This window comes from Rhopalosiphum maidis, chromosome 2, assembly GCF_003676215.2.
Source record: "Rhopalosiphum maidis isolate BTI-1 chromosome 2, ASM367621v3, whole genome shotgun sequence".
In the NCBI taxonomy this organism is placed as follows: Eukaryota; Metazoa; Arthropoda; class Insecta; order Hemiptera; family Aphididae; genus Rhopalosiphum; species Rhopalosiphum maidis.
In genome coordinates this window covers 3,891,802-4,021,569 of record NC_040878.1, presented here as the reverse complement: position 1 = coordinate 4,021,569, position 129,768 = coordinate 3,891,802, and the positions used below count along the sequence as shown (strand labels likewise).

Sequence of the window (129,768 nt, the reverse complement as noted above, 5' to 3'; positions counted from 1 at the left end):
AACAAATTAAAAATTGTATTTTACTTTTACATAGCTATGTCGAAAAATATATATATATTTTGAAAGCATTTCGCAAGATGTTTGAATCCTCAAACCTTCCTGTATACAGCATCCGTGCCGTAGTAATACCATATTTTCACAATTATGTTCAGTTATATTCTAATCTGAATAATTTTGTATAAAAATTTCTGAACTTAAGAATCAATTTTTATCGAGATATAAATTTAGACAGTGTGACACATGTTATAATCCGTAGGTAATATACTTATACTATATAGGTGTTGGGTAAATACATCTATGCCAAGTGAAAAAAGTAATAATTTTGTGTAGCGTTCACAAATTATTATCGTACATACTGTGGAGTCTGTGGACGGGACGGTGACCTCGACATTTTGGTATTCTGCGTGTACCAGCTATGTGTGTGTTGTGTGTTTAAATTGAAATGCACTGCTACACGAACACCAAGTGGTGTGTGCACATAATTATTTGGGTCACTACTCGAATGAAATTGTTATAACTAATAACTCATCAATACACCTACAAAAAATTTATCTTATTATTACATATATACACACCTATGTACCGGATGTACATGAATACAATATTGTGCGACACAAACGTCGTCGAGAAACGCTTTTATGGTATACAACACAACCCGTGGTTGAAGATATAAGTATGACAATTACATATACATACACCAATTAAACTATTAATTTGTTACAATAAATAGACGTTAAAATAATGAGGAAAATAGAAAATAACTGTATTTTTAACAAACATAATAATTATTAAAATATATAAACAATTGTTACAATATAAACACATTAAAGTAATAACGAAGAAAATACGAAAAAAAATGCATTTTTAACAAACAAACATAATAGTTAATAAAATATATAAGAAATTGTTATAATATATGCACGTTAAAAAAATAACCAAGAAAAAATGAAAAACTCTATTTTTAACAAAAATAATAATTAATAAAATATATACACAATAATTGTTACAGTAAAATAAGCACATTAAAATAATAACCATGAAAATACGAAAAAATTGCATTTTTTACAAACATAATAATTAATAAAATATATAAACAATTATTGTTACAACAATATAAACACATTAAAATAATAATGAAGAAAATACGAAAAACTGCATTTTTAACAAAAATAATAATAAATAAAATATATAAACAATTGTCACAATATAAACACATTAAAATAATAACAAAGAAAATACGAAAAAAATTGAATTTTTAACAAACAAGCATAATAATAAATAAAATATATAAGAAATTGTTATAATACATGCACGTTAAAATAATAACGAAGAAAAAAATGTAAAACTGGATTTTTAACAAGCATAATAATAAATAAAATATATAAGAAATTGTTATAATACATGCACGTTAAAATAATAATGAAGAAAAAAATGTAAAACTGGATTTTTAACAAGCATAATAATAAATAAAATATATAAGAAATTGTTATAATACATGCACGTTAAAATAATAACGAAGAAAAAAATGTAAAACTGGATTTTTAACAAGCATAATAATAAATAAAATATATAAGAAATTGTTATAATACATGCACGTTAAAAAAATAACGTAGAATAAATGAAAACTGAATTTTTAACAAGCAAAATAATAAATAAAATAAATAAACAATTGTTCCAATATAATATACACGTTCAAATAATAACGAAGAAAAAACGAAGAAATTGTAATTTTAACGAACAAGCATAATAGTTAAAAAAAAAAAAATAGACAATGTTTTCAACTCCAATTAAAGTTTCCGTAAAACGCCGTGATTGAGTTCAATTTACCATTAATAATATTTTGTTGAATTTCAACTTTTCCGAAATCTTGTGCCAAACGTAAACACTGAAATATTATAACATAAAGTTTAATTTATGTACCTAAGACCGTGATCATGCGAATTTTACTTCTGATATATCGGTGTTTTTCGGCACGTGGAATGCGATATTTGGTGCAATAGTTTTGGCAAGTTTAAAAATATCGAAACCTCCTCCAAAATGACTTTGACACATCGACTTTAAACTATAAATTTTATTGATTGCATATCCCGGACCTCCCCACGGTGGAGACATAAACAATACATCTGCTTTTATCGTCCGATAAATCGAAAAAAAGTCGCCGACCATAAACTGGATTTTGTCCTCAACACCGCATATCTTAGCATTATGCCGTGCCAACTTGATCTTCTCCGGGTCGATGTCAATCGCTATAACTAAACACAAGTTATTAAAACATTTATTGAACATTATGTTACACAATAATAATAATAATACCTTTTTTACATGTTTTGGCTAATTGAATGACATTACCACCTGCTCCACAAAAGGGATCTACCACTATGTTATTTGTACAACGCTTTGCAATGTGGTAGCTTAAGATCTCGGGGCAAACCGAATAAAAGCTCTCTATAAAATAAAATATGATTTAAAAATAAATTTAACACATTTCCTGTTCACTGATTAGTGGCTTGTGATTGCTAAAATATTAACGACGAATAAAGTCAAGGAATATTTCAAAAAAGTATAAATACATATGTCTTACCCACTTGTTTCTATAGATTTCAATACAAATATATTATTAAAAAAAAAAAAAAATACATGAAAATATCATATTATGTGCAGTCAACGTGTTACATATAATATAATTTAATTACCTTCATCCAGTATAATGCCTTGATCGAAGTTTGAAAACAGCATGTATCTCATTTCCCAATATTTTTGAGGGATTGGTTTTTGTTGATAGTAATTCGGTTTTTTCGTATAAATTGATTGTTGTAAGTTAGTGTTGTTTTGAGTAATTGACTTTTGATAATGAATCTAAGAGAAAAATATAAAAAAAATTATAAAATTATTATTTTTAAATTTAAAATATATTCTATACATAATTTTTGTTGTAATAATGCTTTTCCGGGAATTTTTGATAAAGTATTGAATTTTGATATCTTTCTTTTTGATTATATGCATCAGGATTACCAGTTAAGTTCTAAAATATAACAAATAACGTTAAAAATTATTATTAAAAATCAAAATCAAAAAAAAAAAAAAAAATAATAATCAACTATTTATTTACAAACATTTTTTTTCCATAACTAATCTTAATAATATGTTATTATGTTATATTTTTTAAGTCTTTAAAGAATTGTATTCAAAATATAAACAACAAAGTATAATATTCGATTTATTAATTTTATTACTTAACTTAAAAAGTTCTAAGTATTATAAATCTTAAAAAAATCATTGTATGATATGCATTAAGTTTCGGATATCATAATATTATTTAAAAAGTTGAAATTATTCTTAAATTTATCCACAAAATAGTTGTCGATTAATTGAATTATTAAATTTTACCCGAGAGTGCAACCGAGAAAAAGAAATGTTTAAAACTATTATTAAATTAAAAACTTATTTTATATACATTATATTTATTGTATTTTTCTGAGAATTTCTCAATTATTGTTAAAAAACGGTTTAAATTTAAAAATAAATTATATAGAAATAATAATATGGGTAAGATACATTATTGTATTGTGATTTAAGATAAAAATAAATCTCAAACATTAAATCAGTCTCATAAACTATTATAATTATTTTTAATTTAATACAGCGAATAATATTATAAATAAATATATATATTATAATATCCCTTGTAATCGGCCTCCCTGAGCAAGCTTTATACTGCACTTATAAATGTAGTATAACATAAACAATAACTGCATAACTTTAAATATTAAATTTGTTCTAAACTATTAATTTTCCATTCGAATACAAATTGCTAAAATGTAAAAAATTATTGAAATGTAACACCTAATCTTAAGACTAACAATATAACTATGTAAAAAGACTAAATGATTATAGTTATGTGCCTAACACTCGCCACTCATAATTTTTCTATAAGTATTTTATTCACAATTAACTCGAGACTTGTGATTTAATCTACAATTAGTCGCTTAAATATTTTATTTAACGAGCAAATATGTATATTTACTTCTAGTGTTGTCGAAGTATAAGAGTTTGAACCATATCCAGTATTAAACTGTTTATTAACATTAAAACATTTTATTTTTAATGGATAAACTGTACGAGTATACGCATCATCAAAAGTAGACAAAAAACCTAGATCCTCAAGAACCGAATTAATATTTTTTAAGTTATCGTCCAATCCCCTGTAACGAAAAAAATAATTAATATATATAGGTTTATTTAAAAATTTGATTGCTCATAATTTCAAATTGTAATTTTTATTTTTATTCTGTAATAGTGCAATATAAGTAATTATATAGTATAGGTGTTCAAGAAATATATTCAATTTTGATTTGTAGCATGTAGAATACTTATTTATAAAAATTATATAGTAAACAATATTCATATTATATATATGTATACTAATGTGACAATTTTCAACATAAATATTTTAGGTGGAGCAGTAAATAATTAGTATAATATTTACTATTATATAATTAGTTTAATGAAATAGTTTAGTTTACCTATATTTGAACAAAATAAATTAATATTACTTACGTAATATGATTAATTTGTTCATCATCGCGAATAGCTGTGGTACATAATTTGTGTTTATTCGAATAGAAGTTATCACTAGAGGTATTGTTTTCAACTAATGATTTATTTCTAATTGGACGTCTATTATGCCTATAAAAACGTATGTAAAATTTAAAAATCAATTTTATATTTCTATGGAAATAGGGTAATTGAGGGACTCTCTTCCTAGGTCCAAACCTATTAACTTTAAATAAATCCCTATTAAAATAATTTCTATCTAGCTAAAATAATAATTAGTAAGAATTTAATATTTAAACCAACAGGAAAACAAAAATATCCAATATAAACATTTATTTTATTTTCAGAACTTGTATCTGAGCTGGAAAAAATTTTCTAATTTGACAAAAAAAGGTATTGGTGGAAAATGGACAGTTCATTGTCATCGGAAACAAACGACATTCGTGTTGGATAAAATACAAAAAATTGTTTTTTAATTCTTGTTAATAATATTTACTTTTTATTGGCCACAAAGTAGGTGCACGCTAAAGTAATTTTTTTATCATAAAATCTGCATTGGTTACGGCCGTATATCACTTCTACCATTTTTCCAGACCGAGTAGTATAATTTGGTTTTTTTAATAAATTAGTGTTTTTGATGGACGTCCATTTCGGAGTGTCGTTCATCGCTTTCGGATAATTCCGATTCATCGTTAGTATGGATCCGCTTTACAAATAATCTGTGTGTATAGAAGACAAAGATGTGTTCTTTTTTGCACAGACTCGTTTGCGATCTCAGTACTAGCGAAATGAAAATAAAGATGATATGAAAATAAACATGAAATGAAAATAAATATGAATTGAAAATAAATATGAATTGAAAATAAATATGAAATGACAATGAGAAACAAAAATATAAATTGCGTTAATAATGTTGTTTGTTGTTGTCGTCATGGGCGATATTATAATAATTAGAACTTGACAACCGTTCATTCAGCCAAATATAATTTTAACTATTTATACTGCTTATAGTGTTAAGCCAGTGTATTATAATATTGATATGTGTTTGTTATTAATTATTATCGTAAGTGTTTCATGAATAAATTTACTGTTCAAAGTTGTTTTTCATTAAAAAAAAAAAATGTTTCAATTTCTGTAAGGATAACTTACGAGGAATCTTGTATTCAATATAGTCAAGTATCATCTATTATTTATTTTAATCCTGTAATAATATAATTATTTTACTTATAATCTAGTGTTCTACTATACTGTCAATACTTAATAGTGCCCTATACTGGCTAACGTGCGGCATTTGTTAGTTGCGCCGAATTTGGGACACTACCTGTATAATATTATATGTACATCAATTACGCCATAAACAAATAACAGTTTAACCATATTATTATAAAACCGTCTGTCGATTTAATTTTAATAATTTTAATTTATATAAATTGTATGGTTAATATAGTTATTATAATTTACAATTCGTTGTTAGTTTGATATCGGAGTCCAAATGATTAACCTAACCTAACCAAATGATTAACACAACTTATCTGTAACTCTATAAGTTCTAAAATCAATGGTAATAGAAATTAATATTGTACACAAAATATGTATTTTTGGGAATTCATCTTGATACTTTTTGGTGCAATTGACAATATTGACATACAACATACGACATGTAGTACATCCAATTATTATATACCAGCGGTTCCTTAACTGTGCACCGCAGTTCCCTAGAGGTTCCGCGAGCACTTTCTAAGGGCACCGTGGTCTACGTAAAATTGTTTATCAATGAGTATTTTTTTTTGTTCTGTCTTTTGTGTTATTCACAGCAGGGCATCGTGGCTAAATTGGGTCCGAAAAAAGGCAACGTGGAAAAAAAGTTTTGGAACCGCTGAGATAGAGTATACATATTTATTACATTATTATTTAGTGATCTTCCTGTTTTTTTTAGTCTTATCTTTATAATTACAATGAAATGCATTCTCATTGTTATAAAAAAATCTAATTATATTTTTACTTAATTGTTTTTTATGGTTTTCTAGTGAACATCCAACTAGAGGGAATGATTCAACATCAGAATTAATCATTGAAGTTATGGAGTATATTGTATCCACATTTAACTCCTCTAAAAATAACGTTTTCATGGCAGATTCTCTAATGATGTAATGAGCATAAATAAATTATTAGATGGATAAATCAAAAAATATATATTATATTATTATGGCTTTGCAAGCATCGTGCATCGTATTTTCGTATAGAAATATGTACATTTTGAGCGCTCCCGGTGGAAGTTATAAATAGTGTACATTTTTCAATCAATTTATTATCGAAGTGTTAACATCTCTGCTTAATATCCACCTTGTCTTGTAATATTATAATAATTTGAGTCATTTTTGCCTTAACAGTCATTACCAAGTCAAAATTAATATGAATATTTTTCAAAACATATTTAAATTGTATTTCTCTAATAGCAGCAACCAATTCAAACATACAATATCTCAAAATACCTGTAAGTATTACTGCATACATATATTTAATTACGTAAAAAATAATTACCTATATAACTATAAGGTATTTAAATTATAGAAAATACATCAAGCTGGTTGCAGGGTTGCCAAATAAAGAGTTCCTGCATATTGTTAAGTATTTATTATTTTTTGGTAAATTTCAGAATTTGTTTAATTATTTTGTAATATGATTTTAATTTAAACTTCTCTATCACAGGATAGAATTGTTTTATTTTCTGTTAATGACGGTAGCGGTAGTTTTATAGATAATGGAGATAATAGTGGGGACAATGGTGGACCATGGCCCATGCCCCATGGGACTGGTTAGTTAAATTAATTAAATTATGTCAAAACAATTTAATTAAATATATATTCATTCAAAACTAAAAGCACCGCGATCAAGAGGACCACGTCATCATTTAATTTGACAGCCTCGGTAGTATAGTGGTAAGTATCCCTATCTGTCACACATTTATTAATGAAGGAAGAATTCGATCCGTTATTAAATTTATATTAAATCGTTTTATTTTACTTAATATTGTTTACAATTGTATTTCTTAGGTCGTTCTACATGGGACTTACTTCACACAAAAGCTGCAAGGTAAGAGAACAAACCGTCTAATAACAAAAAAGCAAACATGAAACAATTTATTAATTTAAAACCTTATATTCTATACCTGTGCAAAGCTTGTGCAAGAGATTTTGAAACATTTTTAATATTGTTTTAATTATTTTGTCATGGTGATCATTTTTGTTTCATTGAAATTAGTAGATTTAAATGAATAGTAGTATATGCTAAGTTGACAAGTTGTAGTCAACTAAATTAGAACGGCTGAATAAAATCGTACTATTTAACAAAATTATAAGATAGTGACAATACATTCTAAAGAAATGACCTCTTATACATAATTTAGAATTGAGATATGATTTTAATAAGTATAAATAACTAGTGTAATGATAAATATATCTGGTTGTCAGTGTATGCGGTAAAATTAGTCCATGCTTCCCAATAATCTTGATCAAATGGATCTTCAATAAAAACGTTTGAAAATTCTTGAACCACTTCTTTGTAAAAGTCTGTTATTTTTTTTTTTTTGTTTCAAAATGTTAATTCAAATTAGATGTAAAATTAAGAAAACGTTTGCTCGAGTCTAAACTAGTAATATAAAAATTACTCATACGTCCATTCCAATGTTGATTTAAACGCAAACATTCTTTGCCATCAAGAATATTTGAAACAAAACCACCTTCATCACCGACTAATGTGGCATGCAATCCATACTTCGCCTTGATAACGCTCCTAAGATTGTGGTATACTTCAGATCCCATTCTCACAGAGGACCCCGTCATCATTTAATTTGACATCCTCGGTAGTATAGTGGTAAGTATCCCTATCTGTCATACATCCATTAATGAAGGAAGAATTTGATCTGTTATTAAATGTATATTAAATTGTTTTATTTTACTTAATATTATTTACAATTGTATTTCTCAGGTCGGTCTACATGGGACTTACTTTACACAAAAGCTGCAAGGTAAGAGGACAAACCGTTTAATGACAAAAAAGCAAACATGAAACAATCTATTAATTTAAAATTTTATATTCTATACCCGTGCAAAACTTGTGCAAGAGATTTTGAAAAATTGTTAATGTTGTTTTAATTATTGTGTCATGATAAGTTGTAGTCAAATGCAATCTATGAATTTAGCTAATTGAGTTGTACGAATTTAATCGATTTTGCCGAAGGCAATGGAGAATGAGATAAATATATTTAACCCATGATACTGTATGCTGTAACCATAGATATATAAACATGTTCGGCTGTAGCATAGACCTTATACCAAAGTGGATATATAGAGGTGTAAACACTTCCTATATTGTACCATTATGAAAGCGGGCTGAAAAAAGTACACCACTTGTAACTGCCACCGGGAACGCTGACTACCCGATGAGGTTAGGTTCACCTCGGAGAAAACAATTTAATCGGCAAGAACACGTCTCATAGTGCCACGATAATCCCTACTCAATAACATATTCCCCTGCACATCATGACCGGAAAAACAAGACGTCGTGACGGGGCGTCTCATCATTATTTTTATAACGAATTGGGATGATCAAGAAATTACCCATTGTGACTACGGCACAGCAGGCGACGGGCGACAGCGCGCGTAGCGGCGTGCATCGCGCACCGTCCGCAACTATAGTCCATTCAGAATAAGAATGCCCACCCGACCGTCCAAAACTCGTTTTGTTCGCGCACGTTTGTTGCCACGGTAAGCGCTGACGTTTGCCGTCGTGCACGGCATGCAACAATTGTATACGTAGCGAACCATAATATTCCCCTCGTTTTCACGATACTGTGCCATTCGTGGTTTATGCGTTTATACATCATCTGCATACACGACGGCGGGGTCGAGCCTTCCGGCGGCACAGTATGCATGCGCGATAGTGGACGTTCTTATTTTGAATAGACTGTAATCCATTTTAAGAATGCAATAACGTCTAGACGTCTAACGGTATGGCATAAAAAAAAAAGATAATAACAAATAATAGAGTATATATTATAATAAAAATATCAAAATGAACTATCAAATCAAATTCACAAAATAAATATTTTAATTTATTACCAAATTAGTATCAGAAAACCGAATTGTTTATCCATATTTTAAGTGGGCAGACTTTGTTTCATTGTATCCTATGACCCTTCGACACTGTCTGTACTGTACTTAGTGATTAAACGTTTGATTACTCTGTAACCGAGACCCGTGTGCATTCCAGATTTATTTTCATCTTGTGTAGAATTTTCGTATATTTTTTAATGCTTAGGTTAAGTGCTTGCGAACGAACGAACAATAGTCACATCATGTCATCATCTTGTGGTGGGAATGGATTTTAGACGTTTGGCGCCTTGTATGCATTGAGACGCAACCACGTATGCGATATTTTTTTTTGTAACATCGTCAAGAAAAAAAATCTAAAACAATAAAATTATAAACCTAGATGGCGCTGTGCTCTACTAATGTTCATTTCTCTCTGATTTTTAAATTATTTTTTAACGAACTACGAAGTGACTAGTGAGCCCCTGCTTATCACGATGCCTTATCTAACCGCGGATTTACAGTCAAAACAAAACTCATAATAAATAATAATATTCTATTATCACTTGACATTGTGCGTTTAGTACTTAGTTTTTATTTATTAAAAAAAAAAAAATGATTTTTGTAATTACTAATTAGTATACTCTGACAAACTGCAGCCTGTATATCATAATATTTTGATGAATTTGATGTACAGCTGCTCGGTAGTAGCAACTAGCAGTTTGTAATAACCGCAAGTTTGTGTAATATTATGCGTAATAAAACTTGCCTGGTACCTAACTATCGGGACTTGCATTTAAACCGTTTTTACCCACCAAACTTTTTTAACCGATAAAAAAACAATTTTGACACAGCAGCAACTATGGACGCAGATGTGGATTCCGCTTGGATATCCACACAAGCTATTGTAAGTACTGATATCCAACCGGACAACGAACGAGAAAAAATTCATGATGTAAGTACCAACTACCTTTACCTGTATTTTAATTATATTAAATGGTGTGATAGTAAGGTGCGGTCATATTGTACCTACAATATTTTTTGAACAAACAGATTGTAAGTGGTTGATTGAGTTCATATTTGGAAGTAGTACCAATGGACGTTTTCTCTCTCATACTGTTGCACCTAGTAAAAAATATAAACTTATTTTATCCATTGTATTATTATAAATGTAGATTGTAAATTTTGTACTTTTCATCTTTTTTAATAATAGGTACTATAAAGGAAGTTAATTAAGTAACATATTTTTATTTTATTTAAACCAGTACCTAATACTTATACTATTGCCGTACATTAAAAATGCAAATGTTGTTTAGTATGTTTAAAAAAAAAACAAATAGGTTAATCTAACTACATACTTAACAGATTTATGCATAATATAATTCTTCCTATGGTAAATAAAAACTTATTTATTAAAAAGCCACCTATACTTAGAAAATTAATTACATAATGTACATTATCATTAACTCAATTATTTTTAATTAGTATGGTTGCATTGTTTTAAATGGTATGGTTGACAATGGGCGTTATATACTCAAAGAAGGTGATAATACAATTGGACGACATCCCTTAAATGATATCTACATCGAACATCCGGTAAGGATAATTTTTTTTAAATCTTGGTCAATTGCCACTTGTTTTTTTTATATGGATAGTTGACAATTTTCACCCATAATTTATTAGAACAAATTTGAGATGGTTTTATGTTGAATTTTTTTTTTTAATTCCACTGAGATCTAATCATGAGGAATTTTTTATTTTATTAGATTTCAATAACTTTTTTCATTTATTTTTCTGAAAAGAATAATTAGGTATACAATATATAAACATATAAAACATATAAAATATTAATGTTTAAAAATAAAAGCATTTTCATAAATGAAATTCTTTATAAAACTTACAAATTTTAATTAATGAATGTCAAAATATATGTAAAAATTGCTAATGAGATCTTAAGTAAGACAAGATAATAAAGAACCCAAACTTGTTTTCAAAATTTATTTATTGTAATTAGATAAATCGGTAATATTCAGTAAGTTGAAAAGAAAATAGGTTTTTTTAGCATGAAAGAAATGTAGGTATTTTAAATTTCTCAAGTGTTACTTAAAATGTCCTTCAACTGGGTGGTAATTGACTGATAATGTATATTTTTAATCAAATATTGTTATATTATTTCATATTTTATTAGTCAGTGTCAATGAATCACGCTGTTATTCAATGTGATTCTGACGGTGTTGTTCTATTAGATAAAGGAAGTTTAAATAAAACTAAACTTAATAAGGTAAACTTAATAATTTATATTCATAGTTAATACTTTATACCTACACTTTGATATAAATATTTTCTATATTTGGTATCAAAACATTTTTAGAAAAACTTGAGGAAAGATGTTGCTTATTTTCTTGAAGAAAATGCTTTATTGATGTTTGGAGAAGTCCAAGCTGATTATTTCATAAACGGAGAATCTAATGAAGTTACAAATAATAGCAAATCCATAGGTAATTTAAAAAAAAAATGATTATTCATAAATATACATAATAATTTAAGTTTATTCTTATTTTCACAATTTTTATACTTAGCATCAGATAACATTTCTGCACACAAAGGAACGCAAAATGATGGACTTTCCTTATCAAAATTGTCTAATACAGTAAGATTGTATATTTTATTATTTCAGTAATCCAATATTAAATTGTATTTAATCTTTTCAGATCAATACTTCAAAATCTTTTAGAACAGACATACCTAATGCAATTACTGATTTTAATGTATCCTTAATCAGAAATAGTTCTACGTGTCGAATAGAAAAAGAAGTTTCTCAAACCATTACTGGATCTGAAAGTGCTATGAATACTCTCAATGATATACACACAGAATTAAATTCTTCAAGTCCCAGTGATGAATATTTATTAGAAGCTCTTAGCCAAGTAGAAACAATGCAAAATAACATACATTCTAACAAAATATTTAACAATTTATCAAATAAAAATACTTCTATAATAAACCCAACAGAATCTATGCCTAAAATAACACGAGAAGATACTCCTAGTCCTGTAATGGATCTTGGAAGTTCATTTGTAACTACTAACATAACACCGGAAAGTATATTTCAGTCTCCTAATAAAATGAATACAGAATTAATTCGAGAAGACACTCCTAGTCCTGTAATGGATCTTGGAAGTTCATTTGTAACTACTAACATAACACCGGAAAGTATATTTCAGTCTCCTAATAAAATTAATACAGAATTAATTCGAGAAGACACTCCTAGTCCTGTAATGGATTTTGGATGTTACAATGATTATTTTGAAAATAAACTTGAAACCAATAATCATGATGTAATATCAGCCATTCAGTCCCCAAATAAAGATGACAAATTCAATAATACTCAAATTTTGGAAATACCTAATCTTAAATCTGAAAATGAATCTATTTCAATAAATCAATCATTTGGTGAGAAACAAAATGTATCTATGAATAATTTCAAAAATAGTTTTGATGCAGATGACAATGATATTTTATTTTGTGAATCCCAGAAAGTTAAATCTGGTGATCAATCAAGTATTCCAACTACACATTTATTTAATGTTCCCAGTAATTGCAACTTATCAAGTTCAAACAATATTAATTCAAATAAACAATACTCTGTAAAACCAGCAGAACCTTTAAACATAACTAAAAAAAGTCGGATACACAATGATGGTCTAAACAGTGTTTCTGAACAAAATAGATTACCATTAACAATATCTAATTTGAAATCTGCCACCGAAGGTCATAATATTGATAAACATAAAAGAAATGTTAATACTTTTGAAGCGGATGATGATGATATTTTCAGTAATTTTATTGAAGAAGAATGTAAATCTCAGCAACAAAATTTAAATTTGCATGAAAATCAAGACTTTTTCAACTGCCCTACACAAAAAAATTCAATTCCTAAAAAGGAAAATGAAAAACCAAAAATATCTTCTTCAATAAACGAAGAAGAAACACAAAAACCTCAAGAACTTTCAAAACTCAGTAAAACAAAAACTAGTACTTCAAACATTGACTCTAATAGTATTAATGGAGACTTAATAGAGGTTCTTAAAAAAGATAATGAAGACTTTTTCGATTGTCCAACACAAAAATTAAATATTTCTAAAAAAATAAATCCCAAACCAAAAGTTCCTTCTACAATACATAAAGAAGAAATTCAAAAATTTTTTGAATTCTCAAAACTAAGTAATAATAATTTAATTGTGTCAAAAAGTCATTCAACCAGTATTCATGAAGATTTAACACAGATCCCTGAAATGGATGATGATTTTTTCAACTTGCCTACGCAAAAAATTTCAATTTCTAAAAAGGTAAATGAAAAACCAAAATTGTCTTCTTCAATACAGGAAGAAGAAACGCAAAAATCAACAGAGTTTACACAACTCAGTAAAACAAAAACTAGTACTTCAAACATTGACTCTAATTGTGTTAATGAAGACTTAACAGAGGTTCTTAAAATAGATAATGAAGATTTTTTCGATTGCCCAACACAAAAATTGTCAATTACTAAAAAAGTACATCTAAAACCAAAAGTTTCTTCTACAATTCATGAACAGGAAACTCAAAATATTTTAGAATTCTCAAAACCTAGCAAAAATAATTTAACCGTGTTAAAAAAACATTCAACTAGTATACATGAAGAATTAACACAAGTTCCTGAAATGGATGATGATTTTTTCAATTGTCCTACTCAAAAATATGCATTGGCTAAAAAGATAAATGAAAAACCAATACTATCTTCTTCAATATATGAAGAAGAAGCACAAAAACCTTCAGAGCTCGCACACCTCAGTAAAACAAAAAATAATACTTCTATCAATGATTCTAACAGTATCAATGAAGACCTAACAGAGGTTCTTAAAATAGATAATGAAGATTTTTTCAATTGCCCAACACAAAAATTGTCAATTACTAAAAAAGTACATTTAAAACCAAAAGTTTCTTCTACAATTCATGAACAAGAAACTCAAAATATTTTAGACTTCTCAAAACCTAGCAAAAAAAAATTAACTGTGTCGAAAAAACATTCAACTAGTATAAATAAAGAATCGACACAGATCCCTGAAATGGATGATGATTTTTTCAACTGTCCTACTCAAAAATATACAATGTCTAAAAATATAAATGAAAAACCAATAATATCAAATTCAATACACGAAGAAGAAACACAAAAACCTACAGAGCTTGCACAACTCAGTATAACAAAATCCAATACTTCTAGCATTGATTCTACCAGTATCAATGAAAACCTAACAGAGGTTCTTAAAATAGATAATGAAGATTTTTTCGATTGCCCAACACAAAAATTGTCAAATACTAAAAAAGTAAATCGAAAATCAAAAGTTTCTTCTACAATTCATGAACAGGAAACTCAAAATATTTTAGAATTTTCAAAACCTAGCAAAAATTATTCATCTAGTGTGCAAGAAGATTTAACTCAAATTCCAGATGTGGACGATGACTTTTTCAACCGCCCTACTCAAAAAATTTCAATTTCTAATAATATAGTAGAAAAACCAAGAATATCAAATTCAATACATGAAGAAGAAACACAAAAACCTACAGAGCTTACACAACTCAGTATAACAAAAACCAATACTTCTAGCATTGATTCTACCAGTATCAATGAAAACCTAACAGAGGTTCTTAAAATAGATAATGAAGATTTTTTCGATTGCCCAACACAAAAATTGTTAATTACTAAAAAAGTACATCTAAAACCAAAAGTTTCTTCTACAATTCATGAACAAGAAACTCAAAATATTTTAGAATTTTCAAAACTTAGCAAAAATAATTCAACTGCGTCTAAAAATTATTCAACTAGTGTGCAAGAAGATTTAACTCAAATTCCAGAAATGGATGATGACTTTTTCAACCGCCCTACTCAAAAAATTTCAATTTCTAAAAATATAGTAGAAAAACCAAAAATATCAAATTCAATACATGAAGAAGAAACACAAAATCCTACAGAGTTTGCACAACTCAGTATAACAAAATCCAATACTTCTAGCATTGATTCTACCAGTATCAATGAAAACCTAACGGAAGTTCTTAAAATAGATAATGAAGATTTTTTCGATTGCCCAACACAAAAATTGTCAACTACTAAAAAAGTAAATCGAAAATCAAAAGTTTCTTCTACAATTCATGAACAGGAAACTCAAAATATTTTAGAATTTTCAAAACCTAGCAAAAATTATTCATCTAGTGTGCAAGAAGATTTAACTCAAATTCCAGATGTGGACGATGACTTTTTCAACCGCCCTACTCAAAAAATTTCAATTTCTAATAATATAGTAGAAAAACCAAGAATATCAAATTCAATACATGAAGAAGAAACACAAAAATCTACAGAGCTTGTGCAATTCAATAATACAAAAACTAGTATTTCTAACACTGATTCCATCAATATAAAAAAAGAATTAACAAAGGTTCTTAAAATAGATAATGATGATTTTTTCAACTGTCCAACACAAAAATTGTCATTTACTAAAAACACAGATCTAAAACCAAAAGTGTCTTCTACTGTACATGATGAAGTAACACAAGAACTTATAGATAAACCTATTGGAAATATAGAAAGTACATCCAATAGTAATACAATCAGTAAACATAAAAGTTCAATTCAGGTTCCCGAAATAGACAATGATTTCTTCAACTGTCCTACACAAAACATTTCAATTGCTAAAAAAATAAATTTATTAGCTAATGTATCTAGTATAGCAAATAAAGAAAATACTCAAAAACCTGCTGAGTTTTCAGAATTAAATAAAACAAATACTAATATTTCTAAGACTGATTTTACCAATAAATATAATGATTTCGGTAAGTATCATGATACTAATTAAATTATTTAACTGTGAATCTAGATTTCAGAAGTATTATTTTTTTATTGTGTTTCAGATAAACTAAACAACCATAGACAAGCTATTGAACCTGACAATAAAAACGTTCAAAAATCAAAGTGTATTAACTCTAATACAATTGACCTATCAAATGTCCAACTACCAGTATGTAACGATAATTCTTCTAACAGCTTAAAAATTAATAAACCAAAAATTTATGTTAGAGAAGATCTATGCATATCATATTCTGGCAATTCAAGCAATTCCACAAATATCTTAAATAAACCTAATGAAAATACTGTAATGAATAATATAAATATTACAGTGCCTATTTTAAAAAACATTAATTTAACAGGTTGTTCAAAAACTTCTATTGATAGAAAAACTGATTTAAACACATTATCCTCTATTAAGCAAGAACATTTAACTGATGATTCTGTGCAGTCTCGAGTATCTATTTCCCGTAAACATAATGACCGACTGAAACGAATGGATGAATCTATATTTAGTCCATTAAATATACCTGATATAAGTGCAAACTCATTGTTAGAACATCATTCATCTTCAAAAACTGTTGAAGATAATTTAAATGCCTTGAACTGTAAACCATCTACTTCTAGTAATGATGCTTCTGTGTGGAAATCATTTTGGAATAAGAAAAAAGTACAATGTCAGGTTAAAGGAAAAAGTGATAAACAAGGTAATAGCAAAATCACACATGAAGTTAAAGAGAATAAAGAACGGTACCAGACAAGAGCAATGACTAGAAAAGAAAATGCATCAATACTTAATAGAAAACGAAAGCAGGATGGTGTTGAAGAAAGTAACAAAAAAATATGTACCAGGAAAAAAATATTAGAATCATTGGTGAGTGATTAAGTAGATTTTATACTCAATAAATATTAAGATGTCATTAACCACATTTGTTATTTCAGTCTTACACGTGGAAAACATTATAGCAAATTTTTTAATTTATCAAATAAATTATACAGTTTAAAATTTAAATTGTGTTTAGGTGGTGTTGATTCTAAATTTTTCATTTTAGTAAACAAATAAAACCTTTTAAATAAATGTTAAGCTAATAAAATCAAAAATATTATTTTTATTTTTTAGTTTCTTTCAACATTAATAACGCTTTATAGTAGTTTACCACATTTTTTCTTAAACATGTTATTATTGTTTATTCTATAATATGTAGAAATATGAAACCTTGATGTGTCTTCTTAAAACTTGATTACATAAAAAAAAAATTAGTATTTTTGCTAGAAGATACTCGCAAACCACCAAATATATTAATAAATATGGAAAAGCCAAAATGTAAAAAAAAAAGGTCATACATAAATTCATATTAAGAAATTTTTTTTTGTAAAAATGTTACAATAAGATACGAGCCATAAAAGTCTATGACGCGAGCCGCGGTTTGGCCACCCCTGATATATAATATATTTATTTTACAATGAAGTTTTACTTTTTAAAATATATAGATTTGATAAATAATTGTAACAAACTATATTTTTTTGTAATTTTAGGTTGAAAATTCAACAGAAACTGTTGTTAGTTTTAGTTACCTCAAGAGCCGTCACCTGCAAGAAATGAAACAATTTGTTGACAAAACAGGTATTATAATGTTTTATGTTTAAAGCTGAGTGGTCTAAATAATTACAAATTGTATTTTTTTTAAACCTAAATTGTATGTTATTACTAGGAGGTACGGTTACAGACGAGATTACAGAATGTTCAGTGTTGGTAACAGACAAGATACGTTGTACAATGAAAATACTGTCGGCAATAGCTAGAGGATGTCCAATTGTCAATGCCAATTGGCTCAAACATTCTTATACTGTTCAAATGTTTCAAGGTTTTTGTCTTGCATGTTCTTTATTGTCCACTGTATATAATATAATATTATTAAATATGTTTAGACGTTGATGATTTTTTAATTGTGGATAAAGATGCAGAAAGAAAATACAAGTTTCAGCTAAAAGAATCATTAGCCAAAGCCAAAACGAAAAGACTCCTAGATGGATATAATGTGCTGGTTACTCCATCAGTGAAACCTGGTCCCCAAGAAATGAAAGGTAGTGTTTTGCGTATTATAGTAATGTTGTTAGTTGTTACTTATAAAGTTATATAAGTAAAAACCAGATTGGTATGCACTTATAATTATTAAATATACTATAAATTAGAGTGAATTGATTTATTATAAAATTTAAAAGTAAGATTATTTTACAAGGAATCTCTAATACTTTTATTGTTTTTTTAATTGCCAAGTAAATTATGAGTATTTTGAAACTGTACATTTTTTAGAAATTGTAAAATGATCATTGCTTGCCTTAAAATGATTATACCACCCAAGATATCTTCCTTTTTTCTTATATTTAATGAAATCTTAACATAATTTATAACATCTAAACCAGTGTTTCTCAACCGGTGTTCTGCGGCGCATAAGTGTGCTGCAAATTAACTGTAGGTGTGCCGTGAGTCGAGGCCATGGTACACACGTACAGTATTATTAGGTGTTAAAAATAGGAATTTCGCAGTACTTAATTTTCTTAGTGTTCCGTCAAAATGTATTGTTATAAAAAATGTGCCATGAGCATAAAAAGGTTGAGAACCACTGATCTAAATAATTACAACCATCAATATCCTATCTTTAAATTTTATAATAACTCAATTTGTTTTAATTTTAAAATAACAGTAAAATGGATTATTGTAAATTTAAAATTTGTTGATGATAATATCAGGTTTAACATTAGATTTATTCAGAATTAATTTACAGATTCTAATAATTTAAGATAATATTGAATAATATAGTTTCAATACAAAAAAAAAAAAGTTGGTTAAGTGAATATCGCTCTGCTGAGTCTGCTGTATAGTAGAGATGGAGAGTAGTTACTATTATAGTGACCATTATGGATGTGTTAAATTTGAATGCAATGACATGTATCATTGTATACGAAAATCGATTCTGAATAGAGATGATTTGTCAGTCTAGGATAATTAGTAGGATATATTATATTATTACCTATATTTAAATTGTAATATATCGTTATTTTACTAGATTTCGTAAAATTAATTTTATAGGCTAATTTTTTTCTTTATTGACACTGGAGTTTTTTTTTTTGTAGTTATTTTAAGAAAAAGTTATGGAGAAATATTGTATTGGGATTTTTAACCTTAGATATAAACTACAAAAAATTTATGAATTTTCAACTTCAAAATTCCTTGCAAATTTTTGCGATTTTGATATATTTCATAAACGTTTGAGTTTTAAATGCTTATAAACAAAAATTGTGACTAATGATTTTAGATTTTTTTTTTGCTATGATAAGTATAACTTATAATAAACCATGTAAATCTAAGCTATGCATTACAAAATTTTGTTATTTTATCGATTAAGTATAAAAACTCATCGACTGTATGTATATGATATAAAAAATTGTTACAAGATTCTTATGAAAAATCTGGTTTTTACTCATAAGTCATAATATATAAAGTGTATTGCTAAGATTAATCCATTATTATTTGAATTATATTGATTTTGGTTTCAGTGATTATAAGTTGTGCTGGCGGCAATTATGTCTTAAATTGGACAAATACACAATACTCAAAGGAATTGATTGTAACGTGCGATAAAGATCGCAATCGATGGAAGCCAGCGTGGGATAATGATTTTGCCAAAATAATAGACAGTGACACTCTTGTAACATCGATTATTAGACAAAAATTAACTATATAATGTTATAGGTTACCTCTTGTTAAAATCTGTACAAAATGAAATGTATATAGTCACCAGTTAATAAGTTAATGTAATCAAATATTTCACCTAAACCAATTTTATCTGTACATAATACAGTGAAACCTTTACAGTCATGGGAAATTAAATAATGTCCACTATAGGAAGTTGTTTACTATTTGGAAAACCTTTATATAGTGGACATTTGTGAAGAATTACTAAATGTCCACTATTAGAAGGTGCTATAGGGAAAAGTTACAAACAATATGCACATGATATAAACATGTGTGCATATAAGAAATATATTTTACAAAATGTTAATTATTATTTAAATGTATTTATTATAAATATTTTTGTGATATGTTTTTATCTAGAGTTAAAAAAAATCAATTATTTTTTTTAGCTAATGTTTTATATTTTTTATAATGTATTTACAAATTGGCTAATGTGGATAATCCAATCGCATCTTCATTATTTTCAAATTTTACAAAATGTATGAAAAAATAAATTTGTATTTTTACTACCCACTTAAGCGTTTTTTGGATAGTATATTATATTATGGTCAGATGAATAGAGATTATTTATAATTTTGTAATTGGTTTTTAGTGTCTTTGTTGACTACTGAGTGCCAGTTGTATTGTATACATATGATGGGGATTTAAGAGTGTCCACTTTTGAGAGGTGTCCTTAACAGAGGTTTCACTGTATTAATAATAATTGATAAATAATTGAGATGTGTTATAAAAAATCTTAAATTAGAGATGTATATTAGCTGATAAACAATAAGATATGTTTTTACATTTATAATGAATAATGTATATTAACTACATTGTTTTGTTACAAAAAATACTTTGAAAATGAATTAAAATAACAACTTAAATATAGTTTTTAAAATTGTTATTAATTATTTTTTAGATGATGTATTAACCTACTCAAATCAAAAAATATACTCAATGCCTTTTATAAAATTAGTGTTTTAAAAAATTTTTCAAACATTAACAATCTACATTAAAAAGACTAAAAAGTGATCTCTTTTAGATGAGTTAAGAAATAACATTTTTAAATTTATAAAAAAAAATATTAATCTTCAGTCTCAGAATGATTAGAAAATTTAGAAAAAAATTAATTAATAAATATTCTTAAAGATTTTTTAAAATAAGCAGCAAAAAAAAATAATACCATTATAATAATAATTACAAATTTGCATTATAAAAAATAAGATATAATTATAATACACATAGATAATTAAATTAATTTTAGTGATGAATCTAAATTTGTATTCAAAATTGATATCAGACATTATAATTAGTGTAATGATTGATGTTGTAGATTGTATTTTTGACCCGAAATTAATCATGGTCTAGCCAAATTAATTCAGTTAACTTTTTAACTTAATACTCATATAACTTAAAAAAATATATATAATACATAACATTTCAAATAACAATCTACTTAACTACAGAAAAAGACAAAGGTATCAATTTAAATTTATTATAATATTGTAAGAGCTAAAGAATTTTTTTTTACTAACATTATAATTAAAACTACTACAGTAAAAATAAAATAAAGCATATCAGCGTCGATTTACCCTACAGGCAAAATAATCAGGTGATTAGAGCGACAAATTTGCTGCACTTAAAAATAAAATGTTTTCATAATATTATTAAATTATAATTTGAGACGGTGGCAAATGTCCTGCTTGAAGGCGGCAAATTGCTTAATCCGCCACTGAAGCATATATATATATATATATATGATATACACTATGACTATACAGTGAAGCACTAAAGTTTTATAAGGGGTGGGGTGGGGTTAAAATTTTAACTTATACTGTATTATCTGTACATTTTTTTTTTGATAAAAAATAAACTATAGTACAAAATTATTTATAATATTATTATAATTGGATTACTATTACATTTTTAAATATTGGAAACTACGTGGATATAAAATAAATAAAAAACATCAACAAACAAATAAAGTAGCAACGATAAAAAAAACCGATTACGTTTTTGTCAAAAAATTAAAAACCAAAAAACAACCTGAGAAATGGTACCCCGGTAAAGACAATGACTATGTAGGAAACATTACTAAGTTTACAGGTGAATTAAGTTCAATTCAAGTGTTTACACCGTATGGCTATTTTATTCAACTTTTTCCGGATTCTATTTTTGAACTTATTGCTAACGAAAGTTGTCAATATGCAGTCCAAAATGGTAAGTTTTCATGCCATGTTTCTAAAAATGAAATAAAAGCTTTTATTGGTGTTAATATTATTATGACGTATATAAAGTATCCTAACACTAGAATGTATTAGTCAAGTGAGCCTGATCTAAGAATGAATCAAATTGCAAATGTTATGTCCGTTAATAGATTTAATGAAATTATTAAATGATAATAATATAATAAATAAATAAAAATTGTATAAATATTTGAATATTATTTTATTGGTATCAAAATGAATTTTACGCGCATAGTGGCACATATGAAGCTATTTGATAAATTTCTCATTTTCATATGATTTTTTAAACTAAAATTTTTTTTATAATTTTCCCTTTATATTGAAGCTAAATTGTAACGAAAAAAAAAATTGTGTACATCAAGAGGTTTTTATTTTTTAACTTTTTTTTTGAAAAAACGTTTATTTCAATTAATATTTTTTCAATCTGTACTAGGGGGCACAATAAGTAAAAGGTTTAGCATAAGAAATAAAAGGACAGTGAAAGACATGAAGGAGCTTCACATTAGAGGCACCTGAGCTTAAAAATAATTTAATTTAATTTGATTTCCTTGAAAGGTATGCATTAAGTGTTGAGTAGGTCTCTAGGCCAGTTTCTTTTGAGACGTCTTGGCGGGTTTTCAGGAAGATGGTTGGAGTGAAGTTGAGCGATTTGGCGGTTGGGGTGGTCGGCCGTTTTGGAGTGGAGGCGAGTATAGAATTTGGCAGCTGTTTGTTTGATAGTAGCAATTTTTAGCTCGTTGTGAAGGCTGACATTTGTAACGTACCAGGGGGTATTCACAGTCATTCGTAGGCAAATGGCTTGGAAAGATTGGATAGTTCTGGTGTTAGCTGGTTTGGCTGAACCCCAGAGGGCGATTCCGTAGGACCAAATAGGTAGAAGTAAGCTCTTATATAATAGTAGACGGTTAGATGTGCTCATTTTTGATTTCAGGAGTGGTCTTAAAATATATATTGAATATATAGAATAATTCTGTGCTTTTACCTCCAATATCAATTTTCCTTAATCGACGACTTTCATGTAAACAACTGATATCATCAATTCCATGCAAGAAAACAACTCCTAAAACATTTTTTTATCATATTGGATTCTAAATTTATAATAATATTAAGAGCGTTTATAAGTTAGTACTACTGTCTTTTTCGTATTTGTACATATACAGGGTGATTCTTTAATCGTAAAACACTCATTATTTCAAAAAGTATTCATGTTTTTCAAGTTAATAAAAAAACAACGTTTTTATTAAAAAATTATATTTTCAAATATTTTTTATCTTTATATTTTTCTAAGTTGTTTACTCATTAGAACGACAACATATAGTTTTAATTTCATATTTCAGAGCAGAATAATTTTCTGAGTATTTTGATACATACGATTCGAATTTATGGCGAGTAGTTTATGAGTTATACTTATTTAAAGTTTAGACAAGCGGAGTATAGGACAAACGTTTTGCGGGGTAACCCATTACCACTCTATGTTTTTTCTAACAAAAACAATTCACTTAAATGTAATCATATTTATAAATTATATACTGTAATAACTATAAATTTGAAATAATTGATATATTGTATTTCTAAAACAATATTAAAACAAATAAGTACAAACCATTTGCTATAGGCCCCGACATCATGATGTTTTCCTTAACTGACTGTACATTGTTATCTTGAGGAAAATTCTCTATAGTGAAATTGTTAATTAATAATTTGTTTTATATTATTTAAACAATTTTTTAATAAAGTAAATGATATAAGTATGTATATAAAAATAAACCATTATTTTAATTGTATACTAAAATTTCTGTTGTATGAATAGCAATTTATTACTTTCTGGCAAAGTCTGATGGAAATTACTACGTTGAAGAACTGCCACTGGACGACCTGTGCATTTGTCCGTCAGTAAAGCAGCACGGTATGGACGCCAAACTGAAAATTATTTAACTTAAAATTTTGTTTTTATTTTATTTTCGTTCTTTATACAAAACTTTGTGAATTGTTATTTGTGTATTTTGGTTTTTTTCCTTATATTTTTGTTTAAATAACTAGCACATTCGTTGCAATTGCAAAAGTCGCAAGACAGTCTAGAAACTTAGTTTAGCTGATCTAACCAATTTATTGAATGAACTCTTCCATCCTTTGCTAAGAAATTATTTTACAGTTATGGCCTCTGTCCTCAATGAAGCTGTTGAATTCCTTATACGCTGTGAATTCAAAATATATTTTAATTTCAGATTTTTTATTGTGGGCAATCCTGCTGACAATCGGTCCACGACAATGTGCATTTTTTTTTTATATATTGTTGAGATGTTCTTAAATCAAAATTAACATATATATATACAATTAATATGAATAAATAATAATTTCAGTAAATAAAATTACAAAATATAAGATTGTACAATAGATTTACATCTAGGAAACTTGCTAGTTTTGAAATTTTAGAACTCTAAATTTTGTATTAAATATTAACAAATGTTTTTCAACTGTTTAATTTATTATATCTGTATATCTGTATATATGTATTGAATAACTTATGATTTATAAATATAGTAAAGATATTTAAAATTTTAATTAATTTTTTACTGCATTTCATGTACCCACTGATATTTGAATTGATATATAGGTATTTCAATGATTTGATAATATTGAGCCCTTTACAAATTTAAGATTTTATAATTAGGTTTTACTTGTATAACAATATAATGAATTGGCTTCTTTTTTTTTTAATGGTAATTAATATTTTTTCATGTTTTAATAAACATTGAAAGACCATTCTGTGTTTGATTGAAAGATTATTTTAGATTATTCTAGTCAAATTAATTTAATATGCTTTTTAGGGAATTTTTAAGTTTATATTTAAATATTATAAAATTAAAAATGTTTCAGACCGAAATAACTCACTCAACATTGTCCACAAATTTGGATGCACTACTTGAAATGTTTGTTTTAAAGTTGAATGAAAACTTTCAACATTATTATTCGTCCGACGTGGTTGATCATAGACAGAAAAACACTTTGGATCCATTCTTATAAGCCAAAAACTGAATGCATAAAACAGTATTAGGAATATAATACTTAAATGTGAATAAGTATGATTTTATAAACATAATAATATACCTAGAAAAATAAGTGAAAAATCTAGGTAATAATACTCCATTAATTTGGGCATAATTTTTCACTTCTTAAAACCCCTGTTCAATTTGATGAACAGGCAATAGAGCCAACACCGTACAGTCCTTACACATTTTTAGACATATTTTAGCCTCTCTCTTTTGTCTAATGTATCCTAAATATCCCATTCTCTTGATATTCTTTTGCAAACTCTAAATATTAAAAATATATTAATCATTATGTGAAGCAAGCTTGAAGTATAATTAAATAAAATATGCAATATTGTTATGCCATACCTGTAGAAAGTGAAACCAACATGAAAATATCTGAGCTTCAGGATAAATATCCAGAAAAACATGACGGAGGGCTACTTCAAAATCTGTCATAATGGTCAATGGCCTAACTTCTGGAAATTTAATTTTGAACCTTTCCATCACTTTTCTATAAGAAGCCTCAGTTTTTGCTTCCATAGGCACAAAGTATACAGGTAAAGACTGAAAAAAAAAATAAAACTTTAATATTTTTAAACTTAATACTTGAAAATAATTACATAATAGCTTACATGATTTTACAAAATTAAATGAAATATAAAAAGTTTTTGACAGTAAGGTGTAGATGGAACAACCTTGAATGTGGCTGTAATATTCGTATAGAATAATAAGCACTCAACGTAATTAACATGGTCTATTTATTGAATCGTAATAAGTCATGGTAGTTCGCGACACAACTTCGCAACGAATACTGACTGACAGGTAATAATAAATATAAATTCACCTGGGTCGGCGCCATACATACCACTATCGATAAGCGATAACAAAATGATACATACAATATAATATTACACAAATATCACACCTCCCCCATTAAAACTGAACATATATATGTACATCAAAATCAAAAAAAATAATTATAATAATAATAATAAAATATTCATACATACATATTGAAATTACATTTATAAATATATATATTTTACAGTTTACATTGGTAAACCATTAAACACATATTTGAGTAGATATATTATATGCATGCGTGTGTGTTTGGAAGTTTAAGAATATTATTATTATACAAACGCGGCATTTCGATCTATAACATAATATTATTATTCTGGAACAAAAATCGTATTCAATAAAATTAACATCAATTGGTACTAATCAGACAGTAGTTTTGGGCTGTATATACTATATGATATACATTATGTATCGTGTCGAACTATGTATTACGTTTAAAACGATTCATACACAGACTACGTATAAGTATATAATATAAATATATAATATGTATGTATATGTGTATATTATAATACACCTAACTCGATAAAAAGGTAATAATGAAAAATAACAACGTCTAGTTTATTATTTTTATTTTCAGCGTTAATATTTTATAAACGAAATCAGATGATATTATATTTCTAAATAATACCATCGGTGCACAATAGATGTTTACCTTTCGATAGAGTAAAATTACTTTGATTTGCCATTTTGATGATGATTTCTAGTAAAAAATTGAATCTAGTTTGTACTTAGTAGTTAGTGGAGTGAAATGAAAACAATTTTCGTTACATAAAATAACCTGGTAAAACAATAAAAAATAACTGCAGAAGATACTCGACATTTTCACCAAATGTTTTCATCAGAATTTTCTAAATATTTTGATGTTTTTTGATATTATTGTTTATATACATTTTAAACATTTTAATTTTTAGATATAATAAATATCGATTGAAAAATATTATCAAAAATTGATAAATTTAATATAAGGTTCCTCATATAAGCTTTTATTTTAGCTATTTAAAAATATTAAAAATACTTATGCACGATTTTGGTTACGACTTTACGAGTACGCTCCACACGCGTATGACATAAGACATACGCTATACAACGTGTCAGTATAAAACACTAAAACTGCAAATTGAGCTGTTTTGCTCATTGACTATATAATTGTATTAGTTACATAACTATCTAGTATCTAAACTTATAACACAGGTTTTTATTGTTTTTAATATATTATATTTATTTAAGATAATAAAACATTACTCGTAGGAATTTAACACTTTTACGTATATTATATTATTATGAATTTAACTATACGCGATATAATTTTCAATTTAAATTAAGTTATCTACTTATGATGTGAATCTATTTTGAATGTTTTACGGTGTTGTACTATTTACCGTAGAATTAAAACACCGTGGTAAATTATTTTAATAGTTATGTATATCAAAAAAATACATCATCGAAATATTTTTCGTGATATAGATTAACAGACAGTCTCCGCTTTGAATCCTTTTTCGTATACAATATTATATCATTGTATTCAAATTTAAAACGCCCATAATAGTGAACTATTCGATAACTAATATACAGCAGAGCGGTATCAACTTTCCTATTCTTTAAGTTTAAAAGAAAAATGAAAAACTTTTGGGAAATCTGTTTTAAGTGTTGAAGTGTTCTTATTTACAAGGAAAAATGTTATCATGTATCATAAGTCGAATAAAAAAATGTTGAATGTCGTAAATAAAAGAGCTAAATTATTAAAAAAAAATGTCTGTGTCTAACATAAATATTTATCAGAAACTTTCTTCGAAGAGTTAAAGATCAGTGTTTTTTCTTTAATAAAAAAACCATTTGAGAGGGCCAAGCTTCTGCAAGCCTCCTACCAATCTTGGCATATGGACAGAAGTAAATATTCCCAAAAAATGTTATTACTTCATAATTATTGAGACAAATAGTTTTTAACCATCACATCCTAATCATCCAAATACTATGTACAAAATGTAGTACAAAATCATTTTGTATTTATTGTTTAATAACTAATATAACTATGATATTATATAAATGTTAATACATTGGCAATGCGTTTTGTGTGTGAACAGTCATCTTTTCGTGGTCCCCCAGAAAAGATAAGTTTAATAATATTTTATTTACACAGACCAGAATTTCTCAAACTTTATTTCGTATAACAATCATCATGATGACATATATTACTAACCAGCCACTTACCACTGTTCGCAAATTACTAAAAATAAGTGTATTCAAAATTTTAAAATTTTAATACTTTTATTCCAAATTTGTAACGCAGTATAATACTAAATTATTATATAATCTATATTCTGCACTGCAGTCTATCACGTAACACAGTTTAAGAACTGCTAATATAGTTAAACTAGTCAGGATAGAACAATAATTACGTATAAGATATTCAAATTTTTTAAATTGCTTAACTAACAACTACACGGTAGACGTGTTCTAGTGACTCTACACTACATAAAATCACTAAACGGGTATGTTTTGCTTTTCAGTGTGACGAAAGAATTATTTTTCAAAATATTGTCTCATACGAAATGACATAAGCAGTATACACTATACACACATCATATTATCATTGTAAACCGTATTATCACTTTTTTCTAACAATAATGTATTGCTGATGATCAAAATTGTTTCATTAGACAAAAAAAAAAAATTCTCTCAACACGAGTTGTTTTCTATTTCTTATATAGACATTCATAAGTAGGCACGCGTGTTCACTACGATCGAAAACGGATTAAACAATTTTTACGTTGGACTGTTTATGATAATAATATAACCGTCTCCAATTGCTGTTTACTCTTCTACGTGGACTGTATAAATGCGTAGGCAGTTTATAGTTTGGGGCGGCATACGCGCGCTATCACGCAACTGTTGTTACGAATCTTCTCCGATCGGACTAACACATAAAACATAATACAACGGCCACTATAAACGCATTGAGCGACAATTTCCTAGATGTATTATATATCGTTTTGTTAAACAATAATGTAAACAGTGAATTTTTCGTCTTGACCATCGGACAACCGGTCGCCCAGTATTTTTCACTTTCGCGCTCGCGGCTCGCAGGTGAAAGGCGTTCGCCGCCCGTGTCGGCGGCCCTATTCCTGCACCGGCACAACCACCACCGCCGCTACCTCCACCGCCGACAACACCATCTCGCGCACGTGACGGTCGCTACGACGGCGGTGACGTTTCAGGGTGGGAGCGGAGGAGCACGTGACGACCGCTACGACTGTGCGCCGACCGCGCCGAGCGTGCAGAAGCGTTCGGGTGTCCGGTACGCAACCATCGAAAAGATGGCGAAAACAGCATCATCAACGACGTCGGCGGTGGTGACGGTAGTGGTGGCGTTGGCGGTCGCGTGTCGTTTCGCGTTAGCGGCCGGCCAAGATTCGGACGACGCGGCGGCAGCGATGGTGTTCTCCGAAGACGCGTCCATGATGGGGGCGGACGAGCTGACCGCCCGGCCGCCGCCGCCGCCGTCCCCGGACATGTCGGCGTACGCGTCGCCGGCCGGCCGCGCGTCGGTGGCCAAGCCGGGGGCCACCAACATACAGAAGGTGTACAGGACGGCCAAGGCGGTGGACGCGATGTCGGCCATGGTGATGATGGTGGCCGCGGCCACCGGCTCGGGCACGGCGACGGCGGAACCGCGGGTCAACGAGACGTACGGCGGACCCGACACTTCCGACCTGGAGTGGCTGTCGAACGTGTACAACCCGCACCGGTGGAACCCCGCCCAACTTCCGGCCGCGTCTAAGCTGTCGGTCCGGTGCCGGGACGTCATGAAGACTTACCTGGAAGCGCTGCGCCGCGGGTCGTTTTGGGCGGCTAAAAGTGAGTGGAGCCGAGTCGTATATTAATATAACTATAATATCGTATTGCGCGAGAACACGCTAAGACCGTGTTTATTGACAATACACACATAATTTGTTATCCCGATGACCCGCGATTTGCTCAGAGCAGGACGTCACCACGTCTGATACGCTCGTACTATTGTGCAATTTCGTAGAGTTTGGTGTTTTTTTAAGATCAAAAATTATTTAATATCTTGACACGCGTTATAATGCGTTTTGTGCTACGATTATATTGCCTCAGTTCAAAATTGTAACGGTTCAAAAAATAAGTTGTCTGTGCGATGATATCATTCGGTGTAGGTATTTTTACTCAAAAACGAGAATGTGGTCGAATTTTGACTTTATAGGCTAAAAATGTATTCCGAATTTGAGTTTTCTATCTAAAAAATATAAATATCACATGGCTGATATTGTATAACAATTTTCTCAATTATTTTTGAAAATATACTTATTCCTGAACAATGATTTTATTCGAGTTGTTGCAGCATTGAACTGAGGTATATCGAATTTCAAAGACGATAATATTACACTCGTGATAATAATGATACTTTATCTACCAAAAAAACTATTGATTTTGGTTAGAATAAGGCCGACCGTGACTGTATCGCGAGCGTAGATCAATCTCAAACATTTCGATCACACTCGAGGTGGTCGAGATACGTCGCGAATACATATAATGATGAATTTTTGTTTTCGCGTTGGAGTAATATGCAGAAGGGTGTCAAGTCCGTTTGCTTACTACGTTCTGTGCACAGTATATCATACACTATTAGAGCTGTATAAACATCACAATTTACTGTAAAGACATTTTACGATTTACGTCATTTTCGAAGTGTCAGTTAAGATAAATCTTGTCCGTTCTCGTAATATCCGCCGTTGTTTGAACTCACGAGAAACACAAATTACGACGAACACCGAAATAATCTCTCTATACATTAATAACAATATCCGTGTAATGTGTATAATATCATGCGTGTTATGACAACTATCGAGAGATTAACAGCGATTCGTGGACGACGACATTTTACCATAAGCATTCGTTCTCGACGTGTTAGTTCATACTATTTGTTTTCAACGATCTCTGTTCTCGCCGAGTTATTATTTTTTCTTTGTGCATCGTAACTCGCGTACCTATATTTACGTTAAAGCCTTACCGAAGTTATAACCACTGCAATCGTGTTAATGTTAAGTAGGATACGCCTTGACCCTGTGACGAACGGGTCTTTTCGTTTCTTAATAATATTACGAATAATCAATTGGCATAATAATAATATATATTATCGTTATTATTACGGCGTCGACAATACCACTGCCAATTTATGAATTACACTGTAAAAATGCATGATTCATTACGAGAAAGTTCGGACACTCATTGTCTGTAACCGTATTAATGTATTAGTAAACATTGTACATTAGCATAATATCTCAAGGCTCATCGGTTGGTTACGGAAATGTGCTGACAGTATTGAGCAACGTTATTCCGAGTTAATCAGGCCTATTTCTATTACCTCCGTAGAGATATCGCGTAATTCAAGAAGTATATACGTATACGTATTGTGCAAATCCGTTTCGTACATTTTGATTTTGAACAGATGGATGTTCGCGTTGTAATCCTCACATTTTTAGTCAAGTCATCACTGATATCAATCATTTTAATTGATCTCAGTCGATAACGAAATCACATTTAGGTTATTTTATAATTAATTTATGAAACGATATCGAAATCGTCTTGGTACTTACATTTTTCTGCATTTATAGCCAACCAACTACGTTTTATACGAATGTAAAATACTACATCGTAGTATCCATTCGTATTGGAATAATTCGAAATTCTCTAAAGTTGACCAAATCATATGGTGAACAATGATGTTTACAAACAAATGTTTACAGTCTGAAAATATAATTTCTTTTACATAATTTACATAATAATAGTTACCTACTTGAAAATATTTTCACTATTTTACTATACACGTATAGAACGGTACACATGATATGCGTATTTAGAATACCTACTTAAAATATATAGTACAGTTACTCGTACCTATAGCAAAAATCTATATTTGAACACGGTCCTTCAAATATGATGCCCACGTCGATAAAACATTTCGTTCACGCACTTAGATAGTTCGATTTGTCATATTATACTCCAAGGTTAGTCATATATAATATAAACATATACCTATACTCTTTAGGCATATAAATACACGTAAAAGTTTTTTTTTTTAAATATCACTGATTCTGTGTACAGGGGTATTCGATGACACCCCACAACCTATATAACATTATATTATATAAGCCTTAAAGTGTGTATGTTCAGGCTTCAGAAGAAAGTAAAACTAAAATGTGAAGACAGTAATATATAAATTTATGACGCCCTGAATAAATGCGAAAAAAACCAGTCGGACCACCTTGAACGAGAAACTCTGTTCAACGGTACTTTCCATCGAATCTGGTGATGCTAATAATCGTGTGTCGGTGACAAAAACAAACAAAAATAACCGATTCTCCAAACTACCGATTAATGTCTGTTAACATTGTTTTAGTTGATTTAGATTTATTTTGTTATAACCTTTTGTACACATAATATATATACACTATTATAGGTATATTATATGCTATTCGTATATTTTCGTATTCATTTAGTTAAAAATCGAAACAAAATAATATTATTTGCAATCAATGTTAAGATTGAAAAAAAATAATATTTTTCTGTCAATGGTAAGATCGAGAATTTCCTGAAGAAAGTTCATAATGATTTTTTTTTAAGTGGCCAATTATAGCATTACATAGAGTTGTGCAAATTAGAGTAATAACTTGGTGCATAGTTGAAAATATTTTTGATTATATACAGTGGTTACAGAAATAAAAGACAATTATTTCAAGTTTAACGAATCAACCGTGCAGTGTTAATCAATACGAAGACAGAGAAAACGAATAGATGTATTTATTTATATATTTCTAAATAATTATAAATTTACCAAGTCAAACTTTTGATTTATTTTCATCAGATAATTTTATAGAGTTCAAATGCGGCTCATAAAAACTTTCTAAACTGATTTCTGAAATGATTTAAGAGACGACGAGTTTCCAAACACTAAATGGCCGTAACACATTTTTTTATATACTTGAATGAGTGCGGTTTTTTGGTGACAGCTATGTATTAAGATATGTTATTTAAACTGTGGTCTTCATTTGTTTGTTTGTTTGTCTAATATAATATATGTTTATATGTTTGTTTTGAATTAAGAGAAACCGCATGGTTTATTTCCTCTCCTTTTTCAATAGAACGTGTTATAAAATAAAAATAATATGCATTGCCTACTAGGAAAATATTTTAACGACGAACAAAGCGTATATTATTGTAATAACACGTGTATAATAAATAGTTATAGGTGTATCAGGAATTGTTAATAAAATTTAATTTATTGACTTTTTTTTTTAAAGCCATTTATTAATTATATTTCGATTTAATTTAATTTTGTTAAATTTGAGTTATGACTGATGAGCAATTATAACCGTACAGTGATTTAGCTGATGATAATGAATTCGAGGAAACCTCTAAAGCAAGTAATACACTGACTGTCAAAAAAAAAATGACTGTTTATGTATTTCAAAATCTATAGACATTTTAAAATACTGTCTATGTATACAAAACAGAAAAATACGTTACATAATAAATAGTAATAAAATCATCATTCATAATACAACCGTATGAATCGTATGTATTGTTATACGATCACAAAACTCTATTAGGCTTCGGTTTCAACGAAACTGAGTAGTTTTATAATTTCGATTAAAAACTTGTTTAGTGTAGACTGTATATTATAGTTGTACCTATACCCAGAGGCGTTTGAAATTAATTGAAATATTGAAATAAAAATATGAAATATGTGATTAAATATCAATGATGGTTTAACAAATATCTGAAAAACAATTCGCGGTAGAAATCTATTGATTTTTTTAAATTCCGAAATCGTTATTAAATCACACCGAAAATGTAACGAACTACGTAACGCGTAATTTGTATAACCGTGTAGCTGCTACAAAATAAAAATAATATACATTGCCTACTAAAAAAAAATGTTTAACGACGGGCAACATAGGTAAATTCGTGTAATCGTTCGTCAGGAATCTTGTTTTCGTGGTCCCGGAAATGTATTCGATATTTTTTATTATTTTTTTCGGTCATCGAACACGCACTCTTAGCCATTTATACCAACAAACAAATAATATTCATATTGTCATAAAGTAGGCGCACACAGGCGGTATATATTATCGAAAACTATTAAAATCCGACCGGCAAACATATATTATGTTTTGTAAGACGCGACGTGGTTATCGTCCAACGAAATCCGTAATAATACAAAATACATTACAAAAACCACTGCAACCAATACTACCGTCTACTACTACTACCGATAATAATATATAAATAATAGCCATACTATGTAATAACAATCGCCACAATGATAATAATATATGTACATTTCTAATCCCCGTATGTCTAGTGGCTGTTTAAACGTTATATTATTATTATTATTATTATTATTGCAACGCAAATGGAAAGTATAAATCATAATCGGCGTTCATCACTTTCACGGGGGCTTGATGCAATCGTCAATTATCCGTTACACGTCCGAAAACGCTGTCCGATAGGTATAATGTAATCATATTATTATAATGCATATACGTTAAAAGAGGCATCCGTAAAATATTATTAAAATTATTGTTATTATAATAATAATAAATACTAAACGCTGCTTTCTCGCTGTTCCGGTATCAACACGATATTCGGCGACCCGGCGATTAATCGTTTACTGCGAAATTATAATATATAAAATGATATAAATATCGATATAATACGAGATTGTATTATAATAATATGTCTATAGTAAATGAAACCGGAAACGGTCGCTGGTTGTGTATTATAATATATATTATAGTGATAACGCGCAGTGTGCACTATACGATAGGTACGACCGAATAGCGATGCACAACCATCACGAGTACGCGAATATTATATGATAATAATTATTATTGTCGGTTAATAATATCATCATTAACCTATACCCGTCCGTTTTTTCGCCAAATTATTATCGTCGACGTTTAATTATTATTCGTGAACAATTTCAAAAACTCCAAACGCCGTAATATCTAGTTTTGGAACGAGAAACCGATGAGGACCGGTGACTGTCCGATGAAAGCGTTGCTTGTAATATTCTTTTAGATTAACATTTTACCATCAAAATAACCAAGTCTGACGACTCCTCTCGAAAACCGGTTTGCAGAGCAATTCATATTCCACAAACATTATTTTTTTAATCGAATTCGACTACATTCGAATACTATTCGAATGAAATCTTGTATAAAAATGCGTTGCAGTTTTCAGTGTTTCCTCAGCGATGATATGATGATGAAAATCATAGTATAAAAATCCCTTTTTTCCCAAGTTGTGCATAGATAATAATCTATTCCGTTGTTTAACTTGTTCGATAGAATTACATAAACCAGACATATATTTTTAATTGGTTATGGTACTGCGAGTTGGTCATTTATTTTAATTTTAAGTTTCGGTACTTTCTTCCGCAATTTCGCAATTTCTATACTTAAGTTATCTGACATCGTTGAGTTGCCGTAAATTATCGTTGGAAATGTATTATTTATTTCATAATTTCTTCACGGGTTTATAAGAATAGCTTAAAATGCGTTGTCAGAAATTGAATTTATTATGTAAATCTTGCAAAATCGAAAAAGAAAATTCAGTTGACAAACCTGATTTCAAATTACGAGTTATCTTGAATTTTTACTGGAAACGAGTTGTATTTGAATTGTACGGAAATGGAGCGCGAACGTTTTATTAGTAATAATGGTTAGCCTATAGTTAGTGGCTGTTGCAATGTTGTATCCATAGAGGTTTATTCATTACAATGAACTAAATAACTAGTATTATTAAAATGTACTGAACTTTGAAAAAATATTTCAAGAGAGTTAGTATAGGTTTTGCAGTAGAACGTATAGAAGGTGAAACTATAATTATTGTTTGACCGGCTCGCGTTGTCATAACGTTGAGCTATAGCGAATGGTTTTTGACGATGTCGCGCGTCTTAATAAGATCTATCGGGAAGTAAAATATGACGTTATCGATCGATCTGTGCGAGGTTTACACAACATCGTACACGGACATCAGATATACATCATCTGGCGGAGATTAGTTGTAGATAAGTGTGCGCACGAAATATTTTATCGACGAGGAAACGCGTTATTCTTAACTATATGTATATGTATATTATACGCGCGTAATACAGATTATTAAATCAATATTAATAGGTATAGTGTATAGTTCCGGTACGCGGAATCATTAGGCGTGTTGTGTGTACATTTAGTTTTATTATTGTTGTTATTTGTATGTAATACGCGAATCAAATGCGCGGTGGAAATTTTGTTGGTGATATCATAAAGAGCGAGAGAAAAAAAATGTGGAAAAAAATGTACACCGTTGATAATTTGTCGATTTGACACACCGATATCACCGTGCACTTGTGATATTATTATCGCGCGTACACGGACAATCATTAGCGCATTATCGAAATACATAATGTATACGCATAAGATCACAGGAAACGGTAAAGTCACGCGGCTTTCTATGGGTGGCCCGTGTGCGGCGTAGGTATGATCAATTTTTTTTTGCAGATAAAAAATTTTAGAGGGCATACGCGATTTATTATTATTTTACGAGCGCGATGAAGAATTGATCGAACAAATCGCTTTACGCGTTCGCCGCGTTGTTGTCGTCGTTTGTTATTATTTTGGTTTTTTACACGCGTGCATAGGTCGATCGTTGTTCGCGCTATCCGTCTCTTTACAATATACTGTTTTTAAACACCCGTAAAATGCGTACGTTATAATATCGTGTCAATAGTGTCAACCGATACATAATATACTATTATAATAGTATAATACCGCGTTGAAACCGAGTGACGTGCTATAAAAGGACTAGTTATTGGCCACATATCTTTTTTGACTGTATATACGAGTAATGAGGAAATGTCGTTGTCACTAATATATTATAATATACACTATATACATATAGGCACCTACGCGTTATATACATGCCATTATACATTATGATGTTATCACAGTCGTGTGTAGGCCAAAAAAGGCAGTTTTTATACTACAGTTGAACAGCATCTCCTTCTGACAAACGTATAATTTAGGAATAACTATCGTGTACGTTAAAAACAAATTTGAATAATTTTGATAGTATGAAAGTATACAACATTTATCAAGAACAATAAAAATTGAAAGATTAAAAAAAATACTCAATTTATTTGATATCTCGATCCCTCCCATACGACATTGCATATAATATATTATAATATGTAAGTACGTATAATATAATACTTATATAAATTTTATATATGAGGCAATATTGAATAAAGAATATCATCAGAGGTCCTTTTGGTCCTCAAAAATATTACCGGACACATGCCTCGCACGTTTTGTGCTCACGCTAATGTGTATTAATATTAGTACTTACCAACTACCGATTATATATTATTTTACTTACCTGTAAGTATGTGTGCGTAGTACGTAACTATAATACTTTATATAATATAATATTATAGTTTTCTGTTTCAAGTATCATATAACGTTTGTTTGCGCATTTTGACGGTTTTGTGAACTTATGCAAGTATAGTAATATGACTCTTATATAAATATTTACATTTCAATAGATTACCAACTATATTTCATTAATCTGACCTGCATTATTATGCCATTAATAATAAAGTTATGTATGATGCGTATCCACTGTAATTTATGGATTATTGTTCTAGCTATATATAGTATATGTAGGTATAGTATGTCTCATACTTGTTACCCAATAAATGATTTCTACAAATTACAATGCAGTGCAATTAATATACCTAACTTATAAGTAATATATTTATGACACGATGCCGAGTGATTATCACGCTTTATTTCAAACATATAAGCATCGTCATTAGATTAGATCGATAGTCGATATCTACTTAAGTTTCATTATCTTCGCGTAATTATATCGGTTACGCCAATCAAATAATTACCAAGTTAATTGTTACCTAATTATAATTATGAGAAAATTTAAAATATATAAATATAAAATAATATATAAATGAGGTTGAAGGTGTGTAACAGGATTTTTCAACTAATCGTACAGTTTTAAAATATTACGACGCACAAGTAGCTCTGAATTGTTGAAAATCTAAATAACCAAAAACAAATTCCGGCCTTCACGTTTTTCAAGAAATATTTCTAAACTGGTAAAATAGTCTACAGAAGATATTGTTATTTGCCTACCTGCTTGTATATAGTAACTAGTCACAGATTAATTCTGAACTCCACAAACAACTTGATTTATATATGTCTACTAATCACTAAGTTTGTCATGACTTGCTGGTTTAGAAAAACGTTTTCGTATCTGTCACTCCTTTTGACACACGTCACGGACATTCAAAATATTTTCAAAGCCTGTGATAAATAATTTAATTGCATTTGAATAATAATGATAATTCCCATTCACCCCCGTAACTAATTTACTTTAATTTTCAACAAAATAATAATGATCAACATTTTATACAATACAAATAAATAGGTTCACCCCCTTGAAAACTTTCTAGAAACGCCCCTGATAACAACCATATTAATTTGCATCCACTGGATTTTACAAATAAAGATACAAAAATAAAATACATTTTTTTTTAAATTGAAATAAATTGTGTTTTTATGTCCAAGAAAACACAATCAAAATACTATGACGTATAATAAGTATACATGTAATATAGGACATTTTACATTTCAAGTTTTTTTCATTATATTTATCTTAAGTTATAGAAAGGCCATATAACATATTATTCATTATAAATTTAATAAAAAAAAGGTGTTGGAAAGTATTTTATGAATCATAGAAGTTAACTAATTAAATAATAACGGTCATAGTATACTCTGCAATTTATTGTAAACATAGTATGCGAGAAAAAAGAAAGTGTTTTATTTTTTCTTCGTATAAGATGTTTGTTATTTGTTCAAGTCCAGAAAAAAATTATAGCCACTCCACGTTTATATTATAACGACTCTCGTAATCGTAACCGATCGAAGTTTCACCATAGAGCGACGTAAATATTTTTTTCCATTCTTTAAATGAATTCTGTTCTCAATAACAACTGTACCATTTGTGATATCATCGAACACAAAAATTACTAATGTCCCATGTATATTAGAGACAAATTTTTATTTTTTCACAAGTAGACGATCACTTCTTCAATCGGGTAACCTTGAAAACAAATCGAAATTATCGCGGGGAAGTGTACATGCACGCCGTGCCATTCATACATGACCAACCAAGGTCTCGATTTCTTGACCAGTTTAACCACTTTCACGATAGCTCTAATAGGAGAAGGAAAAAAACTAAATGTGAAAAGAAAGTATTTGGGCCACCCAAATCCTGTATTATGCTTCCGTTGGTTGACAACGAGAATTCCGCAAATATTAGAAAAAATGAATTTGATGGAAAATTCAGCAGGTTTTCAAGCAAAAAAAAAAAAAAAACCACAATTGTTTTAATTCTTACACCGGACAAGACATTGAATCTATTGTTTTTGGATTATTTTAATACTATGTAGTTCTTTCATAGTTTGTATAACAGTTTAGTAAGGTACATCAATAATATTCAATAGTCAGCGTATCATGTTTTCCCATTATAAACTTTTTCTCAGCAATATTTTGCTTCTATAACACGATGATGAGTATATATTATATTATATTATATATATTTAAAGCAAAATAATAACAATACATTTTTTTTTTCAGTGGCCGACGCCAGTGGACGTTATTCGTCACAGCTGTTTTTCGGTAATGATTTTTGGTTGGGATCTCATACCCTGTGCAAAGAATTACAGAACAAAGCGACCAATCAATATGTGCCGCCGTTCGAAGCTAAATTCTATGTGGCGAAATTGGCGATAAAATTACATGATCAGTTGACCCCCAGAGTAAGTACCGTCAACTAAATCGTCTAACGATAATTAGCAATATTTAACATAATGACGTATATTAGATAAACTGTAGAGAGTGCAAGTTGTATCATACATTATTGTAATATATACCTTGCAGACTTTGTGCAGCTATGAGTTTATGATTTTATTAGGTAGGTACCTAATATACCCGTACACCTATTATACCTATTATATTATTATATAATAGGACTTGACATCTGATTAACGAGTAACATTACAGAGTAACGGTTTGATCCGAGTGGTGGTATGTATACACGCCGTTTAGGTACATAATATTATTATACTGTTCACGTGTGTGTGGTATATTATTATTCATTATAAAACGTTGGGGAAAACGATAAGTTAGTAGAATGTGCTGTCACGAACATAAATGAAAAATTATAGCATGTATATATGCGTAAATAAAAACAAGAGTCATGTGATGAAGTGATAGATATAAATATTATAGCACGAATAGCCTGTATATAAAATATACAAATATGTCAAAACTCAAAGGTCATAAGGCTCTAGGATGTCAATATTTTCAAAATGATAGATCATCATTTATCAGAGAAAGCACAATAAAGACGAGAGTCAACTGCCTATTGATAATATAATATGTATTCCTTTGTCTAATTTCAATAATAATAAATAAACTAAATAGCAAATGTACACTGCAATATCGAAAACTTAATTTTTTTTTCGGAAATTTTAACCAAATATAATTTTCATATTGTAATTTTTACAGCTGATTATTTTCAAAACCTATTTTTGTTTGCTGTTCATGAGTATTGCGTATACAAACATTTGGATTTTTATTTATTTATTTTTATATTTTATCGAGACTAAAATTGCTGGGTCAAATATTTATGAGACAATAGCTAAGATTGTTTTATTGAATTTCAAAAACAGTAATTTTTTTAAGTATATATGCCCTATCGTTACTAAATAATTAATTTATCATAAATATTTGGATACAAATAGTTGTGATTCCAACGATGAATACATATTTTTTTAAACCAAATATAGCGAGGCGTTTAAATTACGAGCAATTATACTGTAATATTTTGTAAACATAATGCTTATTTAACATAATATTATGGTAACACAGAATGTTTGCTTTTATAGACTAGATTGATTTCACTTGGTCTGTGCATGCCGAAAGATTGCAGTTCTACAGATGTGCAAAATATGGTTAATGTTCCCAAAGAAGATAGTGAATCTAATTATCGCAGTTATAGTGTGCTCAACGTTAGAGTTGTTCCAGGTACATACTCGTTGTGGTCGGACAGTAAATTCCAAATATTATTGTAAGTAAAGAAAGCTAATTTAGTGGGTTTTAAGTATATAATATATAAATATTAATATTCACACGCAAAATCTAAAATTATTATACTGACTTCGATAATATCGATTGCTCATAAATGTTTTATATTATTTTTAATAGTTCGTTTTTCACGGGTTTCAGGATTGTTGTTGGGCTAGTATCTCTACTGACAGTGATAGGATCAGGATATGAAATGATATTAGAGCGTCGAAAAGCTAGAGAATTCAAAAAAAGGCATATTGCTCAAGGTAACAATAATGAAAGTGATTCAAAAGTAGAATTTACATTGGATAAAATGCATGCTATTGAAAAGATGCATAATATGAAAGGTTGTGGAAATGACGACGGAACCTTAGAAGATCAAGACATGTTATTTAAAGGTAATAAATCATTAAATTATTATGTATTTAATGAATTAGAAAATTAATATTTCAAATGGAAATAGTCAAACGATCTTATTTATCTGGAACTTTAATTCAATTTTCGAGCAATAAAAGTCATTATAGATGCATATGAAATAAAAATTTAAATACGTTTAAAAAAAAGGTTTAAATCATAATTCATATGATGCCATAGTATTTTAAGATATTAAATAAGTAATGACACCTGCAGTTGTAATAAAAAACTAATACTTTTTAAATGTTTTCAATAACCAACTATTCAGTTATAAAATATGTTTTTATTGTTTCAATAAATTGTCCTTCAAAATTATAATTAATATTCATTAAACATTTTTCCTATGCTTTGTTATTATTCATAATGAGCCAATTTAAATGTTAATTTATTATTCTGTTTAATTTTGTTATTGTTTATTTTATTCGTTTGGTCATTTTTTGATAATTAATATTCAATAACAGGCTACCAGAATTGGTATACGACTTTACGAGTATACAATGGATCTATGTAAATATAACTGAGAACTGTGGTTAAATTGTATTGAATATTTAGGATACGATTATATTATAGTAATGTTAAATACGTATTTTTAAATCCAATAAGTTAAAGTTGACTATATATTTCTTCAGATAGGCACATGGCACACCTATATTGTCTGTCTTAAATCAAACGACTTCATTTGTATACATTCTGTATGTAAAAATGTATTATATTTAATGATATCAGTATAATAATATTTCTACATATTATGTAAAGTAAAAGATACTGTAATTAGGTTATAATTTCTAATTTTTCTGTTGGTACCTAATTTGATAAATATGTAATAAGTTATGTAAAAATTGTCTTCTACATAATTTACTTTTTATCCAAACATACCCGATTACATTATGACATATTTATTTAATATTAATGTATAATTTGTAAAACATAAATGTTTGCTAGTGTAGATTTTTAATCGTAGTGACTAATGACAAAGCATAAAAATGCATAGTATAATATACTGCGCTTATGTTACAAATTTAATAAGTTTTTCATTAACTTTATATTGTATTACATTTTGATATTCATGTTTCATGACTTTGTTTTTCGTAGTCAGTCGCAACGAACAAATTCTATTGGCTTTTTCGGCTGTAAGCAATGGCCGAAAAATTTTACATTGTGGACCGGCGCCATCTGAATCGTTAACTTGTGTACACGGACTTCGATTTTTAAGTTTGGCTTGGGTTATAATGGTACACACGTATTTACAAGTGTTTTCAATCGCAGGTCAGTTCAACGTTTGTATAAATGCACGATAAATGGATTTAGATTATGATAACGAAAGCAAATGACTAATAATATATTTTGTTTTAATATATTTATATATAGAAAACAAGACGTTACGGACATTGACCGAGAGGAACTTTATGTTCCAAACAGTGAGCAATGCAACATTTTCAGTAGATACTTTCTTTTTTATCAGGTAAAATAAATGGCGATAATAAAAAATGCAATAATTTCTAATTTAACGTTACCCACGTCTTTATTCGCAGTGGTCTATTGGTTACTTATTTGTATTATAAGACGACCAGCAAAAAAGACGGACCAGAAGTAGCTGTATCTCGAACTCCGAAATGTAGTTCTTCTATTCTGAAAAACGATACAATTAAATTTTTCAAACTACTGGGATATAGATTTATCAGGTAATTTTATAAAATATACTAAAAATAACTCGTATACGGAAATTTATAAGTTTTTAAGCTATAACTATACTTTAAAAAAAAACCAAATATCTCTAAGTTCAATACGAGAAATACATTTTAAATTTGAATGTCAATACATCACTTATTTAGTAAGGTTACTTTTGGTTGATATTATTTATACCCATAACGGCTATAACCAATGTATCATTTATTAATTTTATAATCTTAATAGCTGATAATTAGAAATTAAAAGTTAATTTTTTCCTTAGACAAATAGTAAATTATCATTTGACGAATGTATGTATTGATTTATTTATTTAGTTTTAAACGAACGGGTCCAAAGCTGTATTCTTTTAAAAACTCGATAAAACTATATTTTTGTTGGAATTGACGTTCTAAACTTTATAAAATATTAATATGTCTTATTTTATTATTACGTGTTTCAACATTATTCAATATCTAAAATAATTTTCGTAATTTAATCTTAATACATAATTACAATAAACGGTCTATGAAATGTATTAAGATAAATAACATTTCACTTTAAACTTGAACTACGACTGTATAATAATACCTAATGTTGTTACCTAAGTTATTATCGATATAAATTGAAAAATTATGCGTTGTGTACCGATTAGCAACCGGACCAGGCCGATTTACACGTAATGTCATTTTGGTATCATTACACACACAAATTTCGTAAAATTAAATTAATCATTGCTATAATAAAGTTTGTGTTCAGCGCTAGGAATAAGAAACACTATTAATTAGACGTCCGACACAAATTGTATAATAATAATTATAGTCTCAATATTACGTAGTGATGGTATAGATATAGTGAGCTAATCTCATTACGTTTAGATCGTATACGCGTTGCTGACCATGATCGTAATAATATCATACTCGTACTGCCATTTAAAAATTGACTAATACACGAGCCTACGGACTGCAGGTAAATACCACGTTTGTAGTACCGAAATATGTGTGTAACCTGCAACATCGTATCGGTTATATTATATTATTATGTCGTAACACGCGTATGATGTCGTTAAATTTGATTTTATTGGCCCACAGAACACAAAATACCCACGATAAAATAATGATAGGAAATATTATCGCATAACAAGTATAGGTGCCTACGTCTGATAACTATAATTTCGCGGTTGTGTTATACATTTCTTTAGAAACGGTTGACCGTTAATAACATGAGATTTCTACGCTGAGATTAATCCGTATGATTAGACGACGTGTGCGCACTGCCGTACACTTTGTACTTGCAACAAACTTGGATGGTAACTATCTTGTCTAATCGGAACAGTGCTCTGCAAGGACCTACTTTTACTTGGACGTCGTCATACGCGCCGAGTTCAAGTGCGTTCAGGTTATTTTTGTGTTTTTTATTTTTCCCTTCTTTCGTACATCCCAACTATGAATTATAATACGATATTGCATAAAAACGGGCACTAGTTTATAATAATATGTGCAAGCGCGTCGATGTCACATAAGCAATATTTACACACGCGTCGTGTATACTCGTGTGTTCTGTATATGGCCACAACACGTGGTTGATAGATAGTCCGCAAAAACTATAGAAAATTATTTATTCTCCTCTGGTCGCCGCATTAATATATTTAGGTTGTGTCGTAATGTGCGCGCAAACCGAATCAAAACTGTTTGTGAAGTTTTCTAGTTCGGTATAGGCGTTATAGATACTCATTAATGCTGCCCCCTAGTAAACCTGCGATGTAAACGAATGCATTTTATGTCCAAATACTTTTTTACATTTAAATAATTGCTCAAGTACTATAGCAGTAGCCAGTAGGTATCATAAAACTTCAAAACTAGTATTTTATTACAATATGCATTTCATAGTAGTGGTCATTAACCATTTATGTGCACAGAATTATTATATTATATAATTTAATGTAACATACCACGAAGACAATCGGTGGTAACGAGTTTTTATTCAATGCTTTTACGAAAAAATAAAACGTATTTAGATAATTTTGTAAAATCATTATGCCTGTACCATTCGTCGACGGTTATTCAAAAGAAAGAAAAAAATTTGTTTGATAATTAAAATTAATATTGCAGTGAAAGTTGACAACATTTTAATCACATTTTGTATGCGCGTAATATTTTCGTGCGTTTAAACTGTTGTAAAACACAATTAAACGTATATAATTTCTATTGTTCCGAAAAAACGATACCATCAACATATCTTTATTGAAAAGACTCACAGTTGTAATCATGGTGTGTTCATTAATATCGTGTACTTCGTGTGCAGCGTGTATCATAACAATACGCGTAAAACACATATAAATGAATTATAAGTACTAACTGTAACACATTTCGGCATTAATCGTAAAAGAATGGTTAATTGATGTTTTTGTATGGTCTATAGTCATTCCGACTATTGTGGATACTTTTCTATACCTTTCGCGTAATATTGGAAATTTAGTTAAAACAACCGAAATTGTAATTTTTTTTTTTTTTGAAGACCATCTTTTTATTCGTTAAATCTGAACGGTGACTTCACACAATAGTTTTATTACAATGCGATAAAATGATAAATCAGAATCCATAATAGTCGAAAACCAATATGAGACATTTAGAAATTTCAAAGAAAAATGCTCCTGTATATTTAAGTATTTTTCGGTACGTGAAAAATTATTATTAAATTAAAAAAAATTTCGAAGAAGCTCATTATTGTATAGCACTAAAGCGTGATTATATGTTTTAGTGTGTAATTTCGGTAATTTTTCTTATTTTCTTAAGTCACAATAAATTGTTCACACGCATATTTTAAGTGGTATTCCAGCGTTCGTAAATTCGGGTTTCGTAATACAAGTGTGAACGTTTAGGATGACTTTCGTTTTTGATTTCGAAAAATATACGAGATAAAAGGAGTAAATTATTACAAACGTATTTTTATCATATCGCAGTGGAGAAATAAATGATGAAACTAAAGTGTTCTTTGTACTTATCGTTTTCCCATTTTCCTTTCTCGCTACAAAAAAAAAAGAAAAGAAAAGAATATCAGTTATTGTTTAACAAATAGTAAATACTAAAAATAACCGCATTTAACTGTTTAATTTATTTTTAAAACTCATTAGAATTTATTAAGATATTCACACAGTTGATTGTTGATGTGTTATTTTAACTATATTCGATGGACACGAAATAAATTAAATTCTGGACGTGTATGTATACAAATTGTAATGTACCTACATACTAATTTTTTAGATTGACGCCAGCGTACATGGTTGTCCTTTTGATGGCGGAGGTGTCTAGCCGGTGGCTTCGAAACATTTCCGTCTTTGAACCAGAGAACAACAACCACATAAGTTGCGCCAATTATTGGTGGAGAAATATGCTATACATAAACAGCTTGTATCCCAGAAGCGAAATGGTGATTATTAATTTATTATTTATCTATTCGTTGGGCATTAGCTATTTGAAACGTTTTATATTTTTAACAGTGCATGTTATGGAGTTGGTATATGTCCAACGATACGCAGTTCTACGTTTTAGCAGTCATACTACTTCTCGTTTCTGCCAGGTAAATAATTAATCATTGACCTTAAAATATGATTTTATTGTATTATTCACCTATAGTATGCATTATATGGTCATAAAGGTACCATTGAATTAAAAATGCATTGTCAAATATTTGGCCCCAAAGGGAATTGCATACAACACGAATGCATTCGGTACGACTAAACGTATACACGAGACATTTTGTATTACGATAGTTGAATATAATTGAATTAAAATTATAAAATTTTATCAAGGATAAGTCAATTATTATCATTTTTCAATAACTGATTTTTATCATAGACATTTCAAAGGAGCAGTTATTGGATTGGTGGCGTTCTTAATCGGATCATGGGTCGTCACAATATTCATTGCAGTACATTACAATTTTAGAGCAAGGTAAAAAGTTATAAAATATTTAAGTGTTATTATAATATTATGTATATAATACTCATAATTTGTTCATTTTATTCAGTTAATGTCGTTAAACATAGCTGTGTTTTTCATTATAACTTTACAGTTACAATATAATATACAAAATAATATAAAAAATTCTTATAAAAAGAAACGATTAGTAACAATACATTATTATAGTATTATATTAAACGTGTACATTTTTTTTAAAGGATAGAGGAACCGTTTGGATTATTTGATCAACTTTATGATAAACCATGGTCAAGACTTGGGCCTTATTTGTTCGGCATGTTCGCTGGGTGGTTTTTGTTTGTTACTAAATGCAAATTGAAAATGTCCTTCGTAAGTAAAAACTTTTAAATATTAAAATTTAATTCTACTTCTAACTTAAAATAAATCATTTTTAGGTTCCCATTTTATTATAATGTACTTTTTAATTCTTTCTTTACAAAAAAAGATAGGAAAATAGGTCACAGTAGTTGCTGAGTCGTTAAAATAGTTATATTGAAATTAAAATTATTTTTATTGTTATCGTATTTGCATTGAAAATTATAATCAATAGTAGTGAAACAAATTAATTGTTTATTTTGAAAAATTACCAAAGGCTTAATTACATTTTAATTACAATGTATAATTTTGGACAATTGCATACAATTACCTACTTAGATGAATAATTATAACATTAATCTTATTAAGGCATCAATTAACAGTTACAATTGTATTTAATTTTAATTTTAAATAATGCATTCTATTTTTTTTAATATTTAATTTTGAAATTAATCTAATTATAAAAAAGAATGTACAAAATAATTGTATATAATATGTGGTTTTTAAAGAATTTACTAGCACACAGATAGATATATTATTTTTTTATGCCCAAAAGCTAAAATAACTAAAGTATATATAAATATTAATTAATAGTATATTAAATTATTTTAAGAAATTCTAAAAGTATGAAAATTAAATTTGATATTAATTTAATTATAATTAAAATCTGTTCATATTTTAGTTAATTGAAAAACATTTTAATGGCGTAACGTTCCAGTGAATAAATTAATATTTATATTTATTTGTGTACGATTATGTATGCTTTGAAAATTATAACGTTTCTTTGTCCATAGAAAAAAAAAAACAGAAAACAAGTGTGGTTACTGATTTAATTATGTAAAAATTATACGACAAAATATATTGCTGTTAAACATAAATTATTTCATTTTCGGTATATTTTAACGATCCTTTCGTGAACATGCACGAACATTTGAAAAGTAAACTGATATAAATCAGTCATCCATATTTATTTACTTAGTTACAGAATTTTTTTTGAAGCTTTAATATTTAATCGCCATTTATACGTGATCAGATAGTTAAATGAGGACAAAACAACAAAAACCGTGATAAAATCACCAAAAAAATATATAATTATTTCGATATTACAATTTATAATCAGGATAACACTATTTAATTTAAAATTAAAAATACTCGTTATGTTATATTATGTTATAATATAATATGTGGTTATTAATTTAATTTTTCATCATATTTAACTTATATAGTAGATAATTTTATACCTCCGACACAATGTCAGACAGACGAATCAATTCTATGACATAATTCAAGTATTGTAAACGTGTAAACGTTAATAATGATTATTCGAATGAGTAAAGGTGTTAAGTGTCATTTGCCATTATTTTTTGGGGTAATACTGTAATGGACATAAACATTTACCTTTGTTGACTGCGTATCTCTGTAAAAAATAGCTTAACTGACTTCATATTTTTTACTATAATGACGTGTATTACGCTATAAAAATTGGCGTGATAAAAACGATTTTCAAAAAACGACCCTAACTAAGTTTTCATCCACTCGTCGTCTATTAAAATATAATTATTACCGTCTGTACACCTATTATATCGTATGTCTATATCGTAAAATCGTTTCGCAGCTGACGGTCGCTGTAGGCTGGTCCCTGTCGCTGTTCAGCTTGGCGTACCTCGTGTACGGACTTCACGTGGTGCACTTGGATCTGGCCGGTTCCGCCCTATATGCATCCGTCGGCCATTCGGCCTGGGGTGCTGCACTCGCATGGATCGTCATCGCCTGCTGCACCGGTCACGGGGGTTGTGTCAACTCGGCGCTATCGTGTCGCCTTCTACAACCCCTTAGCCGGTTGACGTACTGCGCCTATCTGGTCCACCCCATCATCATGACCATGACCAACTTCCAAATGGACGGCCCGCTGCACCTGCACAATCTGATCACGGTAAGTGCATTCAGCGTACATACAATTCATTAATATTATTTTTTTGAACATCTACTCTTACTAATTCTGGAAACTCTTCAAATGTATTATTATTGTTAGCATACGTAGGTCCAATTTTTTTCTTTTTTAAATCACAAACATTTGTTTACTTATTATAACGACGGCGTCGATAACAATCTTGTGCGTGTACTTTCACTAGCGTCAAGATGTTATTTAATTTGCGATTAACTTTGAACGTACAGCTGTAGTAGGTACGTCATACAGTTATTGCATAAAACAGCATAAGTACATAACTACGTTTTTGCACGTGTGTAATGCGAGTAATCAAAGAAAGTACAATAAGTTCCATGGTGTGCTGGAGAATAAGAGATTTTACATCGTTGAAGTCACATCGCGTGATTTTATCGGACAACACTAACGAACGGCCATTTATGAATTCTGAATAAAAACGGAAATATAATACTTGTAGATATCGCACAGGTGAGTCTTGGATGTAATTTATCATACAAGATAGTTATGACTGTGTGAATCCGTGTGTGTGTGTGTGTGTGTGTGTAATGTTTATAGGTGCAGGTAAATTTAATCGTCATGACACATATAAATGATTAAGTACATAGAAAATAATGAAAGAAACAAGTACAGTATTATTGTTATTGTTTTTACAAAACATTCTTGGTGACAATTGATTTGTGTTTAATAATGATTATAGATGTTATTACCAAACATATATCCTATACATATATAAAATCAATTAAAATGTAAACATTTTATTACTTAAAAAGTATATATGTGCAAGTGTGGAGAAAGTGACAACAACGTGTTATTATATATTAGTTTATACAATTAATCGTTAAAAAACGTGAACCAAAACGAACAATATTGTAACGTAACGTATTATTTGTAACGCCTACGCCGAAACTTAAATTTTCCAAAAGTTATCGTCCAAACCGGATAAATATACATCAATATATCGATTTGTTTTGTCTAATATATCAAGTACTAACTGGTTGATGAGTTACTATCGTACTGTCCTACTAAAGAGTTTGGTAAATTAATACGTTGTGAATGGCAAAAGCGGTTCATAATAAATTACTGTATATCGTCGGAGGTGATTTCGGAGACGGCGGGGGCGTGACAAAATAATATGTTTATGCGTGGGAAGGTAATTTCAGTCTTTGACAAAATGCGACTCTCACCTGCAGGTTGTGCCGTAAGCGTCGTCTACGACTGGTATAGCTCTCTTTCCACCCTTTCCACACGATATACTATCTATTTGTCGGAATAAAATTTATGTTTTGGTCATAACTTACTGTTGAAGACGAAACAAAAATAAACTTTCAACTGATCAATGTATGTTTACTAATTGCATGTATACAAATATGTTTTTCAGATGATATTGTACTTTGGCAACGCAGTAGCGTCTTTCTTGCTATCCTTCTTTATTTCTCTCACATTTGAAGCACCCGTGGTGAACCTGCTCAAAATTATGTTAACACCGCCACAGGCTAAGAAAACCTCATTGGAAAAAAACAGTTCCGAACTACAAGACTCGTAACACTGAAAACTGTTATAAAAACAGTATAAATAATTTGTCGATAAAGATGTTTAAGTATAGTTTATATTAAATTATTTTCTAATATTAATAATGGTATTATAATGTAAATTATATATATTTTCCAAGAAAATTATTAAATGTTTTTTTTTCACCCTCCGAAACTTTACTATAATGTGTTGTTTTATAATAATTACATTATACAATTCTGTCGGATAAATCTAAGACTGCAAACATTGAATACTTCGACACTTAAAAAGTTGCTTAAAATAATATTTTCAAACTCTTACATAATAAATTCGCCATTCTTGTAAGTTGATAGTTAGTGTAATACCGACAGTCATTAGAGCTGAAATAAATTAAGATGAAATGGACACCAAAAAGAGTTGTTTGGGAGTAAAGATATAATTTTGTCACTTATTGGACGTAGAATAATAAAATAACAAACGCATTTCCTAATTAAAAATAATATTTTTTGAATAAATTCAACAAGTTTTTATGGATCTATTTTTCTTCAAACATAGTTTATTTTTATAATAAGCTATAAATAAATAGGTACAGTAGATCGTTGATTATCCGCACTACAAAATTTTTGAGTACAAATTTATTTTTAGTTTAATTTAATTTAGTTTTATCATTCGTTATGTTTTATCGTGTAATATAATGTTATATTATAACATGCTTGGCGGTGAAAAATTGATTTTTATTTCAAATAAATACATTATATTTTTTATATTATGTATGAATAATATATTTAGTATTATATCTAGTAAATTAGTTTTTAACTTTATATTAAAATTTTCAATGGTTGTTTGATTATCCGCACAAATTGATTATTCGCACCCCCTTCGGTCCCAATAAGTGCGGATAATCGACGTTCCACTGTATGTGATAGAGCCTATCATTTTTTTTTTTTTTTAATTAAAACATTTTTGTGACAAAGTAATCTCTTTGTTATTGATCCATGTAACTAATGTTAAAAAATATAATAAAATGAAAAATAATATTTGAACTCATCAAATAGTTATGGATAATATGTAATGTTTTAATGGTAACTTCGCATCGAGCAACACATAATTTTGAATTCAAATATTATACATTTACGTACTTATAATTAACCTACAGTGACTGATTATAAATTGCAAAATAAGTGTTGTCTACGTCATTATTTTTTATCGGTAAGTAAAATATTGTATCTCTTATAGTTAAACAATAAAACTTGTATAAAAACAAAAAATAAATTAAAAATGCTTAAACCCTTTAAATATTTTATAATAATATAAAATACTATATTGTTTTCTAATGTTCGTTGACGCACAAAACATACGTGTTGTACGTGTTAAAATTCAACTTTATTTAAATAAATTATCACTGTAGAGTGTAGATACGTCACATGTGTTATATATTAAGTCATTAAGAATATCGTCGTGGCATTTTTAATTGAATAATTATTATACAACATTTACAAAATTACAACAACACTAATGTGGTTAATTGTATCAAGATTGCATATACAATGCGCCGCGTTATAAAAATATATAATATTAATAGGTATTTAATATCATTATAATTTTTTCATTGATTAAACATTTTAGTATAAACTTTTTTTAACCCAAGTACATACTTTTATTTGCAAGTAAAACTTTAATTTTATTTATTTTTAGAGTAATTATTAAAATATTTAATATTAATTTTATAAGTTAAAAATAAATTGCATGGTACAGAAAATATGCCGGCTATTATACATGAGTAAATATATAATGTACAATCCAAATAAGTATAATTAAATTAGATATAAAACTTACATTTTTTTATTATTCTCAATAGTTTAAAATTAAAAAAATAATGGATTAAGTAAGAAACCATTCTAGTACAGTGGATGTAGGGTGAACATCAACATTGAGGAATAAATTTTAGTGTATGTTTTAAATTTGAATTTAAAATGATAAATCGCAAAATGAAATAAAATGTTGTTTTATATATTGTGGTTACATTATCAACTACTTGTAAACCTCGAATTTAATTTCAAATTCTTATAGTTATTAAAATTAAACATTGTATACATTTGTAAATTAACTATAACTTGATTTACAATTAATGTTCGTGATTTTGAATCACTTCTCGAAATTTGAACTTCAGATGCTTACAGTAAAAATTGTGTTTATATATTTTTAGTATTTTAAAATAAGTATAATAAAAATTTATGAGACACCTTGAATTAAATTTTCAAGTTTTTGGCTCAAAATACTGGAATTTTTGATTTTGATTGCTCCAAAATAAACTAAATCCAATTTTTTACCAGAAACCACTTTTTAAAATCAAACATTTTATATACTATTAAAAAAGATAAAAAAATAAAAATAAAATACACATCGTGGTATAATAATTGATATAATTATTTCTTTATTTAGAATCTAATAATTGTCAACTTTATGATATAATATTAAGACTCTTATAACTAACTCATTTGTAACTCGTTTTCCCAAGAATCGCTTTATAGTTATGTAGCTGAGTTGTTCATTTTTGTGGTATTATTTTATCAGTTAAATTTGGTGTGTTGAATCATCTGGTCATATTACTATGCTCGATGTCATTGAAAAATATTATAAGTCGTGTTTAAATGATAAACGCATAACATAATTCATTTAATAAAAATCAAACGCTTCGTATCTATACATTGCATTTTCTAACTAATTTTAATTCTACTTGGCTCACCGGGCTATTATTATACTAATATGAACATTTGGTGTTTAATATTATACTGTAAACAATTTTAACAGTATGAAATAAAAGTTAACATTAATATAAAATGTTGGTTGTTAAATTTGATCAAGTCAGATAATTTAATATAAGAATAATATTTACATAAAAGTATTGGGTTTATTATAACAAAAATAAAAATAAATACATTTTGCGGATTAGTGGATCTAGGGGCGGCCTAGATGCTAAGGGGGCCGAATAGTTAATATTAAGGCCAGGAATTCAGCGTATTAATATGACATTATGTTAGATGATTATTTATGTTTTTATTAACGGTTAACTATCAATTCAACTTTTTCTATACTTTTACGCTTTATATACAATTATAAAAATAAGAACAGTCTATTTACCATACGAATTTCATTTAAACATCAAATTACAAAATTAATAACTTGCTTAGCTCCATATAATATTTATGAATATGTAAAAGTCCTATTGATCAGTGTATTACGCAGAGTGGGCTATTTATTATTATTGCACTCGAACACGCGTTGGAATGCACGTTGCTATAATTTTAATTGACCGTGTTCGATTTTAATATAAATAAAATAATAAATACAATATTTACCTCTGATAAAGTATAGATTATTATCAAGAGTAAAATTCTTATCACGAAAGTACTGTTATAGTGTCCAACAAGAAAAAAAATCGAGGTATAGTATAATTAAAATTAAAAATTATAAAACTATAGCTTATAAAAGTAGATACCAATATTGACATATTAATTTATTGTATACAGTATACCATATTATAGATGAACTTTAGTTTTGAAATTAAGTGAAGAACTCGAGAATAGTAAATTCAGCGGCGGGTTGATGCTAAATTTTATGTACGTAAGTTGAGTATTATATCGATTACGACACGAATGAACGAAAAAATATGAAATGATAATAATTTGCATAACGAGTATTACAAGTGCGTCATGTATAGGCAATAGTGTAAATAAAAACTATGACTATATTATTTAATTTATAGAATTCTTCGGATTCGGATGGTAATATTTTTGCAAAATTCTTATACTTTCAATTATTATTCTTTTAAGCTTGTAAGTAATTTAATTATGTTATATTAATTAAGTATTAAATATAATTTTCATTAATATGACATGATCGGGGGCTCGGGAGGCACTTTCTCCTTGCTTTTTGGCCCGATCCACCACTACTGAGTGGATCGAATACTAGTATATTTTTGTCAGAATAAAAGTAAAGAACACCATTTTTTAAAATTAATATATATTCATATTTAATTATTATGATATGAGATTGAATTATTTAGATTATAAATACATAGATTATTTGTTTTACATAAAAAATTAATATGTATGTGTGTAAAAATAAAATATAAAAATACTTATAATAAATTTAAATATGTATATGCTTTATCAAGGATGGTTGAGCAATTAAAACAAATAGCTTATTATATAATATAAAAATTAAACTACTGCTTTAATTCAAAATATTGCACTTACTTTTCAATAGGTAGGCTCTTAACGTCTAAATTATCGAGATTGTTATTATTGAATTATGTCTAAAAATCTTAGAGGTTACCTTAATGATAAATATAGATCTTAAACAATATGTATGTTCACTTAATCGTACGCAAATACGATAAACATGTTTAATGTATAGATTATAATATTAATCTAAAATAATATCTATTACGCATTATACCTTATAAAAAACTATAATTACCTTGTAAACATTAAAATGATGTTCTTATAAACTATACGTACATCTATTCTAGATTTTACCTTTGGAGAAAATCGTAAAGAGAAATAGGCGTTTCGTCTAAGGTTAAGTATATTATTCTATTATTTAAAAAATACTTCTAAACCAAAATAGATAAAGGCTAACAGAGATGCTATTCAGTCAAGCGGTAATCAATATTGTACTTTAACCAATATACCTATGTACCATATACCTACTTAAAAACTATGTACAACTGTTGGTAAACGAATTAAATAATATTCGGTAAACACTACATTATAGTTTAAACAATATTATAGGCGTAATGATCGCAATGAGACGACATACTATTTTAAACTTTCGGTGTTTTTTTTTCTTTCATTAAACTATAAGCTACATAATTATATTTAATATTTACATTTTTAGAACGTAGACGTTTAAAAATAACACTAATACCATAATAATAATAAATTATCATATAACGTAGACGTATTCTACATGTTCAGTCTAATAGAGTCCCGACGGGAAATCTGTGAGCTTCCCCGTGGAAACGGACATGTTAATGTGCTGTAGCGCTTTCAAGCCGTTTGAATTACCGCCTGAACTCGGCTTGCACTTGGAACTCGGGTCTTTTCCTCCGGCGGCGGCGGCAGTGTCCTTGTAACCGGAATACAACCCCGCGTTGTTGTGACCCCTAGTCATGAAGACCTTGTTGGGTTCCTTAGTGACCTTGCAGCCCATTGGTAAGTACACAGACCTTTCGGACTTGCAGTGCTCGAACCTCATGACAGGTATCCGCGAATCGTTGACGTTCCTGGTGCTCGCTGACCTCGTCACCGGTCTATTGTTGGCATACATCGAGTTTTCCGGTTGATTCGGGTTGCCGAAGATGTTATATATCGATTTTCGTCTGCCCCCGTCCTTGATTTTTTCTTCGTCCTCCACGCGGCGGCTGTGCAGCGCCAGGTCCGAAAATCGTTTTATCTGTTTCTGGACCGAATGAAACGTTTCGCTCCGTTTTATTTTGGACTTAACCTCGTCATCGTCCTCTTCGTAAGCGCACTCTGATTCGACGCTCTCCTCGTCATCCTCAAAAAACGGATTGACTTCGAAATTTTTGTTCATGAATAGGCTCCTGGACCGTCTTGGTGGTTCGGGGACGATTCTCGTTGGTATTATTACCACATCGTCCGTGTCGGAATACTCGTAATACCGTTTGGAATTGTCACTGCTCACTGACGACATCTTTCGTCCACCACCCGACTCGGTGGACGCATCATTTATGACCTTGTCGAAATCTTCGAGCACTTCCTCAATGGTCGTGTCACCTTGTGATACGCTGTACATCTTGTAGGGAACCTTTACTTTTTTAGACGATACTTCCTCTTCGCAGTCGTCTTGTTCGGAAGAACTGATACCTTCGTCTTCAGCAGAATTGCCCCCGCCTTCGATTTTGTTCTTTTTCGAGATATCCACGTGGTCTTTGCGCGAAGAAATTACACGTTTCTCTTCTTGGAGAAGCTAAACATCAATAACAAAACAATTTGTCAATTTATTTATGTATCAATCGATTAGTGACAAATACGATTTTACGTTATACTCACGTGAATTTTTTTTTCTAGCATGACTACTTTCTCTCTAAGAGACTTAGCTTCTCTGATGACCTCGTCATGCTGTCTTTTTAGTGATTCAACATTTATGAAATTTTTCTGCCACCTGTATATCTCATCCGAGACGGAGCTCAACAGCGGAGATTTGTTGGAAATATTCTGAAATTACGACCATTTCATTTAAGGGTTATTATTTGATTTTTTTTTTTTTTTACAAGAATCTTACTTTTAATATAGCTGCGGGTTTAAAACCAGCTTGCTTGAGTTCGGCTTGCACATAAAACTTTGTCTGAAGATCCGGACATGTTTCTGTGAAGGCGTTTATAAACTTTAAACCAGCTAACAGCAGTTCCATACCGGAACTGCCGCTACCGGACATCATTCCCACTAGAAATCTGAACCTGACGGGCTCAGCAAATCTAAGTCGCATCGTACTCATCGCGTCCGAAACCGTGTTGTGTCCGTCTACCGTACCCGATTCACAGCACGCCTTGGTTAGTAACTAAAAGCAGACAAATCCAATCGAATTATCATCAAATATAACATAATATTATTTTCTGTCAGTCAGTCGAAACATTTTTGAATCGTACGTCGATATGTGAAGTATAACACCGAATGATTACATTATTACTGTTATTAGGTAAATACTACATTAATATTTTCGTCCTTTCCAGGTAATTGTTTTAAATATTTATTTATAAGTAACTGTAAAATATTAACCTAAAACATTGTAACTGATAAATGACTCGGCGAATAATTAATACGTTTAATTTCAAACAGAATACGTTCTCACAAACCTCCAAAGTCAGTAGACGAGACTGATTGACAGTGCTCATGATGCACGCGGCGAGCGTGTATAGTCCGGCCGGAGATATCGCCAATTTCCTAGCCGCATCCTGACAGCGCAGGCAATACTTCAAGCACTGCAGGCATGCGTTTTCGTCCAATGTGATACGGCGCTGGTTTGCTGGGGTACATTTTGTTTGTGTGCCGTTTTGTTGGATAGTTTTCAGGAGCTCCAGCAACAGCGTCACTCCGTCTATAGGGTCGCCGACGAATTCTTGTACGAAACTACAGATTTTAGAAGGAAAACAGATAGAATAAAAAATTATACATATAGATATTGATGAATGACCTTTTTTTTTTAAAATTAATAGGTTTAAAACTTTTGACCCAATATGGATGGTGTAATTGGTGTATATATTTTCTACAGTAAGGACGCCATCAGTTCTAACTTATAACAGCGTCCTGCAAGGTCATACCACGCAATCCTGTATGTTATATCGCAGGCATTCAATTAAACTGGACTATAGGTATTCCGAATTATCCATTTATTTTTTCATACACACGCGTACGACGTACCTACACTGTCTATTATACTTATAAATATATATCATGTGTTATACTAACCGGCCGATAGACTATTTATTATTACCTTTTACGTTACATTTTCATCTCGTTCCCGCTTGAAATAAATGACCGGTACCGGTTTTAGTGGTTAATTAATACTGGCAGTGTTATAACCGTTATTCCTCGGATAAGCCGGTTGGGTTATTTATTTTATTTTTTTACGCTCAAACACTAGGGCATTGGGACTCTGTATTACGTTATAATTTTTTCTGTCAGTGTCAAACAAGAATAGCGAATAACGTACGCACCACTATAATTAAATTGACCGTATTGATTCTAACTACCGATAACATCTTTTTATTCTAATGACCTACAAACAAAATCATATTTTCGTGTTTACAACGGTTTAATTTGCAGCGTGCAACTCGGTCGTAATAATTCGAAGCTGATTCATAAAAGATATATTATTTATTTACTTATTTTAATTTTATTACATTTGGAAGTTATGTTATTCAATAAGTTTTCAGAGGCTTCATTAATCATATCAAAAGACATTTTTAAATTTTTTAAAACTTATTATTCACTTATTATTTATAGCTTAATCTTAATTTTAAATGTATACACCTATTTGTATTTTTTTTCAATTTTAATGTAATTTGCTATTACATATTTAAAAACAATCTATTAAATGAAATTTATTATTTAATATGATTTATAATTCATTAGAAACGTAATCAAAATAACTATTTTAAACCCAATTTATCAAACAATTATGAGTTTATTATTAACTCTAGGATCTGTCTAATAAATTATTGAAAATTTAAAACATTATTTTTTCAGAAAACAGGATGCAGCGATTGTAAATTTATTTTATCATTTGTATTTATGACGAATACACTCAATCCTTTTTTGGTAAGTAATAATTTTCTAACAAACGCATTAGATATCTTATAACCTGGGCGTGGAGAGCTTTAAATAACATAAATATTTTAGGAACAATTGAATTCGCGAATGTAACAAGGTTGTTTAAGTCATAATAATTATAAATGTGCTAAAAGATACGTGATTTGATAGTTAATTAGTTTTATTATTATTGTCATTATATAATTTATTTTTTTTAGTATTGGACTAAAATCGTGTGCACGATGTTTAATACATTAAATGATACCTTTTATTTTATGTTAGAAATTAAATCAAATAAATTATTTTTTTTAGAATTATGAAATTAACTTAAAATTGAATTTTAGTCCTACGACTAAAACCCTACGGTCATGATTAATAATCTGTTTTTATTCAAAATATTAAAATTATTGAAATTCTATGTTTCGCATAATATAATATAGTATAGCATATAATAAATAGTTTAAATATATTACAAATATAATATATTGATTTCTTGATCTCCAGAATAAAAAAAAAAATAAAACAAGGAAGAATAAATAAATAAATACCTGAAATACGCGAGCTTTAAGTCGGAGCTCAGTTTTTCCAGTAGCTCGGTAGCTGATGTGAATTCTTTTAGAGTCATTTCGGTTTCTTTTGGTTCGGGTGAGTCACCATTGTTGACGTCTGACGTAGGCCCTCGCTTTCCAAATTTTCGCAGGGATCCAGCATAGTCTTCTACATTATACACCGGTGGTCTGGGTTGATCCTGCGACAATAACACAGAATAATAATTAATATTATTCTATTCAATTGCACTTTTGTAATAAGAACAATAATGATCAACACAAATATTATAGGAAGTATAACCGGTTAAAAAAAAAAAAGATTGAATGTTAAAATTGTCCAGGGTAAAAAAATGTATAAAATAAGTAGTCACGATAGCTCACAATATCATTAGGTATCATATATAATAATGGATAAAATTTTATTTTCATAAAATATTCTACAACTAAAACTCGTAATATTCTAATATAAATCTCACTCTTAAAAAACGCAGTACCCATGCATGGGATATGCGAGACAACGTTGCTTTTTCGCGATTACAAAGTCGGCAGGACTTCATGATTAAGGCACGCGCACGAGACTAAACGGACGTAGTTATTTTTTTATTTTAGTAAATAAAACGGTTGTCGTATAATTGCCCATCCCCGGATAGTTTAATGAAAATAATTTCACTTTTCCGCTCCGCGATGAATAGAATAATAAGAATCATAATTTTTATTCTAATACGTTGTTGTTATTATTATTATTACGTGATTTCAGTTCTGATGGGATCCCACGCTACAAATGAATAGCTGACTATTTTGAGAGCGGATTTCGCTATAAGTACATAATGCTGTTATAATATGTTGGAACTCTAAGCTTCTTATGAGTTGTTATAATTGCCTTGTAACAATAAAACTACGGTCAAATATGAAAAACACGAGCAACTAACTCGTGCATGAGAACTTTTCACACACTTAATTTTCTTCTCATCCGTTACCCAATACCAAGTAACATCATCCTGCCAAATTGTGTCCATCCTGGGCAAATCCTCGTATGATATTTTACCCTAACGGTATTCGATAACTGTACTACATAACTTTATTGTACGAAAACGTTAAATAAAATTAGACTTACAGATATATTACGACACATACACATACACAATCACAAGTCTTTTTAATATAATGTTATATGATTTATAACGATCATATGAGTTGATATAGGTATAATGTATATAATAATATAATATATTAAATAAAATGTAAGTTTAGATTATTTTTAGTTCGGTTTATTTTTTTACACAATTTAAAAAACCGAGATTAAATATATGATTTACGTGGATTAATTGCATTTTTTTATGATATACTAATAAATACCCACAGTAACTATCTTAACACACACATATATATATATATATATAAAAGTCTATTGTTTAATCTAAATAATATAAAGCCTATTATTACCAATAAAAAAATTCTCGCCACCTTTTAAGACTCGCCTACAGCAATTAATAGGTTAAGTATTTAAAAGCAAATTAATTTTTTAAAATATATTGCTTTTCTAATACAAAATTTGTTTCATGTATAAATTAATTTATGAAACTTGGAATTGAATTTTTTTTTAAATTGTATGATCTTTACTAAGTATTTTTCGTAAATGTTATAATATTCACTTAAAGAGATAAAGATTAAGAGTAAGTTAGACTTATCATATTATTTTTATTATGTATTCTATTTATACCTATCATATCACACAAAAATAATGGTGGCAATGGCAAACAAAATTGTTATCACTCGTGGGCGGTAGATGTGTATATAGATATTGGTCATTTTATTTATGATTATTTATTTAAACAATATATTAAATAATACAACTAGATTATTTTAGTCAAATTTATTAAAACTAATGTAAAAAATAATTTAAAAAAACATTTTCTTGTTTTTTAAAGCATTTACATCATGCACTTGTATAGTTATAAATTATAATATTATAATGCTAGTAAATAGTAAATAATAAGACTATTTAATTTTGATTACATTATATTATGAATACTATTAAAATTAATTTCTAGTAGATAGATTTTTTTTAAAATGATTATAATGTATTTAACTTTTAAGAAATTATTTTTGATTTTATCTTTAGTTTTTTCGCTTATCATGGAAAAATATTCGGAGCCAATAAAAAATTTTGAAAAAATATCAACAATCATAAAATGGATTGTCTCAAACCCGTTTTAAAAATAACTACCGTTTTCAAATTTAATTGAAAAACACCACAATCTTGTGCAGATTATATACGAAGTAAAACGAGTGTCTAACACTCCAAGTCAATATTCGTATTTGTTAATTGTTGTTTTTGCTGAAGATAGCTGTGATAAAGTTATAAAACTATTCATGTATTTTATTTCTTAAAAACACAAAATAACATACTAATTTGCATAGCAGTTTTTGTTAAACACTCATTGCCTATATGATAAAGTATAATATATCATTTACTCGAAACACCTTTATTTTCATTAACGATATATAACCTTTATAGATTTACTTTACAAAAACACAGTCGAAACAAGTTTATATAAACTTTTAGACTGTATTTTGATAAAAAAAAAAAACATCAGTGAAAAGTAATATTTAAGCGCAAAAGTAGTTTGAATCCTGTTTCAATTTAATATATTATGTCTAATAATTAACGAGCAATGAGATATTGGTTCATTGTTTATAAGTGATTTGAAGGACATTTTCAATATCGTAGTTTTTGAAAAAAAACTACGTTTTTTATTTAAAAAAAAAATCGTTCTTAAATCATGGTCAAACAGCTAAATAATATTAAAATGTATATTATAATTTATAATATTATATAGTAGAACTATTATAATCTAATATATACAAATTGTTAAAATTAACAAAAATATTATTAGTTATTTTTCGACAAGTAAAATAAATGTAAACATAGAATTATAATAACCAAGTAGTTTATTTATTAAATTATATGAAATCAGACAACGAAATAATAGACTAAATAAAGTCATAAAATACTTCAATTTGCGTGTATTGAATACCGCGAATATTCATTTCTTTTTTGATATCAAAGGATATTAATACGCACAATGAAGTGTTATTGATATTTAGTGTTTAAAATTGCCTTTATAATTTAAACGAGTAAATATAAAAACACAATCAATAACGCTTTTGTAAAGATAATAATATGTTTATTTAATTTGCATTATATTAATGGTTAATACTATATTATACGCATTCATTCATTGCGTGGTAAAAACGCCTACTAATAATTTATATTGAAATAGAAAGTATTAACTGACAATGTCAGCGTGAATATAGTTATGCACATAATAATTCTGTTAAGATTAATGTTATGTTTAACTGTTTGGATAACTTTTTTATTTAATTTACAGAATTAAAAATAATAATCAAAGACGAAAATTATTGAAAACAGCTATTATATCTACAGAATAATTACTTGATAGTCTTAAATCCGAATTTTTTCGTGGATTGTGAATCACCAATCAGTGATTTAATATTTAGCATGTTGATAACAGTAAATTTTATTTTACACGTATCTTTAAATAAAACAATGAAAAAAAATATTACGCAAATAATTTTGTTAAGTTTTCTGATGCTAATCAGAGTAAGTAACAGAAGTTTACATTGTTTAATGTGGAATATGCTCTAGGGAACATTGATATAATTTTGTATATTATTATCATAAAATATCAAACGTAGTAGTAGAAGTGTAATTGGTGAACTTAGATAATGTAGGTTACTTTACTGCTATTAATAAGTAGTAATAAAAAAGTATATTATATTATTATGATTTTATTTTTAATAATATAAACATTGTATAATATGGGACGTCAATATGGCGAATCAAATTGGTTCATCTAAAAACTGCTTGCATAAATAAATACACTAAGCAATTTGATTTTCATTTGATTTATTCATTTTAAATACATAGGTATATACACCAATCAATTTGATTTTCATATGATTTAATTAAATTTCACAGCTAGTTTATTTCAAAATAAACCCACGTCAAATTCACTCTCTATACGTATAATATATTTCAATTATGTATATTACAATAATAATAAAAAATATTCTAAACTGAGCTTTCACAAGCGCAGTTTGGCTCAATATTTTTCAGTTTATTGACAGCATAATTATAGTATAGTTGAATACTTGATCTTAACTATATGATATAAATAATATAATAATACCTATATATACGTGTACACGGTACAAACCTCATTATTTCCAAAACTATTAACGTTTTTGATTTTTTTTTTCGAAAATGTTGTTTTGTAATCAAGAAAAAAAGTATTTTCAAAATTGTTTATAGTTTTCAAATTGTTATATCTCTTATAACATATTATAATATATCATATTATCACCTTATGAGTTTATATAAACCTATCAAAAGGAAAAAAACAAATTATATGATAATAGACGACTTGGAATTTTTACATGGTTTATTTTTCTATCGTGTAATAATTTTTAGTTAGTGAAATTCTTCATTTCTATTATAGATTTAAATAATTTACAAAATAATTAAAAATTTACATTAATAATTGTGAACGTTAATTAATAATTTCTCGGTAAACCATGGAATAGATTTGTATTTTTTTATAAAATTAATTTATAATCGATTTATATACACTTAAATGGTTGCAAACTATACCCGGTTTGTTTAATTAATTCAGATTATGAGAAAAAAGGCAGTATCGTGTATTTGGCATACCAATCAGGAAATAAAATCACGTCGGTAAAAAGGAAATGTGGGAAGTGGAAGAGAGAGAATGCAACCATTCATAAGATGGTGATTCATTTAGTAGTTTTTTCTAAATATAACTCACCTGATTTAACTGTTTTAATTATTTAATCAAATCATTATATATGTGTATTAATGGTATTAGGATAGTATAAAGTAGTTGATTTTCAATCGAATTTCTTTAATGACTGTTTGTAGACATGATTTTGAATGTAAACATTTTATAGCCATTTTTCAACTCGTCCTATATATCTAACATCCAGGGGAAAATTACTAACCATTTTATGTAACATGAAGTTTCGTTTAACTTAACGGACCATCATCGCCAAAAATCTTACAGACGTTACTTTCGCCGGAGACATTTCGTTGTTAAATGTCGGTAGGTTTTTATATCAAAGAGTTGCATAGAGATTTTATTGTGACAACACGCGTGAATATGACATTTACATTTGCGGTCGTGATTAACAGATCTGGCGATATTTTAAGTGCGCATAAGTCCTTAAATCTACCATACTGAGAATAACGATACTAAAATCTTAGTTCAAGGATATACATCGACTGAAATGAAAAAATTGCATATATTATAATTATTCATCAAATAGGTTTTAGGTCCGATTCATGTATACATTTTTTTAAATTATAAATATATAAACTAATGAAAACAAAATCATGCTCAAAATTAACTACTTTTTTTTTTATAGTTACCTAGTTTAGTAAGGCGTGTACCTACATGTGTGTTACGTAATTCGATTATATTTAAAAACAATATGGTACGAACCATAAGTACTTATTTTCGTAAAACATTGATTATACATGGTAGTCATCGGCACTATTTCAAAGTCGGAAACTATCTGTGGGTATAAATTATTTTTTATCAGTTTTGATGAAATTCTATTGTTTAACAGACAAAAACACATTATTTTAGAGATAAGGTGAACTATAGAGGTACTCCGACTATATAATTTAGTTAGAGAAAGTAATACCGATATGTTACCACATGCCTATGTTTGTAGTATATATAAAATATTAAAATCTTGTATCAAATCGGCAGTTCAGCCTCCTTATTTTATTTTGTTTTGTTTTACACGGCAACATGACGAGACCGTAAATTAAAAAAAAAAAATACGCCCGTAAAATTACCAATATGTATGTTTTTATTTTATTAAAATGTTATTTTATAATGAATTATCGATTGAAATATTATAAAATATATTCGGCATAGTAAAAATTATAACCTGAGGCCTTAAATGTAAAATATGTGTATGCATAATATGTTAAAAGTTTTAGTAGACGAGATTAATTATGCTGCAGAACTAAGTAATGAAAATATGATAAGGCGAACGGTTGAAAATATTTAATTGAATTTTAAATACAGAACTAGGAGAGTTGACGTGAAAAAAAACACGCGCATGCCTCGCACACCCACGTTCGAGTGAAATAAGATAAAGAACGCTTATAATATTTTTATTTTAGGAAAATAATTGCGTCTGTTTATATCGCGAAATGCGCACAAACTGCATGCGCAAAACGCGTACGTATAGTTTTTGCGTGAAAAAATATATAAGAAACCTGACAGTAAATTAAAATGTATAAGTACATTACCTGCGGAATGTGTGTGTGTGTGTGTGTGTGTGTGTTTTTGCGATAACGTGTAAACGTCGCATAATATATTTTTCTCGACGCCATTTATCTCGGGGTGAGATTCGTCCGTAGGACGACGGACGACCGAAGATTTCCGGCTCATTGTGTCTGGACCACCTTGCGTTGGTATATTATATGTATGTATTATATCATATACGCATACGCCGAGGACTAATTAAACGATTATTCTCTCTCTCTCTCTCTCTCTTTATACCGGAGAAACGATAACATCGAAAGCATATCGGTTTTACATATATTATTATATTATATTATGTACGCGACGTACGACGTGTAATTATTATTATATATTATTGTGTTTGTGTCTCGCTCGTTCTTCACCATTATATATCCGCGCGAGCGAGAAATGTGAATAAAAAAGAAAATTCGCGAATGTGATACGCGTAATGTAATACACTGTATTATAACACGGGCAATATATACCCGCGCTCCGTCGCCATCGTCGGTATTATTATAATAGGCATAATGCGCATGGTATGCTTAGCTGCGGGATGCTCCGCACAATGTAAATAGAGAGCTCACGAACTGTAAATACCTTATCATAAAATTATCATCAATCATGCGTTCGGATAAAAAAAAAAAATATCCACTGCAGTCGTGATCCGTATTAACGATTATCCTCGAAGACGACACTATATTTTATGTTTATATTATATACGCGCGCGGGCACACGTGTGTATATGTGATTCCCGGGGCCCGAGTCTTATCCGTGTCCTTTTTCAAAGAAAAAAAAACTACCGCTACTTATAACAGACGTAACGCGCGCAATAAAACCTTCAACGGAAAATATTCGTCGATTTACATATATTATTATTACGTGTTTATTTGAAAACAAAATTATTATGGTCGTCACCGGCCGGGCCATGCGGTGGGGTCGAATGATACGGCACTGCGTCGGGATTCCTATACACGATGAATAATATATGATAATATATAAAGCTACCTATATCGCGTACGTATACTAATATTGTATATACTGCACCGGAATATACCGACCGCGCGACACGTGATATTTCTCATACGGATAAATTAAAGGACACCATCGTATTAAATAAAAAACGTCGACAGCTTTATACGCTGTACGTTTCGAATTTGAAAATCCAGTCATATACGCATCATAACATCGTCGTTATCAATATTCTCGAACAATACGTGTACGACGTATCAATCGAGTTCCGCCGTAAATTACCAGCGTCCATACCTATACGTATATAATATAGGTACGGGTTATCGTACATAATATTATACATTATTAACATTACGTTTATGTATTATATTATTATTATGTAACGTGGGCAATACATAATGATATAATACGTCTGCAGTGCGCCGTGCTCGGTTCTTCGGGTAGGTATATTCGTGTGTGTGTGTGTGTGTTTCTCTCTCTCTATAAAATCCGACTGCACATCGCACCGTCGTCTCTCTGATTTCGTCCAACGGTGGACAATAGCGCTTATAGATACGTGATGCACTTGGTAATGAACAAATACGCGCGCACGGCGTGTATAATAATAATAATAATAATAATAATAATATAATGTGATCTCAACCCTCTACACGCCCGTCGGTCGTCGGTCGTCGTCGTCGTCGTATTTGTACGCGTTTATACACGTGACGTGTACCTGCGTACACACCGGCGAAGCGACTTCGTACGGAGGGACGGTATATTAAATCCGACTTCGTATAATATATACATACAATACCCCGTCTATTAGGGGGCCATCAATCTTCGTTAAGTGCGTTTCTTGTGCGCTTATACCTACACAATATAATATATATATATATACACGCACACATCGTATATTATTATTATTATTATTCTGTGTATACGTACAGCTGGTTGGTACCGCATCGGATTCACCGGAGTCACACGAGCCCGAGGAAATATTGTTTCTTTCCTCTGCACCAACCGACGTTATATTATTATTATTATTATTACACTACGCTGCGCGGGACCATTGACAGTGAAAGGCTCGACGGAATACCGAGCACCGGTGCCATACTGCTACACTATATTATATATGTACACCCATGTAATAATAATAAGTACCTAACCGACACGTATAGTACATATTATGGCCGTGCAACAGGTACATATCGTCGAATCAACGTGTCGCATAATATTATTATATTTTATTCCGCGGCGTATAATATCGTTATATTATATTATTCTAACCGCCCGGCGTTCGGTTGATACTCGTTTAATGTTTATATATACCTATTTCATTCCGTTGCGCGCGATTTGTAAACGAACATATTATAATATGTGGGTACGCCGTATACGCGAACACGGGTGATATGACAAAGACCGTACATAAAATATAGCTATATAGATATGCGTGTATAAAAAAAAGGGTGCAAGTGTTTTTATTACGGCGACGACCGCTCGCGAGACGAAACATCGACTTCAAACGCCTACGTATATTCGTACAATGTTTTATGACCGTCCGCCGCTCGAAATACACTTCTTTTTACTTTAGAACGATATTAAATTAGCTATATTTATTTATTTATTTATTTTTTTTAAATACTCTGCAGTTGAACCACGCCGAGCGGAGAGACGGAGCGAAACTTGTAAAGAATAAAAAAAAAAAAATCCCAACCCATATTGACGAAACGCCAAAAGCGTATACCTATATGTATTTTATAATAATATCATATGTTATTACGTAACACAGTCTTTTAAATGCGTCGGCTATAAATCTCGCTACGACTCGAACCATTGTGAACCGCATAATCACTCGAATTCGATAAAAAAAATAATAATAATAATAATAATGTGTGTGTGTGTGTGTGTGTGTGAACATAATATATTATACCGCATATGGGTTTTGATTATTTCGTTCGTTTTTTAAAAAAAAAAAAATTCCTAAATACAGTAGATACATCCCGCACGTCTGGTGAATGTGTGCGATTAATGATGACACATTGTATAATATAATAATATATGCGTGTCGTCGGTGCGTGCGTTCTTTGATTTTCGACTATACCGCGGTATCAAACGATAATATGGGTACCCTATGGGTATTTATATGCGCGCGGTCGTGCGGTGGTTCGTATGATAGTTTTACGAGCAAATAAAACACGCGGGCCTTCCGCGAGGGGACACGTCGTGTCATTTGCAGATAACCGACGTTTCTTTTTCTTCGCGTGTTATAATATACACACTGCACACACGACGCACGATCGTGTGTTATATTATATTATACATACTTAAATGATATGTAAGGTGGTGGCGGCGGTTCACCTCGGCACAAAAGCGGCGAAAAGAAACCCATTAAAAAAATACGAAAACACCCACCGGATCCCTGTGGGCGGTTTTGGTATTATACACTGCAGTGTAATACTCGGTGTTTGGTGTGTGTGTGTGTGTATAGGCGATTAGACCAAAAGAGTAGCGCGGTCATTCCATATTTCCTAAATTACATTGTCCGATTTCAATGTCAAAAACATGAGGCCCCCGGTCGGGTTAACGTCTTTTCGAGCGCCGCCCACACGCAGATTTTTATCAAGCCACTGCGCACTGCACATGATACCTTATTTCACTTTTTATTTTTATTTTCCATTGTTTACGCGCACGTCGTATTATTGTGCTTTATTGTGTCACACACCTGTTGTTTACGATAATGCGCGCTGCAGCATTGCAGTGACGTTAAGTAGTATCGCGGACCGTATCTTTATCGCTCGTATTTGCCGACAAGTTTCACAGAAGTCGTTTGTAATATGGTAGGCGTATGAGGTAGGTACACGCCGACACTGCATTAACGCAATCGTGGTTTAGTCTACAAAAGCAAACTTAATTATTTCGATTGATGACACATTAAGCGATTAAGTTTAAACTGTCGTCGCTGAACGATAAACGTGTACGATGAGTCGGTAAACACGGAGGAGGGTATTATTGATTAAATACAATTTGCTTATAAATAGGAGTGCACACGCGGCAACAATAACGTTTCGATATCTAACCCTCAAGTGGGTTGTCGTCGTTACGCGTGGTCCATATTACACTGTATCATAATATTTAATATCATCCGACGCCCGTCGGTGTGAGTATATCGTGAGTTTACCTACACCGTTTCACAGGGAGTGCCCCTAATATAGTCGGTATACAATACACAGACCATCTGATTTCCAGTGTCTCACAGCTCGCGGTTCTATTCGATTTGCGTGTCCCCCGCGTTTGGTGGACGAATACGATAATAATAATTATTATACCTTTACAACATACAGACTTTTCACGATAATGCGCATTATATGCCATTATGTCACGGGTATTGCGTACAATACGTGTATTATATTATCCATCAGTCGTGTAAGAAATTACTCTAATACCTACGTCATGATAATGGTATTGTAATACACGTGATGTAGACCATTAAATCTCCGCGGTTTCGATTCCTATAGATCGGCGGTCGGGGTGTATCAACGATGTATATTTTAGTATTACATAGACTCACCTGAAAACTCTGCTCGGTCGAGAACGTACACGAACTATTCCAGCTGGCTGAACTGTTCCGCGATGACACCTCTTGCACCACTCGCAGCCGAGCTACGTGATCGTTCATTTTGCTATTCGGTTTCGCCGATATCTGAAAACATTTCCAAAACGACGGAAATTATTAACACATCCATCGCGTGCGTGAACTAAAATTTTTACGATTTTTCAAACATGTAATATTCGTTTAACTATTTCAACGTGTATCAATACACACACACACACGAGTACACAACATATGTTTATACAAATACTATACGCGTACATGGTGCACGGATTACATGTATAATATTATGTGATTTTTTTCCATTACACTATGTAAACCTATAATATGTAAATGTGTGTGTATATATATATATAGGTATAAAGGGGTCAACATCTCACAATTATAGATAAATAAAATAATGAGGCGAGCAATAAAAATTTGGATTAGTCTACTAAAAAACCAGTTTCTTCGACAGATAACGCTATTAAAAAAAAAAAAAACACACACACATACACATGCATACCTATACATTCTACGTATATTTATTCCAATGGGGCTACATAATAGTATAATATATATATATATATATATATGATAAGTTCATTGCGTGTATATATATAGTATTGTTTTTGATGTACAAAACCACTCGGTGGACCTGGCTGCAGGTGAAGGGCGATGCATTTGACCAAATAAAATAAAAATAAACTATCTGTTCTGTTTAGTTATTATATTATATTATATACGCTACTCCCGTTTAATAGCCCAATCGACTGTGTCATATTTTTATTTGTGAATTATTTTTCATGTAAGTATATACAACTTTTGCGTGTTTTTTTTTTTTAAACCCGTTATTCGGCAAACTAGCGGTACAACAGGCAATAAACCCCAAAACGTAACATATTATAATAATAGAGCCTATATAAAAGGGGACAATCGTGTGTTTCCCAGTAATTTTCATCCGACGACAGTGAAATCATACACGCCAATAAACGCGATATTGTTTGGTTAGATGAAAATGTTTTTGTATAATTATACGTGTGACCGTGAGATTCACGTACAATAATATTATGCAAAAATTGTCACACGATATGATTTTTCAGTTTTTTTTTTTATAATTTTATAGACCAAGGCGATAATATAATTTGATATTTTTAACGCATGTTATATTTTTATCAACGTTGCCTGTCGCCATATAATTTGATCATCTCGTTTTGTTCACATAATATATTTATAATATACATACATGTATAAACGCGTGTATTACATTTCAGAAAACCACAAAATATAAGCCTAGGTAATATATATATACATAATAATAATTATGCTTTATTTCGATATCCATATATACTCGCCATTTGCTAAGTATATTACGAGTGCATCAGAAATATGTACAGATTTGAGTACATAAAATACATATTTATAATACTTTTTCATATTGACTTTACTGGGTTTATAACTTTAATTTTTGGTTTTTATTTTTTAATAATTTGCATGTTATATTAAGCATAATGTACTAGTTGTTTACAAAAGTTAAAAATGCATTATGTAATTATTGTATCTACTTTCAATATGTTACATTAGTTATTAGTATGAATCAAAAAACATATTTTATTATGTCTTAGTAGTTATAGTACATCATATTATAATTACCGATATTTTAGGTGTTATGCTAACGAAATTAAACCATTACACTTCCTTATAGCAACGACGTATAGTCGATTTGATCAATTTTTATTATATCTATATTAAACGTTCTAATTATATCATACGTACCATTTTCTATGAAATATATTAACAGCAGGTTTTAACTCAAATCTAAGAATTTCTGTTGGTTTTAATTGATTTCACTATACCACAGGATCACGAATTGTATTATAATATTATGGTAAAACTGTCCATTAATAGTCGTTTATGTATGTTTTTAATTGTTTCGTGCACCGTTCGTGTAGCATTTTATTTTTAATTTGTGGTAAACCGTAAACTAAAACATCGGGAGCCTTTCGTGCGGGAAATCATAAATAATTATCACGAGTTACGTACTACTCTCAAGACTGATATTATAACCTGGATGTGTTCAATATAGTATGAGTTTGTAGTTACGTGTTGTTATTAATTCATAAATTAAAATGTGGTAACGCAATCGGCGCATTATGAGTACTGCGCGCATGGAGATTAGACACGAATAGTTGTGAGTACCTGCCACGCACGGAGGCGACCGCGATGGCGGGTGTTAAATTAGAAAATGCGAGAGTACCTACTTAATGTATTATGTTAAGTTTACAGGTACTGTATACATATTATATTTAAGTATTTAACTGGGTGTTCAAATGATTGATTGATTATTTATTTATAGAACTACAAAACTATTTTTAAATTAAGGTTATTTTATTTGAAATGTGTACATAGTTTACATAATAATACAATACGTACACTAAGTAATTTTAATAAATGTATAGTAATTAACTAATTAGAGAAATTATTATCCATATTGATATTATTCAACAAATAAAATATGTATATATTATTATCGTAACAACAACACATTGATGATTTATCTGAATTAAATTATCTACGAGCATCTACACATTCATAGTATATTATGATGTTATTACTATTGTATTTAAGTTAAGAGGCCTTTGTACATTTTCTTTTTTTTTTTTCAGTATATTCATTAGCTGATTAGGTATTACTACTACTGACGTTATTTGTATAAATTCAACGAAATTTATAATAAAGTATAGCCTAGTAGAATAGTATAATAAGTTTGTAACACATTATTATTACTTAATATACTTAACGGGATGTAAAAAATAATTATTTGATCTATCTATGTTCTTAAATACAATTTCATTTATACTTTATCAATTTATCACCATCGATTTCAAAAGTATATTCTTGTCCAAGACAAAATATACAGAATACACTGCAGTGTTAGTGCGTTACACTTTTAAATAAATCGTATATAGTTTTTATTCTCATTATTGCTATGCTATTGCGCCATTGTCCATTAGTTAATTTGATTGTAATACTATGTTATCGACATGTATGATGTATCGTTTATTATTATTTATCATTCAATGATGTCCCTTTCTAATGTTCTCGATTCTCACAAGGTCCCTCTACCCTACTTCAATTCAGAATCTATTAACTATACGTCCAATATTTGAATACGAGATAAGCACTAGCTAGGTATATTTATCAATTCCACCCAATTGTTTTTACTACTTATTAATTTATCAGTTGCATTTTCATTGTAATTTAATTTAATCGAACAATTTTAAATTTTAAACTTTAACATACCAATATTGTTATTTGTTATAAAAATAATCAAATAGTAAAAACGAAATATGTGTTATAGAGTGCATAGATTATTACACACCAATTGGTCGTCAAAAACGTATTATGATGATGTCCAACAAAATACAATCGGTCGACATATATATATGTATAATATTTAGTTAACAAAATAAGTATATCAAGTATGTTATTATCATATTTTTAGAGCGTATAAAATAATATTATGTTCGAAAGTATGTATAGTAGGTATATCGCATATTATATTTGCACTATTTTCAAATGGATCGCGGTCATCCGTTAATATGATAAGTGATACTAAAAAGTCCGAGATCAATACAAATATCAAATTATCAATTTATTGTACTGTCACTATTCACTGCATCAAACGATATATGTTTTTAAGATATCATGTAAAAGAAAGCATTAGCCGCGTTCCGCGTACGGATATGAAAAATCCTATTGTAAATTTGCACTGGTTGTTTCGCATCGAAATAGTATAGACCGTTTCAAATTGTAATCAATATAATATGTCAACATATTATCGTATTGATAAGTTTCTAAAGCGAGGGAAACAAGTACAACTACATAAAATATTCAATATTTTAGATAATATACGACGTTGTTTCTTTCCCCTCTGAACGCGACTCGTTTACCTATGCCTCGCACACTTTCAACAAAATTCGTTAAACGTAATAATATAATGATATAGCTATCGTACACTATACATTTGATTACGTAATATCACAGATAGATGATGGTGTATAATATACGTATATACGTATGATGCGTTTGAACGCGTTGCACATGCGTTTGGTATAATATCGAAATCTCTTGGAGATGCGCGACCGCGATCAGCTTATACGTATTATACGAGTGGTTAACCGTTGGGCGGAGTTGCAAAGATTTTCAGCGTTTCTTTTTTTTTTTTTTTTCAAATTTTATTTTACACCATCATACGTTTAATATCACACTGTATACATATATCGTACAGGTATACCGCCGCGGTAATAATACGCGTATAAAGTACGCTCCTCTCGTTGCACTCGTCATCGTCTCGACGTCTATATATATATTATGATAATGTGTAACGTGCACACAGCGAGTACACGGGGTTCTACATATCACATTATATTATAATGCACGCACGACGAATTTGGCGGCACCGAATTATCGAGTTTAACAATCGGGTTTAAGCGCGGCGGGGTCGACGACTGTTTGAATTATGGGAGGTTTGAATCAAATTTCGAACGTCTTGTTACATCACCGGCGGTGTAGAGATCGCGTATAAAAACGGTCTATATATGTGTGTATATTATTATTATTGCGATGTGCCGTTTTCTTACTCGCAGACGATTGCGAAACGCACATATAGTTCGTATTCAATACACACGCACGCATATACTATATATTTATATACATTAATTAATTAATCGCAGAATATATATATATATATATAGTTTTATTACGCAATAACAACGCTGCACGTGGTCAAACTACCTATACTTATACATATGTAGTGGCACTCTGCACGGAGATTGACGTACGTCCGTCTTCGGCGCGCGTATTGGTCTCGTAATAATATTATTATTATATTATAATACGACGACCTGCAGAGGTGTCGACCGGCTGTATAATAATAATAATCATAATAATAATATGTAATATGATTTATCACGTTTTGACGTCTGCCGCTGTCCGTGGTGTGAATTTTTCGAACCGGGTCACTGTGTATAGGGCGATTATACTTTATCTTTTCAACGTTAATCTGCAGGCGCAATAACTGAAGAAATAAAAGGATTTTTTTCAACTATTTCGATCCTAAACGTCTATAATAAGAACAGACCATTTCGCGTTTTCTTACGAATTCCGGTATAATATCATGCCCATAAAATTCAAAACGTTTTTGAATTCCGTTTATATTCTCCGAGATATCGGCCGGTCCGCGATTAAATAATCAACCTGTACGATACATAATAATACATGCGAGGCCCATCGTTAAACTCACGCCCTGAGCAACGCGAGCGTTATACAACGGTCGCGGACGTTATGATTACAATAACAATTTAATATTTTAACCAGATCATCGGTGGACATGTGTGTGTGTGTGTGTGCGATATGTGTTATAACTGTTTATTTATTTTTTCTTCCGCCGACGCCTCCCGCGCGTAAACCTGCAAATCCGTAATATCCATATATAGTACAAATTAACCCGTCAATGACTAGACTCAAAAATATTTAAGTGTATACAATATCATAATTATGCGCGTTCGCACAACGGTTTCGACACCGTTTAGACGCGAATATGAGTACATGTATATATAATAGTCAGCCGTCGTATACGTACTACGCGGCCATGTGTACACGCTGTCAGAAACACAGCAACGTCCCAGATCGCAGTACTCTTATATATATGTATATAAAGCAGCGTATATAATAGATATACATATATATATATGTATGTATATACGTTGATACTGTACGAAATAGATTACAGTTTGTGTGTGTATGTGTGTAGATTCGATGAAGTGTTCCGATAATATACCTACACGCATGATAATCATTCGACGAAGACGTGCGACGACGGGTAGAGATTTAATACGATATTGCACGCGTTGAAAAAAAAGTTTCGACAGCGCGCGTTTAACCTGCCGACGTTTGTGTGTGTGTGTGTGTTTTTTGAAATAAATATAGTACCGTATATATGCGCGTAGACGTTTGATTATGGGTATTATTTAATCGGTTTATCGTGTATGCGTGCGCGCATACTTTGCTCTGCGAGATCGTAAGCGTTTTTTACGGGTTTTTGCAATATACCGCACGTATATTGTACGTATGTATATATATATATATATATATATATACATAGAACTCGCGTGGTAACACCGAATTCTAAGGCGACAACCGTAAATTATTATCAAATCGTTCGTCGTGGAACCGAGCCAAGTTTGTCGAAATTAGGTTGCTCTGCACTTGCTCTTGAAGTGTGGAATCTACAAAATGGGTTAGGTCTAAAAATTCACGTGTTACGACGAGGACCACGTCAAATACACACCTACTGCAGCAGCAGCAGTAATAAGCTTATCTATATATACTAGTTTTTTTGAACGTGCGCAGCATCCTATGTCGCTCGTACTAAAACACCGACGAACGTTAAAAATTCTGTAGGTCGAATACTCCGTTTCCGAGTGCAATGCATTGGCGGGCACAACTCGCGATAATATAATATGTTGCTGCGTGCGGTGCCGTCGTCCGTTTTCGTTTCCAATCGTGATTCTGCGGCGCTCAATCGAAACTATACATACCGTCGCGGTAGGTATTATATATATATATATATATATACGTCATATACGTCTTATGCACGATCTATGGGTACCGAAAAATATATTATAGTGCCTACCCGTAAACTAGACCATCCCTGAGCTATACGTTTTGTCTACGTATAGAAAACGACCGGAAAAAAAATATCAACTGAGACACTGAGTGGACAGGTACTTTCTATATAAAAAACGGTTTTGATATATTATTTTTTCGCTATTTTCGCTGTCGTACAACACCATTATTACTAATAACGCTCGCGCCGGAACGCGTTTTGCACGGGCAGGAAACAAACGCGCGCGCGTTGCGACACACACACATACACACACGCCGCCGCCGGTCAGTTTCACCTTTGCACCGCAACACTATACATATAACAATATAAACAGCCGCAGAGAAACCACTGACGGCGTAAAAGACATATTATATCGGCAGAGGAGAACGGGACGTACGTATATATATATATATATATAATAATAACACCGCACCACGTACGATATTATAATAGTATAATACACGATGTGTGTTCGTACACGCGCCGTACAATGGCCGTGCACGACGACGACGAGTATATATAAATATAATAACGATAATAATATCGCAACAGCGGCGGCGGCGGCAGAAATATCATAATAATATTATAAATGCTGCCATTATGAAACCTTTCGCGGCGGCATCGACGTCGGCCGCGCGTACGACTCCCACGCGCCCGACTCGAGTAGAGGTGGGTACTCACCTACTACGCTAAACGCGCCGAACGCGTTGCTGTACAATATAAAATAATAATATCGTTACGGCAAACGGTATAATATAGTACACGTATAATATTTTACGCAGAGATATATAGATATATAGTATATACATATATACGTGTATCGGACAATAGTCTTACGACAATATATTATTATATTAATATTGTTATTGGCTCGCACTAGGAACCGGAATACGATCGGAGCGTATACGAGAAAACGGTAGAGTCGTTTCCAATCGTTTTTCATTTCGTTAAAAAAAACTCTAATCTAAATTGAATCGAAAACGATCAATGGTACCTGTACACACCGCAATCGCCGCGCCAACTAAAGTCGTATTAGATTATAATGTTATTATGTACGTTATTATAACGTTATTAACAGCATAATAATAATATATTACATTGTTACGTTTAATATGTATTATACGTACTTTTAAGCACGGCCAGAAAGGATTTTCGATCTGTAGATCCGATATGTGTCAAACACATCACACGATTTAGTTTCGCCGTGGCGTGATAATCTTTTGATCGTGGGCGTATTTTGATGAGAGTTTTATATAGAAACTTATAAAATGCACTTTAAGTTAAAGAGCGTTGCGTTTCTTATCGTAATATATATATATATACACTCACTAATATTATTCCGAATCGTTTCGACATCAAATAAATGTTGTGGACAGAGACCGCGGGACACTATACACGCGCGTTTATATATATTATTATAGTAATTGTTGACCGCATATTAATAATATATTAAGGGCAAACTCGGGTCGAGTGTAAAATTATTTACAAAGAGTAAAAAGTAGACTTGACCATAATATAATGTACGTATTTTAAAATGCGAATAATAAATAAAAAAGTTACTTATGAATTTAACTTTATATGCCGCAATACAATTGTAATATTTCCATGATTCGGTCGAATAACATTTAACAAAGTTTAGTTTTAAAATATGAAAAGCATAAAACAGCAGTGCATACTAAAAACTATTTATAAAAAAAGTACACTAAATATTTTTACATTATTAGATGTATTTGAACAAATTCTGCTTTTCTTAAATTATTATATTTTCACGAACTTCCTGCAGATATGTACATTTTAATTTAGCTTAATATATACATTTATAATTTTAAAATTAAGTTTTAAATATGTGTAGGTCTTTCATAATAAATAGGTACTCTTTAATGTTAATATCAGTAACTAAAATGAAGTGATCTGTAATTTAATATATTTTTGGCTTCAATAAAATATAGAGAAAACCTATTATTTTGTAACCATGAAAATAATTCTATATAATAGCAACAAAATATATGATATTGAAAAAAAAATAGTTTGATTTAATTTTAGCTATTACATTTATAATAATCAAATTTACATAATTGCTTAAAAAGTGAATTCAATCATTGATTTGACCTAGTAGTTAAAAGTAGCGACATTAATTTAGCCCACGGGTTATTAACGATAATAAAAACAGCGTACTACTTGTTTTGGTGGTAGTGTTTAAAACGAGCAATTGCTGTGAACATTTTCCAAGGAAAGTACTAAAAAACATTGTAATAACGCAAATTGTACTACTTTGAACGTTTCTTTGTGCAAGTGTTTACAAAAAAATATTTTTATTATATTTTATTTTTATTCTATAACCTCACGAATAAGTTTCGATTTAAATGTAATGTTTTAATTTTACATAATCTGACAAGATACAGAAATAACATGATTGAGTCTCGAGCGTGGCATTAGAATATATAAATTTTTTAAATTTAAGCTAAATTTGATAAAAATCCAATATTTTTTCAAATAGCAATTCAATTACTGCAATAACAATAAACATAATATGGCACCTATAAATATTTAATTGTTACATAGTAATTTATAATTATTTTTTTAAAATTATACTAAGTTACAAAAAAAATTATTTAAAGTGTCACTAGTTTACATTGAAACACCTCAAAACGATATAGTTACTATTTTTAAACATGTTTTGATGCTGAAACTACTTTGATTTGTATGATAATTATAGTTGAAAATATGTTTGATCTTTGTTTCGTACTTTGTACCGGAGATTCTATTTCTTACATAATACAACATCATTAGAAAGAAATATATTAGAAGATATTCATATTTCTTGCTTATTCAACTGTATTACATACTCAACTCAGTTCAAGCCTTGCGTTAAAGTCTCCAAAAAAAAAAAAAAAAATATGATAATAATTAATGGGTGTGGGCGAACTACTCAAAACTATTGTATAAAAATCAAAATTGAATAACTTTTATAACTTTTAAACATCAATAATAATACATGATTGTCATTATTATTATTCAAAGAGATGATTAAAATTATTTTTATTATTTGAAATCAAAATTTGCATAATTATGGTTATTTATTAAATAAATGTTATTTTATTTCAAAAATAAGTTGAATAAGTAGATCACCTATATAGTCGTTTAATAGTTGCATGTTTATTGTTTTAACAAAGTAAATAATTTGTAATAGTGTTAAATTGCTCGTACTATTTTGAACAGTATATCGAAAATAATATAATATAATATAATAATAAAATTATTCGTAAATAATATTATATAGAAATTATTGTTTTTACAAAGACACTAAAAAAAGTAAAAACTACTAATAATTACCTATAATTAATATTATTTTTATCTTACTATTAAATTTAACTTGTTATATGAATTACTTAGCATAATTTAAAATTATTTCCACCAAACATATTAGAAAATATTATCTATTGACGGCAATCTAATAGCGTATAGTAAACAATATAGTATAGTAAATGTACCATAACTGTAATAATAATCGTAACCAAGTTAAGTTCCTATAGAAAGAATAAATAATAAGTGTGAATTTATGTGGAACACGGAGAACTAAATTATGTAATTATAATAGTAGTTAGTTATGAAAATTAACCTAATTTCTATACAAAAAAAAAAAAAAAATAATGTCTTTCTAGTAAGTTGGTATGTTACTTTTTAAGGAAATTTTCACGAAATATATGAAACAACAATCAATTAAGTATTTGGATTTAATGTAAACTAAAGAATTTTTTATTCAATGGTATTCGTTCTTTATTATACAATCGTAGGGAATTCAGTTTTTAATCAAATAAATATCACGTTAAAACATATTTCGCACTTCAAAGGTTATTAATATTAAAACGTATACAGTTTACTATAAAAAGTAAAATATAGTTTGAATTGTATATTATGTTAATGACGTTTATCGTCTCGTATAAAACTACAATATATTATTATATCGTGAGCAAAAATCAATATTGATATTATTTTATCGATTTGTTGATATAATAATTATGTATAAGTATTTCATTTAAAAAGTTTGATTATAAATAAAACAAGATAATTGGGAATTTCTGAAAATTTATTTTGCTAAAATATATAGGTAGGTATAAAAAGTTTATATTTACTAGAATAATATTTTTTATAAGTCCGCTAGTTAACATGATATCAAAATATCATGCATGTATATATTGCATATTATATAGGTTATATAATATATTCAGTAATAATGATGAAAATCGAAGATGATATTATCGTATATAATATTATTATATAGTCACGTCACTATGTCAGCGTAAAAACTCATGGTAAGTCCGTTGATGGGATTAAGGTTTTTTTGGTAAAATCTTATTATCTCTCCTTTATTAGGACAAAACGATTTAAACGAAGAGCACCGAAAACACACACACACACATTATATGACGTGTTGACGTCCTACAGCAGAATTCACTTCTGTACATATAATATTATGCACACTGCGACACCACCAGAGCTAATTTGCCGGACAATATTTTCTAATGAATCCTCGCTACGCGGTAATGGACGTTCAATATACATTTTTCGTTTCGGACGTCAATTTTTCACCGACCGGCACAGTGAAGATAATAGCACTGTACAATATAATAATAATTATACGCATTATAATTCCGCTCAGCGTATGCGCATATTATATAAACACGTAATAATAACGACCGGGCTACCTGTTTGTAAAAATAATAATCACTGTCGTTCGTCGTCTCATTAGCTGCACCGTCCGTCGGCGATCGATGGATGAAGTCCGTTGTGTGATGAAGCTGTTGCCCGGCGACCACGACGACGACGCGCGGCGATTTGAAAACACTTCGGGCCATCGACGGTGTTTTATATTACAATATCGCACGGTCGGTCGGTAATATTATAATATTATTTTGTCGTGTGTTGCGTTGCACACGGGTGGGTATCGTATAGTGTTTACGTGCGATAAGCGCCTGTATAACGTTCCGTGTTGCGTAGTATATTTATAGAAACGAATTATTGTACGATATATTATACACTGCGATCGTCGTCTGCGGACGACACACACTCGACGGCGGAAAATACGGCGTCACGAGTATGAGGAAACGGATATCGTACTTAATACTCGGTAGACGGTATAGGTGTATGATATTATATTGTCATTGTCGCACCACACCCGCCACCGACGCCGACCGATTCGCACTACCTCGCACCGTCACTCGTTCTGGTCCTCGCGGCACACTATCGAAAAAACGTCTCCGCCAATATAATAATATAACGAACTATAATCATGTAATATTATGTTATATCTATGTTTGGTTCTTCTCTCCCTCCCCCCCTCCATACACCATGTTGACGTATCGCGTTATCTGCGCCGCGGGTGATCTATTTACCGACCGATCCGGCATAATGCGATCTGCACGGGAAAAGTACTATACGTTATAAAGAGGACCGACTGGAAAAATCATTTTGCAAAACAACATTCCGTTTAGAAAATACCGTTGTCTACAGAACGATATCGTAATAATTTTTATAAAATTATAAATGTATACTATGTTTACGTTTATCTTCGTTATTGCAGATAATATTTTTGTTACGTACAGTAAAACACAAATTTTGAATTATTAAATTTAAAAAAAATCCGTGCAAATAGCTCTATTGGTTCTACTTTATTAAAGAACCTATACCTATTGAATGGTATTCATACATCATTATCTAAACTCCAAGTACGTACACACTTTGTATATTTGGACTGCTTATGTTTTTATAGACCCATCAAATTCAATAAACCCAACCCGATTATACCGTTGTCGCCTGTCGACCGTAATAGTAACGTGAAAACACGGGGCGTGTGATGTACGCGATCTACACGTGAGCATGACATGTAATGAGTATATAATAATGACTAATCGATGAGCCGATAATACATAATCCATAAGATTTATAATATATGTATCTGTTTAATATTTAAACGTCACGAAAATTAATTATAAAGAAGTGTCGTAGAGCCGTATAAAATTGTCATCACCAGGGTTGGGATTTTATAGCATTTGTATATTTCTTATGAGATGCTTAAAAAATAGCAGAGTAAGCTAAAACTGTGTTTCGTGGTACAGGGAACTCAAATTAAAAATTTTATTTTGCTTTTTTTTGCATTTTTACATGTTTTTGAATCAAAATCGATCATATTTTATGAAATTATATTTTAGTAAACGTGTTCTTAAATTTTCGTCAGTCGAATTATTACGATAATTTCGTATTAGGTATTTGGTTCTAACCTTTGTTATCTGCTGATTTTGTTGGGTTTTTTGTCGATTACTACCTACTGCAATTATTAATCGCCGATTATCAACGAACGAGCGTCAATTGAGTTGTATAGTCAATTTATTTTAGACAGTCCACATTCGTCTTTTTTTTTTACAGCCCTTCAGGATTCTAATCAGAGTGACTAAATAATTGATATGAATAATTTGCAAGTGATTAAAACATTATTAATTAATAAATTTCTTTTTTTTGCATATTTTGTTGTTTTTGTTGCATATTTTTAGCGCATATTTAGCGATATAATAAGGTAATATTATAACGCCTATTTATGTAATTTTATGTGCTATAAAATCCCAACCCTGGTCATTACTATTCCGAATTTAAGACTCCGGGGTACTTACCATACTTGAACTACTTAAGTGACTGTAGATGCGTTTCACTCCTTACCCGGAACGTGAGCTTCGAGAAACAGGTGGAGCGTTTCGCAGGGTCAGAGGTGACATGACAATCAAGTTTCACCAAAATGTTGCCATAATACACAAGTCTAAATATACAGTGTGTTATACGCAGACTCCATATAGGTGACATGAAAACCGGTCGAGTGAAAATTATTTTCGTGGGATCTTTGCAAAGATATATACAGTTTCATATGTTTCTAAGGCTATAATTTAAAAATAAGAATTATGTGTTTATATATTATAATATAATTTTGGAAAACTCGAGGCAAAACCAACATAATATTTTAATGATCGCGTAACGCACTGTACGATAATAATCGTATTATCGTCGTGCATCGTCTTATAGTCGAATAATCTATCGCTTGTGACTTGAACACACACGAGTGCTCGTTTTATTAATTAAACACTGTTCAGACTTCTGTATACCATTGTAATTCATCAACAGTTGGTTTATTCATTTCGATGAATGTGTTAGACATGAAGCAGTTCCTACAGTTTTTTTTTTTTTTGTAGACTTTTAGTTCGATTTATTATCGAAATCCATCATCATATTTGTTCAGCGTCGTACCCACGTCCCACATCCGGTTATTATCCGTTAATCAGTGTTATGCTGCATAATATTATCAATTAGACAACTTGAATAGCTAATACAATGAATACGCAGAAACATAATAAGATACGAACGAAAAGTTAGATCTATTTCGTCTAAGTCGAAGCTTACTATTCACTAGACCGAAAAATGTAATTTTCCAACGATTTAAAACGTACCAAAAATTAACTTTCAGTGCAGACCACACATCACGTTTGAAAAAAATTGTAAATATCAATAAATAAATTTAAATAGACTAAATTTGTATTATATTTAATAGATGCACCGATACCAATTGTTAGCTGTCAGTTGCAGTTACATATTTAGTGTAATATTATATAGGTAGTAAAAGAAATATAAAAAATTTATTTATTATTAGTTATTATCAATAGTGCAATACATCTTTGATATATTTTATTTTTTGACAAACAATAAATAATAAATATTTTAAACATTATGTTACGTTATTTTTTCCAAATTCTTGTTTGTTTATGCTAATATTTTTTCTTCAACGTTTTTTCCTGGACTTTTTTTACCGTTTACCGAGTTACACTAAATTATGGTCCATCGTCAGGTATTCGACATGCGTCACGACTCACGAATAGCGTAACGGTGTTAGTAGCCTAGAGCTGGTCAGACCACTTGCGTGAAGTTAGTCCCTCTCCCCCTCCCATTTGATCATATTGACTTCAAATCATCACCAATGTCTCTTATTTAGAAAAAAATTAGGTTAATATCTCTTACCAAAAAAAAAAAAATCAAAAAAAAGTATAAAGTTACAAATTCTGAAAATGAAATTTCTAATCCTTCCAAAATATTGGTAAAGGTTTGAAGCAAATAATATGATTGGGGGCTAACTCCGCGCACGTGGCCAAAGCGCCTTTTTTATTGTAGGGATCAGCACGTATAGTCCATTTAGATGCCACACAGCTGTTCTAACTGACCATACACGGCGAACAGATCGTCAACGCTGCAGTTACCAGTCGGGCTGTGCACGTGCAACGACCTCAGTGTGCGTTTCCGGTTTCTCGAACTTTTTGGTTCGACGACCCCCATCGATTCCCGATTGCGCAGGCCGATTTTCGCCATGAACGGATGAGGGCTTTATCGAACGGCTATTATTATTGGCATCAGCTGCAATTCATCAATCGTTGATTCCTAGGGAAAGGATTTTTTATGATTTTTCTTTGCTCGTTTCACCCACTCAGCAATGATCCCGTTTACGTTGAAATTCATCATCAAATTTGATACGTTTGTTTTTCCAAACCTCAGTCTCGCATTACCAATTAACGAATGGTCTATTCGTCAATAACACACATAAGTTAATTGTGCAGGTTTCGCTTATTGTTTAATTATAATCAGATTTAGTTCTCACAATTCAATTAGCTATATATTATAATAGGTAATATTATTATAGAAATCATTTTTAATTATATAATATTTTAAAATTTTGATGTTGAAATGAAATGTGAATCCTTTTTATTTTATCGAAACATTTTATACTATTATTATCTATCTGAGTATAAATAAAAAGGTAATTCAAAAAATAAATAATAATTAATCATAACCATATTTTAAGTTGTTTAATTAATAATATTGTTGACTCGAAGCCAAAAAACACGCATTTATTTTATTGTTTCGTCCTATTTAATTTTGTTAATTTTTATGCATTCCCCGATCTTTAACGGTATAATATTTTATATTGGTTTTTATTACTTGCTAGTAAACCTATCATTGAGAGGACTATTTTATTATACGTTGAGAACGATTTCTTTCATCCTGGAAAATAATATTATTCCGCGAAGTTATAAACATATATATATATATATATATATATATATATATATTTAATATATGCTAGGTCTATTTTAGTAATATTTTCCAACGATATATACATGCGTTTATAAATTTTAGCTGGTTTAATATATTTTATTGTAATAATGTACATGTATATTTCATTGGTTATAATTATATGTTAGTAAATTATTTTCTTTAGTGAAATATTATAGTCATATCTGATTCAATGATCACTTTGAATGTAATTGGAGATATACTTGGATATTTTGCATTACATGATTAGCAATCATATTTCTACGAATAAAGTAAATTTACGACATTTTCATCTTTAACAATGTTTTATGAAAGAAAAAACTTAATATTAAAATTACATTAACCGTTTATCACGATTACAGTCATAAACATTTTATTTTGTAATACACTAATGCTCGTTCAGGACTCAAATTCACCTTTTAGTGATCGAAATTACTAATGATACTTTAAATTAAAGATAATATTATTAAGTACTGTTAAAAAATATAATTATGTTCTATTACAACATCGTAGTTGTAAAATACAATAACAGACTTGGAGGAAGGCTTGAAAAATATACGTTGTTTTTTATTAATGGTAGCTAGGCTTTTTCAATTAGGTATTTAAACAGGATATAAATATTTAGTATAAAAAACATGATATGCAGTTTAATACTGCCGGTATTAACAATATAATATTATGCACATTATATTGATTACATGTAAATAATAATCGACTAAAAAACGTCACAATCACCGAGTTTCATAATCAACCGTATTGTAACAAATGTCTATAAAATATAACATAACGCTGCAGTGTTATAATTCATACATCAAGTCAATTGGTTTGTTTAACGAGTTTCAACTAAAATAAAATGCCTTTGGTCACTCTAAAAGTAACAAATTTCGTTGCATGCAAAATTATATTATTTAACTATTCGAGTATTGTAATATGTATTGATATTATGCAAGTTTGAATATCTGCAAAATTTGTTTAATACTTTTTATGGCACGGCATTGACGTATAGACGTGGTATTAGAGACACGTGTCTTACAAGATAAATTTGAAAAGGATTAACTATACGTACATAAATTGGGTCAATGTCTGTAGGTGTTCTTTATTTATGCAATATATATGTGGTTTACCACAAGACGTAACAATGTCGTATACGCGAAAAAAGATTATTTTTCATCTTTGAAACTTGACAGTGGTTTTAAATAAGTCTACACCCATGATCAGCGAACGCTGAACATAAAGAAATCTTAAATCTCGTTCATCGACAGACAGTATTATGAATAGTCGGCATCGCGTTCGATATAGGTACGATCAATTAGGAAGTGCCAATATAGCGATACACTATTATATAGAAACAATAAACATTACTATTACATAACCATAATACATTATATTGTAGTAGGCACTCGTACAAAACGTCACAACTCATAGTCAGACAATAATAATTTGAAATAAATGACTATATAATGCTATGCTCGAATATTAGTTTCAATAAAATAATATTAGAGTACTGTTGTAATTTATCGTGTTCAGAGATCGCATTGTGGACCAAACGATTATTAATATTTTTCTGTATTTCATTATAGTATGTAATATATTTACAATATGTCGAGTCAGATGTATAACTATTTACCAATGTTGTGAAGCGAAATACGTTAAAGTGTATTTATGACCTACCTACTGATGTTATATGGTTACGTTTACACGCTTATTGGCTTTGTATGTACATCGAAATTTCGATTTTAAGTACGAGTTTATATAGTGTCTACATATGACGTGTTTCGTATTATAATTCATAACGATAACTCATATTTTTACCTTTTTTTTTTTTTTAACAAAGCTAATCAGCTTTAGTACGACCTCGTAAATTAAACGCTAGGAAATACTTTTAATTTGAATACCTAATGTGTCCGATTACAACGCAATTATATTATGGTATTCAAATTAAATTCGATATACCAGTTTTAGGACTCTGTAGAGACAATCGTATATTATGTTATGCAATATCTCGAATAGTAATATATCATTTTATTTAGTCCAATTAATCACATTTATATTGTGTGTAATAAATTATACCAATATTTAATATTATAATTCTTCTATTGGACAGGTATATTAGCATTTATTCACTCAATATTTCAGAACAATATACGATTTATAGTAGTTTTATAGCATGTTCATTTATTTTATTATATTAATATTACATAATGTATAATCCGATGACTAGAGTAAAACATGAGTATAAAAATGTGGATTTTCTAAAACATTAACAAGAATAGAATAGGCTACAGGAATTTACTTTTCTCTTTTCTAATAATTGTAAGCTGGATGTGTCACTTGAGATAAAATAACGTTTATATCATTTAACCACATGCCTATTTTAACATATAGCAACCCGTAAATGTGACATGTTCGGTGGCACATACCTCAAGACGCGTTTTTGGTGCTGATGTCAATCAAACTTCAACTATATATTTTCCACTTGAATAATTTGAATCCACATCTATGCGTTCTACAATGGTTTGTTATTTTCGTCGTAACATAGGGAAGTATAAAAAGAAATTTAGTAATACCTATTATGATATGCTCCTATAATATCGTAGATGATCACGTGAGTCGTATTTTAATTGAAATAACGTTATATATTGGTGAAAATATGAATACGAACATGGGCGGTAACAGTGACATAAATAATATCATATTTCTGAGTTAACAAAAAAAAAACTACCATACTTTATTACTTTATTTGTTGGTTTAATATCGTAAATGATTTCCCCGGTCACCGCATACATGCGTATAAGTACTTCAAACGATCGGATAAAATAATTGTACGGCGCCAGTAAAGCGGTAAGCGTATAATAAAAATCGGATGCTATTTTATTTTAGTACGGTCCATATATCGTATATATATATAACGTGCATCGGGTCGATCGACTGCGTACGTTATATATTATTATATCTTCATCAATGCGGTTGAGACTTAACGCGATTGTCGTTTTACCTATCGAATCAACTATACGATAGATTAGTTCTGGGTGTCTATATATATACTGTCGTAGCGCCAGTGCTCTTATAATTGTTATTGGGTTCTTATTTTTAATTTTTTTAATTTTTTTTTTTTTCAATACGACTTTTGAAAAAAAATACAACTGCATCTATAACGGTGTTACCGCCATAAAATACAAACGTGCGTATATATAATACGAGATGACTGCTGCTGCGGGTAGGTATGGCAAATAATTATATCGGACAATCGATCGGACGTATTCGTTATGTATAAATTGCGTATTTGCTTTGGCCGCACGAACCGAATGCGGATATAATATATATATGTATATGTATTGTCCGGGAGATTTTATTCGTCTGAAACGCGTTGCGCGAGGCTGTACGGATCGATTTCACACTTATTATACAGCAATCATTATTGCCTATTAGGCGTCGTCGTTTCGTTTATTATAAAGCGTTAATAGATAATAATAATAATAATAATACTTGACGAAACTGCAGTAGTTGCAGTCGATGCAGTCGAGACGGCTCGGCGGCGGCGGCGGGCGATTTATTTTTAAGTATAAATACATTATACGTAATGTATTATATTGCATAGGTACGTTATATTATATTATAAGAATATGCACACGACGAGAATCGTGATCGCACCGATCGCACTCGTATCATAATAATAATAATAATAATAATAATAATAATAATATAATACAAACGCAATATATGTTATATTGCGTTGTTGTTGTTATTATATTATCGTCGTCGTCATCATCATCGCGAGTCGCAGTAGGTATACTCGTGATAATGGCTGTTGCCGCGGAGTGTAAAATGTATAGCGCGTACAATATATAACAACATTATATATAAATATATGATAGAAAGATTTTGCTCGAGCGAGTGAGATACAGTTAAGCCATTAAAACCGATTAACTGGCACTACTCTGCCGTGTATAAGGTACATGCGCGCGGCAAGGACATAACGGGACCGACCTGTTTCACGCGCTCACTCCGATATCGGCGGCGGCGGTGGCGACGCTGTGTCCGCCGAACGGTCGTCGTAGTGGTTTTTGCGTTTTCGCCGCTCGTTTAACGCACGCGATAGACGCGTTTATTATATCGTTATTAGATCGGACGCGAAAGCACACGCGCTTCGGGTCGCGAAAACCTTATAAATCGATCGCACTGCCGCTTGCACTATCTGTCACACGCGCACGCACATTCGCGATTTATTCGCAATAACATGATATATATATACACCGTAAACCCAACACCGTATAGAGCTATACCATATAATATGATAATAACATAATATGTACAATTTGATTGCTATTATATTGTTGTCGGGACGACGTGCGATGACGACCGACGGCCTGGCTTGTGGCCCGTCTTCAGCGACGATCGCGCACGAATAGTACGACGACCATACATGACATTACGCATATATCAGTACGCGGCCATGCACCCGGGAAGAGAAACGGTCATCAGCTGTTTGACGTACATCATTCGAGGGCCTATAGTGCATCACCGGTTGAAACCCGTCAGCAGAACCGCGTTTAACACACAAACAAAATCAAAAAAAAAAACAGTCGTCAGCGCATAATATTGTCGTCTGGGCACTGACGCATTCAAATAACTGCGCGGTTTCTAACGAGTTGGCAAAAACATATTAAAAATAAAAAATAATTGGTTTGAGAGCTAAGCCGTTGCATACGATGAATCTCGATAATTACTGATGTCTGATACAAGCTTTCTTGGTTTACAAACATCTCGACGACGGAATTCACGCTGATCCGGCTTCACGCGTGACAAAATAAAAAGGTCTTTCTCGTGATATACATCTGCGTTGAAGGTTATAATTTACCGAGTGAGCTCGAAGAAGAGATTAGCACTAGAAAAATTCTATGCTTTATCGGTTTAATTTTGTTTTGTCTTTCGTTTGGGGTTCGGTCGATGTGAAGTCGTGTTTTATATAGGTATACCGAGTGAATCATATAACGAATACCGATCGTTATTTACAATTTTATTATGTATAAAAATAAAATTTACTTAGTTTTCAGTCGAAATAAAATAATATTTTTTGAAGAAATTATATTTTTCATCATTATGTTTTTACTTTTTTTAATAAAAACACACGTTTTTAATTTTATATACCTAACCTAACCTAAACTTCAAATACTTATAATTCATAAACTATACTCGTTCAAATTTCGACTTTTTTTTATATCGAAATACTCCAAAAATATACTGCTTAAAAATACGAAAATAAAAATGTATGTTGTCATTCAAAAGAGTAAAACCTTAAAATTATAACAATAAAATAATTTTTTTTTTTTAATGTTGTTTTAATGTGATTGAAAATTATGTATAAAAAATATTTTCAAAAATGTTAATAGATTTTGTTATTTTGATTGTCGTTAAACAAAAGAAACACTATACATAAAATATAAAATACTGCAGTGTATAACTGTGTGTTTTTGTAGGTTTTGATGATTTAAGTGTTCACATAACGATTGTTTACACAGAAAACCAATAATTTGTAAAAATACCATCGGTATAACCTCCATAGGTCATGCCAGTACATAATAATACTTAACACTATACAAACCTCATCGCGATTGTGTTATTTATTCGGTACGTGTAATAGATATAGATAGGTACTACTCAACGGTAATAAAAAAACGTTCTATTGATTTTTATCATTATTACTTTTTTCAATATAATATCTTATCTAATAACCTATCATAATTTTATATTATTATGCTTGGTACAAACGTCCTTGAAATAACAATATTAAACTTTCAATGATCAGTTGAAATGTTTAAATTAATGTCAATTCCTTTTCGGGACACGTTCGAGACACTGTTGTTGACACTGTTGACAGTTAATTACGCTCGTCAAACAAAATGAATCCGTATGGAACACTATTATAAGCTCGGTGGTCTTGTGCAACGATACTTTAGGACGGCGGCGGTGGACGTATTATATTATATTGCGTACGCGTTTAATATTTCAATCGGTGTAATATCACACGTACGGCTTACCTATACACACACGGCGAGACTATTATTATTTATCACTATATTATGCTATGTATGATATACCAATAAATTCGTGGAGCTCCTATTAGCGCGTCAAGTCGTCAACCGTACTTATCATATCGTTCGTACTATACCGCTCGCGCGTTACGATGCGTTTCTACATAATTTTGTGGAAAAAATAGTAAATAATTATAGATTTTCCACAACAGACGTATATACAACTGTAAACGGATATCTGCGATTTCACGCGTTATTTTCAATGCAGATATTTCTCACGTATTTTTTTTTTTTCGATTTCGCCTGGACAACGGCACATGTCATCTGCTATTATGTGAATACTTTGCGACAGTTTGGCGAGAGTCATTAACGCGGCACATCACCTCCAATGCCATCATAATATATCATCACCATCGTCGTATCATTGTGTTATAAATATTTCACAACAGTGGAATGTACCTACTGCAGTTTTACAAACGGTATGACCAAATTTGCAGGTTCGAAAATAGTATATAAACATGAGTTCTAATAATATGCTAACGCTTTGTTATCGTGTCATGTCGCATTCGAATGGACAACGAGAGAACAAATAAAAACATTAATATATGTTATTATTGATGTTGAAAATCGTCACTGGAAATATTGACTTTGTAATGTCATCTATATTATAAAATTCATAAATAATTCAGTATAGTAATTAGTTATTTTTTAGCACGTCTTTCAAACTGTAACAAATAGGTATGTGCGTAATTGCTTGTATAAAATTAGTTATTAACATATGACGACTTAATTATAAGTAAAACACATATATATATGTATATACATTTTACATACGAGTATATTATCCAACCGCGATAATAACCAATGTACCTATTCATATATATTATATACGTTTTGGCTCAAGCAAGCGCAATATTCAGGAAAATATTAAACCAGACCAATATTATTATTATTATGCATGCATAATGAAGTTTGTAAATAACGGTTTATGAACATATATACTGTTAAAAAATTGAGTTTAAGTGTTTTACACCATTAAATAATTAGGTATATCCACTATAAATCAAAAATATTAATAGTAAACATAAGAAGACAGACCCCATACCGTAACTCGATTAAATTATATATCACATTGAGGTTTATACACGATATAAGTAACTAATTAAATTTTTATGCGCATTTGAAGGTTATAACCTATATTTTACCTACCGACTGCTGTTATTAAGTATACGTGTGTAGTGTGCACGAATAAATAAAAAACTAGAAATGTCATCAATAATCATTTATTGTTAATAATGCGAGGGGAGTGAATATAGCAGGGTATACGTTCTATTAATTTCTCCGTATTGCACAATATACGTGCAGTAGTTGTTGACCAATGTATCATACTGTTTTGTATGATTTTAATAATAATAAATAATAATTTTCGTCCAATGATGTATAAAAAACCATCGTCAACAATAATAATTATTTCTATTACGTAGTCGTTGTAAACTTCCTAATTTTGTCAACTGACGTGTAATTCCAGCTACTATAGTGAAGTCGTTTATTTTCAAGCCACTCCGTTCATGTCATCCTTCCACATTCCACAGTAACATACTACGTGTGTAATTACATTTTAAAATCGTGTTTTGTTTGGTTATGTCCGTTCAAGTTTATTGTACAAGGGACTGTATAACAGTAAAATCAACAATCAATAAATTTATTATTCTATTGCTTGTATATTTATATTTATATCTCACGAGACGCGGCGGTATATGGCTTATAATTATGATAATAACGATGTTTCATACTGAATAGATTGATATATGTATTGTATTTTTAGAATAAAAATAATGTACGCAGGTTCGATGTATTAAGCACTTTGTAATATATGTTTCGTTATTTTTAAAAATATTTTAAAACTGTTAACGCTAATAAACTTTATATTTTAACAAATACTAATATCGTCATTTATTTTTAATTTACTTCCAGGTACTAAGATTGCAACTGCACGCCTGCACCAACTAGAAAACAATTTAGTCCTGTTAATTATATTTGTTCTACATACTCGTAACATATTTTATGCTCACTGTATAAGTATAATGAAAAAAATATCTTAAGGTTGTTATACTTAATGATTAATGTCCATGATTTTTCGAACGCTCTATGTACTATAAATTAAATATAAAATTGGTTAAAGAAAAACTTACCAATAAGTGAGTAGAAAATAAATGAACGGCTATTATTATACACCTGTAGGTTACACGCGTCGCGAAAAGTTTTCTAGTATTATTGAATGTCTAATATTATAAATGGTACCAAAGTCTTAGAAAAACCAATATATTATTAAACTATGTTTGTATAGTTGTGGTCATGGTCCATCAAATAAATTTCATAACGATTTATTGAAATACTAAATTGTAAAAAAATTGGAATTAAACCGAGACGCCTAAGTATTTATTTATTTTATATGGGTACTGTATAATAATGGACGTATATCTATATACAATAATATTTATATGTATATTTTTATCTAATTACTCAACTTGGCCATTATTTTCATTCTCTCACTTTTATATTTACTGTATATTTATACCACTTTTTTTAAGTAGCATATTATATATCCTTACTAATGTACTATAAAATCATATCGATGACCAAATTTGGTGTTTTTGTGAAATTTAATAGAATGCAATGTGAATGTAGCACAATACGTACATATCTAAAAAAATATTATTTTTAATAGATTCAATACTATATTGTTTATTGAAATTTAAAAAACGGGTTTCCACAAACACTTACACTTTTTATTTCGATCCTTGAGTATGAGGTTAATTTTTTTTTTTAATGTATATTTAATATTTATACATACATAATACAAACGTATATTTAAAATTTAAATTTTAAAGTTATGAAACTTGAAAATATCTTGTTCTTGACGTTGCTGTCATTTAAAAGTATAGTGAAAATGTAATTATATTGATTATTCTAAAATAGATAATTTATTCTTTCTCTAATTTATAATTAAGTATATCAGTTACATTTACCAAAGTAATATGGTTCTAGCTTCTATATGGCCCATACGAGTTATGACTACCCCTGATTGTTTTGTATTGGTGCGATTTGTGGTCGATTAATATTTTATTGTTTTTGACATCATGAGAAGCGTTAATTCGTTTTGTACATAGATTAATTAAAAAAGTATAGTATATAAAGAAATGAAAAATTGTAAACACAGAACTAATAAATGGTATTAAACAATAAAGCGATATTGTTCTGTTGATGGTAATTTAACTAACTTTTTAAAATTAAATTACTTTATCGAATTGAATAATAATAATGAACAATTATGAACTTATTATTCGATGCATCGTGGAGGTTCGATATTTCTGTTTTCAGCAATTATAGATATTTTGTCATGCGAAGATGTGTCTTGGGAAGAAAATCGATTTCAGCGGTCATGAAATCGTGAGATAGTGCAAAAGGGATTATTAAAATTCCCACACAAATCGTTGTCCGTGATCTCCGGTGATCGGACCTAACCGACAGAAATAATGCGAATAAAATAAAAAATAGTAATTGGTTTCTCGCGGGTACGGGGCTAACCGGCTGAATCGCGCACACCACAACGCTGTGTCGCATTGTCCCGACGTGCGATTTTCATCCCAAACAACCGTTACACCCGACTTACCGCACCACACGTTCCGCGTACAAACACAAAAGCACATTAACTTGTAGGTACCTATATATTATTATTATTATTATTATTATTATACGACTTATACATATTAAAACAGTATAGAGGTATATATACATACGATTTATTTTCCCGGCTATTGTTTTTCTTTATAGTTGTGCTACGGTCGTTGTAGAAATAGTATTAAAGTATTGTAGTGCAGCAGCAGCAGCAGCAGTGGTGGTGGTAAGGAGAAGAAGAACAGCAACAACAACACCATTATTATATATACACGTTATATGTATTATATATGTGTTGTAGTCTATATACACTGCAAGTGCGTTGGGGGTCACGACGGTGGATATTTTACGCTTATACGGCGTGTGTGTGCGCGCGCGCGCGGCGGTGGTAGCAACTCCGGTAATTATAAACTAACTGTAGTGGAACGTGTGGAAGATAAAAAACCGTGACTCCGGTATATTCAGATTAGGATTTGCTCGGGGTCTGTTGCACGTTAGCGGGTAATGGTATATGATAATAATATAAGACTTAGAACAGAAAAATTGTCGTCGTCTTATCTCGTGCCTTGCGGAGTACCTATACCTATAATACGGGCTGAATGGCCATTATGTACGGTTAGGCCTATGACATAATATTTTAAGTCCGACTCCGGTCATATGCAGTACACGCTATACACCGATGTCGTGATGATATTGTATTTCAAGTACGCATGCGCGTTCGTATTATAATAATATATGGGTACGATATACTGCAGATGATACAGTAAATACTAACATATAGGTACATTGGTAGCTATGCCTATTATATACTTTGTTATGAACGTGCTGAATATTATTCTGTCGCGAATGTTATTATTTCGTTTTTTATGTATACGGTAGAATATTATTGTAATAATGTAGCCGACCGCGGAGAATAACCCGAGAATCTGTGACTTTTCTTTTTAATATTATACACTTGAACAGAAAATGTGTACATACTACAGGCGATATTATAGTGTTACACTATACACGGTTATTTACCGATCGATTGAAAACCATATCGTGTTCTTTCTACGATTATTATTCGAACCGTTTCGATTATTGAATAGGTCGTCGATCAACGGATAATGATAGCGACTATAGCTGTTTACGGCTTATTGATAATGCGTTTTTTTACAAGTGATTGCGCCGCAAGTGCACGTCATCCCGATTTTTTAAAATTATATTATATTATAATCATAATAAATTAAAATATTACGAGATAAAATTACGGGAAAATACATGAAAAAAAAAAACGAAATCACATAATATGCCTATAATAAGTAATAGATTATGATCGTTTTAATGGTTTTAAAAATGAAAAATAAATATTATCTAACTAACTACCTCGATATAGGTATAAAGTATACTTATTAATTTTATTAAATTTATAACCACTATGGAGAATTGGAGACACAATAATAATACATTATTAAGTCGAAAGTGAATTTATAATAAAATAGTTAAGCACTATGATTTAAAACGGTTATTATAAGTCTTTAAACATAATAATAGTACAGCATATTTTTTAATATTTTATTATGCAATAAAATAAATTTATTATTATTTATGATCATTTTTATTTTTAAGTACACTTGCGCGCTAAACATTTATGAATCAGTAAATGGTGGGTAATTATATTTATATTATTTAAAATGTTTAAATATTCTATTTAAATTTTAAGTGACCGTATTTTCCATAATTATATTATGATATTATATAGGCGATTCAATGCAATGTATAGTTCATAGAACGCTGTAAATTCGGAACATAAATATAGATCAATTTAAAATTATATTTTTGGATAGTCTTACGCATACATTCGATCATTCAAAATAGAAAAGAGCGCATTTTGAAATTTATATTAGCAAATACGTGTTACGATAGAGATGTTGTCATCTTTAACACTCACTGGCCACTGTTCACTAAAAATGGAAACGGAAACTAATCTATATACATATTATGTAAATGGTAATTATACTACCATGTTCAGTTTGTGGTAATCGTTCACTATGGCAACATCATCCATGACGAGTATTACGTATTCGGTAATTAATAAGGAATATTTTTCTATCGTAAATATGGTTTTTTCCGAGTAAAAATAATTTAGCTCGAACAGAAATAAAAAAAATAATGTACTGAGGTAGTAAAGTGTAACAATTGGACGTCAGCCGATTTTTAAAGCGATTATTTTAGTTCAAACATGAAGCCACTCCTATATGTAGATTATTCTATCACAAACCATTTTTTACTAATATATTTTTTAAATTTAATTTGATATTATATATTAGAAGTGTGGAAAATTGTAGTTTTACTGTTTTTAAAAAATATTGAATAATATAGTACCCTGCAAAACACGTTACAAGAACAAAACAAAAAAACACAAATTCGATCTTGCGCGTCTGTATAATAACATATAACTATATTAGTATTATTACTTATATTATATGTAAGCATCAATGGTCTTAAAGCATAACAGTTTATAATATGATTTTATAATAATATTTTGAATTACATCACACGCGTCTAATGAATGTATTATTTTGTTCACAAAAATTAATAGCGATTCGATGTTTTGTGTCTGACGAAATACAACGTAGGTATGTTTAATTAGTGTTTGTGTGCGTATGCGTATTATAATGATATGTGTATGTACGTAATTTCCGGTCAATAGGACGCGAAAAACTTGTCTCGCGATTACAATATCGTTATCTATGCGTGTCTAAAAATGTGTCCGTTCACACACGATTACCGCCTAGATCGATATGTATGTATATGCAAAATTCAAAGCTGCCGTTTGATTTATTTGGGCGGCGAAACGGACTGATGTTAAACGGCCGACTTGTCAAAATACACACATGGTGTTCGTAACGACAAAAGCGAAAACACAAACAGGTTTTATAATGTGAACAGTGCAGCTGATACGAATCAACGATCGCGTTAAATGTTTCTCATTTTTTATTTTTTATTTTTATTTTTATTTTTATTATAATTTTTTCGTACAAATATCCACACAATTTATACCTACCGTATGGAGGCAACCTTATGTATGAGATAATCAATATACATAAATTATTGTTTGAAATGTATATGCTATAACTGCCACAATGTAATGGCTTATGGTGTATGTCGGGTTGCCACTAATATGCATTCGAGACAATAAATAATATTTATTTGGTATTCAATTACATCATTTAACCCATGAAACAACTCTTTGTGTGTGCGATCATTAGTCGTTATAATGTATACTACACAAATTTATTACGCGCGCTCATTATATGTATGTGCAACTTGTAATTTTTTTCATCATTTTCAATGCGATTATTTCAATATCAAATTGTTGAATTGAACATGAATTGAAATAAATAATGTTTATCGTTCCTTTTTTTAACAACAGCAATTACAATACAATTATGCGATACTAACATTTTCTACATCAATTTCACAAAATCAAAATACACACGAGTTTTAGAGATCTATATACCTACGCATTGTGAAAACGACATGGCTACCGGGTAATATCTTCGACAAATTTTACGATTTTCTATAACCAAACAAAGTTGGACGACGTGTTTGTAGTTATTAACAGTGACCCGCTGGCAACTACTTTCCACGTGCGCTCTTCTGTGAATGAATCTAGTCACTTTCTGTTTTCGTCCTACGACGAGTACGACGTTTTTTTTTTTTTTTTTAACTAACAACATTTTGCCAATAAATTTAACCTGTCCGTGGTGAATATTATTGTACAAATTACCATATCGACGGGCCATGGAAAGGCGTATATGTGACATTCTAAATAGTTTACTATAGACGCGACGATATAACGCCCGAATGCATTGTTTTATCGATCAAATACAAAACAATTCGTTTCCGCTTTAAATCTATAAAATATTTTCAAAAACGATTCTCTCTGAAATATCGATAACCCCGGCATACTTGATATTTGTAAAGCGTCCGATTCAAATTATCATGTTTTATTTCGGAATGCGATTAAAATACGATATATACTATATGATACGTGCTTGTGTTTTCATATCATTGTGCGATCGTAGACGTTCAGCGTATGCTAGCATTATGCAAATATTATATTATCTTATCAACAACGAGAATAACAATTCTAAGACCGATTATAATTATACGTTTACCGGCTGCAGAGAACTTCAAACCATCAATTTGTTGTGAAACTCTGCAGTCACGTGATGGGGGAGGGGGGTTCTGTGCATTAGGTTTGTGCACACTCCTGTATAGCAATTCGTATACATAGGTAATATTAACATTGATTTTTCCCTCCCGGTCCCATCTATATATCATAGCTTAACGGTTATATTATACGCGTACGGTGTGTACGGATAGTGTACCTGTATAGTACCTAATCTCACGATATCCTAGCTCGCTTAAATATGACCTTGGTTTTTTTTTTTTTTTGTGTTTATTGTGGTCAGTAGACATCTGCATGCTCGCTTGAATCCAGTTGATTTTTTCCTATGGCCCTTAACCTCTCGTCGTCTAGGGTCTTATTAAGCTCTATAATATATGTACTGCAATGGTATTTGTTTCGTGGATCTTTAGAACATAAATTGCATATTATACTCTAGCACGTCCCGAAAAATAAACGACTTTTTTTAGGCCTTGAAATTGGTTTTTTGTTAAGACATATTATATTGTTCCAATGGCTTGCATAATTATTATAATAGATGTTTCTTAAACATATAATCGAATTGTTTAGTTAAACAATTATTAAACCCTGAGGTTAAGGCCCCGAATGAATAGATTTCACGTAATTGATAAATAGGCAATAGGTATATAAGTAGGAGATAAAACTGTTAAGCGAAACGATTTTCGATATACGTTATACATATCTGAAAAATTGTAACCTCTATTCGGCCGATTCTGAATAAATTATATAAAATATATAAAATGATCTACATTATTGATCAGTAATAAACCGCTTTTACTGTGAAAAAAGTTTATAAATTTAAAACCATAAACCGGTAGTCGTAATTTAAACATCATGTTTATGATATTAAAATGCAATTAAAATTAAACCGTATCTAGATATTATGTTATATGTACATAGTATATATATACATATTATAGCTAATTGAGTACACGCGAATATAAATTACTAATATATATTACACACGTACACACAGTTATAGTATTTGCATATTATAAGGTATCCGAAAGATCAAGTACTATATCGTGTTCTCCCCGTCATACCGTGTGAACTTGACCAATATGGGGAACACAAAATATTATAAGCCGCGGGATCATATACGGGAACTACGGATCAGCGATCAACAGGAAGTCGGGGTGTGAGTGTGAAGACGTGGATTCAGACGTTCTCGAGTCTTTTGCAACGACCTGTAATTTCGTTCAGGTGTATATGAAAACAAAAACAACAAAAAGGAAGAATTTACCTGTATCATCGTTATTATATTATTATGGTGTATTGTTGAGGGATAAAACGTGATGGGGTGATGACGAAAACAATGACTCTAATGTCATTATACTATTATTCTGTTGTTAACGGTGGAAAATTCAGGTGTTGTTTTAGAAAAAAAAATTAGTAACGGAATTTAGTGGATGCCGCGTTGGTATACGCTAATGACCGAACTAAACTACTCACCTGCGTATACACGACACATGTATTTATACGCACTTCAGTACTTGTATAATATACAATGTATTATATATAAACACACAATGGTTCACTAAGGATGTTTACATCACTCTTATTCTTCATAATAGTGAATTAATGAATTTATTCAAACTCTGATATTTAATATATTTATAAAGTGTATTTAAGGATTACATTTTAAGAAAACTAATTAGATTTTTATACCATTTATGAAATGTCCTGAGTTGATACAAAACTTCTTTTTTTTTGAAAAAAAAAAAACAATAATTAACCTTTATTGCTTTAAATAGTTATAAGGAAGAACATTTATTTGAAAATGTCAAAAAAAATCTAAATTTAAATAATTAGTTAATTATTTATTCAATTTTGTATACTAAAATAATAAGCGTAGGATAATAAGTTTTAAAGATATAAAGGTAATAATACTTTGAAAATATTAAAGGCAATATAATTTACTAATTAATTAACATTTTATGATTTGAATGAATTGTTTGAATGTAATGAGCACTAGATTTAAAATACAATATATTTTATATTTTTATTAAAATCCCAGTATAAAAGTTACCATAGGAAACTCTTTAAATGATATAAACATCTAAGTGTCTATAAATATAATAACGAATGAATTAATTTAATTCCGAAATAAAGAATTTAAATAAATTCATCAGGTATTAAAATGTAAAACAAGAATGAGCAAGAGCATACTTAGTAAAGTATTCTGTATACATTATTTTTGTATATTGTATAAATGTGTTGAATAATTTTTTTACATTATGAAAAAAACTGTGAACACTATACATACAGTATAGTACTTACACGCCAGAAAACAAATAGCGCTATAATAAATTTGTAATGTAGTTAAACAGTTTAATACAACATACAAGTATGTATTTTACATGTATTGATTTCAAAGAAAGTTTTTTTACATTTAAATAACGATATGACTTTTTACTATTTAAATAACAACATTGCAAATCATAAACTAGCTGTTTAGAATATTTTAAACAAAATTCTACTTGAAAAGTTAATCAAAACATTGGTAGTCCATTAAAATAATACGAGTATTTACTTGAGATTATTTTAATTTAATTATCGGTCGATATAGTCGTTCGAATAATATATTCAAACAAATTTTGTCTATAAAAAAACTAAACATATTACTAAATGACGGTGATTGACTATTATATTACTATGTGTAGTTTGGCCATAATATGAAGTAGGAGTTTTACTAGTATATTTATTATTAATGTGTGGTAAGCAGTGAAATGTGGGTGAATATATATACCTAGTTATCGAAGGCGGTTGTTTAAAGCTTAAACAATTATAGTTGTCTTCATACAATAAATAAAAATGTCTAATAACTTATATATATTATATACGTAACCACTATAATTATGATTATTATATTATGTTTTAGAATTATTTCGTAACCGTGTAATAAATTTAGATGCTATTATACTAAACTTAGTAACAGATTATTATAATATCAGGTTTATGTAAATTTGTCATAGTTAAAAAATATCATATAATATGTTATAAGTACCTGCTTTGCTAAGGCTCTTTAAATATTTCAAACAATTTAATATTTACAATACCTACGACTTGTTCAATATTTATTTGATATCAAATAACATGCATTTTAGAAGTAATATGTTGATTGTTAATTTGTAAGGAAAAACTTTAAATATTTTAAAAACAAGGTATAGCAATACAGCATGAACCGTATTGCAGCCAAGTGTTTTGATCAGAATGTCATTTAATGTACATTGTTTTTATAATTTATATTTCAATGTTTGAACGTGGGATTATGAGTGGGGTAACAGTAGGTATACCTACGTTAACCATTGGCGTTTGTGACCAATATTTTAACGGAAAAATGTATTTTAATATTGTAACATACGATCGGAAGATTTTTTGGAAATATGCCACACGAAAAAAAAAAACGTTTTTCGAAGAATTAAAAATCTACACTGATGAGATACGAATACAGACAAGATCGATGATATGATTGGAAATACAATATGTTCAAAACATAATTTTACACAGCTTGTCCTGCAGTATTATTTATGTTAACGAATTTGAAATACAACAGTTCTTATACACTTACGTCGAAATATTCGTATAAAATTGTTATAAAACTATCCCGGATTGATTAATTGAATCGTTTATTTTTACGATTTGTAATTATTAAAACGACGTCGACTCGTGTACCATATAAACGTAAACTGCATTAATAATATGTACATATAATATTTGAAAGTGGTCAGTGTATTTCGAGTGAGATCTTTAATTAATGCATATATAATTCATAAGCTTTCGGGTTCTATTGCGTCAACTAGCAATAATATTGAAATGAAGACATTTCCGATGTTTTCTCGCCGCTAACGCGTATCATGTTCCCCGGTGGACTCCCGAAAAGACCAACGGCCCAGCGGGTGGTTACGCTGTCCCCTAAACCATATACCGCGCTCCTGTGACTCATCAATGTGGGTATGATGTATATGGGCTCTGCGTGACGACGTCACGGTGCGCGCGATGGCTCGGCGTTGTGAAACGTTCCGCGCCTTCAAGTTAAACTTATAAATAATGTAATATATTTATATTTTATACAAACATTTGTAAATTTATGCGTTATATAATAATATTATTATGGTACTCGGCGCAGTCGCCTTGACCTTGGCATCCGCTTTTCTCGTTCCGAAGAGGGGTAAATTATATTATACTGCTATATATTATGTACCATAGGGAAGCGCATTGTAAATATATTATATCTACCGCCGTAGAACGGATAATCGTTATGTATCGGCGACGTATATTATCAGCTATGCCGCTATGGTATTATAATATAATAGCCAGTACACGCGTGTTTCGGATAAAATATCACATCTCCTTTAAAATTATGTTTGGGAGTGATTTATGAGAACAACTGGACGTACCGGAATAGCCGTAACGTAGTTTCGTACGATGATCGATGATTAAATGATACACGGACATCAGTGTGCAGCGTGTACGGAGCGCGTATCAGACCCTACACGTGGGATTATTAATTTAAGTATCATAATATTATTGCGTGTGTATGGTATTATTTCTTATAACCACTAATTAATTATTCTATAAAGCCATTATCAATTTTAATTTTTTGCAAGCAGCTCGTATAGATTGGCGAAAAAAAAAATATACGAAATTATTACATTTTAATTATTGATTAAAGAAACACGAGTTTTTTTCTTCAATCTGGCCTAAAGATCTGACTATAAATTACATCTCAATCATAATGTAATAAATACTGTTTAATTCTAAAGACATTTCCTATTAAATAATATACACCTAGCGGTCAATTCATTTCAAGGCAAACAGATATTTAGCACGAATTAAAAAGTATGATTCGGCAAATCTAATAATATATATACGTACAAATTCACACAGCTGCAAATTGAAATAATATACTAATACGTTTTCGGTACCAATTTTCCGTAATTTGATGGTCTGACGGTGTAAATAATCAATAGATGTGCGGTCGAACTTGATCGTTTCGGATTTTTGGCTATATCCTTGAAGTGCAGGTAATAAAAACATACCATGCAGTCAAATTAATAAGTTATTATACCTACAACGAAAATTACACAGCAAATTGTTTGCAAAAAGCCGAACTATTTCGTCTAGAATACCTGAAATCTAAAAAAAATCGAATTGTTTCGATCAAATAAATATAAACTCATATACCTAATATATTATATAGTGTCGAGATGAAAAAAATACTGGATGGATATATCGATCTACCGCACGAGCTACATTCCACACGTTCTTTCGGCGTTTTCTTAGTATAATAAATGGTTTCTTCAGGTGTTTTTCTGAAGGTCCTTAATTTACATTTTTCTCCACGGCACACGATTGTGATGAAGTAGAACTCACTAGGCATAAACGTATATGATTAGGAATCATTACTATTTCGTAACCGAAGAATTATCACCTTCGCGTATAACACACTCAGTTGGTAATTATATATTTTTATATATATTTTTAGACGCCAAAATGTAGCATTATCATATCGTAAATAATTCGTATCGATAGTGAGTATAATTTAATATCAAGTTGTTATTTAACATTCGGTTTTATGGATCGTGTGAAGTGTATTAAAATCATAAAATGAAACGTTTGGTGTATATATATATATAATATTTATATTATAATATATAAACATTAAATATTATTATTATCCACGCTGTCCTACACGATAAATAATTATACACTGACTACATTTTAAAATCAGCACATCGTATCGAGCATGTGTATATTATCGTCAAAATAAATATAGATTTTAGATGCGTAGCACTAGGCGTACGAATGATACATATTATATTATATTCTGAGATTTTCCATCGGAACAGTTGTTATAGAGCTATTCGTCGAGTAATTTGAACGTACACGTTTTAGTATATCATTATAACGATGCGATGAACACTGTTTCTACTCCTATATTTATACAGTATAATTCACCAATCATGCGCATCGCTCACCTTTTTCTTCTTCTTTAAGAACATAGTTGTATCGCATTTTTTTGTAATTTTTAAATAAACTTAAAAATCATATTTTCAATTTCATGAGATTTTTTTTTTGTTCTACTTGAGAAGTGTCATGTGGAGATACGAACTTTTATTTTTCTGCAAATGATAACTCCGGAAAATTGTTTGAAAATGTTGTCATAGTAAAAACACGAACGAGTAGTTTTTGAGTAATTGAACTTTGTATACTAAGTTGACGATGATGGATTTTAAAAATATGAGGGCTATCTGGCTATGACAGTCTGAAAACTTAAGTAATTAATATTAATCTATCAATATTTATAATTTTTTTAAACGGTCGTAATATACAAATACTAAATCTATTATATCTATTTTATATTTTGGTGCCTAAGACAATTTTTAAGGACTATTTGTATGGAAATTAAACTATCAAACTGTTCAAATAAAGCATTAAGTTAAATAAGGTTTTCAAAAAAAATACCCATTAAATAATTTACAGTAAAAGGATGGTTCTAATTTGAAATCCAGGAGTTCATATCGCCATAGAACCCTCCTTAATATCATTTACTATATAATTAATAATGTATTAAAAAATACTTAAAATAAGAGTTTTAATAAATTCATTATTAAAAGAATAAATGAGGGTGAGCATCATGCGTGGTGATTCGTTCTGTGTATGTATATATAATTATTATTATGAGCAGCTTGAGTCTGTCTAGCGTTGATTATCCTTTTTGTATTAAGATCCGACAATATTATTTTGCGTCTCCCGGCTGACCACGAAAGAATATAGCTGTATGTAAGTCTGCTGAAGTGTGTGGTAAGTAATTCGAGGACTTGTGGTCGGGGAGAAAAAATGACAGAGTGCGTGTTGCCCGGCCGATAGTGGTCGTGTGTGTTCAGATGATATTATGCATATACCAACATAATATGTACTATGTACCGTCTATATGGGAGTGTCGTGGGTTGTGCTGGGTATTGTAAACTATCGAAAGATTAACTGGGTAGGTAGTTCCCAAAAACGTCGGATTCGTATATTCTATATGTTATTTAATACAATATAATATAGTTTATCGTTGTTGCGCCGCTTTGCGCGTAGAAAATATATGGAATCGCATGCTGCTGCACGTGAAAGTGGGCGATAACAAAAACTACACATTGCAGACAGCCTTTAAACGATAATACATAAATACACAAACCGTATTATGTAACAGCGTGCAGACAACATAACCCACATGGGCTGCAAGTTCTATTGGATACTGCACCCTTTTGTATGTACCTATACATATATATATATATATATATATATGCATTATTATTCGAAATGCAGTTTGAAACATAATACGAACTCTTGACTCGACTCTATCCACAGGACTGTTTCTATACATATAATATAATATATGATTTTATAAAATATTTCGAACGATCAATACACAGTTAATCAAATTGCAAAAATATACGAATAGGTATAGTAAAAAAAATAAAATTAATAATAATAATAATCCTATTTGTACTCGTATATGAACGCGTGAGGTTATTTATACTTCAATTATCTGATCGTAAGTCCAATTGAAGGTTAATCGCGTTGAATTTAAATTGTAAGTGCGTTTTAAAAATTATAATTTTAAATCTTAAATTATTACACGATTTGGTGCCATATTATATAGGTAATTCATTATTTGAAGTGTGTGCATTATAATTATGACATTGTATATTATATGTTATTATTATAAGTGTATGCATTTTCCTTGCACAACACGCCATGGTGCATCGTCCTTGATTTTGTATAGGTACTACAAATTATATTATATAATTAATTATATCGATTCTTGATTAATATGCATGCACATATGGGACTTTCTCCAATTCGGAAGTAAAACAATATAGATAATATGTATTGAAAACATTACAACAAAAGATTAATGTCCTTGCCCTCGGTTACGTTGTTTTCAATTCACAAGCCCAAGTCGTCCAATAACAACACTTCTGGCCTGAAAGTATTTTATTTTATTTAAACGATAGGTGTATTCAGATCCAGCGATCCGATCACGCGGTTAAGCTATAATCGCGCGCTTTGAGGCTGGCTCGTGGACCCGCAGACCGCACTGCGGACGATGCAAGTAATAATGGTTATATGTCTGCGCACGACCGCTATTCATTTCCAACAATCGAATTCCGTGCACGATATACCGTACGCTTAATTTCACGTTTGCAATTCGATTATTGTACGTACACACACACATATTGTTATACACCTTTATAGCTATAGGTAGGTATAGTGCTCGGCGTTTTGTCTTTATTTGATTATATAGATCGAAATCGACACACCTACCAATTGCGAGGGACTCGTCGAAATTTTTATTGTGATTTACGTTGCACACATTTTAAGACCCGACCTGCAACTTTAATTAAATCGTCGATCTTTCCAGGAAAGTCCATATGCGACTGGCCGCATAATTCGATTGACTGCTAATTGGACTTTTAATGCAAATTTATATATAGTGGACGACCATATAGTTGTGTCGGTCCATTCGCCTCAAAATAATTCACTGTCGTCGCTGTTTAATCGTATGTATATTATATGCGCAGACTACCCGTTCGTATAAAAGGTAAGTAATAAGTGATGGCTAGCCGATGGAAAAAAAATAATATTATTATACTTTTAAATTTCCGACTGTCCACCCTTGAAACGTTTGGTATGTCTCGGTTGCTCGATTTATATATATATATATTCGATCATTATTACAATGCATACAAAAGTTATATTGTTCTTGGGTATTAACGTTTGCAGCAATGCGTTTGTTCGCGCACAAACAACATTACAATACTGATAATATATAGCGTGTGAAAAACTTGAAATTCGATATTAAATTTTTTTTCCGTTTGGTATCTCTCGAAAATCTATGGTAAATAAACTAGTACATTTGTATAATATACATAATTAGTGCGCAGTTCATTTATAGGATTAAGTATATGTATATATAATATATATAAATTATGTATAAACATTTACTTATTTTACGATTCCAATATACACGTTCGATATTGTACAGGCTAAGCGAATGTCACTGTGCCTATATATTATCTACCTATTATATGCGAAGGCGAGTTAAAAATTCATAGTTGGCTACAATAATATACGTATACAGCGATTACGAAGACTTTAACGCTCGTGCACGAATAAGTTCGTTAAATAAATATAAGAAAATAAAGTGTAAAGTTATTAATTAAATAAACTCAGATATCGTCGTTTTATTCATTTTTTATTATCCATAATGTAGGAATAAAAATCTAAATATCGCACCGGTGAACAAAGAAAACTTTACAAAATTATTAAAACTAAACCGTTTTTCGATACTGCGTCATATGACTATGTGTACTAGGTGTCCTTAATAATATTATTATATCGAATATTTATTGTTATAAAAAAAACCACGAGAATAGTTTACCGATTTCGAGTATGAAAACAAATTAAAACGACTGTTTTACGTGTTCCAAAAATTGATATCAATCATTATACTGTCACGTGTGGAGTAAAAACGTTTTATTAAATTTTCACGTATATATATATAAAACAAAAACCAACGTCCGTGTTATTACATTGCGTACACGTATTACCTACTTATATATATAGGTATATATATATATATACAGCCGACTATTATACATACCATCACCAACAGGCGCACGCGTAGTTACACCTCCTTCAGACGTCAAGGTCCGAGTCCGGTCGGCTCGTAAGTCAAAAACAATACCCTAGACACCCCTTGATCACGGCACCGCCGCCGCCGCCGACACACGAGGTCGCAGGCCGGCCGGTCGGATTCCTACCCACCGCGGCGGCGGCACATCCTATGACGAGAGCGGACACACGTCCCGCTCGCTCGCCCATATAACATATTATAGTGCGTTGATACGCATATACGCCTATGCCGTACGGCGTTTCCGACGTCGCGACCGCCACCGCCGAACGGGCCCATTGTGTTGTGTACGTACTACGCGAGGTTAACGCGCGTCGATGTGCACACGCGCGCCGCCGTACGAATGGTTTTTTTTTCCCTACCAACGGCGTGGTCGCAAGTCATAATTGTTAGAGCGACAGCGATCGTATTATTTATGTACGGTTGTTTGTGTATCATGTAATGATATATATATATATAAAACAAACACCGAGAGTGTTCAAGAGGACCCGCGCGTGTTGTCCACACCGTCTCACCGGTGTAGACCGCGGGCAATATTCGTCCAGCAGAACACGCGTCTTGTGATGTCGGCTTTAGTACCAGAGCGAATTTACCTATTATCAAATTTAAGGGCGGGAATAATGTCGTCTAGGGCATCCCATAGGTTTTTATTGACATCTCGGTTTTTAAGCGAGTTGTGGTCATGTAAAATATTAAGACTTTAAAATGCTCGTATGACTCGCTTAAACATTAAAATACCGATAAAACCCTATGAGACGCCCTGGATAACATCATTACCTTTAAGTTCGATAATAGGTATAAATCGACTCCAATGTTAAAGCTAACATCACGAAATGTGTTCTGCTGAACGAAAATTTGCCATGATCTACATTGGTAAGACGGAGACAACACGTGCGGGTACATAACGTCCTCTTGATCTCTTCATTTTCCGGGCATAGCGTTGAATTGCTGTTAGCTATTGATTGCGATATTAGCGCCCCCTCCCCTCCCCTATTGCGCCTATGGGTATATTTATGGCTATTATCGCGAACTATATCGTTGCCCGCCGACAACGGAAAACAATAATAATTGTACTATAACAATATAATTAAAAGGAATATAGACGCGCAACACACTAAAACGGCCGGCCAAATACGAGTAATATTATGTATTGTAAACATCGTATTCGCTTATTCCTAAGACATTATACATTGCGCTATATATTGCAGAGACCAATGTTAATGTCGACTTTAATGAACAAATCTCCAAACTGAACTCTTTCTTAAATTTAACGCACCTATAGAATGGCTTTTAGGTAAATTTAATATTAAATAATCGAAATAAATAATAAACATAATACAATAGTAAATGTAACTATATAGAAAAACTATAAATGTAAACCAAAATAGGCATTATTTGCTCGCTTCGAAACTCGAACAGTTTGTATTATGTATAACTACGACATTAAGCCAATAGGCACCACCTATACATTTAACGTATAGAAATTCATTTAACTAGCTACACAATTATTTTCACCTAAGTATTCAAATTTTATATTTTCAAAAATCATTTGTTTTATAACGTTACGACATTTTAACAGCACATTTTTTAGCTGATTTAACCTAACATATTACGTATATTATGTAATGTACGACGATTTCTTGAGTTTTGTTAATTTTATTTAAAAATTCGAAAACTAATAACTTTTTAAACAATTGTAATTTATCAGATAAATGTTAACATGTTTGGGGATTGAATATAAATAGCGGTTTCTTGAGGATTTAAAGTTTTTATGAATAGATTAATACAGCGTTTGAGGGATCATCTTATCATTTAAATTCAAATATTTAAAAATTCAATCGATATTAATATATGTATTTTTTAAATACTATTTCTGCGTAGAAACATTTATTCTTCGAAAGCACAGTTGAATACTCAAATGAATCACTTCATCGCAGGTACACGAATGCTTCAAGCGTTCGTTTAACACGTACCCATTATGTATATGTAGCCGTATCGCTTGCAGTATTGTATGTATAAGGCGGAACGTACATTATTATTTCGATTATCATTATTATAATCTAGAACCGTTTAAAAGCTTTTTTAAACCATCGATCGCAGCGGATTATTAACAACAACACGTGTAATATATAACATGTGTTATAATAAATTGATGGTAGCGTCAGGTAAGTACCTGTATACTATTTCGATCGATTAATCACTCGATAAATGAAATATGATCTGTCGGTTTAACGAAAATTCGATAAGCTAAACGGCGACTGCAATCCGTAGATTTAACGATGAAATCACGAGAAACGAGTACGTAAAATCGACGTTATGACGTTAAAAAACCGTCGCGCAATTTCCACACATCGCTCGCTTGCGCTGAAAATAATATAATTTAATATACGCGTAGTATTGCGTGCTACACGGGATGGGAAAGAACGACCGAACGTAATAGGAATAATAATAATACGAAGTGGAATTGATAATACCGTTAAACGCGAGACTATAGTTTAATATATGTATATTGTAGTATATAAATTATACACATAATAGATCGATATAAATTGACGCCTCGAGAGTTCGACCGGAGATAATTCAACGGATGTTTAGTGTTTACACAGGATCGACCCCGTTTCGGGCCAAGCATTGTTCTGGACCATCGAGTATATATTACAATATTATTATTATTATTATTATTATTATTGTTGTTATTATTATTATACACCGCGCTGTGCCAATCGCATTATTAGTATTGTTTATTTGTCAAGGCGTTTTGACCGTATTATTTTTGTAACGCGTACACAACAATAATATTGTTATAACATCGGATGTGTGCCACGCGAAATTTCGAGATATGAATAATGTGTACACGTACAACTACGGCGGATCGGTTTACACGGTTCGTCATCGTCGATAATGCATGCCGATAACGCGTACCTATCAACCGTCAGTATAACAATGTTATACATGTGTTGCGACTGCTGCAGTTGTCCGTGGACCTATATAATGTTCAATACACTACGTAACATTGTAGTGGATACCTATATACCGAGTTCGCGTTAACCGTAATCCGAAGCAGACGATCGGAATGCCGAGTCGGGACTAAACGCGTTTTTTGGCACATTCGCGTTTTTTCCGTTTGTTCGTATTTTTTTTTCCTCCGCGCCAAAAGGGCGGACTACAGATTCGACCGGCAGCGTATACGCGTATATAACTCTTTGGATATGAACCTATAATACCTATATAGGTACGTCGTACAGTGACTGCGCGCACATTTACACGCACCATCCGACCGGATTGATTTCGGTGTGCCGCCGCTACTATAACTGCCGGTACGAGTTACAACAAACACGAACGACCGGTAACCATATTATTGGTCGGAGAATCGTACACGGTATTATGTATCATAATATAATATATTTGATTAGGCGTTGGGTCTCCGGAGTAAATTACGCGAGCCCATCTTCTCGGTGTATAATTTCCGCGAAAATATAAATATACGTTTTAGAAACGTACCCTTTTTAAATATTATACATTATGACGTGTTTCTGAATCGTGATTATTATCCAGTGATGTACACGACTAGTAAGAGGTAATATATAATATACAAATACGCCGCGTTATAATGACAGTAGAGACAGCGCGTATTATACGCTTTAATGGATTAGGTGAGAAGAAATCTGTGATCTGCGGATAATTAATACGAACGTCGTATTTGGTAAAAATTTGATACTTTACCGGTAAACGGACGGTAACGGGACGATAAAAAAAAAAAACCACGCAACGAGAAAAGATACACTCGCACAGAGTTCTTAAGGAAAGTTTAATGCAATACAGCGAGAGTACGAGTATTATTATTATACTAAAATATAAATAACATAATATAATATTTTTTATCTTATATTACATTCTAAGATAATTCACGGTAAACATTTGCTATGTTATTAAAATGAAAAAACCATTTCGTGGTTTCGTCGATTAGTAATTATAATATAATAATATTATTAAAATGTATAACAATTAGTCTAGACCTCTGGGAATATGCCATGTATTCTTACGTATATAAATATAATATATAATAAAGACCTGAAAATGTAAATAATTAATGAACTTGCCCAAGTATGGAAGATTCTACGCCCAATAGGTAAGTATTAATGAAAACCCACTGATTACATTAATGTCTAAGTAACAGAAATGCTATTAAAGAATGGTTTCCTCGGCCAAGTGTAAGTGAACTTCGTAAACTAATAAATATACCCGTCGTTGTAAATTTTATCAACACTTTTTCTTGTTTTTATCATATAAATATAAACATATAATTATGTACAGACTGTTGAGATAAATTTAATAAAAAAATAAAAATTGAACTGATATTATAATGTTTATTAATTATTAGAGTCTACAAAAATAAATACACGTTTACTCGACTGAAGATAAAATAATAAACCATATTTACAGAATGTGTATTATAGTTTTCAGTGCATGAAAACATTTCTCGAAAATCTATTATTTATTTGTCAGTTTAAAGTTTTCTATAAAGTTACAACCATAGCTGATGATAGTATATGAATTATATTTTATCTTTACAGCATTATCAGCATACCATATCATCTCATGTATAAACAAACGTTCGAAACATATAATTTTGAGTTTTGCAGAAAGAAAACATTAATTTCATGGTATTGAATTGGTGAAAATGTAATACGTATTGCATTTTATATAGTTTGATTTCCAAGTTAATCACGAATGACCTACGAACAATGATCCACTGTTCTTTGTTTGAATTAAATTTTCTAAGTTATATTTACAAGAATATCGCTTCTATAGCTGTTATGTATTTATGTTTGTGTGTTTGATTGAAAGAATTTTTTTTTCTAAAGAAAGTTATTTACAGGTAGTGTAAGTAAACTGTACCTGTACAATATGTACAAACGGTAAATGAGAAACGTTCAAATATTTTGAAACTCTTTTATACAGATATAAAAATAAAATGTGTTTAATTCAGTTTTTGTTAGAAACAAAATATATTTTTATTCATTGTGTACTCAGAGCTGTTCAGTTGTATTAAATGGCAATAAAACATTAATTTAACAAAACGAAACATGCTTTTATATATACGTATTACCAATATTTAATTCACTCGGCGTAACATAATACTAAAATACTGAACGCAAAGTATATTGTATTGACATCCTATCGAAGTGTCGAAAGTAATTTTTCCAATTAAATGGTAATTAGTGGAATAAATAACTGTTAAACAAATAAACATTCAAAGTGTTTCAACTCCAATGCACACTAAAAATAACTTCCGGCAATATGCATGAACCATGAAATTATTTTTTAAGTACATGAAATTGACTTAACCTTCTTTATTATAATACTCTTGTTTACTAACACGTGGGAATATTTAATAATTTATATTGCGCATAAAAATAATACATCAAAATATAATATACAATACACATAATAATAATAATAATGATAATAATTTAACCACAAGTTTATTTTTTAGTTTTAGTGCCTTTTCTATACATAATCTGTCACAAATATTTTTATTGAATATCTCTCTCGTTAGGACTACACTTGCAAGTAAAATAAATGCCAGCAATGCGGAATTATGATTCATTTTTAATTATTTAGCATCGCACGTTTAATCGAGAAAGTTTAAATTTTACCCTATCATGAACCCGTCTTGTTTCTTCGTCGATTAGAAAATATTATTGCGTAAAATCAGTAGGTATATAATTTATGAACAGGACCCGAAAGTTATTCAATAATCTAATTCATTTGATGTATCATAATATTTCTATAATGTTATTATATGGCCTACCACGTACAGTCGTAATACATAAAATAACGTTCAGTCAATATAAAATTAATCGTTTTTACCAAAGCAAACGAGTCGCGTTATATATATACTATGCACGTGTTACAAGAAATAAAAATTAAATAATGATTACTACTTAGAAATTCTTATTACCCATACCATTTTTATAAGCATACACGTTGTATATTATTTTGTTGTAAGCTAACTGTTAAAAAAAAAATATGTATTAGTACTAATATGACTGCTAAGTAAAAGACGTAATAAAAAATAACAATAATAAATTATAATAGGTACATATTTGTTCATACGTATATTATGGCTAAACGACTACATGTAAAGTAAGTACGTAACATACCTGAGATTAACTAGCTGGTATGGATTAAGATTAAATATAGCCTAACTATACATATATTGTGTGCATATATTCTACCGCTTATTTTCGATGTTTCTTTTTCGCCACCAAATCTCATAATATATAGGTAGTAATTACGGATGTGGCCGCGATCATTAGTAGTACTGCTTTTAACCTTGAGTTTATTTGCAATACGGTTTTTGCACACCCCTAATAAGAGGGTATTAATATTTCACTGTCTCGATATATTCGATAACATGTATGGTATAATACTTATAATAGTTAAGCTTCATACGCGTTTCAAGACTCTCAATTAGATTATTTATCATTTTATTTGCACGAGATCTTTTCTCTTGTTTAATATGTAAATAATTGCATACTGTGGATGTATATATATACATATAAAAAAAAAAGAAAAAACACTAATGAATTTCTTACATAAAATAAACAATTTACTCATAGTACAATATTTTTATTTTTATGTTCGCCGATCACTGCAGACTAGGTAATAATAATAATCAATTACATTATAAACACGTAACATAATATTCTGTCTTTAATCATGGGGAAGAATTAAAAGCGATAAATCATATCATACTCGTTTATTTCCATATTATATCAACCTTTTTAAACGTTAAATAATATAATATATAGCATATATAATATTATAATGTGCTGACATATTTTATCTTTGAAATCTGGTACCCATCTATTCGCTACGGACATTTAACAAAAACTGGGCTAAAGCAATTAAATTCACATTCTTGCATTTTCACATAAAATAGCGGTTTCGTTGTAAACGTTGGCCAGTGGTAATAATTTATGAAATATAAATAATGCAAGTAAGTACAACACAATATATATATATATATATAATATTGTAAAAAATGAATAATTTTTAATCAATTAATAAGCATACATTTGGAATTACTTAAAGTAATACAAACTAGTATTTACTAATATTCGATATTATGAAACAATTTTTTTTTCATTAACCACATATATAGTTTTCATAGTTATATAAACGTTTGAGTCCATAATTTACATTCTAAATAGTCTAAATCACCAAAACAACATTTGAGTAAAATAGATGTTTCATAACAACATCAACTTAAATTTGCTATAAATATTATTGATGACGATAATAAATATGTAAAGATAAAGGTATTTACGTGGTTACGATTTTATTAAAATAAACAAATATTTAATATTACATTTTATAATTTTTATTCAATTTCAAAAAAAATATATTTTATTTAGATTATTATACTTTAAAAACAAATAGGTATAACTGTTTTATACATATTTTCTCAGATTAAATAAAGTATTTCCGGAATGTAATATACATAAAATAAATCGATATATTATCGTTGTACAAATGGCAAATGAGTAGAACGTGTATAAAAAGTATTAGAATATTTGGCTCGGTTACAACTCGATAATTATGATATGTTGAGACTGTTGGGGAATTAGTAAATAATATTTATATACAGGATACAGCATACAAATCAACAAATATAAATTTAAACAAGTATAAGTTGTATTTAAATATCCGATATTAGTTATACTTAATAACAAATATATATTAGCAATAATATAATATACTGTTTTATGTATTGTATGGATTAAATCTTTATGCATATTTATAATTTATTCAATAGGTAATTAGAAAATTAAATAAATGTTTAATTTTTTTAAATATATACGTTTTTTTTGTTCATTTTATGTCTATGAGATAGATATTCAAAAAATAGTTCACCTAAAAATATTTAACAAATTTTAAAACTTTTGCATTACACGATTCGTGTCTTTAGCCACTATTGCTACAGAGTATAAATGTTTATGCAACGCAGCGGTAAATATTATTCCGCTACTAAGCTCTTTTTCAGTCAAATAACACGCTTTGAGCATATAACGCCATTGGAAATTAATAATAATATGAAAAGTAATAAAATAAATTTACAATATTCTTGCACATGCACATACAGTGGTGCATATAATCTGTCAATATGTATAAAATAAAATAAAATATGTGCTTACCATGTTCGTGTCTTTCGGTTTCCTAACCATTTATGCGACCGCTGCAAAGGACACACACACACACACACAAATACGTTTTATTCGCACGCACATAAACGAAAACGAGTAAACGGTGCCAATATAATATTTATTATATGTTATGTTTAAATAAAAAATAGTCTAAAAAATCACTAAAGTCCACGACGCTTACACTGGTCGTATTTGCAAAGGTTAACTAACAATCCCGAATCACAAAGTACAGCCCCGTGGATCGCACTTCACGTTTATCGTCAGAAAATGTCATATAATTGATACGATTAACCCCGCAAGCCGTTACTTGATGAGTGCGTTTACAGCATATTTTATGTAGAGGTATACACGGTTAATACCACGAAATACTACATATCCGTTTACGACTTTTTAACATTTTGTAAATATGTGTGGATAGGCGTTTGACAACTGATAAATATCAAAAATTTTCCAGTATATCGACCGAGTTCGAGGAGCGTGCGCGAGACGTGACGAGACGGAACGGGACGGACGGTCGTCGCGCGTGAGTATGATAGTGAGTGTGCGGCTGCTGACGAGCGCATGTGATGTGCCCCGACCCGCCAGCATTATGCTCTTGAATGCCGCCGCCGCTGCTGCCGCCGCCGCCGCCGTAACCAGTTTCGTAATGATTGTTGTTGTTGTGCGCCGCCGCCTTGGAGTACCCGCGGGAAAAAAAGTGGGCCGCCAAGAGCACCTGACGTATCGGCACGAAAATTTTTTATAAAAAAAAACAAAAAAAACAAAAAATGAATGAAAAACAAATTCTAGACACCCAAAAAAAATTTGATTAAAAAAAAAATTGGATTCTTCTTCGAGCATACCCCCTCCCCCTCAATTCTCATCGACATCATCATGAGGCGACGACGTGCGAGAGGAACATAGTGTGTGTATATATATATATATATATATAACATTACAGTCTCGTCAATTCCAAATATGCGGTCGTCGTCCTAGTATTATTATATAGGTACACGGGGGTATTGGGTATAATAATATGGGTACACGTATAAATACTAAATTATACCTACATACATGTTTGAGGACCGCACGCGGTATGTGGTCGCGAACTCGCGACTGAAAACGAATCACGTTCAACACGATCTTGAAGTTCGACAGTTTTTTTTCTTCGAATCCAAAAGCCAACTAAATTTTAAGTGATTTACAAATTTCAATGCAGTTTATAGCCACGTGTCCATATAAAGATTATTATGTATTTATGTTGGAAAGAGGACTCCTACCGTTAATCAATAACCATGTAATGGATGATTTTATCAAGTTTGACCAAACTAATTTAAGGGTAAACAATATTGTAAATAATACCAATAATACGAGATACAAAATTTGAAAATTAACAAAGAAATATACTTACTCCTTGTAGTATTGTAGAACTTATAAAGCTTAATATTATGCGACATCAAAACTATTTTGAATAAATTATCATATTTTATTAATATGAAATAATTTGTCTTTAGATAATTTAACAGCACATAACTATTTATTTAACTACTATATAGTTTCATTATTAAAAATTACAATCGCTATAATTACATTTTGTATACAACGACATTTTTTGAATCAAAAATTCGAAATAAAATTAGTTCTCATTGTTTTCTACTGTACTGAAACTGTCAGCAAACGAGTGATATTATATTAACGCCGTGTCAGTTAGATAGCTTAGAGTATATGACTTTAGCGGTAAACTCAAGCGTTTTGTCTAATTTATGATCAAACATTTATTTTTATTTAGTAAGTATAAAAATATATTTATAAAAAGCATTTTAGATATTGTTCAATCAAATATTGGTGTGGTTACATTTTAAATTGCACTATGGTAGGTACGTTGATAATAAATAAATAGATAGTAATTTTATTGTTATACTTACTTATAAGTTATAATATTTTGGGATGCCATAAATAAATTAACAACAATAAGGTACTTGTAGAAGACCTATACAAGGACTTTTATAAAATATCAGAGTTATATTTTTTAAATTTAATTTGTACGATTACAGAACTCGTATAAAATATTTTAGTAACGACGTAACGTCCATTCTACAAGAATCGCTAAAAAATAAAATTCATATTTAGTTTTCAAATAATTGTGATTAATTATTAATTATAATTAAAATATTATGTTACAATTGCATAAATTGTCAAAAGATAACTCATTCTCTTCAATATTTCATAATATATTCTTATGAATATAAAAATTCGCTACCATCACTACCCTATCAGCCTTAATTTACATACTCGTATATATACATATTATTTATTTAATAGACATATACGACTATATAAACATTACAAACTGTAAAACTATAAGAAATGAAATTGTACAATCATTGAACCCACTCATAAACGCGAATACGTAAAAATAATTTAATTATCGGAAGTAAGATAAAAAAAATGTATGTCCATCACACATTATTATGATATTACTCGTACATGCTACCGGTTAATGTTCAAGATTTTTGCACGAAAATGTTTGATTAAATCAGTAGTACTTAGTCGGTTATGATATTAAATATAAATATATAAAATATTCAATCCTCAGAAACAACTACCGCGGTACGTTAAATTTTATGCGACGCGAGAATTCACAATGTATATATTTTTTTATTAAATAATTCCACAAAAACTCACGAATTATAAAAACTATGGGAATACGAGTCATGTAAAACGAGGTGGTTAGGGCTATAATAATGAAGTCAATAACATTTTACCATGGCTTGTTGTCGGTGAAGATATTTCATTATTTAAAAGGAAAATAATTGTTAATTGTAATTATTCCGTTAACCCCAGAAGTTATAATTACACAGGATTTCACGAACAGAAATAATGCTACAAAGTTTACTGTGATATTTGAAATCTACTTATTAATCTAAGAAAAATAATAAATGTACAGAACAAAGTAATAACTCGAGAGAATACACTTTGAATAATTCGCAGCTAAATATATAGTACGAACGCTTTATAATATATCTGCGTATATACATATTATAATTATACATTTTGTACTGATCTCGTTCAATTTGGCGTGAGACCTTCAGCGTTTTTACGTTGCTGTATACACTTCGTAGGCTCGTTGCACCTATAAACATTGGGCGTAAATAGGCGATCGCCCTATTATTCTATGGGTTTCAAAATCTATATATTTCCAGCAAACAGATTATATTAGACGTATTATAATATAATACGTCCGGCGATTATGTGTATTATAACACATTAAACTGGAAACGCGCGATCGCGTCTCAAAATATAAATAAAAACGATCATCCATCACAATAACGGTGCGTTCACGCGGTGCCGACGGTGCACCCACTGAGATTTCGAAAGTCACAGTAATAATAGATCTAGATTTCGACCAGATTTCGTTAATCGATTTTTTTTTTTATTAATGCGCTCACATCCTCGAGCTTTCGCAATCGCGCTGCTGCAGATTATTCATACGGACGCCCCCGCAGAGTGTTTGCTCGTATAGATTTATGGAATTGATGTCGAAACGCAATGGGATTTTTAGAGTCCCGTAGTCGTTATTCGGTTTATCCCGAGCGTGTCCTATCAAAGTACATCAAAGTCGGGCTGTAAAAGAAAAATCGAAATGTCATGCAAAAATATCAAAAAACGACAGCCGTTGACGGATGAGCTGCACAGCCCGCTGTATCGTATAGACCAGAGGTTCTCAAAATTTTCAGGCCAGGCCCTTCCCCCCCCCCTTATGGTCAACCCCAGACCTGGGTAAAAATAATTTTAATAGTCATGTTTTGAGTGACAAAAAGTTAAAAACAAACAACAAATATAGGCTAATATTGATATAAATATTACAAATTTATTTTAAAATAAAACGTATTTTTTTTTTTAAGGTTTTAATTAATCGGCCAATTTTAATGTGATGGGTGGGCTTGTTTTTATTATTACGGACATTTCACAATTTTTTTTTTGTCCTTCCAATGCAATGTTGATTTATATAATTTTCTTGCGCCCCCCCCCCCTCTATAAAGCTTTCGCGGCCCCCCGGAGGGTCGCGCCCCACACTTTGAGAACCTCTGGTATAGACAGTGCCGGTAAAAAACACTCGCTCTTCCGTGCAACATTATAATATATATATGCACACAGGGCACCGGACATAGTTCAGAATAATAATATCATTGTGTAAGGTTACGGCGAAGTCTTTATGCGATCGAATTGCGTATATTATAATAATATTATTAAAATATAATGTGTGTATTGTGTGCTATGTATATTGCAGTACAAGGTACTTCTATTAAAAAACATTTGCAAAAACGAACGATTTACGCATCTGAATACAATATATTTTATACAGACGAAGTACCTACCCATATACACTCGGTCTGTGGTGGTTGTCTGCGCATAAAAAAAAAAATCGAACATTCGACGTAAAACATCGTCTGACCGTCGTGCGTGATATGAACGCGTATTAATGACAAATCTCCGATATTAATAATAATCGTTTGTGTGACATGATGGGAAGTCTGCTCTAACGTAATTAACGTAACTTTTGATTACACGCATTATGCAACCGCATAGTACCTATGTACGCCATAAATACATGGGTCCGTGTATACCCGTGTCTGTGGGCGTGCACCTACAGTAATAAATTGTATTCTATGGGTATCTACCGGCTATTTAATATACAATATTATCGCGATTGTGCGTAAACGTATGGGGTACGCGGCGTAAATGAGTGTGTTGCATAATGAATGTTCGGCTATACGCGTGTAGTTATGTTTAAAATAATAATAATGACAAATACATATCACCGATGCGATTTAACCGTAACGAAAGGCTTATTATATTATACAGCTTTCCGATTGCAGTCCACAGTAACGTTTATGTGACGATCGCGATCGACGATGTTTATAGACAGACGTCGTGACTTCTATAATATGTACATCCACGCACTGCGAGCACATCATATGATATATTATTATCATACGGCTATTATTTGATACCACTACCACGGGAATTACATTGGCAACGAATTGATGTAATTTACGAAATGACTTCCGCAAATGCTCGTAGCACTATTATAATAATTATGTTGTTTTTAAATTTCCACAGACCCCAAACTCACACAAAGGCGGTTTGATAAAAACACGAGCTGAAATAATAGCTTATCAATTTTATCGTACTGCCGTAGTTGTACCTACGCCTGTACCGTGCACATTGCAATTCACTAGACTATGTACGTATATTTCTTTAACAGCTGTCGAGAGCGATTAAAATTATTATCCACCTTTAACTGTAATGAGACGTATCAAACGTATAATAATTAACTCGCAGCACGCTTTTACAATATCGAAACGATCTCATTACATTTGGATTATATATTATAATAAACGCGCGGCCCACTCGATCGTATAATATTGTTATTTATTTTATAATTTTTGATGTCTTCGAGTAGGTACAATATACCGCAGGTACCTACACAACTGGAAAATTGCTATATGATATTGAAGGGGTGTACATTATGTAATCATATCACAGATCACAGACGTATTAGAAACGTGACATAGCAAATAATAAATCTAAAATTTATGTTTGATCCGAGAGACGGTTCTACAATGTTTTTTAGCTATAGTTTGAGAATCGAATTAACAGCAATAATAAATTCACTAAAATAATAAATACAATATTTATTATTGCAATAATAATAATAATATTAGTAATACTAAATACAGTGTTATTAAATCGCATAATGGGTTTACGTATGACTCACGCGTATTAAATAGAATAAAAATATTATCGTTGACCGTATATTCGTACATCGTATAGACTCCAAAGTCATATTTTATATATGTGGCAGGTAAGTCTTGTGATATACCATCGCGATATGCTCTCAAACGCATAATCATTTAATAATAATAATTATATTATGCAATACTTACCTACAGCATTACCACCCATTTGACATTCTTGGTATTGGAATATATTAAAAATAGGTATACCGTTTTGTTGGTGTATACATATGCTGTTTGAAAAGTCCGCAGTGCGTTGTGTCTGAAAATAGCAGACAATAAATTATACTGTTGGGATGGGATTAAAACAAGAGAGACTGGTGTTTTCTTTCTAGGCTGATCGATTTCAAACAGACGTTCTAATGATTACTTTAATTAGACATAAGAGGCCGTTCTGGTAGCGAAATTCGACCGTAAAAACATGCTTTCGTACTTCCCAGTTTCCTAATCTCTCGTTAGTCGTAGAAACACGGTTTGTACATCAAAATAAACTTGAGAAGTTCCTCTAGATTACCTCGTTTCAGATTTTCGAATATTTTTTCAAACCAGAAAAATTTTCATTTGAAATTTTCAAAATGTTTGAAAAATCATATAAAATAGAAAAAATAAGATATCAAAAAAGTAGAACGCAGTCCTCTAGAGAAACTTCTCAAGTTTATTTTTTAAATTATGTTTCTAACGAGAGCTGAAGAAAATGGGAAGTACGAAAACATATGTTGAGTTAGAAAAATCATAAATTTACAGTCGTCGAGAACAACGTTCATACCACCACACCATAGGTCTAAACGGGTTTTCATATCACAGTTTATAAATAACCAACTGTAAGGTAGAAGACCGTGGCGGAGCGCCCGGCTCTGACTTGTGCAAGCAACCGACCGGTTGCGCCTGTTAAAAAACCGATAGGCAACTTAACTGTCGTTACAGTGGGCGGCACGGGACCGGCGGCGATGACACGAGGAAAAAAATGGAGAAATAGAGAAACGTGGAAACAGTTTATACAGTAAGAAAACGGGATGATTCAGTTTAATAATGGGGATGGGGTCCCTGTGGTCGAAATCGGTATGGTGAAATGACCACAGAGTACTATTACAATAAAGGGGCACTTAAAATTAACTTAAAATTAGGTATAAGCTTCCAGATACCGATGGCGTGGTCGGAAGCGGCAACTGCACCTGAATATCGTCTCGACGTCTAAGGCGGCCTATCACACAACAGGCAATGTTGTGTGGCTGGCGGACTTACGCGGCGGTGACTTGACGATCAGGACGGCCTCCCACACAACATTCAATCCATTGCTGGTGGACTTACGTTTGGGTGGCTTGTTGCGGTTGCTGGTACGGCGACGGACCCAAGTTGAACCGCCAACGATGATAATAACAACTATTTAATTTACTGTCACCTTACGTCCGGACATTTCAGATCAAATAATAAGTTCGAAATTTCGAATAAACTGCAGTAGTATTTAATATTTATTTTTTATATACGAATAATTGTTGTGGCTGCACTATAGCGCACGACAACTGTTACACAGAACAAATTAATCCGTGCCGTAGTGGCGACGAGAGAAAATACAATATTTATACATGTACAAAAAAGATGTGGTGTCGTAAAAATGACGAGTTAACACACAGAAAAAAAGATAAAGATAATAATGTTGATAATATGCAACTCGACCGCGATTAGAATTGATGAACATACAGGTATTCGTCGTCCGGGCGATTTTCGAAATCATCTGCCACGGCGGTAAGTGACTATATTCTTAACATGTTTATTTGTCATTTTGTTAATCTAAATATCAAGACGCGTACACCTGTACATTTCCTAGTAAAAAAATGGCTTATCAATTCATCGATATCAACGCAACCACTCTGGTCTGCGCGTTCCAGGGACTTCAATCCATCCTGAACCGGAGCACAGAAATCGAAAACACCTTGATAGAAGCTGACGAGTTCGCCGAGTCAGTGCTTGAATTGGTGGGTGGACACGAGGGAACGGACTCCACCTTCTTTTTTTCTTTTTTACCATATCCCCTTCTATTTATTTAAAACGGAACGCTGAAAACGCAACATTTGTTGTAGTGAATTTGTAAATCATCAATTTTTTCTAATGCAAAATATACCTATAACCTATATCCATAATATTTGTATATTTCTATGGACTATGAAAAAAAAAAATTGGTCAATAATAACGGGTAATTAAAATAATCAATCGCTCGGCTGCGGCGACAACACCTAGACATTTTTACCATGCGACTGCTGCGATCCCAGATACTGTGGATATGGCTATTTTTCATTTTTATTATAATAATATCTAAAAGAAGATGTCAAATCTATGAGTGTTTTTTCAACAAATTTTACATTAATTCGCTTATAACATCGACTGGCCACAGTTGAGTTAATTGCTCAATTTTTACAGGAAATCTATAAAAAAAAAAATATTCATAATTAGGTGTTTATGAATAATAAACTCAACTAAATGAACGTGGCTATATGTATTATTAAAAAAGATCTTGTATAATTGACAATTATTATACGTTACAGTTTTACAAACACTACCAAAATATAACACACATAATATATTAAAAATCAAAAAATATAATTACCAGATGCCTTCCCTAATCGCGCAAGTCTGCGCGGAGTGGGTCTTGCTACGACGGAGGACAGTCGGTGAATGTCAATGCTGGTCGTTTCGCCGGGCATTTTATACCCGATTCATTAGCGATAACACAGAACCGGTATCGTTTTATTTTAATTTTGTGACCGATAACAAGAAACCGTAGAAACCCCAATAGTGCAATCGCCGATAAACGTACAATTTAAATAAAAGTTATTATGATAATAAAATAATTATAATAATAATAATAAAAATAGTAATATTAATAATAATAATACAATTGGGAATAAGAATAATAAAAAGGAAAAGAAGAATCTAGAACATCTAGAGCATCCCCCCCCCAACACCGAACGAAAAAGTTCCCCTTCACGGACAAAAAATGTAAAGTTAAAATATTAAACAATTATTTATTATGTACAAACACGGGATTTCAAGACTTTTCCAGAATTTTTTCCAACCCGTCCTTTTCGTATTCGCGTAGTCTGCGCCTTTTGAAAGACTCGCATATATACGAATTTTTGGTAACGAGAGTACGACCGCCGAAGACAGTCCCCAAACATTTTTCTTCGTTCTTTTTATATTCGCACACAGGATCGCAGACGCAGACCGACGTACGTGATATTTACTCTATTGTAATTGCTTAAATGTACACGTGTATGATATACGTTTGATACGAAGCCCATCTGTCGATGAACAATAATGTTTTTTTTTTTTTTTTTATTCAATAAACTGCATTTTATCGTATTTATATTATTTTTGTTGTTCTCAGTATAGATAAACTTTTACGTCATACTTATATCTTCAACCACGGGTTGTGTTGCATACCATAAACGCGTTTTTCGACGCGTTTGTGTCGCACAATACTGTATTCAAATACATCCGGTACATGGGTGTTTATATATGTAATAATAGGATAAGTTTTTTGTAGGTGTATTGATGAGTTATTAGTTATAACAATTTCATTCGAGTAGTGACACAAATAATTATGTGTACACACCGCATGGTGTTCGTGTAGCAGAGCATTTCAATTTTATTTATTATTTCAAAAAAAAAATTCAAACATATGATAGCACACACACATAGCTGGTACACGCAGAATACCAAAATGTCGAGGTCACCGTCCCGTCCACAGACTCCACAGTATGTACGATAATAATTTGTGAACGCTACACAAAATTATTACTTTTTTCACTTGGCATAGATGTATTTACCCAACACCTATATAGTATAAGTATATTACCTACGGATTATAACATGTGTCACACTGTCTAAATTTATATCTCGATAAAAATTGATTCTTAAGTTCAGAAATTTTTATACAAAATTTTTCAGATTAGAATATAACTGAACATAATTGTGAAAATATGGTATTACTACAGGCACGGATGCTGTATACAGGAAGGTTTGAGGATTCAAACATCTTGCGAAATGCTTTCAAAATATATATATATTTTTCGACATAGCTATGTAAAAGTAAAATACAATTTTTAATTTGTTTTATTAATCATATTATGTAATATCTGACTAATGAAATTAATTTTCCACATAACACTTTACAATCCATATACAGTTATACAAATATGTACCTAGTTTATATACCTATCCTTGATGTATCCGTTGATGTAGTATTAACAATTCACTGCGTGCGTTTTATGTTTACGATGAATCAACTATTTTTGAAATATTATTTATTACGTATTTATAGTATTTTTATCGCATGCAGTTCCATACATCGACCATGAACATGTTCATGTAACTCTATATGTACAAACGAATCTTCTGTTAAGCATAAATACATATTAAATATTAACGATTTTATTAGTCATTATTTCGTTAATTAGGTAAAATTATTCAATTATTATATATTTGACAATATAAAAAAGAAAAAAAATAATTTTTTATATCAACTGAGAAATTTTATTAACATTTTTAATAAATCGAAAAAATGTGGCTTACTGACTAACGCAGATAAACACATTTAAAATTTCAAAATAATTATACAGATGAAAAAAAATCGGTTGGCTCAAAGTGGCACAAACATTAGTATAAAAAATGAAAAAAACAAAATATATGCATCAGAAAAAAATTGCTATTATGTAGCTTTAAGAAAAAAAAACAATTAATAATGTGTAGAAAAATAGAAAGTGTAGTTGAAAAAAGTTGCCAAAAGTGGCTTATTACAAAAAATGAAAAAAAAAATATAAATACACGAATCAAAAACACAACAACAAAACAATAAAAAAAACATAGTATAGACTGTATAGTAGAACACTAGATTATAAGTAAAATAATTATATTATTACAGGATTAAAATAAATAATAGATGATACTTGACTATATTGACTACAAGATTCCTCGTAAGTTATCCTTACAGAAATTGAAACATTTTTTTTTTAATGAAAAACAACTTTGAACAGTAAATTTATTCATGAACCTCTTACGATAATAATTAACAACAAACACATATCAATATTATAATATACTGGCTTAACACTATAAACAGTATAAATTGTTAAAATTATAT

The 129,768-nt window shown here is 30.3% G+C and overlaps 5 protein-coding genes and 1 pseudogene across 9 annotated transcripts; 2 read left to right on the top strand and 4 right to left on the bottom strand.

The window, feature by feature from the left end:
* Positions 1 to 1,777: 1,777 nt before the first annotated feature.
* LOC113555172 lies at positions 1,778 to 5,244 on the bottom strand. The gene is made up of 8 exons (XM_026959529.1): positions 5,051 to 5,244; positions 4,558 to 4,686; positions 4,025 to 4,202; positions 2,921 to 3,022; positions 2,694 to 2,856; positions 2,314 to 2,445; positions 1,948 to 2,252; positions 1,778 to 1,885 (listed from the first exon to the last, which is right to left on the bottom strand). The coding sequence occupies exons 1-8, from the start codon at positions 5,242 to 5,244 to the stop codon at positions 1,778 to 1,780; spliced, it is 1,311 nt and encodes a 436-aa protein (XP_026815330.1).
* A 2,748-nt stretch (positions 5,245 to 7,992) lies between these two features.
* LOC113555170 (enolase-like) lies at positions 7,993 to 8,396 on the bottom strand. Its single transcript, XM_026959522.1, has 2 exons — positions 8,222 to 8,396; positions 7,993 to 8,123 (listed from the first exon to the last, which is right to left on the bottom strand). The coding sequence occupies exons 1-2, from the start codon at positions 8,394 to 8,396 to the stop codon at positions 7,993 to 7,995; spliced, it is 306 nt and encodes a 101-aa protein (XP_026815323.1).
* A 1,845-nt stretch (positions 8,397 to 10,241) lies between these two features.
* LOC113551922 (protein PF14_0175) lies at positions 10,242 to 21,164 on the top strand. Of its 4 annotated transcripts, none has more exons than XM_026954500.1 (12): positions 10,242 to 10,599; positions 11,130 to 11,240; positions 11,833 to 11,925; positions 12,016 to 12,142; positions 12,224 to 12,294; positions 12,356 to 15,113; positions 15,519 to 16,508; positions 16,587 to 17,395; positions 18,058 to 18,145; positions 18,234 to 18,386; positions 18,451 to 18,606; positions 20,080 to 21,164. In XM_026954500.1, exons 1-12 carry the CDS (start codon positions 10,507 to 10,509, stop codon positions 20,265 to 20,267), a joined length of 5,637 nt encoding a protein of 1,878 aa, XP_026810301.1. In that variant the 5' UTR covers positions 10,242 to 10,506; the 3' UTR covers positions 20,268 to 21,164. The 4 variants fall into 4 exon arrangements, with proteins under 4 accessions (XP_026810301.1, XP_026810302.1, XP_026810300.1 ...); XM_026954501.1 differs by having other exon boundaries at positions 12,356 to 15,221; positions 16,011 to 16,508; XM_026954499.1 differs by having other exon boundaries at positions 12,356 to 16,508.
* A 2,160-nt stretch (positions 21,165 to 23,324) lies between these two features.
* LOC113555167 lies at positions 23,325 to 27,088 on the bottom strand (annotated as a pseudogene).
* Positions 27,089 to 29,672: 2,584 nt separating this feature from the next.
* On the top strand, positions 29,673 to 51,610 carry LOC113554291 (nose resistant to fluoxetine protein 6-like). The gene is made up of 13 exons (XM_026958057.1): positions 29,673 to 30,257; positions 40,124 to 40,305; positions 41,437 to 41,618; positions 41,777 to 42,015; positions 43,124 to 43,297; positions 43,400 to 43,493; positions 43,564 to 43,713; positions 46,960 to 47,125; positions 47,196 to 47,275; positions 47,554 to 47,649; positions 47,877 to 48,006; positions 49,607 to 49,924; positions 51,315 to 51,610. Exons 1-13 carry the CDS (start codon positions 29,717 to 29,719, stop codon positions 51,477 to 51,479), a joined length of 2,517 nt encoding a protein of 838 aa, XP_026813858.1. The 5' UTR covers positions 29,673 to 29,716; the 3' UTR covers positions 51,480 to 51,610.
* Positions 51,611 to 55,569: 3,959 nt separating this feature from the next.
* Positions 55,570 to 119,401, bottom strand: LOC113551760. Of its 2 annotated transcripts, XM_026954224.1 has the most exons (7): positions 118,843 to 119,401; positions 71,214 to 71,345; positions 60,333 to 60,532; positions 58,329 to 58,602; positions 57,758 to 58,033; positions 57,526 to 57,690; positions 55,570 to 57,442 (listed from the first exon to the last, which is right to left on the bottom strand). In XM_026954224.1, the coding sequence occupies exons 1-7, from the start codon at positions 118,870 to 118,872 to the stop codon at positions 56,429 to 56,431; spliced, it is 2,091 nt and encodes a 696-aa protein (XP_026810025.1). In that variant the 5' UTR covers positions 118,873 to 119,401; the 3' UTR covers positions 55,570 to 56,428. The 2 variants fall into 2 exon arrangements, with proteins under 2 accessions (XP_026810025.1, XP_026810026.1); XM_026954225.1 differs by lacking the exons at positions 71,214 to 71,345; positions 118,843 to 119,401 and adding an exon at positions 60,809 to 60,901.
* Between the last annotated feature and the right edge of the window lie 10,367 nt (positions 119,402 to 129,768).

Coding starts and splice junctions, on each gene's coding strand:
- LOC113555172 (XM_026959529.1), bottom strand. CDS start 5,244: ATGAATCGGAATTATCCGAAAGCGATGAACGACACTCCGAAATGGACG. Junction 4,203..4,557: donor GAACAAATTAATCATATTAC/GTAAGTAATATT, acceptor TTTTCGTTACAG/GGGATTGGACGATAACTTAA. Junction 1,886..1,947: donor AAAACACCGATATATCAGAA/GTAAAATTCGCA, acceptor ATAATATTTCAG/TGTTTACGTTTGGCACAAGA.
- LOC113555170 (XM_026959522.1), bottom strand. CDS start 8,396: ATGACGGGGTCCTCTGTGAGAATGGGATCTGAAGTATACCACAATCTT. Junction 8,124..8,221: donor ACATTGGAATGGACGTATGA/GTAATTTTTATA, acceptor AAAAAATAACAG/ACTTTTACAAAGAAGTGGTT.
- LOC113551922 (XM_026954499.1), top strand. CDS start 10,507: ATGGACGCAGATGTGGATTCCGCTTGGATATCCACACAAGCTATTGTA. Junction 11,926..12,015: donor ATAAAACTAAACTTAATAAG/GTAAACTTAATA, acceptor AAACATTTTTAG/AAAAACTTGAGGAAAGATGT. Junction 18,146..18,233: donor ACAATTTGTTGACAAAACAG/GTATTATAATGT, acceptor TGTTATTACTAG/GAGGTACGGTTACAGACGAG.
- LOC113554291 (XM_026958057.1), top strand. CDS start 29,717: ATGGCGAAAACAGCATCATCAACGACGTCGGCGGTGGTGACGGTAGTG. Junction 41,619..41,776: donor AGTAAATTCCAAATATTATT/GTAAGTAAAGAA, acceptor CACGGGTTTCAG/GATTGTTGTTGGGCTAGTAT. Junction 47,126..47,195: donor TGTATCCCAGAAGCGAAATG/GTGATTATTAAT, acceptor TATTTTTAACAG/TGCATGTTATGGAGTTGGTA.
- LOC113551760 (XM_026954224.1), bottom strand. CDS start 118,872: ATGGTTAGGAAACCGAAAGACACGAACATG. Junction 58,603..60,332: donor TTAAAGCTCGCGTATTTCAG/GTATTTATTTAT, acceptor TAAAATCTGTAG/TTTCGTACAAGAATTCGTCG. Junction 57,443..57,525: donor TGCTAGAAAAAAAAATTCAC/GTGAGTATAACG, acceptor ATTGATGTTTAG/CTTCTCCAAGAAGAGAAACG.